We start from the raw sequence: 116,869 nt of genomic DNA on the forward strand, positions 1-116,869 counted from the left end.
CCGAATTTTATAAATTTAAAAGAAATCTTTTAAAATTTAAATAATAAGTTATGATTTACAAAACTTTATAATAATAATACATTTGATAACTTTTTTTCTTGATTAACGATTAGACTTTTATATTCTAGAATTCAGAAAATGAATCATTAAAAATATCTTATTCACACTTCGGCCATAAGCAATTCTTTTTAACTGTAAATACATTTTCACTTGTTATTTTTCTTCAATTTAAATAAATAATAATAATACAAACGTCCGTGAGTAGAGGTCACCAGACTCGTGATATATAACCCTTGTAATTGATCAGATTACAATTTTTTCAAAAATTTACTATTTTCTCAAAATCCTTTGTTGGGTTTGTACATATTTTCAATGGGGTTGGATGGTGATATTTTGATGAAATTATTTTTATTTTTATTTTAGTTCAAACAACTCATTTTTTTGGTAAGATTTTTTCATGATTGGAGTTGCTTTAATATTTCTCATTAATATATTGTTTTATCAGAATTTTTTAACTAATGCAAAGTTGACGATTATTAATGAAAATATTAAATTAGCGACAATGGCTTGAGCAAAGTTTTTGGCGTGCAAACTTGAAAGTATTGCTCGAGAACTCATAACTGATAACTGCATGGCAAAATGGACATGAACGTCACAACCAATTTGTGGCTTCTATGTTCAATAAAGTTCTGTATATACCGTTTGAAATGACGTGACTAATCTAAGATTTTTTTTTTAAAGAGATTTTAATATAAGATAAGTTTGTTATTTTTTGAAATTTTGAAATTATAATTTTATAAGATTAAATTATAATAAGTTTTTGATTTATTTTCATGAATGTATAATACCTTGAAAGAGACAAAATTATTTAGAGTATCTTCGACAGTGAGCATCGGTTTTCTAATTTCTTGAATCCCATATCATTTAGACGTAAGAAAACGTAAGCCAGAAGAAAAACTGGCCAATACACACCAACGCGCCTCCCATTTCACAATTTTATAATATATTAATATTATATTTTGCATGTTACTGTTGGTAGAATTTGATAATGTAAATTAATATTATTTATTTTATTTATCCAACTGTCACCTTAAGCAATGGAAATATGAAAATGGGACATATCCCAGGAGTCCATTCCCAAACTAAGCTAGTTTGGAGTTGGTTTTCCCAATCTAACCTACTTTATTGGATCTTTCCCAAACCAACCTACTTTACTGCACACCCCTCTACTAAGAGGTGCACCATGTTGATATTTCAAACTCCGTCTTTTCATTTTTTAGATTTTATTTTATTTATAAAAATCCTTTTACATTATATATATATAGTAATACCAAACGGGTTATATAAAATTCAAAATTTATTAGCTTTTCTTGCCCGCGCTCCGCGCACGGGTGTCTTGATATTGTAGTTGGTTTTTTGTGGCGTAGTAAAATAATTTTTGTGATTAAGAATAGAAAATTAGACTATCAAATAATCCCAAATGAATAATAAAATTAAAAAAAAATATAATCCAAAATAAACATAGTCCAGATGATAACCTCATAGTCTATAAAGAATTTGAGCATAATCTCAAATACTTATTATATTATTATTTCATAAAAATTTAAATATTGTAGTACGATTATTCAGCATGTTATAATCAGAGATCTAGAAACTATACATATCCATCACGATCAAGCCTAGAACAATAAAAAAAAATTTATAAATTATTCTCATATTATTTTGATATGAAATATATAATTATACGATTCTGTGTGAATAAATGAGCAAATTAAATAAATAACTATGTCTCATGCTATATACCGCACTCAAATTTAAATTAACATCGACTTTTGATATCGGTGTGTTGATAAAGCTGATATTTCTTGTAGTTATATAGATTGTCACCAAACATGTTTGAGAATTAAATGTATTTAGATGTGTATAGAAAATATTTAACTAAAAAATTTAACTAAATTATAATATTTTTAAAATGAATTATTTAACTAAATTATAATATTTTGACATACGAATGAATTATATCGTTTTGGGAATATTAATGAATTATTTAACTAAATTTAAATATTTTAAAAATGAATTTTTTTAAATATATATTATTTTTATACACTTTATTTTATCACAAATAAATAATTAAATAAATAATACATAAAGAAGCTAGCAATTCAGATCCTTCAGATTGATTATCAGCCATAGAATTTAGGTCTGTTGTTCCATGTATTAGTCAGAATACAGGGTTTGTATTTCATCAAAAATTGAGATATGACAATTAAATAACACCGGTTAGAGTATGTTAATTAAATATAAATGCTATGATGTATGCATAAATTAAGGGATAGTCAATATAGATATATAATTGATTCACTTCACTTGACTTAAATATAATCTTTCTAAGAAAATATATAACATATATGTCTTTCAATATAAATATATCTAGATTTCGTTTATACACTTCATTTGATTAAGAGTTAAATAAAATAAAGACGTATTTAATAGAGAAGTAAACTAATTACATCATTGTTACTTATATATTTTACCTTAATGAATAAGAGATTAAATCAATAAATTAAAATCACGGATTATAATGATATTTCCATCCGCATTGAAATTTGAAATTTGCAACGGATACACTATACTTAAAATGTTTCCTAAATCTAAGGGATACGTTATACTTAAATTTACATGGAAACACATATTCTTTTTATTATTGTCATTGTATTTGTACTCAAGTCCTTTATGTTCTTATAAGTTATTATAAAAATATTATAAAATACAAATTATGAAAATTTTATTATCTCTTTCAAAAACAATAGATAAAAAATCTAAAAACCCGTCAATGGTTGATTTAAATAGATCATGTGATCAAAACTATAACTTACTCCCGATACAATGCATGAGCCAAATGAGAACTTGCAATATAAAATTTATGACTAAAACAACTACTTCTCAATGAACTTGAGTGACTAAAAGTACTAACTTGCGAAATTATATATTCTCAAGATAATAAACAAAGACTACACCAATGTAAATAGGGAGACAATTACATTGACATCATTTCGTCAGACTTCTCCATCTCACGTGATGCTTCCTCAATGTTAACTGCATTGCTAGCCTCATCGTCTACATTCCTCACTCCCGTCTGACCATTTCAGATCCCTTTACTACTTCCTTTGTATTGAGAATCTGGCTGATGAGCTTTACCAAAATTTCACACACCAAATAGTCTATGCGTCAACTCCTTTGAATACATGCTGCTCAAATCAATAATTAGTTGTTTCAAAATACTTTGAGATTGTTAAAAGAGCACCCAAACTTTCGTCATTCCTTTCTAGATGCTTGTAGACAACTGACAACTATCTAAGCAATTGTATCATACATACACATAAGTTATACACACATATGTAAATTCTAATGATTGATATTAAATTCCAATAAATGATTTCATTTGTTATATAATCAATCTAAATAAGTATTAATAAAATTTTTCACAAACTTGCACAGAAAAGGTTGAGATTCAATTTACCAAGTGAGACAACAATATATCATTCTCCTTTTATTGACAACTCTAAAATTTGTACCAGATGAATCTGTATAGCCCGATTGGTGTGTTGCTAATCAGAGGAACTGAGCGGCCAGACAAATGGTCGTTTAAGTATTTTATATACACATACACAAAAATTAATAATTAGTGTCAATTAAATGATAAATATGATAATCAAGCCAGCAAAACATATAATAACACCAAAAATCAGTTGAATGTAGTAGGAAATACGATGCCTTTAGGTTATTTGAGTCTCACGACTTGTCTCAGCCATGCTTTCTTCATTGTAATGTAGTTTCCTCGTCCTTTGATAGCTACAAATTGTAAAAAGAGATTCCATTAACATTCACATCCACATATCTTGTAAATTAAAAACATGTTTGAAATTTTAAAAGAATTGCTTACAGATATAGAAAAAAGAATGAAAATCTCAAACTATAAAGTCAAAAAAGAAAAAGAAAAAAAAATAAAGATGAATACAAACAATCAAAGATATGAGCATGAGGTCTTGATAACGGTTATATATATACCCACTCTCTACCAAAAATATAGATATATAGACATATACATATAAATAGATATGAAATCAATCAAACAAATTACCATAAATAAAATCATTGTTTTAAATCTTGTCATATTATTTTTCAAAGAAAGCTATAATCAAGGAAATTTGAATATCAAATTGAAGAGAGACAACCAATATGATTTCAATTTTGCAAATACTTACTTTGAATTCAAATTTTTAGATGGTAATGGAAAGAAACAAATGAAATTCACTCCCTTCCCATTTGGAAGCACCAATCATGCATATAATCAAGCAGAGCTACATACTGACTACACGTGCCTTCTAAATTGCTTACAATTTCTGATCCTCAAAAAATATTATTCTTCAAACAAAATTAAAAAAATTCAAACCAATTAAATATTTAAAAAACACCGATTATGCAGCTGATTGAGCATGCTTAAATATCAACTAAATGCTACTTCACACACCTTATCATTACGACGTTCTGTTACTGCTCTGATATATTAATTTGAACTAATTTTATATTTATTTTAAAATAAAAAAATAGAGAGTAAAACATTTATAATGACGTATCTCAAATTTTTTATAAATAAGAATTACTTTAATAAATTGAAAAAAAATAAAATAATGAAGAAAAGAATAACACATAATAAATTTAACAAAACAATAGTCGAATCATAATTTTTTAAAGTATAACATATTTAATGGTGCATCAATACCTTATTCTTTTTTGTATAATCTTATGAAAATATTTTAACACCACTTTATTTTTAAATATTTTAAGAAAAGACGATTAGCAGTTTAAGAGGTAGTAATCACTGTTTCAATATATTGAATTTTTAATGCAGTATCATACAAAAAATCTTCTAAGTGCTTAGGAAGTCTTTACATGTCTGATTCGAAAGAGATAATAGGCCAACAATTACAATTAAAAATAGTTAAATATACAAAATATACATGTAGTTGTGAATAAATTAAATGTATAAAGATAAGAAAATTATTGTTTGAAATTTTTTTAAATACATTTTAGTTTTAAATATTTTAAGAAAAGGCAATCAGCAATTTAAGAGACAATTATATTTTTAAATTTTTAATTTTTCATGCAACATCGTACAATAAAGTCGTCAGAGTGCTTAGGAAGTCTTCCCATAAATGGTAAGATGAATTTGAATTTTTAAAATAAATGATAAGAATTCATATGATTTTGAATTTAGAAATAATTAATGATGATTAGTTTCATATCTTGGAGAGTACTTGAGAAGTATTTTCATTCATAAATTAGAGATAAAGGAAGTCAATAACTACATTTAAAAAATATGCTAAATATTAGGAAGAGAATGATTTTTATTTAAGACAATTAAAATCAAAAGCAAAAATGCATGCATAATTTGTGGGACTGTCTAAAACTTGACTTATATAAATCAATTGATCATTAGATGGCGCTGCTGAGGTGGCATAATTAAAATATGTGGTTTTATGACGTAGCATTTTATGAATTACGTGTATTTTTAAATATACAAAATATACATGTAGTTGTGAATAGATTAAATGTATAAAGATAAGAAAATTATTGTTTGAAATTTTTTTAAATAAATTTTAACTATTTTAAGAAAAGGCAATCAGCAATTTAAGAGATAATTATATTTTTAAAATTTTAATTTTTCATGCAACATCGTACCATAAAATCTTCAGAGTACTTCGGAAGTCTTCACATAAATGGTAAGATGAATTTGAATTTTTAAAATAAATGATAAGAATTGATTTGATATTGAATTTAGAAATAATTAATAATGATTAGTTTCATATCTTGGTGAGTACTTGAGAAGTCTTTTCATTCATAAATTAGAGATAGAGGATGTCAATAACTACATTTAAAAAATATGCTAAAAATTAGGAATGAAATGATTTTTATTTAAGATAATTAAAATCAAAAGCAAGAATGCATGCATAATTTGTGGGATTGTCTAAAACTTGACTTATATAAATCAGTTGATTAGATGGCGCTGCTGATGTGGCATAATTAAAATATGTGGCTTTATGACGTGGCATTTTACGAATTATGTGGACTTCTTGACGTGGCATCGTTCAGGAATTATGATATAAATAGATATTATTATTATATTAAAATTTATATTTTATGTAGATGATTATTATTGATTAATAAATAAATATTAATTTAAGTATATTTATATTAAAATTTGTAATTAATTATTGACTTATATAAATAAATGAAATTTATATTTTTAAAATTATTTATTTTGTAATTTTTTTATGAATTGTCAAATCTACTGTAAAGTTGTCTGCTTGTAAGAAAATAATGTATCTGTGGAAACGAATTGTCACCTCAATGTAAGCTTTTTCTAGCTACTATTCAAAATTTAAAACAGAGCAGTCTAGTCTAGTCAAACAGTAAGATTCTTCAAAATAATTTTACTTTTTCAGCTGCATGCTATTCAAACTTTTCAGTGTATAGTCACTTCAACTGTTTTTAAAAATAATAATTCAACACCTCTAACATTATTATACCACTTGAAATGGCTATATATACATGCACTTAGACTCCTGCATCAAAACACAACATAGCAAACGAAGGTACGTTTATTTAAATTTCTCTCAATTCTAAGTATTCTTATTATAAGCTTGTACACATTATACTAAATTTTGTCATTTGTATATTTTCATTTCAGATGGAAAATTCAAATTCAAACAATTATCCAGATTTTGGAGATCACTATGGAGATCATTTCATGAGTCAAAATAATAATTATTATGATAATTATAATCCTTTTCAGGCTCAAGATACAAATGTTGGTACTAGCTAAAATAACACAAATTTTTATCACTCCCAGGAAATTCAAATGGAAGAAATTATCAACGAGGGAGTAAGAAGATCACCTGCAGTCTATAATCTAAGCGAAACTGACAATTTTAACTCATATCAAGAAGTGGATAGTGAGGACTTGGATAGTGAAGAATTAGACGATAGTGACGATGCGAATGATTCAGATTCATCAAGCCATGCAGGTGCTGATGGTCAAAATAACGAGGCAAATTATACGGAGGAACATACTCCTAGTGCGCCATGGTTTGCAACAGAAGATGTCACCAACAATGATAATCCAGGTTTTATTCCGAACTTTAATCCACTTACAGATGATCTGTTTGAAGGTTAGTGTTTTGCAGATAAGCAAACTACTATTAGTGCAATAAAAAGATCCATATCAAAAAATCCAGAAACTATCATGTTGTGAAGAGTATTACTACATTGTATGAGGCAAAATGTGTTGTGTCTGGATGTCCATGGCGAATTAGAGCTATAAAAAGAAAGAGATATGATCACTTCACTTCGAAATCACCAAACTCCCTACTGAACACAATTGTCTTTTGAAAACAATCCAACGAGATCACAAGCAACTTAGCTCAAAGTTAATTGCAGATGAAGCAATGAAGCAAATTAAAGAGCTCAATCCTGATGCAGAAAAATGGCTTCGTAATATCTCGCTTGAGATGTGGACAATGTCTTTTGATGGAGGACATCGTTATGGGCAAGCAACAACAAATATGATCGAAAGTTTCAACGGATGTATAAGATCTGCTCGTTTTCTGCCGGTCACATCAAAGGTGGAGTATTTATATTATCGCTCTGTAAAACTTGTTGCAGAAAGACGTACACAGACCTTAAATGATCTCCAAAATGGTCATATTTATTGCCAGAAATCAAGAGAGCTATTCGAAAATATTGAAAAGAAGGCATCAGCACACAAAATCATCCCGTATAATGAACAAAGAGGAATTTTCGAAGTGACTACTGCTCGTTACAAGACTCAGAAGGGGTATTGGAAAGGTGGCAACAAGCATACAATTGACCTTGGTAAAGGCTTTTGCTCTTGTGGAAAATGGAGTCGATATCATTCCCCATGTTCGCACATAGTTGCGGGTTGTTTGATGTGCAGTCTTGATTGGAAACAATATATTGAACCATCTCATAGTTTGACAATATTATATGAGATGTGGAAATATGAATTTTTTCCACTCGCTAATCGAGCTTATTGGACATTTCCACTGGCAAATAATTGGGAAAGATATGGCACGCTCTTTCCAGATGAGAATTTGAAGAAGAAGAAAAATAAACGAGGACAGAGAGGTCAAAGTCAGCGTATTCGGACAGAGATGGACAATTCAAGAAAAGCTATAAGCTGTGGGAGATGTGGACAAGAAGGCCATACAAGACGTAGCTCACGATGTCCTCAAAATAAGCATTAGTAACGCATAAATGCATGCGTAATTGTCTTTTATTAATTATGAAGTCTTTTAATTTTAGTTGTAGTATTATTTTATATTATTTGTATTGTTTAATATATGTTTTGTATTTGAAAATTATGAAATTTGTGATATATTTATATTTCTATAATTTATTATAAATGAAAGAATTCTAGTAAATGAAATAAAAATTTGAAAAATGAAAAGAAAATACAAAAACTGAGTTTGAACAGTAAAGTAGGTTAGTCTGAGAATGATTGAACAAAGTAGGTTAGTTTGGGAAAACCAACTCCGAACTAGGTTAGTTTGGGAATGGACTCCATATCCAAGTCAGAGGACCTGCCCACTTTCTTCTAACGGCGACTGGCCCTCTTTTTTACACAATAATACCACTTCACATGGCTCAAGACATAATAATGGGTTCGCTTTGCAGCAAATAAAATATAGCGTCGATTAAAACCGAACCGCAACAAAGAGTACTTCGAAAGCGTCGGTTAGACTTTAACCATGGCTAAAGTTGTACGATAGCGTTGGTTTTATTTAACCGTGGCTAAAAGTAGTTCAATAACGTCGATTAAAAATGACCGATGCAATAGACCGCTTACAGCGTCGGCAGAAAAAATGAATGGCATATTTGAGAGCTAAAAGCATCGGTCAAATCAACAATCGACGCAATTGGTCCATTCAAAATGACTTAATGTGTTGGTTGAAGTTAAAATTGACGCTATTTAGTACTATAAGCTACGGTTCTCTGAAAAATCGAAGTTGAAAGTGCGACACAGAAAGTCCATTTTGTACTAGTGTTTATCATATTTCTCATCGGCCACTTTTCATCATTACTCTACTCTTCTCGCTCTCTCTCTTAAAGATACTTCATCATCTCTCCCTCGTGATTAACCAAATTACTTGAAGAGATATTAAATATCAATTTGTAAATATTATTTGATATGTGGTTTTTTACCTTTTTTATCCGTTGATCTTTCTTTATGTCGGAGTAAAATGCTTGACATCTGAAAATCTTCATAAACGATCTGACAAGTCTTTTGCTAATTAATTTCTGGTAAACACACTCCAGGTTGATTGTGATTATATAAATAATGGGTTACTTTTTTTTTAATCATGAATGAATATTGAACTCAACACAAATTTTGTGCCCATTTTTTTAGAAACTAAAAATTTTATAACTGAATTTTACATAAAACCAAAAACCAATTCTAATATGATATAAGATTATATGCGTGTTTGGAAACATGACTTCAGACTTTTTTATAATTGAAGTGGGCTCCTACCTATTCGCTAGCGTGTGGCAAAAAAATAAAAGCATTTATAATGGGCTATGAGAAGCCCAAAACGCCAAAAAACCTAGCAGCTTCTTTATAATAAACAAACCTGACCTCTTTCGCCTCGGTGCGGCGCCTCTTCCTCCTCCTCCTCCTCTTGTCTCCTCTCTCCAACTTCTCTTCTTCATTGTTGAATCGTTGCATCTCTTTAATTAAGAAATCAGTGTCGGAAATTGATTAAACTCCGAACTCGCCCCTCTCCTCTTGATCCGTCAACGGTAATTTTTTATATCACACACACCACACATATATGTATGTATGTATGTCTGTATGCGCAAATGAACATGTTTATATTTGTTCTAATCTATAGTGTTTGTTGACTATGCACTAGTGAGGTCGTCAAGGGTAATCGTGTTGGGCGAACACTAAGCAAGGAAGGTTGTGCCACTGTTCAGTAAGGACACAACAGACAAATGAAGGTGGTGTGTGTTTATAAACAGATGAAGAATCACTAAATAAAATGAAAGGGGAATTTCAGATTTTCAAGAAACTGAAATTTGGTGAAAGTGATCTTGGATGGAACGAGATGAATAAGATAATTGTGGATACATGCTATACAGGTTTGTAATCGGTTTATAAACTTCATAAGATTTGGAATCATATGTAATTTTTTGTTTTTGTTGTAAAAATGTATGATGTACTTATAAGTCGGTATTCAAACACTATTAACAACTTATAAGTCCAAACCAACTTCTCAATTACAATCCATTTCATTACTCTCAGTATAAAGTCACTTTCTTTTAAAACGGCCCCTATATGATATGTACATTAATATGCGCTCAATATTATATTTTGAATTGGTTTTTTTTTTTTTAAATGAAGTTAAATCAAGTTTACTTCATTTTAACAATATGTATTATAATCTGATTCCATTCTTATCTAGATATGAATAGATTACTCTATTTGACGTGTATATTTAACATAGTTTTATATGAGATTTGCCCGAAAATCACATACATGCATGCACAAATATATATAAGATTTTCAACTTGATCCATACAAAGAATTATTTCAGACTTTTTCTATCATATTTTTCAGCTTATATTAAATTTATGTGTAGTAAACAATGAAGAAAGTGCTCCGAAAAAACTGAACTCTACTTCTGGGAGGCTTATATTTACAGGTACTCTTTTTTTTTCTTTTTTTTTTTTGTAAAACGAGGTACTCTCTTTTTAATTTATTAAAAATGCAAAATGTGTCTACTATTATCTTTATATTATTTGTTTGTGTAAGTCATGCATGCAATATTTATGTCAATCCAAGTAGATGGTTGATCTTGTTGAAAAATTCGACATAACTAATGTTGGAATATGTGGAGAGACGATAAAAAAATGTATATATCTAGAAGAAGAGAGATAGATGATTATATCGAGAAGATGTGATGACAATGATAAGGTTGCTGTAGATAGTAATCAAAAATCTCAGTTTGGAGAATAATACAGTGATTGCAAGAATAAATTCCTACCTTGAAAATGATAATAAAAGGAGGTGTATGATGTAGAAATGTTGATAGGCGTGACATATATGAATGATAAGATTACAAATATTATATAAGTCTTGCGTGGTTTAGATTATAAAAGCCAAAGCCGTCATTCGACCCGCCCCGAGTCGTGGCGTGGCGGCGGCGTGTTTGTGTGCCCGCGAGGCACATGATAATATCATGCACATTCACATAGAGCACACACCAACATCATGCACTCTCACACACCTTAGTTATTGTGTATTACACTTGCATGTGAGTTAATATAAAGCCACCAACCTCTTATATTAATTGTCTATGTTATAAGTGGATCACGGACCACCTACTTATTCATGTATATTTTTTTTTGCAGTGAGAACTAAGTACTTGCACAATACAACAAATGTCTAGAATACTCAGAAACTTCTATACGACAGCCGGAGGCACGGGTACTTTATTTTTTTTTTCTTTCTCCCTGTCCCATTTAATTTTATACGTTTCTTTTCAACTACTTGACACACATTTCAAAGCTCTCATAAAACATATTTCTGTAACTTATTTTTGAGATTTTTCTTTTCTGAATAAAAGTTTAACCTCCAAACTTTAATTCAGAAAAAATTTAAAAATAAATTATATAACTATAATTTTTAGGAGCATTAAAGTCTGTACTGCGTCCCGGTCCCCCAAAGTATACTATCTAAGGGGACGGAGGGAGTAGTCTTTTAAGAAAGTTGTCTCATTAAACGTGTACATAAAATTTGTACATAATGACATGACACTTGATGTTGAATGTTTTAATTTGGGTGGATGATGTGAATACATGTGGCCCATTCTAATTAAAATCCACATATCATTATGTACAAAATTTTGTACATAATTATGTGCACCAAACGTTTTTCTAAACGTATAAAAACTTTTATTCCTTATTTAAAAGCAATTTCTACGCTTGTTAAGTATCTTTCTGTCTAGTTTTTGGATTCCCCAAGCTATTTTACTATTATAAGGTACCGTCGATGGACTTCTCTGTGCAAAGATTGTAGGTATATGATAATGGGTCCTGGTCCGTAACATACGTATGTCAAGGACCTGTTAAACAACACACAGCTTTCTGGCCGTTAGATGAATATCCAACAGTCAAGATTATAACAAAAGTTTAATACGTACAATGCTTTTTAACCGCGAGACGGGGTTAAACAACACCGTCCGGCGGTTAAAAAGCGCTGAAAATGCCTCATTTCGTGCTTAAAAAATGCTGCCATAGGTTATAATCCTGGTCGCTGGATATTCATCTAACGGCGGGAAAACAGGCTGTTGGTTAAGGGTTCCGTGACAATTGGCATATGTATCTTGGACAGAAGCGTCAGAGTACCAGCAACTAGTTTTTGTTTACATGATTGGCACCTTTTCAGCTAAAAATGCTAACACATTTTTGTTATGTGATAATTACTTAGCAGTTCACAGGCTGGACCCATACTTTGCGGTAAGCCAATACTAAGAGCTGCTGTTCCATCTCTGTGCACTCCTCATATGCAGAAAGCTGAGAAACATGTTGCTAGGGCCCTGGAGAAGGCTGGCCTTAGTGGCCATTCGACCAGCAAGCTTGGACTCCAGTTACATGTTATAGTTGCAGAATTTGTTAACCAGATTCAAGCAAAAAAGAAGAGTAGCTGGGGAAGTAAAGAGGGAGTCTCTGCTGCTGAACTAAAGCTTGATGCTGAGAATTGGATGCTTGGAACTGCATGGAATCTTGTTTTTGCAATAGTTGTTGTATAAACTGCTGTTGCAGAATATCTTCCTGCTTACTGTCCAATCGAGGTTTCTTCTGCACATGAGAAGCATTAAATTGATCATGAACGAATCTGGGAGCATTTTGAAGTGGCGCTTGCCCTGTATCTTCAGTAGGCAAGGACGTGAAATTTGAAGCCCCTTGCTGCAGCTGCTTTTGTTGCATCAGTTGAAATTTTGAGTCTTGACTGGAGTATTGATGCACTGCGGACAACCCATCAATGAATGATGTTCCTGACATGCTTGTATTGTTGGATGAGAATGACATGGGTGAAGCTGGTAAACGCATGTAAGAATCTGTACTGATGCTTGCACTTCTCTGCAGATTAGGCCCTCCAGAAACTAACGAACTTTCCCCAACACTGGGCCCAGAGCTTCTCACTCTGTTCAGCATTGTATTACTTGCATCCCCAGAAAATTGTCCCAAGTTAGGATGCATGCTGCCAGCAAGAGAATTCAACGAGTTCCCGAAAGCTGTATTCATGTTTGTGTTTTCCAATGTATTCTACTCTTGGAAGAGAATTCCAGAACTTGAAGAAGAATGTGATCCGCCTCCAGCCATCCGAGAAGCCGCCATTTGCCTCCCTGATTTTTTGTGGCCGGAGTCCAATAGGCACCTGAGATTTCCTGTCTAGAGAGAAGAGCTGGTACTGCGTAGTTAAAGAAAGAAAGGTTAGTATGCGGAAGAGATTTGTGAATCATAGTCTCCGTCCCACTGTATTCTCGGTTTTTTTTTTAAGGAAAATAGATTTTTTTACCCTCCAACTTATTATTTATTTAGAAACATACCACTCAACTATAATCTTTTTCTTTTTCGTCACTAATGTTAGGTTCGAATTTTTTTTGTCACTTATTAACACTATATTATTCATTTTAGCATTATTAAAATATAGTGATAATCAGCAATATAATTGTGATTTGATATATGTCGATATTTTTATATGTAGTACTCCATAATATTGCAGGTTGCCACTATATTGTTATAATGCTAAAAAAAATGACATAATGTTAATAATCAAATCAAAATCTAACGTTAGTGAACAAAAAAAATCCAACTTTTTTTTAGAAAAAAAACCAACTTTAAATTCAAACGTTAAATTTATTCAGAAGAAATAAAATAAAATAATTTTTGAAACCAAAATTTTTAGGAGTCTCAAAATGCGTGTCTAACTCTGGTCCTCCATAGTAAACTACCTAGGACACATATGTAGTAATACATACTCCCTCCGTCCCTTTCAATAGTTTACGTACACTGTTTGCTCGTATTTTGAGGCTTCTATAAAGTATAGTTTCGTAATTTTTTTAAAAAAAAATTCTTTTTTTAATAAAAATTTAAACATCAAACTTTTATTCAGAGAAAAAATATTTTAAAAATATATTATGGAACTATACTTTAAATAAGCATGTAAAAACATGTCAAAAAGTAACGTAAAGAAATGAGGGGGAGTATAAAGATATAGACAGATATCAGATTATCATAATATTGCAGACTAACACTATATTTTAATAATGCTAAAAAGAATAACATAGTGTTAATAATCAAATCCGAACCTAACGTTAGTGATAAAAAAAATTTGAACCTAACATTAGTGACAAAAAAAGAAAAAAAATATAGTTCAGTGGTAGGTTTCTAAATAAATAATAAGTTGGGTGGCAAAAAAATCTATTTTCCCTTTTTTAAATAAAAACTTTTCAAAAATAGTAAAATCTCCTTTCAGCTATTTTTTCAAATCTATCCCCGGCGCTTCCTCCACTTTTCTTACTCTTTTTTATTATTGTATGTTACTTTATACATTTTTCTTAGCCTTCATATTTCAACCCCAATATAAAGAATAGTGGTGCTAAATGTAGGAGTTCAATCCAATTATAACCCACGATTATAGAAGAAACCAGCTTTGTTCATATTTTCTCAAAGGTTCAATTTGCAGGTACATCGTACCTCGTTTTCTCTCTCCGTCTAAATGTGTGTATTGGATAAATACCTTCGTTTCATAAGGTTTTAGTCGATTAATGAATATTTTTAAAATTATAATGATCAGTGAAGTTGTATTTTTGCAAACCTCTGAAAGCTGCGAAAACATTTTGATTAGTCAAATTGACTGTACTTTAACTGAAATTTATATGTATTATATAATTAAAAAAATAATAAAGATTATATCGTTAAAAAGTATATTTTATCTATTTTAATATGCAACTTTTAATTTTACAAATAATGAATAAATAATTGTAATGTTTAGTCAAAAATTGGTCAATTCAACTTATCGAAAATCAAAATGAACATGTAAAAATAGTCGGAGGAGAAAGTAGGATGTGACAAAAGTGTGATAAAAGTGTAATATATTTGAGAGACAGAGATGCCAAATTTGCTTAATAAAATTAAAATCATTTACAAAATACTTTAGTATTGGTTTGTTCAAAAAAAATAAATACTTTATTGGTACTGAGAATTATAATGCAACGAGTTCGTAAAATGTAACTGCAATTCTGCAAATACCCACGCTATAAAATTCTCCCTCCATTTTTCTATAATCTTTTGATTTTTGACATATATTTAAATTCCTTTTTTCTTTAAAATAAAATTTTGATTATATTTTTTAATTAATACAAAAATTTTGTAAGTTCAATATTTTTAATTATATCATTAAAACATTAATCATCGGTATCAAGAATTAAAACGATCCGTAACAAGGGGTCAATGTGATCCGACATCGAAGTGTTGACAAAAGTTAAAAAAGAAACAAGAAGTTGCAGAAAACAAGTCAAGGGGGGTCTTGACCCTTGATATAGAAGTTTGAGTGGACCCACAAAAAAGATTTACATATATCATTCCCATGCAAATTCATCCAATTTGTACTAATAAATCACCCCCAATTCCCAAATTTACCATCTACTTTTAAGCATACAGATTGATAGGAAAGGGCAAGTGAGATTTTTAGTTTTGGGGTTTTGACAGAAAGTGAGAATCTGGGGTTGCCTAAAATCAAAAAACAAGAGATGGGTCGAGGAAAGATCAAGAAAAAGAAGATTGATGATGCTAGAGGAATCAAATTCTCTAAAGCTCGTGCTACCTTGCTCAAGAAAGCCCATGAACTTTCAGTTCTTTGTGATGCTGAAGTTGCTGTTATAATCTTTTCTAGGACTGGACAACTGTATGAGTTTGCTAGCTCTAGGTATCTGTGAATTTATTCTTTGTAATCTTGGTTTTGATTATTGTGCTTCTTGATGTTTTGATTTTTCTGATTGTTAGATGTTTCTGTATATCAACTGGGTACTTTTCTTTGGGAAGTTTGATAGCATTTTTACTTGCATATTTTGTAGTTTGTGATATCTAGATATTTTTTGGGGGGTGGACAACAAGGGTTTATGTCTGTTTTGATGATTATGTTGCGTAGATATTCTGGGGTGCCATATATATTTGAAAAAATTTATAGCTATTATACTAAATTACACATCGCAAGCAGGAAAGTTGGGAAGATTTTGATTGACTGGTAAAGTCTTGAATCTGTGTTTGACAAGTAAGCTTAACTACGATAGGTTACTATCACAAGATCCATCTTCTTTATGTAAGGAGTCGGAGCCACCATTACTATGGGGGGAGCTGAGGTCAATGTCTGTGTTTTTGCATTTGTTATGTTCTTCGAATCTTGAATGTTTATGCTATCTGTATTGTATTCTTCGACTGTCGAAGGGTGATGTCATCCATATTATTTTCCTAGATTACTTTGCGACTCCCTTTACTTGCTACTAATTAGGTCAAAGACTTATCGCTTGGCATATATAGTTGCCCATGTTTATATCCGATTAAATGTCATTATAGCAATCCTACGAGGGAAGAATAATATATTCAATGATGTTTAAATTCATTACCATGCTTCATTTTCTATTTACTGATAATTACTTGTTTGATTCTGTTCATAAGAAAAGTTTTCTAGATATAGAGTGTTGGAGTTCATTAGCCAACTTATTATGCACGGAAGAATATATGTAAATGATAAGTAAGCACTGAAAGTGTGGATAAGCGGAAAAGCATTTATATATTCGTACATGCCACCATATTACTTGTCTATGTTATAAGTGGATCACCTGCTTATCTATATATGTTTTTTGTTGCAGTGTGAACCAAGTGCTTGCACGATACAACAAATGTCTAGAATACTCAGAAGCTTCTAAACTACAGCCGGAGGCACAGGTACTTTCTACTTTTATTATTTCCTTTGTGCAATTCTGAAGCTCTCTTGCAATATGCGTGTGTAATATATTCATATATAATCTATCTTACGAGAGCGCCCAAACAGCTGCATACATCATACATGACTTTTCCTGTTTGATTATTTTAAGGCTAATGTTTTTGTAGGTTGAGAAAAGTGCTTTTTCTTTATGAGGTTCACTTGATGTGGACATTTCGAGGTTTACAGTTTTTTTTCCTTTTTCCCTCTTATAGTTTATTAGTAGTCTTTTAAGGAAGTTGGCTCATTAAACGTAAACAAACTTTGGTAGTACATTACTACTACCATTTAATATCACATCATTTACATGTTATACCATATATAATGCTTAATAGAAGCTTTTTCTTTTTGCTCAGTAAATAACATGCTATTTAACAATGTTGATCTTCAAAACTTCCAAAATTTGATGATTGTAGTTTTTAGTGTGCATGCTTCTGTTCACGGTTGTTTGTATTGTTCAATCCACAAGATTCTCCGGATACAACCTATCTGGAGGCGCTACATCAACAGTTGTCTTTTTCTCACGTTCATTGCTTAAAATTAAGTTCCCAAAGATATGAGTTCATCTAGAAGTGGTGGACATTATTTCCCGGTCTTTTTTTTGCAGTGATCATTGAATAGGTCTCATATGCGGTTTAATTTACTCAGAGTTCATATCTACGAATCGTGTAATCCTTTTAGTAATTACATTTATGATTTTATCGAGGCAAATGTGTTATGCTGCCGTGTTCTGTTTGTGTTTAAAACTGTTATATTATAAATTCTTCCAATTTGTAGAGTGGTAATGTGTATCTTAAGGTTGCTGTCCATAGTTACTTCTCTCGAATATGATCCTTTTGCAAAAGTTTTAGAATCAAGGTGCAGTTCTTCCTGATTATAGAGCCATCACAATTGTGGTACAGGATCATGTGCATAACCAGCAGTGTCAGCAGGATCTTGATTCTTCCAAATCAAGATACTTATATATTTACATATATGTGGCTTTCAGAACTTTCCTGCTTGGTGACTTTCTTAGTAGTATAAAACTTTCTGCAAGTATATATCTTTGAAGTGGGTTATTAGCAGACATTAGCTATATCATGAACCCCTCCAATAATGCAATATATTGACATATAACACTTCATTACACCTTTTTATCAGGTACTTGGTGTTTGATTTGACAGATCCATATTCTACTTAGATTTTAAAGCATTCTATTGTACCAGTTTAGTAGAATCAATAAACAAATTCTGGAAATCAATTAAATCACTATTTATCTTCATCTTCCTATCTCCTCTACTCCATTCCTCTCTTGGTGTAATTAGTTCGTCCCAAAGTATGATATATTATACAAGAGATATACCATCTTCGAACTGAAAAAGGTGATTTTTCCCAGTTATTATCACTTTACCTTTATAATATAAATTATCAGTACTTGTTACTATGATATATTAATAAGTGGTAATGGATTAGAGTTCCAATTTCTTTATGTCTCTCTTTCTAAATGTATGTATTAAATCTTCTTATTCCTTATGACTGTACATGATCTCCTTCACATTGTATCTGACATATACTTGTAAATCTGTTGTAGAAGATAACTTCTGACGAGCTAGTTGTTCGGAAAGAGGAGGCTGCACAGATTACACAAAGACAGACGTAAGCTTGGTATTAGCTTTCTGAATGATTTCAAAAACTTTGGAGGCTCCTCATTTTTCATAAATTTACTATTGATCTTGTAGGATATTGCTTGGCTATGACCTTACTGAATTGGGACTAGCTGAGTTAAAGCAGCTGGAACAGCTATTGAATGAGGGGTTACTATCTGTGAAGGAAAGGAAGGTTGAATGTTGTTCCTTCATTTTAATTAATAAAAGTGACTGTTTGTACAAATATAGAACATAGGATGCTGCTTTCTATACTTTGTGTAAGGTTTAACAAGCAATTTTGCCATTTCAGGAGCAAATGTTGATTTATGAGATTGAACAAGCAAGAATGAAGGTAAACAACTTGTATTATGTAACAGGCATTTGACTGACTTAGAACTAAAATGATAATTTTAACTCCAAGTAAGGACAATGTCACATACGAATCTATAAATGTTTTTCTTTTTCTAGCTTGATGGAAAAAGGTTTCACCTAAGCTTTTTTGCTTAACAAGAAACTTCCTTCTCACTGCTTCCGCATAAAATAAAATAAAAAAGCAGTATCCAAGAAAATTTTCTCCTTCTCCCAGAGAAAATAGATTAGTTTACCGACTGAAGAAAGAACATTGCACACTACGAGCGTGGAAATTGGTATTGCAGTTGGTACTTGCCTGCAAAATTTTGGGTTGCTTATGCATAGTTTAAAAAGTTAACAACGTTAATAAAATGGGTTTTGCTCAAGTGCGCACAAAAAACATTTATGCAGTATATAGTTTTCAATTTTTTAATGCTAAATTAGTGGCTAGCGAGAATAAAGCATCCTTATCATTCTGGAACTAATTATATCACCTGCCAATTTTATTGGATCATGAAAATTTTTTCTTGTTTTCAGGAGAAGCAGGTCATGCTGGAAAATGAACAGCTCCAGAAACAGGCCAGTGACTTTTCCCTTGTGATACACCTTACTGTGATTTTCTAGCCTGCAAGCTCCTTTACAACCTACATAAAAGCCCTTTTTTGTTGGTCATAATTTTTGATTTATACAATGTTCAGATTGAGGAACTACAAAGCTATTTGCAAACAAGTGTCCAACGCGTGCCACGTTTTCTGGAGTACAGTCAGGGAGCGAAAACTTTTCAAGAAACTCATGGCGCCACAGGTCATGATACAATTTATCCTCGCTTTCAGAAGATGCAGATCATGCCTGAGAACAAAAATGTTCTGAAACAGGTAAAGCAAACTGTCCCTCATGATAAACTCCTCATTGTTGTTCTCTAGTCGGAAAGCTTCTTCAAACCCAACATGAACACCCTTTGTAATTGATTAAAATCTATCAATTTGTCATGATTTTTTAGTTTGAGGAGCTACAAAGTTATACACCACCAGTAGCGCAACCAGTTCCACGTTTTCCGGACTACACTCAGATACAGACAAGTTTCCCGGAAACTCATGTGACAACAAGTCATGATAAATTCTATCCTTCTAGTATCCCTCTCTAGTATCCCTCTCTAGTATGTAAACTCAGGAGAAGCATGTTATGCCAGAGAACAAAAATTTGGCGAAACAGGCAGGTCAAAGTATCCCTCTCTAGTATGTAAGCTTTTACATAACCGATATGAACACCCTTTATCAATGATCATAATATTCATTTAATACGATGTTCAGTTTGAGGAGCAACAGAGAAGAGAAGTCTCAAGTTTTCTAGAGTACAGTCAGGAAAAGAGAAGTTTCCCAGAAACCCATAGTAACCCGGGTCCAGACGCAGTATGCAAAAGCGGAGCAGAGAATTCTGGTTTATGTACAACCCTGGAACTTGGGTATAACCCCCCCTTCCCCACTCTCATTTGTTTATGTATAATTCTTCAGGGATGTTTTGTATTTGGTTATGCTGTGATTCTACTAAGTTGTTGGTGCACAGGACTCCATTTTTGAAGCAGCTGAAGCGGAAAGAACCAGAGCAAGAAACTGCTGAAATTGAAACTTCTTCTGGAACTGCTGAACGTCAATATGACATGTGATTCCTGAGCTGAATTCCGTATAAACAAGCTCATGCTTGTTGTTGAGCCACTGGCAATCTGATGACATTAAGAAAAAATCTGACATGTTACCTTTCTTTCTAAACGAAATTGGATTTCGCTGAATGTTGTTTAAATTTCACTGACTGAGCTAATAACATGTCAAGTGTAGGTACATAATATCATAGATGTTCTCTTTCTCTGGAAAAACTAGAATCCCTGTATTGCCTCTTGCGGGGCTTTCAGTATTCTTTTTCTTTTCTTCGTTTTGAAATTTGTTTACAGTTGTATTTTGCCTTGAGTATTTAGAGGATATGCTTTAAACAACGCATTTCTCTGCATTGTGCACCTGTTTCCTTGTGTTTATTCGTGTTTTTGTAAACAATCAAGTCTAAAGAAGACAAGTAGTATTTCAGATTTCCTCATTTTCATGTATACTTGCACATAATAAGCATCAGCGCCATTGACTTTCAAATTTCTTGTTAAAATCTTTGTACTGGATCGGCTGGGCCCCATTGACTTTCAAATTTCTTGTTAAAATCTTTGTACATTACTACTGACTATAGAATAGTCAGGGCGTTTGACTTTTTACACGTATTTTAAGGAAGTTTGACAACATGTTTAATTAGTATTTTTGAAATTTCTTTTTTCTGAATAAAAATTACAAAAATATTAACATTTATCATAGGGTCAAAGCACCTAAAATTACATGTAAAAAGTCAAACGATCTATATAATAGACCAGAGGGAGCTTCTAGATTTATTAGTTGGAAGTACTTGTTCGTACTGTTTGTGTAAAAAGTCAAGAATTACTTATAAAAAGTCGAGAATACTAACTTTTGTTTCATGACTTTTATTTCTTTCCCAAACATTTTAATCACTTATAAGTTTTAACTTCGCTTCTGATTTCTATTTCACTTTTTTATTTTAACCAAAACAACTTATTTTAAACTCACCCAAACGACCTCTAATTTTTTTCAATTTTCTTATAAAAGTTATCCTAAAAGTCATAGGTGGTGTTTGTTTAGAGCTTAAAAGCTTAGCTTCTGGTTTATAAGTTATAAGCACTTATTTGTACTGTTTGTGTAAAAAATAAGAAACACTTATAAAAAGTTAGGAATGCTAGCTTTTGTTTTAGGACTTCTACTTATTTCCCAAACACTTTAATCACTTGTAAGTCTTAACTTGCTTCTAACTTCTACTCCACTTTTTTATTTTAAGCAAGAAGCACTTATTTTAAACTCAGCCAAACGGCCCCATAAATTGCATATAAACCACTTATATTTTTATTATTAAATGTTAATAACACACAAGTCATTAATAAATCAAAATTACCCGAACAAATATTTTAAACTATCAGCTCATAACAAAATTTAAACACAGCCAAATGGACTCTACATGTGATAAGCTGAATTTTAACTTATTAATGGCCTATGAGTTATTAAAAATGCATCAATAAAAATAAAAGTGATTTACGAGCAATGTTTGTGAGTTTATCATTATTTTTTTCTAAACTAAGTCATTGAAAAAACAGCTCAAACTAACTTCTGATTTTAAATTAGTTCATACTCCCTCTGTTTTGAAATATAAGTCGCTTAACTTTTTTGCACATATTTTTAAGTCTTTTGACCGCATGCTAAAAATGATTATTTTCAAAATTTTCTTTTTCTGAATAATAATATATGATTGATATTATTATTCAGAAAAAGAAATTTTTAAAAACAATGATTTTAAGCATGCAGTCAAACGACTTAAAAATACGTGCAAAAAAATCAAACGACCTATATTTCAAAACGGAGGGAGTAAAATATTTCTAATTTTAAGTCAACTTGTAACTTATTACACAAATAGAAATTTTTCAGCTTAAAGTCGAAGGGGCTTCTAGCCTAAACAAACAAGTTAAGTCACCGTCACTTCATAAATATAAAATATTAATAACATACTATTTTTGAATTTTATATAATATGTTGCCTCTCTAATTTAACCAACAATTATAATCTAATCAGTAATCACGATGGTAGGGCACATTTCAACACGCGCGAGAAAGAAGAGTGGGGATATTCGGTCAAAATGAGTGTGTTGTCAGAAAGAGAGTTTGATTAAGATAGAACGTGCACAATTTGAGACACAGATCTGAATCAGCTCAGACACAGACAGACACACACATACTCTCTCTCTCCCTCCCTCTCTCTCTCTCAGACAGAACACAACTTGCACAAACTTTGTAGCTATAGAAAGAGAAAACCAAGCTTAACCCATTGTTGACTGTCTGTGCTTCCTCTCGCTTAGCTTTTGTAGGTGTTGATGTTTAAACTTCACTATAAATAAAAAGAGATTGCAGGTTTTGTGTACATATATGTGTAATGTATGACTTTGACACTTGATTATTTCATCATCAGCCTTACAGTCGTAGAAAGACTTGAGATTTTGTAGCATGGGTAAGTTTTCTTTTTGAATAAATTCTTACTGTAAGTTTGAAAGACCTTAGTTTTTTTCTTATCAACTCTTTTATGTCTATCTTTGCTTAGTTAAAGCAACAAAACTCAATGCAAAGTGGAACCTTTAGAAATCACTTTTTCTAAAATTTTCTCCTTTTTTTGTTTGCAGGAGAAAGATAAGACATTAAAGGAAAATTTGTTTGGTGGGTGTGATTTTGTGGTAGGATTGTACAAAGTTTAATCTTAACTTTAACCTGTGGAGAGGTCAAAAGAGACATTAATTTGGTGACCAGGGATTAAAGTTTGAATCTTTGTACTAATTTGTACTTTGTAGTACTAATTGCAAGTTAATTAGTATGGATTCTTATGAAGCAACAAGTGTTGTTTATTCAAGAATTAAAGACTTGGATCCTGATAATGCTTCTAAGATCATGGGTCTTATCTTACTTCAAGATCATGGGGAGAAGGAACTGATAAGATTAGCTTTTGGTCCTGAATCTTTAGTTCACTCTATTGTTGTCAAAGCAAGAATTGATCTTGGCCTATCTTCATCAAACACTCCTACTTCACCTTCTTCTCCTATGCCTTTCTCTAGGCATAGTTCCTCTCATACTTCAGCATTGTCCCGCCATTTGAATGGTAGAAGTCTACCTTCTCCATTGAGTATACCGAACCCGTCTTCTTCGGATTCCTCTTGGACAGCTGCTTCGGATATTTATGCAGATTTGAGCAGTCCTAGTACATGTCTTGATCGTTTTGATGTTAAGGGGGTTGGTAATTTAGGAATTGGTTCTTCGTCATTGTCAACTATGAATTCATCAGCACCTCCCTTCTATGGGAATGGGGAGAGAGATTCTGATTTAATTGATGAATCTCAACTCCAAGATCAGCTTTCATTCCTCAATGATGGCTATGACCCTGATTTGACCTCCAGTCCAAATGGAAGGGGTTGTAATGGTGTAACACCGTTTAAGTTGTCCAATGGGGGCCTTAGGAGCTGGGGTGGTGGCGACATAAATAATGGCCTCTCGCACCGTAGAAGCTGCTCAGTTAGTGATGTTTTCCTTGGTTCTGAAGACCCTTCTGGGGGATTTGGAGTGCAGCCATGTCTATACTATGCAAAAGGCTACTGTAAAAATGGGACAAGTTGTAGGTTCCTTCATCGAGAGGGCCTTTCGGATTCAGATTCTTCAGTTGGTTCGCCGAGCAAGATGGAGATGATAAAGCAGTGTCATGAGTTTCTAAGATCTGAATCAGCAAAACAGGAAAGATTGGCTGCAGCTTCCCAGCTCATGGGTGGTTTGAACTTCCCTTACTCTCCTAAATCCATTAATCTACTTCTGCAACAGCAAACTGATAGCCCAAGGTTGAACCTATTAGGTTCTTTCTTAAAATTATGGTAAACATGATTTTATTGGTTACTTATGTTGATTTGGTCTTATAGGGCGGCTGCAGCAGCCTTGATGTTGGGTGAGGAAATAAACAACTTTGCCAGATCTCCTCGACTGGACAGGAGTGAAGTTGCGATGGATGGAATGGTGAATCCAGTATCAAGGCAGATTTACCTGACTTTTCCTGCAGATAGTACTTTTAAAGAAGAGGATGTGTCTAATTACTTCAGGTATGCTTTTTTAAATTTGATAGTGGTGTTTTTCCTACAGTGTTATATACTTAGAATTGTTTCTGACTAGCATAATGCTGAATCTTCAATCTTGCAGTATATTTGGGCCTGTGCAAGATGTGAGGATTCCATACCAGCAGAAGCGCATGTTTGGCTTTGTCACCTTTGTTTATTCGGATACTGTGAAACTAATTCTGGCTAAAGGGAATCCTCACTTTGTCTGTGATGCTCGGGTACTTGTTAAACCATATAGGGAGAAGGGAAAATTCCCGGATAAATACAGGTTCTTACTCCCTCTCTATCTCTCTATAACTCTATTTATCCACACATATATAAATGTATATTTATATTTGTGGCATTAATTTTGACATCTATATGCTATAATGCTAATGTGCTTTTTATCAATTCCAGGAAGCAACACATGGAACTGGGGGAATTTTCTGCATGTGGAAGCCCTACAAGTTTAGACATAAGAGATCCTTTTGATCTTCAGCTTGGTGAGTATTTTATTTAGTCTTGATAGTTTAATTGTTCATAGACATTAAATGTATAGGTAATAGTTAGATTATTTTTCAATCAATCAGGGGCAAGAATGCTATACAATAGTCAGGACATGCTACAGAGGAAAAAGTTGGCAGAGCAAGCTGACTTGCAACAAGCCATTGAGCTGCAAAATCGGAGGTTGATGAGTCTCAAGCTTCTTGATGCTAAGAGGAGTTATCACCACCGCGCCTTCTCTACTGGAGCAGTAGATATATCTTCTACCTTTTTGCCAAATCACTGTAGGAGGAGTTCCGTACTTTCTTCTTCAGATTGCAGCAGTCCAGAATTTCCTGAAGGTATTGTCCTAAATGATACATATTCATCCCTTCAAGTTGATCACTGTTTTGCCATTTTGACTATCAGCTGAAGATAAATATCTTGACTATCAGCTGAAGATAAATATCTTGACTATCAGCTGAAGATAAATTTGCTAAAACTGATTTGTGTTTGTAAATGTTTTGATTTCTGTAAGAAAATCATTCAGCTCTCAACATCAGCCACCAGCAGACAACAAATATACATGAGAAAGTGAAAGATTTTTCACGTCTAAGTGACCAAAATTGCAATGTGAGAGCAATTCCTGACAATGACGAAACAAGTGCTTTACTAGAATGGTAATAACTTTTCATGCCAATACATAGCTGTCGCCTAATTATAATGAAGGACCCAACCCCCCCCCCCCCCTCCCCCCCCCCCCCCCCCCCCCCCAAAAAAAAAAAAAACACAATATTTGTTGTCTGGTATCTTTTATAACTATATTCCAATTCCCTTCCTCTGAAATTAATTTCTATTTTTCAGCTTAGACAACCATCTATCCGACAATCTGTTTTCATCTCCGAAAGCTGCAAGTGGATCCATACCTGTTTTCTCCACAGATACAACCATTGAGGACAACAGAAATTGGACAGCTTTTTCAGCCCGGTCTTCCACCAACAATTTGATGGCTTCATCGCTACTTCCTGCTACATCAGCCCTTGACAGTGCTTCACTCAAGTCATACTACTTTCAAGGTCCCAGGTACTTGTTGCTCCATGCATATGCTTCCTTCTTAATTGTCTGCATGAAGACTGGATTAGTTCTTGTCTTCAGATAAATATAGATATTTGTTGTGGAGAATGGAGCCTAAAAACATATTACAAACTTTTATGTCATCCTCTTTTGTTCATTTAGTTTAAAACTTATTACCAAAGCTTTATAATCATAATTTTCACATATTGCCCCCGGCCCCTAAAACTAGTGGTATGAAATACTTTCCATAATTGTTATAATCGATTAGTTACCAATGAACAGGCTTGCCTCAAATCATGGAGCCCCTGAAATGTAGACGCCTTCATCTACTTTTACCTTCTTTAGCTTAGGTGAGCACTCTAGTTACCGCAACTTTGTGTATCAGTTATATTATTTTCCTTCATGTGGTCAATTAATCTGTTTTTGGTGCTATTTTACTACTTCTGCAGGAAGAAGACTAACAAGTATAAAGAAAACTGAAAACCTCCATATAAGATCTATAGAGAATTTTTCACCACTACAAGCAGGAAGCCAACAATTACATACAAACAATATATACATCATAGTCAGAAGAAGTAAAGGAAGCCGAATAGGCCACATTTTATTCTACTGCAGTGTAGAGTAGGTAACTCTTTAATATTTTCTTTTTTACATCTGTAAAGTCAGGAGATACTCTACATTTACCGTATAGCAGAGGCAGCAGTAAAAATCCAGAACAGTGAATGGTTGTGTAACTACAATGCTGATTTAGAACTCAGAACTCAGAAGGGTAACTTGGAGACTTGGTTTAGATTCTCAAGGGAAAGACAGGTTAAAAGGGTACATAAAGAAGGCAGCTCAGACCTCAGTGCAGTAGTTTTTAAGTGACTTTACCAGACAAAATCTACCATATATAGTAAAACAATGTGATTGTCCGTTTATTGTAATTGTTGTACTCTGAAAATTTAATCTTCTTGTAAGAATCAGAGGACATGCGAGTCTGATATAATGAATATGTTTGTTTTAGTCAGCTATACTAGATATACCGGATATGTTTGTTTGGATATGTTTGTTTCGATCTTTGAAATGAAATGTTCCTTTTACGTTTAATTTGGTGTGAATGTATGAAGTTTTCTCAAGTGCATGCTAAAAGTTTGAAATACTAACAAAAAATAAAAAGTCAGAGTCAGGGAAATCATGAAGTGGACAGAAAAGCTATAAAAATGGAACACAAAACCCCGTTTTGTTGTCGCACATCCCGGATGGTAACATTGAAACATTCCAACATTTCACACAAAAAGCTCATCACCTGCCTGACTAGTGACTAGTTGCATTAGAAGCTCATGCATCAGCTTCACAATCTCTTGAATTTCTAAACCTTGGAATTTAGGTTTGTCAAGATGAAACCGGTAACAATGGAAGAGTATATGGAGTATTATTTGAAGAAGAACTTCGAGGTTGAGGCGAAAAATACCTCTGAAGAGGCTTTGAAAAAATGGAGAGATGCTGTCTGGTTGGTCAAGAATCCTCGCCGGAGATTTCGCATGGTTGCCGATCTCGACAAACGTGCCGAGGCCGACCGCAAGCGTCAAGATATCCAGGTAAGTTATCATGATTCTTGTAAATGTAGGTTGATTTGATCATGCAAGGTTTGTTTAATTTATTATGCAGACAACCTAGAGGTTACTTTGTTACTGTCTTTTTTGTTTCGAGAACAACTAAAATACTAATGCTTTAAATTATTGGATTTTAAAAAAAATTAAGAATGTTGAAATTGAGTTAGATAATATGTTATGCTGAGAATTGGGATACAAAATCGAAAAATATACAAAATCAGTGTCGTAAAAAACGTTAACCGGGACTGATCCGTAGGGTGGGGAAAGGCTACAGCCTTGAGGGACAAGTGCATTGAAGGAGAAAAAAACGAAGTAAGAAAAAGAAGAGGGGCCTAGTTCCCTGTTAAATGTGTATTACAACACATGAGATAAATCTAAGAGTACAGACAGTGACACTGTTGTACATACAAGGGGATGGCCATGGGGAGTCCTAAAAGCCTGGAGAAAATATTTTACCTCATACCAAAATATCATTTTCATTTTTTATCAACACAATATTTCATTTTTTAAAAAATAAAATAAATTAAAAGAACAATAAGTTCTTATATAAGATATCTACATGGGTACATTACTAGAATCAGTTATAGCTCAAACTTAAAAATGGTAAAATGAAGAAGAAGTTACAAGTCAACATGCAATGTTATTTAACTGTCCTCATTATGAAACTCAATCACAAATTGTCGGTTTAGAGTTTTTGCACTTCATTGCAATTGCACATTTACTGCAATCTCTTTGAAGTTACATTTCATACTTAGCAAAGATAAAATTTAATAAATTTAATATTGTATAATTGTAAAAAATAAAGGGTAATTGTGTATACCATAACAAATAACACAAACATCAATTCTTTAATACAAAAAGGTTAATTCCTTTTAACAGAATATGCATACTGTGTCAGTCTTTTGCAATTGGAAATTTCACTGTCAGCAAACATAGAAGTGTCTTTGTTTTCAGATAGAACAGTTTTGTTGTGTCTCTATCCTTTCACTTTTTTTAAGGAATCACCTCCACAAATCTTTTCTTGTTTTTTCTTCACCATGTAGTACTATTTGTCATATTATTCACAGACTTCTACGCATATAACATCAAATTTGTAACCACCAAATAAGCATCATTGAAAAGTTGTTTTTTTTTCTATGTGATATCATTTTTCCATAGATTGCTTTTGGCTCTGCATAAACTTTCATGGATGTTCTCAGTCACAATGTACTAATTTCTGCTTCTTCACACACACACACACACACACACACACACAATCTTGATGTTTTTTTCAATCTTTTGTATAAATTCTATTGCTCTAAACATTTCTTGTTTTCAGGAAAAAATCAGAATAGCTTTGTATGTGCAAAAGGCAGCATTACAATTCATTGATGGTATGGTTTACATTGACTGTCCTGCAGATTATCATATATTCATTGAAATGCAGAAATTTTCTCTACATTTACATTCTTCTGGTTAATGCAGCTGTTAGGATCAAATCAGATTACAAGCTTTCTGATAAAGTTAGAGATGCTGGATTTGGCATTGAACCGGAAGAGCTTCAAAGCATAAACAGGTCTCGTGATGCCAAGTGTTTGGATGCTCATGGAGGTGTAAAGGGATTTGCGTTAAAACTCAAAGTGTCACTCAAGGAAGGAGTAATGTCAAGCAATGTACCTCTAATACAAGATATTTATGGCTATAATCGCGTTACTGAGAAGCCTATGAAGCCATTTTGGATGTTTGTATGGGAAGCACTTCAAGATATGACACTTATAATTCTGATGGTATGTGCTGTTGTTTCTGTCGGTGTTGGAATTGCAACAGAAGGGTGGCCTAAAGGTATGTATGATGGTGTTGGAATTATATTATGTATAATCTTGGTTGTGGTGGTAACTGCGGTTAGTGACTACAAACAGTCCTTACAATTTAAGGACTTGGATAGGGAGAAAAGGAATATTATGATTCAGGTAACAAGGGATGGAAGCAGACAAAGTGTGTCAATCTATGATATAGTAGTTGGTGACATTGTTCATTTGTCTATTGGAGATCAAGTTCCTGCAGATGGGCTTTTCATATCTGGTTATAGCATTACAGTTGATGAATCCAGCTTATCTGGGGAGAGTGAGCCTGTGAATGTGAATGCGAAAAACCCTTTCCTCTTGTCAGGGACTAAAGTGCAAGATGGTTCTGGGAAAATGCTCGTGACTTCTGTTGGAATGATGACTGAATGGGGAAGATTGATGCTGACTTTAAGTGAAGGAGGAGATGATGAGACTCCATTGCAAGTTAAACTTAATGGCGTAGCTACAATTATAGGAAAGATTGGGCTGGCTTTTGCAGTAATGACATTCGTGGTTATGACAGCAAGGTTTGTCATTGTGAAAGCAGTTCATCATGATATATCCAAATGGTCTATGGCTGATGCTTTGAATCTTTTAAATTTCTTCGCGATTGCAGTGACCATACTTGTGGTAGCAGTTCCAGAAGGCTTACCACTAGCAGTGACGCTAAGTTTAGCCTTTGCAATGAAGAAATTGATGAATGATAGGGCGCTTGTTAGGCATCTCTCTGCATGTGAGACAATGGGTTCTGCTAACTGCATTTGTACCGACAAAACTGGAACCTTGACCACAAATCATATGGAAGTTACTAAAATTTGGATATGTGATGAAGCCAAGGATATAGGTAGTGCAGACAATACTGGAAATGTATTAGAGTCTTCAATATCTGAAAACGCTTTGAGTACCCTTTTGCATTCTATATTTCATAATACTAATGCTGAGGTTGTGAAAGATAAAGATGGCAAGACTAACATTATGGGTTCCCCTACAGAATCAGCTTTGTTAGAGTTTGCATTACTTTTCCAAGGCGATTACATGGCACAGAGCAAAAAAGCTCAGATCATGAAAGTTGAGCCTTTCAATTCCATCAAGAAAAAGATGTCTGTTGTTGTTGCTCTTCCAGGTGGCGGGCATCGAGCATTCTGTAAAGGGGCATCTGAAATAATTTTAGGAATGTGTGATAAGATTATTAGTAAAAATGGTGAATCCGTGCCCTTATCTGAAGAGCAGAGAAAGAACATCACAACTGTGATCAACGGTTTTGCTTCTGAAGCTCTCAGAACTCTTTGTTTAGCTTTCCAGGACATGGATACTTCAAAGTCCAATGCAGACAGTATTCCTGAAGATAGCTATACTTTCATTGCAGTTGTTGGAATTAAAGATCCAGTTCGCCCAGGGGTAAGGGAAGCTGTGAAAACTTGTTTACGTGCTGGAGTGAAGGTTCGGATGGTCACCGGTGACAACATTCATACTGCCAAGGCCATAGCTAGAGAATGCGGCATTTTGACGGATGATGGTGTGGCCATAGAAGGACCAAATTTTCGCGATAAAAGTGCAGAGGAGTTGCAGGACATTATACCTAAATTACAGGTTCGAAAATAAAATTTAGTATTACAGTTTTCAGGTTCTAGTTCAAATAAATATTCCTACCTTCTCAGTAACAAACTCTGCTGTGAATACAGGTGATGGCTCGATCATTGCCCCTGGACAAGCACAAATTAGTACAATTGTTGAGAAATGAATACCAGGAAGTTGTGGCAGTCACTGGAGATGGGACAAATGATGCTCCGGCATTACATGAGGCCGATATTGGGCTCGCTATGGGCATAGCAGGAACAGAGGTAAGAGGCAACGATTCTACACATACAACCTCATCTAAATTCAGTATACGAAAATTTATTTTTTTTACCTGCTTAAATGCAGGTTGCGAAAGAAAATTCAGATATAGTAGTAATGGATGACAATTTTAAGACCATAGTGACAGTAGCCAAATGGGGTAGATCAGTTTACATCAACATTCAGAAATTCGTTCAGTTTCAGCTGACTGTTAATGTCGTCGCGCTCATGACCAATTTTGTTTCAGCATGTGTATCAGGTTCTGTGTTCCAACTCCAAATTATTCCAAATGTCTTCTTGTAGTCCAATAAACTCCAACTAATGATACTCTTTTAACATGATCAACATTCAGGATCAGCTCCCCTTACAGCTGTGCAGTTACTTTGGGTTAATATGATTATGGACACTCTTGGCGCCTTAGCACTTGCCACAGAACCTCCAACCGATGAGCTGATGCAGAGGCCTCCCGTTGGCAGAAACGTTCACTTCATAACTAAGATCATGTGGAGGAACATCATTGGCCAAAGCATTTATCAGCTCATAGTTTTGGGCATTCTTAAGTTTGATGGGAAGCGCCTTTTTCACCTTCATGGTGCTGATTCCTTTTCTGTTCTGAACACACTGATTTTCAACACCTTCGTGTTTTGCCAGGTATAGTCCCCTCAACTTAAAAAATATAAAAATAATTTTTCTTATACATATGGAATTTTTTTAAGTACAAGTTAGCCCCGTTATTGCAAATCTTGGATCCGCCATTGTGCATCTACGTGTTTATATATTACGGGGATTGAATATTCAATTTACCACCACCTGCTAAAACAGTATTCAATTTTTGTAGGTTTTCAATGAAATAAACAGCAGGGACATGGAGAAGATAAATATATTTAAAGGAATGTTTGATAGTTGGGTTTTCATGATGGTCATGGTGTCCACAGTAGCATTTCAGATCGTAATAGTAGAATTTCTAGGAACATTTGCAGAAACCGTGCCTCTGAGTAAAGAGCTTTGGCTAGCCAGTGTACTGATGGGAGCAGTAAGCTTACCTATCGGAGCTCTTCTGAAGCTGATTCCTGTTTCATCCATCGAGTGTCCGCGACATCATGATGGATATGAGCAACTCCCAAGTGGTCCTGATCTGGCATGAGAGACACAAAATACTAGTGGGATTAAATTTCTTCACAGACATTTCATTTCACTCACAAGAATGATATAGAACCAGGTTCTGACTGCTGAACTGTCAGTGTTTCATCTTTCGGCTAGATGACTCCAGCTGCAAAAAAACTGAGTATTAGCTTCATTTTCTTATTTTTTCTTAGAATTTAGGAGGATAGCTAGGTTGATTTATCTGTTCTTATGCAGCTGGTACATGATCTTTTCTAATACTGGACCGATACTCTTTTAACTCATTTTTCTTGATATACTGCTTGAGTAGTTCAATCACGCTGAGAGCCATCAGGATTCAGGTTACACCTCTTTTTTCGGAAAATCAATTCAATAATAAAAAGTCATACGACATCATCTGTTATATGTTTATCCCCGCAAAACATGCTCACGAAAATTTTGTTCTCACTTCAGTTAAAAAAACGGTTAAACATACACATGAAAACTTAATTTATTTGTCTTATTATACTCTTTGAAGTCATTTATGAAAACAGGATAAAAATCATATATTTTTGTTTGTCCGTAATTTACAGGATAGTAACTTATTATTTAGTATAATAATGTCTTTGTGATCATAAATATTTGTTTATTAATATATTACTTTTATTATTATGGCCTTCATACCGCATTCAAAACCGAACCCCGACCATCATATTTCTTAAATTTCGAGATCATGTCATGTCTAACATCTAGATGTCCTCTGAAGTCTGAATTTACAGATTATTTGATTGCAAAAGGATTATTATAGTGGGGTATAGCCCAATTTCTCACGTCTAAGTCAGAAGCAACTTATTGTTACGGTTTGTACAAAATAATTATAAGTCTTTCGACTTATACCCCGGAATATGCGAAGTTGAAAATCATAATTTCTTCAATAACTTATTTTTATTTTTGAAATTTAATTTTACAAATTATATAAGAACATTTTAAAATTTAATTTATAATATTTAATATATTATTATATTAATAATTATTATATTTAATAAGTTGTAAATACCAAAATAAAAATATCCAAACACATAAATTAAAAATTATTATTCACTTATAAATAATTTCTCATTTATAAACAATAACAGTAACTGCCGACTAAGCCAAACGGCCACATTGATGTGAGGTGCATTAGAAACTGACATTGCCAAATTAAAAATGGTATTATTGTAAACATACATAGCTAATATTCAGTTTGTACTCTAGCAAGTGTAACTACAAGCATGATGCAATTCTCTAAATCTCTAAAGTGTTACAACAAACATAGCTGACTGATGAAAATTTTAAGACATCGTCTGATAGTCCACCCCTAGTAACATATAAATACTCTCTTATACAGTTACTACTACAAAAACCGTAATCCTAAAAAAGCGAACAACATTGCATGTGGGGAACAGAGAAGGCTGAATGTGTGTGAGAGTAAGAGGCAATCTTTACCCACTACTGCCCCAGTAGTGATGGAATATAGAAAGCATGGGTCTGAGCAATCTCAATACGTTCTCGAGGGTCATTCATTGTTTCGTCTCTTAAGGCTTGAAGGATCGCATCTAGTGGTAGCTCCCTGAAAATCATAGCATGTGTGAGAGAGGGCAAAAAGAGAGATGAAATTAGTAATTAAAGTTATAAAGGTGATGTATATGGAGCACCTGACTATTAACATTTTATACAATGTCTTCAGTATGGGACAGAGCTCAGCTGGAGCAACATTCTTGTTCTCTTCAGGACTTAAGACGCTTAGACGAGGATGACTAAGTAGTTCATAAAAGGCCTTTACAGCAGAGACACCCTGAAACAAGGAAAGGGATGTCATTTTTAGCTGAAATAGATATTGAGGATCTATAAACTAGCAAGGCAAAAAAAATAAAAAAAAAATTCCAATTTAATGGAGCCAAGGGGAAAGACAGAAAATAAACATGCAGACAGGATACTGAATATTCAGATTATGAAGATTTTTACATTCAATAGTTAAATCACAGGGAAACCTCACAAAGGAACTAAAGTGTATCTTTTCTACTAGATGTTAAGGTATTATTCATCACGTAATTTATGACAACTCTACAAGTTGGTCGATGCACTTAATGCATATACTTACCTCAAAGGCATTGTTAAGCATAGCATGTTAATAGCAACTGGTATATGAAGAAGTTAGTAGATGCAAATCATTATCTATGGTTCAGTAAAGCATATTGAGTTATCGACATATGATATAGTACAAAATGGAAGTAACAAGAGTATGATATAGTTATGAAGCCCAAATATACATTCATAGTAGCAGGTATTATAAGTAACTGTACTTTGCATCCATAAATAAAATTCCTCACTGAATAGGTTGATGCAGTTTTAAGCACTTAATAGTCATTATTTAACTAGATACCAACTATGATGCAGATTCAAATAAGAACAGGGAAGAATTTCACCTGAATTGTTCCTTTTCCCTTGATGCTATCACCCATATCTAGGCTTAGTTCCCCTTTTGCCAACTTTTGGCCATACCATGCATTACGACCTTTTAACAATGTCACATAAGTGTCGGCCAATAAAGGACCTGCTAGTTTTTCTGGGTTTTCTGACAAAAGATGAGTTATAAATATCATCTCTGATGTGCAGTGTGCAAAGTACACCGATTTGCTTGTTGCACTCTCATTGGTCAAAGAAGCTATCATGCCTGCAAATACAGAATTAAAAGTTTATGAAGATCCATTAAAGCTAACCTCATATTGCATAAATGACCCACCCCTTGCCCCCCCTTTTCCTTTTATATCATGATCTAAAGGGAAGCCATCCCCGTTAGTTGCCTTTAAATTTAGTATGCTTGATCTTACAAATTAAAGGACGTATGCTCATAAACATATAACATATCCTTAATCCTTATGCATAAGTTTGATCTCCCCAAAAAAGACTTACCAGCTCCAATGGCATAGACATTTTTCAATCCACCCATAACTTCATGAGTGATAAGGTCACCATTATCCCACACAATAAAATGTGGTTGCCTCAAAAATTTCCCCAGCGCTTTCCTCCACTTCTCGGATCCACATATCCGAGCATTAGCATACTCATGATTATAAATCTCTGATGCAATATTAGGTCCTCCTAGGTATAATATGTTCTCCATTGGTACTCCAGCTGAATATTGAAAACTCAGTCATGGACTATCAAATTTTCATTATGCCGAAAAGAAACAAGGAAAAACCTTACAAGTTGTGATTTAACGAATTCATTTTAAAGACAGGTAATTAATAAAGTTTTCTTTATTACTTGGTCTTTTGAGGCATACAAATTTTATGAGATAAACCAATACAGATATAATCTCATGTGGTCAAAACTTAAAAACATATAAAAAAAATAATTACAGTTCAGTTAATAATCAAGAATCAGTTAAAATTACTTTATCTGCAATATAGACAATAGAGTCCTGATTTTAGAACTGCGATGACAAAGCCTGTAAATCATAAGAATCTGATTTTGTGTTTGATACTTACTAAGGCACCATAAAAGCACATTGCTAAATAAAATGGTATCAATTAGCAACAACAAAAAGAAACTAAACAGAAACATGACTTAGTAACTGGTATCTTTACTAGATAAAATGGTATCAATCAGCAACAACGAAAAGAAACAAAGCAACAAGAGACTTATCAACTGTTATCTTTGGAGAATATAATACAAGGTCCATAGAAGCTTAAATCAACTCTTTGGATTTGAAACAAAATCAAGTTCAGAGCTTGCTGGCTTAAAAGTATTAACATTATATCCACAGAATATTACTGCCCAGGGCTGATGGTAAAAATATCAAAATTACATTTTCACTTATGTTTTAAACTATAATATATAATAATGTATAAAAGTTCATTGGCAGTTGACTAATATGGTTCCAGATTTCCAGGTCAGACATCCATCAGTCTTGCTAAGTTAGAGGTGCGCTAACTTGCTTTATATCAAAGAATGAATAAATATTACAATCTAACCAATCTCAATAGTTAGTAATAAGAACATAAGAAGAAAATATATCAAACCAACTATATAAAACTACACCATTTACTGAATTTAACAACTGAGTAGCAGCAGCATAGAATACACATAATTATTCTGTGCTTATGCAAGAAATCATAAGTATAATAAGCAATATAAACTGATGCTGCACTACACAAGAACATTGGCAACAACAAAGAGGGGAAAGAGTGAAAGAACATTTACTTGCTCGGTTGATCATCTGAGTTGGAGTTATTATGTAGGGTTCAGGGTCCAATGCAGCCTCTATACCCTTTGCCAAGGAAATGATGACTGGTGGCGTTATTCTTTCCTTCCAATACTTACTAATTTCTTCAAACACCTCTCTAGTCTCAGTTGATGGCAGACCATTGATGACTATATCAGCATCCCACACAGCCTCCTGCAAGTTGGTGACAACCTTCAAAGGACAAAGTGGAGTGTCAATCATATTCAAGCAAAACCCATCTTTCAAAATTTCATCTGCATATAACGTTCTATCACCTAGCCTCGCTTCCACATACTTCAAGTACGCACATCGTCTAATCAATCTCCGTAGCACATCTTCCCTTGAATTGATCACCTCAAAAAGGTGTTCAGCCGTAGCTTTATCAATAGCTCTCCCTGGCCTTCTCCATATCCTAATCTGAACCTTCTCACGAAATTGACCATACCCATCTTGTAACATTGCTGTAAACACACTACCCCACGCACCCGCCCCAACACCTACAATCCTCAAAGGATCACCATCTGCTTTTCCCAAAAGCCGACGAAAATCATCAACTTTCTGCTCCGCAAATCCATTTTGACCCGAACCATTCGACTCCACACAGCCCTTAGCTGCCGCATTTGTCCCAACCATCTCCACAAATCTAACAAACAACCAAGTCCACACAGAAACCTTCTTTCACCAATCCTTTAAACCCCCAACTAACTAAAAATCGAAACTTTAAATTGTTTATCAAACTATTACAAAGAAACCCCAAATCAAATCTTGATTTTAGGCTAAAAATTAAGTTGGCAAAGCACAATCCAACTTCACAATTGCTAATATACTGATACTTAAAATGGGAATTTCAGTTTCACCTAAATCTAAACACACACAAATAATACAACCCCAACATGTAAATTTCTAAACTTTACTATCACAAGGTATCAAAAGATAGAATCAAAACAAACACAAACAATATCAAGATTCAAGAAAGAAATAAAATAGCAACATTGAATACACAGTCCAAAAGGCATTTGTTGTTAAACAATTTCACCAAACAAAATGGCAGATGACAATAAAGTAAAAGAAAGGGCAGGACGCCACCTCTATGAAAATTTGTCAGATTTTGCAGAGGCGGTGAAATCAATGACTTGGGTCTTTATTTTCAGCTGTTTTTTTTAATTTTTGAAAGCTATTTTTAGCTGTTTTTTGCATCATCAATCAGCCAAAAGGACTAATTCTAGATAATTATTTTTTTTTATCGTTTTTTCTGAAAAAAGTTATATATTATTGTAAGTAGATGTGTGTAATATCTTATTATTTTTTGAATAATGATAACCTTTTTTTACACAGAATTAATTTAAAGTGTATTAAAAATATATATCCGAATTTATTTCAATTTCTTTTATTTTTGAAAATTAAAATTTATACATTTAATTTTTATTAAAAAATAAAATAAAGAAACTCAGTTGTGGATGTATATGTTTTCCAGGAAACACACGTTGCAATTGAGGCACTAAGAAACTCAGACATGTCTTGTCCTTGGGGATTTTATAACCTTGGAATCATATATGTGAACTGGTCCAGAGAATATTTGCATGTACACACTATGATCATGATGTGGTATTGTGCATTTGTGTTGTGTTTGCATTCACAACTTTCTGTCAATCCATTAAGCAATTTCACCTTTCGTATCCTCATGTGCAGGTCAAGAATGAGTATTTTCTAAACCTCACGCAAGTTGGAAGTGAATCGGGAATAAGAATGAAGGATATTAGTTGAATGAGAATGAAGACGATATGGAATCTTAAGAGTATGATGGAATGGTTTAGTACTTGTTTGGTTGCCTCTCCGATGTCTAGGTATGATTTAGGGTTTTTTTGGTTGCCTCTTCGAGTCTAGGTATTTTAATCAACTTTCGATGAAATAGCTATAAATAAAATTGTTTGGTTGAGAAAAGCAAGGGAATAACAACTTCCATGGAAGTATGAATATCTGTGAATTGTGATATATGGAAAGTTACTTACCTAACCCACCCTTGATTATTGAAAATTTTTATGTTTTAAATTCCTATATTAAATTTTTAAGTAAATAAGAAAAATTGGAGTGTCAAAATATATTTTTAGTGAAATTGGAATTTCAAAATATTTTTAGAATGTCAAAATATTTATTGAAAGAATTAACATACTAAAAACTACGTTGATAAAACAAAACAAACGGAAGAATAAAACAAAACAAACAGAAGAAGGAAAGAGAAGTTGGTTAATGCAGCTCCTAAAAATGGGGTAGTGTTTAAGTAGTGTATAAGGGTGTAAGCCAATATTTATTGGTTGATAAAAATGAGGTTCACACTACAAGCAACCAAATTGTTGATCTAATTCCTGTTACACCGACTCCTTAACCAATAACTAAACACAATTTCAGGTTATCTTTCTACTCCCTCTGTCCCCCTCATTTGTTTACAGTTTTTTCACACTGCTCGACACGCATTTTAATGCGCATATAAAACATAGTTCTATAGCTTATTTTTAAATTTTTTCTTTTTTGTATAAAAATTTAAACATCAAATTTTTATACAGAAGAAAAAAAAGTTCAAAATAATTTACCGAACTACGTTTTACGAGAGCATTAGAATGCGTGCCGAGCCCCCGTCCCCCAATGTAAACAAATGAGGGGGACGGAGGGAGTAATAATAGTGTAATTTTGTATAATAATGCGGTTTGCTAACAAAAGTTGAGAGTTTTTTTTTTTTTTTTTGAAAATGAGAATAAATCTCAACGAGAATCGGCAATTCACCGTGATGATTCTTTCATTCAAGAAAGCTTATTATCTAACCGTCGGACATGCAAGATGACCGGGGAAATTTAGACAATAAAACTTTAATGTCCGAAAAAAAACCCGGCCTTCTACCAAGAATCCTGAAAATAAAACAAGAGAAACAAAAAGAATATAAGTCGATATATTTAACAGATTACATCACAATATTCCCACAATCATGATAACTCATGATTGAGACATTTAAGCTCTTAATTAAGGCATAATAATAAAATATTAATATCCTTAATTAAGACACAATTAATGCCCTCAAATAAGGCCCAATTAACGCCCTCAATAAAGAGACACAATTTACGCTCTCAATAATTGAGGCACAATTTACGCCCTCAATAAAGAGGCATAATTAACGAGGTAGTAATTCAATTTACGCCCTCAATAAAGAGGCATAATTAACGAGGCACAATTACTGCCCTCAATTAAGGCACAATTAGCGCGCTTTCCTTTCTGAAACCGGATCCCGTCCTGAAACCGCCGTCACCGCCACCATCGGCCACCACCGCTATGCTATCGATCAAGTTGCCTCGTTGTATGCGAAGCGAACAACGAAGCGTATCACATGTAACACGAAAAATCGCCAAAAACACCAAAAACCAAACAAAACACAGGGATTAAACAAACAAACAAATACACACAAACAAACAAGATTAAAATCAACATTTTTCGCAATTCCACTCAAAATCATGAGAAAAAGAAAGAATATTTTTCGCATACCAGTTGAGCCATGAAGAACCCCGTAGGATTTGAAAGTCGGAGCAGCATCATGTGACAAACCCATCTTCTTAATTGCCCCTCTCTCTCGATCTTTTTCTCTTCACGCAGAACAAGATATAAGATGTTATATCAATCTTTATTAGGCTGGGCAATAATTGCTCGGGTGCCAGAGGATTGAATAAACAGAGACCAAAAGTTTTAGTTCTCCTTTTGCACATGAAATTTTATATCCAGATGCAATTATTATGTGATGTTGGAAATCTTCTGTTTAACCAATAATAATCTGCAAGACAAAAATCTTGCCTGCCACCATTTACTTGATTTGATGATAACAGTAAACAATGGACACACAATGTCAAGTGGCTTGCTGCCACTTGGTAATATATGTCAAGTCTACATTTACTTGTCACATTTCAGTTTCTTCTAATTTTCACTATTTTCACCTTTATTTGATCAACGATTTCATATGCATAATCAAACACAGACACACTATAAAGTTGCATTTATGTACAATATCATCTTTATCTGTTGATTTTCAGTCCCTTGTAGTCTTGTACAGATGCTGCTCACAATACTTCATGCTAGGATAGTCTTTTCTGTCAAGAAAACTCTCCTACTATGCATATAATTTACAGAAGGTGAAAGCCATATTAGTAATTTCTAATTTACAGCATTTTCCACTATCACCACCTTTAATTTTCCTGCTTATCTTCTGTCTGCTCATCAGTTACTGTGGCCTGTGTTCATAAGTACGATAAATTGTTCTGAAATATTCTCTGTCCAGGAGCAAGAAGTGCCAGAGGGTCATAAGCTGATTTTCTCTTTGCAAAGACTTCCCATTTGGGACCAAAATGGTGCATCCACTCTTCTTGCTTATGGTAATGTGGCAGATACTGCTTTACTCCAAGTTGTGCACTCTCGCAAAATTCTAGAATTTGTTTGTTCCGTTTTAATATATGCTCTAAGCTGTCTGATCCATTTGATAAGGGAACTGCATGAGATAGGAATGCAACTAGGTAGATTATATCTTCATCTGGAAGAACCAAAGAAGTTCTGTTATTCCACCTGAAAAGAAAAAAAAGTATGATCAGTTAAGAAGTTGAGCTAATCGATATGTCAACTCATAGTAGAATTTACAACATCAAAAAGTTGCATCCGCGGGTGTGACAAATGGTCCTACCTGCAGATGCAAGTCCTCATATCGCAAATGCATCTAGAATTGACATGTCGTTATGTGTGAGACAAATGTGTGAGACAATAACAATAGATCTAAATATAATAATATTTATGTGACTATTACTTTGATTTGTTAACTGGATAGACAAGAATAGGTCCATTATTTGTATCCTTTAGCAAGTTGCCAAAGGCTTCTTGAGCAAACTTGTTGATTTTGCTTTTTGGAATGAAAAGATTGAGCCAGGGGTGTGGAACTTCCCACAAGCCTTTTGATTGTAGTTTGATCTCGGATGTATGAACTCTGTCTAGAAACTCCACATATGAAACTTCTGTCGTAAAAAGTGTGGAAGAGATATAAGATAGCTGAGACAGTAACCTCTGTATTTCCTACAAAAAACAAACATATACTGGTTAGAAAACCATTTCCATTTTCTTATACAATTCAATATGACAAAGCCTCACCTTATTTGTTGATTCTGTTTCCTCTGGGTTGAAGTTTTTCGCCAACTCCAGACAAAATAGGAGTTTCCCCTCTGATATGAATTGACTGGCTCGAACTGAGTCTTGTGGGGTGAAGTTTGATCTCCAATCATTCATAAGATTTGTTTTGTTCTTTATTACAAGTCCTTCAATGTAATCAAATGTTTTTTCAACAGAAATAAGATATTCTTGGTCTTTGGAGAATGTTGAGAAGTCTGAGTACAGCACTCTGATCCACTTGACCTGTTAAGTTTTGTGTTAGTTAAATATAAGTTGATTGAAATAACCAAAATTTTTAATTTTTAAAAGTTTCATCGTTACCTTATGTGGTGCAGGTTGTAATGATATTCTTGCGCGGGTTATTACACCAAACTGACCAAGTCCTCCAAGAACACCATAAAAGAGGTCTGTGTTCTGACTTTCTGAACAATTTACCACTTCCCCTTTTCCTGCAATTAGTAACAAAGTTTATAGCATTCAATATGCATGTTCAGATATACCATCAGTTTAAACTGGAACAAAAATGACTAGGTTCAGATGATCCTATACATGTGTGGTGTGTTGCTTCTTCACCTAGGTAGATATCTAATTATAAAATCATTTACCATATATTATCATGCATTCAAATGCATAAATATGGAAATCGTGTGTGTACATTCTTATGTACCTGTGACAACTTCCAGCTGATGTACATTATTGATCTGTGGACCATGTCGAAAAGCCTGACCACTGATTCCTGCATTGGACAAAGTACCACCAACACTGAGATGTAAATAATCTGTCCAAGACTTTGGTGTTAAGCCATATTTTAGGCTTTCATGCAGTATATTTATCCACAGTGCACCACCAGAAACATCCACATAACAAGTTTTTCCGATGTGAAACTGCATTTTTTGTCTCCAGAGTGACTCCATACTAATAACAATTCCTCGGTTAGCTTGTGACTGACCGTGAAGTGAGTGACCGCGGCCTCTAGCTGCAATTTTGAGCTCCGTATATGGACCCATCTGCCAAACATGCTTTATGATAGTAGAAATATCAGAAACTGACTTTGGATGAAGGACTGCTAGCGGAGAGTAACGGTACTGATCACCAAAGTCTTTGGCTGCGAATTCATTATCTGTGAAACTGAGGTGTCCATCCAGAACAACTGTCCTGAGTGATAGTGGAATACTAGGAAAACAAAAGTTCAGCTTAATTGCTAGAGAGGTTAAGAACAAGACCATAAAGACTTTTACACATAAATATTTCATTCTAGTTTGTAAGAGTGGATTGAATAGAATAGGTGAGAGCTTTGTTATTTAGTTTGTGGGCTTGTGAAAATTGAGGTCTGGATGAGTTATGAAATGAAGGTTTGAAGAGGTTATATATAGAGTACTTGCATACTTGGATGAGAATATATTGAAGATTTATTTACTTGTATATTAGCTTTTCCTGATGTCTGTTGATAAAGATAACTGAAGCCAGGAATATATGCCAAGTTGAAGATAAAAGTTAAAAGAAAGATTTCACAAATCTTAGCACTTTCTTACACAGTTTCAATCACATTTAATACATTTATCTTTTTCAGTTACCATGCCATTTGTTTAAAAGTTGTAGGATTCTTACCAGATTGTCTCCAGTGACATGTATGGCTATGGTTGTGGCTTCATGACATGATTGGTGAATGTATTCAAATTCTACATTGTTGTCAAATAGCAAACATTGAGTATCTTCTATCAGATTGGATGAGAGACCAGGGGGATGGTCGTTGATTCGTTTCAATTGGCATTGCACTGAATGGCCCATTTCACACATGGACATGGGTTCTTGAGGGGGTTATAAGATCTATGATTGGTTGTTTGGGACCTCCTGGGGATAGTCCTGATGGCCTACGAGAGTGATGAGTTGACGTGGAGTCGCCGAAAGTCACTGATTAGCCAACTATGTTGCATTGACAAGAATGCTATTGGGTGCACTTCCATTTATACATCAACAACAGTGTTTGTATAACAGGTTGTGAATTTGTGCTAGACTACAACTGGTTGTACATTTATTTTATTAAAATTGGTTTGCAAATACAAGTTTATATTTCTGAAGTTGTCATGCCTACTCTAAATATGAAATTGTCACCCTGACTCCCAATCATCTGGCAAAAATGGAGTCATCTGCAATCTGTTTGATCCAATTATTATTAAGGTTTATAGTTTGACCTCTAAATCATGAAAAAACATTAAAGATATTTTTAGAGGATTCCTTTGTCAATATTCTTTGTATCCCATTTTCAGTGCAAGGGTAAAAAACCAGAGTGCAGAGTAGTCACTTTCTGTAGAGGATTCATGGAGCACCCCATGTCCCCTCTGTAATCTTATCTGATAGATCTTGGTGTCAATTTAGTTGACACAAATATGCTTTTGACCATGAGATTTCATCAGTAAATGTTTTGCAATGGATAAAAAAGGTATCAAGAATCATATCATATGAAAAGTTAGCAGAAACTGAGAATGGATATGTTTTGTTTAGGTGATAAAAAGGAGGAGACATGCAAGGATATCTTAAACTTTATCACAAGATCTTATACTTATATTGGTGTAAGTAAACTAATGTTCTTTTGGGCCTTTAATCAACTCAGGCTTTAAAGTCAGATTCTCAAAGTTTACCAAATCCCAATCACATTATAATTTCTTATCCATGAAATCATTGTAAATCTCTAGTAAAGTGTTCAGTATCTGTATTTTCATGACCCATTGGGCTTACCAATACAATTTTTAGTTGTTTTCAAGTGAATGATATGTAAGCATCAATCTGAAACTCCTCTCTTTTTTGTTTAGTTTTATCTTTTATCACTTCTGCAGACTGCAGCACTTGTTTTTGTAAGAAACTCAGAAGAGCTGTATAAATCTTGCATATTAAGATTATTAAGACATACATTTTCTTGTAATACATGCTCGCGCGATGAATATGCTTTATAACTTTGTGTGACTTGAAAATGAAGTAAAGAAATTGTGGAGAACAGCTGGTCTGGGAGTCCAGAAGTAAGAAGAATGGTCTTTTATTTCTTTTTCAGAAAAGAAAGAAAGAATGATTTTTACTTTTTTAAGACAAGCAGAAAGCATAAAGATCTTTATAATGCTAAGAATTGTGGATAATAAAAGAGAGATTGATTGCTTAAACAAATTATTCTGAAGGCTAAGGCTGTGATATACATTGTACTGGTAAACTTCATAGTTTATTCAGATCAAGTTAACAACTCGAATTTTCTTGAATTTATTTGAAAGTATGATACTTGAAAATGATCCAGAAATGTATAAGTACACACCAAAATTATCATCAAATTCATAAATCTGAACCAGCAACGATGAAACATTGATGTACAGCATTCTTAATCAACGCTGAGATATTTGGAACTTCTGTGGGATTTTACAGGACCTTTAAAGCCAGGAGATCTCTGCATAAAGCCACTGGTAGGATTTGTAAACATGCTTATTGCTGTCACCTCACTATTAATAGAAGATATAGGTGATAACTTGTGCTTGTAAGGAGAAAATGTTTCAGAGTTCGAATCAAAGCTCATAGGCCTTAATCTTGGTGAACTCAATGATCTAGATTTTGCCTTGGCGGATTCTGTAGCAGCCATGTAAGTGGGAACAACAGGAGATCCTCCTCCTGTAGAATATCCATCTCCTGTTGAGCGTTGCTTCCGATGATGTATTGAATTTCTTGTTGGCAATTCAGATTCTTCATTGTGAGATTGCTTATGTACATTTCTTGACCTCACTTGTTTTACACCAGCTTCATTGTCTTTATTTCTATCCCTCATTGAGAAAACTGATACAAGGTTTTGTAGATCCTCCGTTTTAGCTAACCTGGTATCCACCCATTGTTCTAACCAGTATCTCCATCTTCCATCTATTTTGTTCTGCTCTAGTTCTGCTGACCTCTGGTTTTTTTTACCTTAGGGTTAGAAACTGATATGATAACTTCATAACAGAACAAACTTTTTGCATAACATCTTACTTAAAAGTATATTGTACAGGTATATATGATTATAAGAAAACCGACTATAAGTGTCTGAGAAACTGATCAAAGGTTGAAGTGGTTAAGAAGCTGTCTAAAATGTTGTTATCATCTGAGACACGAAAAATCTGTAGACTGTAGTACTAGATAGTAAGGGAACAGAATGACACTGAGGTTCTTTGTATAGTTCTAGAACAGTGTCTAATATGCAGTCAGTTGCAAACTATCATGTTATAACAAGAAAATTTATAAGTTCTTATCATCATCTATAAATCACCTTTTGTTTTGGAAAATAGAAAGTCTAGATTTCAGAAGTATGAATTAGCAGGAACAGTAAAAATCTGGATGAAATGCTTGAGTTAAGAAGAGGAACCATACTCTATTGCTGAAAGTGTACTCTTTGATTCTTTCTCTCTTGATAGCAGCCATTCTCTTGCTTGAGGAAAGAGCATTTTCTTCTTCTTTTGTCAATAAACTGTCATCCCACCGTCTCTGACTGTTCTGATCAATCTACAAATTCATCCGAACCAGTTTTTATAAAATCACTGAGCATAGAAAGGACTAAAGTTTAAAACTCTTATATTTGAGACAGCCCATTTTACTGGAAAACAAGATACCTTGATGTCTTTGCCTTTAAATTCTACTGGTTCTTTGTTTCCCTGGGAATAAGAAGTGCTATCTGCCATTTGGCTTCTTTTTGCACATACCTGTGACTGTATATTTACTACTGATTGCAACTGATTCAGCGTGGTGATAGCCTGGCGCCTAACAAGTTCACCTCTGATAATAGCTTGAAGCCTAACTATTCCCTTCAATGCACATAAAGCTTTTCTTGCCTGGATCAGCCATAATAAAAAGTTGAGGCTAACGATTCCTATGATACATTATTGCTCACATCCTAAAACGAGTCCCACTTTTCAAATTTTATTACTTTAAAAGAACCTCAGAATAGAAAGACTTACAAGACAACCCCTAAAGGCTGTTTGGATTTTGGTGGCTGCAAGTTCTTGGATCTCCCTTCCCCACTGAGGTGTTGATGGAGGAGCATTGTATTGAAAATTTATACTTGAGAATTCCCGGGCTTCATCTTCACTGTGATAGGTATATTGAGGGGTACTAGAGGGCTGATCAAAAACATCTGCTGCAGTTTCATCAGGTGTAGCATCTGTGAAACTGGCCACATTACAATCTTGCTTGCTCTGCGCTACCTCTGCTTCACTGACCTTTGTCTCTCTTGATGGCGACGCTGCTGATATGGAGGGTAATCGCTTGATCTTAAATTTTCCAAGAAACCATCTCCTTCTCCTTTGCTTCTGTCAGTGTAGATATATTAGCTGTGAGAATATGCAGAAATCAGGTAACCATAGAAAATCATACTATACAGCATATACCTTGTACTGGTTTGTATAAGTATCTGAAACGAAGAACTTCTTCACTAGGCTGAACCAGCTCTTTTTTGCCATAGAACCATCACTTGGCATTAAACTAATGACAATCTCAAATTTAAATCATGAAAGTGATAAGAACTAGATTTCTTCAGTTCCCATAATAGCGAAATAATGACAGTGATCAAATCATAACTGAGAAACTCAAAAGCTGGCTTTAATACACGTAGGCAAGAATTCACATTTCTCAGATTATAGAAAATCTGTTGAGGGGAAAAAGCACAGTAAAATTCTTGGAAAAGAACCTATTGGAGCTCGAAAACTGTCAAGAATATCAGACAGAAAAGCCTTGATTTTACAAAAACAATAGTATTCTATATTACCCGAAATTACAAAAAGCAGATATCAACAAGAAAAATAATACTAATCATATTAATCACAAAGAACTGAAACAAGCAACATCTGTAACTATATAAGCTTTGCTCTAAAGATAGTGCTCTTCCACCTCCTTTTCTTTTTTCCTTTTTTTTTTCTTTCTTGGCATTGTCTGTTTGTTTTGTTCAATTATTAGAATTATCTCATCTTTTGCATGATCAATCTCAATTGTTAACCATGTGGGCCTTATGTACTGAGCAAATATAAGGTAAAGAATTTTTTTCATTATGGAGGGGAAGTGATAATGAATTGTAAGAATCTTTATGTGTTCTGGGGCCTCCACATGTTCAAATGTTTTTCGACAACATGTGGCATTGCACAGTCGAATGTAATCCTATGGATCTTCTTGATATTGCCAACTGGCTGTACTTTTAAATAACAATGCTGAACTATAGTTCTGTTTTTAACAGGAAAAACAGGGATTCACATGCCCTAATACACATGTTTGGATTCTTAATCTCGTCGGTTAGATCATCTCCAAGGGACTCGACATTAAACATTACTCTCAACCCTTAATCACCGGGCTTAAACACTTGACAACTTATTGACAGAGGACAAACATGCTGTAGTATGAGTTCCAGAGATTCCTTTGACTTGCAAGAAATTTCGCAACTTCATAATAGAAGAACATAAATGTTGTATGAAGTACAACTGACAAAGGAATAGCAGAGGATGCTCTCAGTCTGGAATTTGGTTCTTGGTTTTGCCTTACGATAAACTTAAGAAACCGAAAGCATTTCATTAGCAAATCGTGAAATGATTGTTATGAGTTGTCAGGATTTGCAATAATTTCAGTACAATCTAACTAGATCTAGGCCAGCCGATTGACTTGAGATCTAACCATCCAGAATGCTAAATCTGGATTCGCAATAATTTTAGAATTTCACTAAAATGTATCTGGGAACATCTGTCACCAATAGTGAATTCACTTTGAGTCGTGTCCTTGAAATGCAAACGCGAACATATTTTTCTGCAATTTTACCTCGTTACCACGCTAAGCTAGAGTAAGTTATTTTTTCCTTGTTTACTTGAAATGTGATTCCGGAGTCTGGACTACATTTCCACAAATATGGAATATCTGTCCGGGATAAACCAACTTTTCCGCGTGTGATCAAGAGATAAGAAAGTAGTGTGGAAAAGGTATGCAGGCCACTTAACACTCACATACCCTACTGGCAATGTAATTTGATGCTTGAATTCTGTTGTTCCTAATCCTTAAGGCTTAAAGTAGCAAGACAGAGAGGAAGAGTACATTATTGAGAAATGTGGGCTAACTCGTATTGTGCAACGGTATAGAGAATGTCAGAAGAAAACAGGACCAATCTTGGACTTTAGAAGAGAAAGACAGCTATTTGGTAGCCCCATTTATTATACTTTGTTACAATACCCTAAATTTCATTCCTCTATATGTGGACTCAACTTCTCTGTTTCTTTGTATTTGGTTTTTTTTCAATGAAAATGAAATGAGAAGAAACTGAGAAAAGTCCTACTCACAAGCATCCCCCTCAAGTTCTAATTTTTAAGTTTAGTTTTACGATAGACATTTAACCATCACGTCGAACACAGCCTTCATAAATAAAGGATTGAACAGGACGTAATAAAAATAAGAGATACCGGGAACTATGTCATCATTGCATAAAAGAAATGATTTGATGTTGCCTTGGTAAACAGGTTGTAAAACAGTATACTAGTATAGCATACCATCATAGTTGCAATGTAGTTTCGGGTAGAAAGATAAGAATTTATTGTGCTGACACACAGTTGCGCAACTTATTGGTTATTCATTGAAGCAGATAAATAATTTTTCAATGATAGTAGCTGGTACACTGGTGTTAAGCTCCAAGTTGAGGTATCCTGATACTAACAAATTAGTACGCTAATCTTATTACTAATGCCATTTCAATGGCAAATAACAGTGTCGGTGATTAAGAGAGATTTTAGATGTTATATACAACTAATATTGGCCATGATTCCGTGCTTCAGTCTTTCACAAATTCTTTCTGAATTCTAATGTAATCAAGTTGCCTCACTGCAACCACTAGCTTGTCGTAGACTTTCTCAAAGAAGCTAAATTAAGCATGCCTCCGTATCTGGTCAAAGTGCAACGTATAATGCAATTCCATGTAAACAGGTCCCATCCCATTATTCAACCAAAACTCGTCACTTGTTTCAAGGCGATAATCAAATCATTTATGTTTGCCAGGGAATTGGTTCAGAACTAAAACTCCAAAGAGCTGAATGTTTACAATATAGATGAAACAGGAAGTCAGACAAGCTAGAAGAGGAAAACTCTCCATATCAATCATTGAGCCACAAGTTCAAGTTGTCCAGAAGTGAGAGGTTAGACAAGCTCTGAGATATTGGACCACAGTTTTGTTTGAGAGAGATTGAAAGAAAGCAACTGTCTCCAATTGCCATATCATCCAGTATTGCCTAATAGATTTTTAAGTTTTGAACTAGACGGTTTCTCCTATGCATGATAGATAATACTGGCAATAGCATTCCAGCCCAAACAAGAATAGGAGTTGAGGTTGCAAGACTCGTGCAAGTATTTAAATATGAGAAATGGAGGGAGTTCCCTTTCACACATATTGACGAAAAAGCATAGAGAATGGAGAAATAGTAGAGATACTAAAAACATTATAATGCCATCCGAAAGGAGTTATTTGTAAAGTTTAGGGGGCTTGCAGGTTCTCAGAGCTCCTTAAACATGTCGGGAGCCTTCCAGTCACTTGACAGTTGGAGTCTTGGAGAGATTCTGATGGATATTGTCTTCATATTGCATAACTGTGCACTCTGTGCTCCATGCGCAAATTTAAAGCACCAATGTGGAGAATAATAATTTAATAATAGCAGTAGAAAATACAATAGTATGAACAGAGAGAGTTCTTGGAGGCATCCAAATTCACTAAATCGTGACTTTACACATAAGAAAACAGAAAATCAGCTTAAACTGAAAGAAAGTTGCAGAATGGCTAATTCATTAAAATAAAATGAGTTGGACTACTAAAAGCTTGAAAGCTACAGGAATCAATATGTTGAAATAATAACTAAAGGAACAAGCTGGGGAGCAAGGCAGCTAGCAGATATGATATTGAGTATATGCTATGAAACAAAAGACCAAAGCTGCTCGATATTAATAATACAAAATCTTAAGTAACATCAATTTTACCAGCATATTACATCCCAGGAACTGAGCCAGCTCAACATACATTCGGCCAAATATTCTCTTCATTAATTTTTATCTACAGGTTACATAAACATTTATTACAAAAGTGCAATTAGTTCAAGGTCATAATTTGTAACACACAACATCAGTTTTTGTATCATCATGGAACAACGAGTCTCGTTTAAACTTTTCATAATTTTCCTCAGTAACATCTTCGTTCTTTTGTGTCTTTTTTCAACTTCTTCTTCTCAATCTCCACCTCGCGTGGATAACTTAACAAAGTCTGAGTTTGCTAACCATACTGCTATATCAGATTTCCGGACTATAAACAGGAGATCATTAGAGGAATGTCCTGATCCCAACCCATATCTTCAAATTGCTGTCAGCTCTAGAAATTCCAAACTTGCTGATGACGAATTCGTTACAGTTACTATAACTGGAGTTTTATTACCATCAGAAAGTGATTGGGTAGCTATGGTATCTCCGGCACATTCTAAGTAAGACCTAAACTGAAACATATTAAAATTGACAGAGCAAACATGTATTTCTAATGATCATGAGCAATATAGCATGTAAAAGTGAAGACAAACCTACTTCAGTTACATTTTTCACACTCATCATTCGACTTTGATAATTTGGTCTTCGACATGCATGCAGTGTGACAAGCTGTCCATCGAATGCCATTGAATACCTGCAAACTGGGGATTACAGTACACTTCCACTTCTCTGCCATTACCCTGTCAAGGTATACAATCTCTCTAACATGCAAATTAAATTATCTTTAGATTTGCGCCAACTAAGGTTAATTAGTTAAATTTGCTAAAAGTGAAACAAAACTCTGAACCTGATCATTAAATTATGGGTATGAATACTTAAATTTTATAATTACAAGCAAATTAAAACAAAGAATGCTAACAAAATAAGTGCATGCAGGCACAGTACGTGAGCAGTGATCCAGGTTACCTTGGATGCAAGAAAAAGGAATGTAAAAAACGAGATAAAGGAGGCGCTTGTGTAGTAACAACCTGCAGCGCTTCACTAAAATTCCATGTTATTAACATCAGAACTGATATTGAGTTTGTCTTCTTTTCTGGAGGATTTCTGACGCCCTGTATTCTTAAACGATCCACGCCTAGGCCTTTTGCAAATCCAAAAATACCGTTGTATGGACATCTTTCAAGCATCGACTCCACAGGAAACTCAGTAAGTACAAATACTCATAAACTCATACATAGTATGTAGTGTTCAATTTGATGGCAAGTTTACAAGGACTCCTAAAAATAGAATATTGTAATTTTATTGAAAGAATTGCGTAGAGGGAATTATACCATACTTTGCTCATACAAATTTGAATTTGAGTTCGATTCATTGTGTTGCATGCAGATGAGGGTAACATGGGTCAGTGGAGATAATTCGCCACAGCAAGTTCAGTATGGAAATGGAAAGTCCCAGATATCTACGGTGACTACATTTTCACAAGATGATATGTGTAGTAAGTACATCAATATCTACTGCAGAGTTGTCTAAGAAATTATAAATTGGAGTTTATTAGACAACATCCTGATAAAAAAAAGTTCTTCTGGAATCTGTCAAAAGGTTCTATACCAGAAAGTCCAGCAAAAGATTTCGGATGGCATGATCCAGGTTACATTCATTCAGCAGTCATGACCGGCCTTGAGCCATCCACTACTTTGTCCTACAGATATGGAAGGTCACTTTTCCATTTTCTCTTTTTCCTTTCTATTTTCTAAAATCTTCCTCTTCTCGAACCTGGTTTTTTCAACCTTTCCACTTTTCTCAAGTTGTTTCTTTGGATTCTTCTTGCTTCCTTTATATATTTAAGCTAAAAGATCTTATTAAGGAAAGATAAGTTATGCATATACATTATCAACAAATGCAGCAACTCAGCTGGTTGGAGTAATTATACAAAGTTCAAGACTCCGCCTGCTGGAGGATCAGATGAAGTCAGATTTCTTGCATTCGGTGACATGGGCAAGGCTCCTCGCGACCCTTCTTTAGAACACTACATCCAGGTTAACTAAGCACAACACAATTAAAACGCGTTTGTGTGTGGTGACAGATGACAATAATATTATCAATATAAATAATTGTAATTTCTGTGCGATGTATAGCCAGGTTCAATATCAGTAGTGAACTCCCTGGCAAGCGAAGTATCATCAGGAAATATAGATTCAATATTTCACATTGGAGACATAAGCTATGCAACTGGATTTCTTGTAGAATGGGACTTCTTTCTTCACCTTATAAGTCCCCTTGCTGCTCAGCTTTCTTATATGACAGCTATCGGAAACCATGAAAGGTACTTAACTAGTAGTTTTAGGGTCAGGTTCTAATAGGAACATGACTAAATTTCCAAAAGTGCAGAACAGTATAAAGCAACATTAAAAAGGGTTTAGAACATTTTGGTTCTCCGATTCTCATTTTGAGTATGGTTCTCACTTAAACCGGACCCTGTATATCTAAATATGGCTAGAAATATTTTCCAGCTGCTCCATGTAGACCTGGCAATTCGTGCAGATGGTGTACTTTCATGTCGTGTACCTTTTCGTGTCGTGTACTCAAAGGCCAAACACAAAACCGACCCGTTTAGCGTTCGTGTATTTTCGTGTCATGTACTTCCGTTTTCGTGTCGTTCTCGTGTCGTGTTTCGTGTAAAATCGAATTTAAATATAAATATAAATTAATGTAAATATTAGATTTCTAGGCAAAAAATTTACAAAATAGTATGAAATATATATATTTAAATCATTTACACTTACAATATTATAAACTATGTATTTTAAAAGAAAATATACATATATTTATTATAAATATACATATTTATAATTAAATATTAATATTTAACTATTAAATCATATTATTTCGTGTACCTCGTGTCGTGTCGTGTACCCGAAGGGTAAACACAAAACCGACACGACATCTCAGTCGTCTACTTCGTGTCGTATACCTTTTCGTGTCGTGTAACTCAAAATGCAAACACAGACACTAAATTTTCGTGTCGTGTATTCGTGTCGTGTGAAAATTTGCCGGGTCTAGCTCCATGCAATAATTAAAAAACTTGCCTATGAGGTCTTCATTGCTTAATTACAGCCTGCTAGAAAATTAGCCGAAAATGTTTTCTTTAGTAACTTCCAACCCATTACTTATCTCTCTATATAATATGTTTAAATTCCAGGGATTACATAGGCACTGGATCCGTTTACATAACCGCAGACTCAGGAGGAGAATGTGGAGTTCCCTATGAGACTTATTTCCCGATGCCAACGTCTGCAAAGGATAAGCCATGGTATTCCATTGAACAAGGAAGTGTTCACTTCACTGTCATTTCAACTGAGCATGACTGGTCCGAAAGCTCAGAACAGGTCATTAACTACAATTCTTCAGTTCTGAGATTAATTAGTACCTAAAATATTTCTACTCGTACAGCCAGTGCACATTAAACAGATTTTTCATAAGTGATTTATTTTTTATAGTATACTTGGATGAAGAAGGACATGGCATCCGTGAATCGGACCAGAACACCCTGGCTAATTTTCATGGGGTAAGTTAAAATAATCACGTCTCGACGCTTCATAATGAAGTGTACTAATTTAAGTTCTTTGGTTGGTTGCAGGCACAGGCCAATGTACTCTACCCCAGGCGACGGATTGATACTCATTCCAAGCGTCGACGCGGATTTTGTGCAAGCAGTGGAGCCTCTGCTGCTATCTAACAAGGTAAAAACATAATCCACACTGAAATGTACATGTACTTTGAATGAACTTACATGTGGTCTTATGTTAAAAGGTTGATCTGGCTCTGTTCGGGCACGTACATAACTACGAGAGAACATGCGCGGTTTATCAAGGAGAATGCAAAGCAATGCCTAAGAAAGATGGGAATGGAGTGGATACATATGATAATTCCAACTACAAAGCACCTGTTCATGCCATTATTGGAATGGCTGGCTTCAAGTTGGATTCATTTTCATCTACTGTCAGTACACTACTTCATCTTTTACATCTTTCTAAATGTTCGAGTTTGACGAGAATTCGGGTTAAATTTAGAAATAAGTCACTTAAAAGCAAAAATTAGTTTTTAGATATTTTTTTAGTGACCTGATTTTTTTAAACTTTATTTTTGATAAAAAATATTTATAAGTCATAAACTATACATAAATAATTTTTATTATTATTATTATTATATTTTTAATAATATATAAGTCATTAATAAAAACAAAATTATCAAAATAGATATTTTGAACTCTTAATTTATTAAATTTAATTTCACAATTTTAAACTCAGTCAGACTTGTTGGGATTGACCATTGATTTGTTGCAGGCTGATAGTTGGAGCTTAAAGCGAATTTCAGAATTTGGGTACGTAAGAGTCCAAGCAACAAAGACAGACTTAAACTTCGAGGCAAGTGTAGACTAATCACCAAAATCTTTGCTAATTTCGGTGTCTAATACACATTTCACATCACTAAACATTCTTTATTACCCACATCTTGATTTAGACCTTTTGTCAATCACTAAAACAACAAATTTAAGAATGATTACTTGTGTAATATTATGTGAATTTTACGTTTGTGCAGTATGTGAATGCCAATTCAAGAGAAGTAGACGACAGATTCCATATCACCCGCACTCGAACGAACAAGGGTTGATAGAAACAGGGATTATAATTATTATGATTTTATGTAATATTTGTGGGGAATGTTGTGTATTAAAATAAGAAAATCCTTGGATTGTATCTGTATAGAGGACAGAAAAATGGATATTATTGCTTTTGTAAACGTGCCGGGTCCATGCATAAGATGAATATACTTATTTTGTTATGAATAATTTAACCATGTAAGCTTGGATAATGGCGGTCATTTCGAGTTCATATGTAATCGGGTCAATTTGTTTATTAAAAAAAAGTCGGGTCGATTTAGAATCGAAGTGAAAAGAGATTTTTTTTTTTTAATATATAATTTAGCCCTAAATAGATGAAATTCTAGTGATTGATCATTTCATCTAATTATATGATTAGCTGGATCATTTTACATAATTTATACGTTTATATTATTAGAGTTGCTAGGAAACAAAATATCATCAACTCCGTGTAAGATATTTCATATAGATTTATTTCAAATATATTTTATTTGACAATAATTTGATCATATAAGCATATAAATGTCAATAATTTCACTGGACTTATGTCATGTATACATATATAATACATACATTATATGAAATGCAATTCAAAAGTCTAACAACATATGGGGAATTTGTATAAACTACACTCACATGAATAAAGTCTGTTCAAAGGACCACAATCCACTTTCGAACACTAATCAACTAATAGATATTACTTCACAATCACAATATCAAATACTCATCTTCTTGGATGACTCTTTGAGCTATCACCAGATCTTAATGAATGCGGAGGGATTCCCAAGACAGCAGTCATCACTCCAAAAGAGACTTATAAGCCTATATCAAGATGCCTTTTGACATGAAGAATGCGGGGTCAGAAAATGTTGAACCAGGTGTTTAATTGATGAATAGATAGGGGAAATATGGAATATAACGTGAATGATATGACTGTGAAGTCCTTGTTTAGGGATCACCATGAAAACTTGAGAGATAAAAAGACTTGACGGAGGAAAACATGGAATACCTTGATTTCAAAATGATATGTTTTTTTAATGAAATTGACGAAAACATATTTCAAAAATTAATGAGAAAGTAATTACTCAGCCATAACCTAACATATCCTTTATATCTTGCATGAATTGTTTAAAAAAATCCCAATTTATTTAAAAATACTTGATTAGTTATTTCAAGATCTTTATCGATTTATCGGGAAATTTTTTGATTTATCCAAAAAATCTCCTATGAATCCCCGATTAATCATGAATCGGTAGATTTATTGATTAGTTTCAATTCTCGATTTTTACAACCATGGTGTGATTTGTAGTTTTTTCCCCCTCCATGAGCAGAATTTGTCTTATTATGAATAGAATAATACTTCTTTTCTAATTTTTGCCTCTTATCTCGTTATAATTTACTTTAACTTAATACTAGAAGAATGGAATTTTTTACGACCGAGGCAAATCTAATACAAAACCTAACCTTAATTTTTGAAACCCAAAACCGTAGCAATTTTTTATTAACTCTTGGCCTTTCCCACAAATCCTTGGTCTTTATGTAAAGATAGTACCAAGTGGAAGTCCTCTGTCTTTAACCTCAAAACAAGCATATTTTTTTGGAGGCACTTGAAAAGCTTACCTTGCAATCCCCACTATCTCCCACTAAGAAACAACTCAACTTGTTGTTTTCTCTTGGTCATACATTTTTGTATGTTTATACTCATGTAGAATAATCCAAGACTTGCCCACTTTTTATTCCCATCCACCACATATACTTACAATTCCCATTTTTGTATATTAGAATGGATAGAGATTAGACCAGAGCACTCTGTTTTCTCATATTATTCCATATTCATTCTTTATTTGTCTCCAAAACACAACTATTTCTATACTGACAAAACCAACCACTTTGAATTCTCACTACACAATTTCATGTTTTAATATAATACTCTTGCTTCTGCCTCGACAAGAATTTCATTTTGCCTTATCTGAACCACTTTAAAAACATGTCCTTTGGAGCAGAGGAGCTTTTGAGACAGACCCCTGTTTCTTGATTTTTTAAAATTTTGTGAGATTTCGAAAAATCTTCAAGGGGTTTTCTGGGTTTTTGGTGTTTTAAAAACCCACATGTAGAGTTGGATTTGGTGCTGTTTTTCACTGTTGTTCAACAGAAGTGTTATACTGGTGAGTCTAGTTTTGTTGCTCTGTTTCTGTTTGTCTTTCATGTTGTTATGTTTGATTTGAACAGTTTGTGCAACTAGCTTAACTCAGTTTAAGTATATCTATGATCTATCTGTGTATTTTACCGAGAAGTTTTCTCTTAGCTTGCTATATTAGCATCTTTTACCTATGCATGTGTTTTCGATCTTGTGATGAGAGTGATTATGCTCTATACCCTCAGTTTGGCTGATACTTTGCCTGTGAAAAACTTTGTTATTAGTTCTGTATGGTTTTTAGATCATGCGAAAATAGGTTAAATATCAGTAGATGGATTTTTTTTCCCAAAATTGTGATGGCAGTGAAGAATCAGGGCCCTAGACACAGACAGGCCAGTTTCTTAATTATTAGAAGGTGATTTCAATTTATGGTTGTACTCTTATAAACTATTTTGTTTCGATACACATACTTCTCAATACTTTAGTTTTTAAGTATATGGAAAGGCGAGTGAGGATTCGTGCTTTATGTCCTTGATGGCGGGGAAAGAACCTTGCCACTACGCTGTCAATGAAAACTCACTTATATTTTCTTCTGCTATTGTACACCAGAACACCGTAAATTTAACAGCATCATCAGTTTCTTTGGTATTCACTAGAGCTGTCTTTGTTGATGTCTTTGTTATTCATTATAGATGTCTTGACAAAATGCAAATAATGAAAGTTCACTGTATATGCTTTTTGTCTAACAAAGCATGTTGTCACTGGCATACCAGATATTACTGAACTATTTACAGCTGTACTCCTACGTATAATCTCTCATTCTTGAACTCTATCATTTCTTGCAGTTTATGGCAGGGATGGTTCTAGAGGACGGATCGCCATCTGTAAGCTCACCGCTTCAGTTTTTCTCCCTAATGTCTCTTTCACCTGGCATTGGATCACCTTATCCATGGCTTAGAGAAATGAAATCAGAAGAAAGAGGTTTATATCTAATCCATCTCCTGGTTACAACAGCCAACCATGTAGCTGCTGGGAGTATTGAGAATGCCAATATGGGCCTTGAGCAAATCTCACATCTATCTTCTCCTGATGGAGATACAATGCAAAGAATTGCTGCTTACTTTACTGAGGCACTAGCTGATAGGATGCTTAAACGCTGGCCCGGATTGCACAAGGCCCTCAACTCAACCAAGATAACTTCAGTATCTGAAGAAAGGCTTGTTCAGAAATTGTTTTTTGAGTTGTGTCCTTTTTTGAAGCTCTCATATGTGATTACGAACCAAGCAATTATAGAAGCTATGGAGGGGGAAAAGGTTGTGCACATAATTGATCTCAATTCCGTTGAGCCTGCCCAGTGGATTAACCTGCTTCAGTTATTTAGTGCAAGGCCTGAAGGTCCGCCTCATTTGAGGATAACAGGAATTCATGAACAGAAGGAGGTACTGGACGAAATGGCTCATCGATTGAATGAAGAAGCTGGAAACCTAGATATCCCTTTCCAGTTCAATTCTATTGTAACCAAATTGGAGAATCTTGACATTGAAAGCTTGCGTGTGAAAACAGGAGAAGCTGTTGCAGTCAGTTCTGTACTTCAACTACATCATCTCCTTGCATTTGATGATGAGATGCTTCGAAGAAATTCTCCCTTGGTAAACAAAGGTTTTAGTTCGATCCACATGCAGGCAGCTCTGCAAAACAATACGCATACTTTGGGAGATTTTCTTGAGAAAGATATGATGAGTGGATATACCCCAAGTCCTGATTCAACATCATCATCTCCCCTATCTCTAGCCAGTGCACCAAAGATGGTGATGTTTCTTAATGCCCTTTGGAGCCTTTCACCAAAGCTAATGGTAGTCACTGAGCAAGAGTCGAATCACAATGGATGTAGTCTCATGGACAGGATCTATGAAGCATTGAATTTCTATGCTTCACTTTTTGATTGTCTGCCATCTACTGCATCTAGGGTACCAGTAGACCGCCAAAAGCTTGAGAAGATGCTGTTTGGAGAGGAAATCAAGAATATCATATCCTGTGAAGGGCTAGAGAGAAAGGAGAGACATGAGAAGCTTGAAAAATGGATTCCAAGGCTTGAGATGGCTGGCTTCGGGAGAGTGGGATTGAGCTACCATACTATGATGCAGGCGCGAACATTGTTACAGAGTTATGGGTACGAGGGGTTTAAAATTAAAGAAGAGCATGGCTGTTTAGTAATGTGCTGGCAGAATCAACCTCTGTATTCAGTCTCAGCTTGGAGGTTTAGGAGGTACAGCTGAATGCTACTCAGGCCAAACTCTCAGTTTGCTTGTCCCCTCTCTTTCTCGCTTACTGTATAAACAACTTCATGCTTTCTTTTGCTGTCAATGGGTCTAGTTTTTATGTAAAGAAGCTTAAGAATATCTTCGCTCTTCACTCTCCGTTCCTGACTTACTAACAGCATATATTTTGGCCTTGTGTATCAGGATCTAGAGTTTGTCATTTCATATCGATGTCTTATGTACTAGGGGTGATCACGGTCTGGTTTAAACCGCAAAATCCGCATAAACCAATTCGATGTTAATCCGATCCAAACCGAAACCGAAATGAGGTTTACGGTTTCGGTTCGACTAATTTAAAAAACCGTGGTCTGTGGGTTGGTTTCGGTTTTATATTAAACCAACCCGTTATAAAACCGAACCGCATATTTATATATATACAATATAAATATTTAATATTATATATATATAATATTAATTTTATATAAATATATTAATTTTTTAATTTATACTTGTTGGGTTGTTGTTTAGTTACTTATCTTGTCAATACCAACTACAACTCTACAAGTCATATCAATTCAGTGATCCACGACTTCGACTTCGATTCAAGTTTATGCATTTTATTAGACTAAAGTTTGTATTTTAATTTAACTATATAAAATTGTGCAAATGGAGAGAAAATGATATTTTATTTTCTAGTATTATTCATGAATCCTCATCTGATTATAAGTCTTAATCATAAACCGCTCAATCCGCTTAACCGAACCATCAAAAACCGCACCGCTTGGTCCGGATTAATTGATTTGCGGGTCACGGGTTGGTTTGAGATTTTAAAAAACCGCTAATGTACGGTTTGGTTCCGGTTCTACCTCCAATCCGAACCGAACCGAACCGCGATCACCCCTATTATGTACCATCTTTAAGGGTTATGTTTGACCGTATCAATACGATAACCAAATCAAATCAAACATACTTGTTATGGCTCACTCAAAATCAAGGTCTTTCCCTTTAGATTTGCACGGATCATCCCGTGTTTCTTGAGAAAAGGGTCACAAAACCCACAAGTAATGTCCAAAATGACATAGTTGGAAAAAATGCCCCAAATACCATTTATTAATGTCGGATAACCTAGCGTTATAGGTTTTTGGAAGAAGATTGTAGATCTTGTTGCCTTTTGGTCTAAAAAAACCCTACAATTTAAGACGATGAAGTAGCGTTTAGGGTTTCAAAATGCTAGATCGTGTAGCATTAATAAGAAAAATAGGGATACATGCCAGACGATCTAGCATTTTTTGGATTGCAAAGTGATAGCTCACGGCCATCTTCTCCAAGACTATTTGAGGCGTTTTTCTTCCCATCCGTGACAATCAGGGCCAACACTGGTGTTTCTTTTCATGGCAGCAAAATCTTGGGGAAAAAAATTGTCTGAGGTTCAAAGAACATCAGAAGATAACATACAGTCTAAAAAAGATGACAGTGCAAAGATACCTAGATGTAACATACAGTCTAAGCATTGCAGCTTGAAGATATCAATTTCAGACAAATAATTACTTAATTTTGAACTAAAAATCAGGAGTATATACTTTCTGATCAACCAAGAAGAATAACACCTCTAGTTAGCTGATAGAAACCTATACTTGTGAAACAGACCCCTCAGTGATTAAAAATGCATTACATAAACATCATACTCAACAACAGCATCTCCAGTCCTTAGATTAAACCTAACCGTCTTTGCCAGAGCATAGCCGCGAGAGAATCTGAATACCCCACTACCTCCAACAACAGGCATTTCTCTAACCTTCTCAAAGACCGGATTCCGGCCAAGAATACTAATTGTGCTTCCATTAAACTCCCCCTCCAGAAAACAAAAATTCATAACCATGAGGAGCGCGGCATCAGTTTTTGTAGGCAATGCATACATTCCCTGAGCCCTCCCAACGATTTTGGAACCACGTTCTGTCCCTTGTGTCAATGGATCATCAATCATCACAGTCGTTCCAAGATTATTCTTCCCTCTGAAAATGATGTTAACAGAAGGGTTTTTCCCGCTGACTATGTCATGAAAATAGAAATGAAGGTGAGTCATCTTGTTTGCACTATGCATTGCTTCAGTTTTCGCCAATTGCTCAGAGAAATTTGCACTGCTGGCCACGACGAGGAAGGTGGTGGAAATGAGGACGAGGTATATTAAGAAGATATGACAGGAGGAAGCCATTTTTGGTTAGTGAAGTGATGAGTATAAGGCTCCTAGTTTGTTTATTTGTAGGTGCAGTTTTTTCTCAGATAATCATGGCCGCTTGCTTGCACTAATATAGTAAAAACTAAATAAACAGTGTTCACACTCTTAAAGTGTTCAAGGGAATGCAGCGTGTGTGAAAAGCCAACAAGTGCACACTGCACTGGAGGTATAGTGTATTCTACTCCTGCATAATTTTACGTGGGCTCTGGATATAATTGATGGATCAATGCGTGCAGAATAAAATTATAGTCTGTGGATCGTGTTTGTTAGACGGGATTATAATTCATCTTTTCGGTTATATCCCGAGAGTTATAGGGGCCGTTTGGGTGAGTTTAAAATAAGTGCTTTTTGCTTAAAATAAAAAAGTGAAGTAGAAGTCAGAAGCAAGTTAAGACTTATAAGTGATTAAACTGTTTGGGAAATAAGCAGAAGTCCTGAAACAAAAGCCAATAATTCTAACTTCTTTTAAGTGCTTCTTGATTTTTTACACAAACGGTACAAATAAGTGCTTCTAACTTATAAACTCAGAAGCCGGCTTATTATTGCCCGCCAAACACCACCATAATCTTTTAGAATATGACTTGTCAGATGGGCAATGCCTTGTGATATTACAGAACAATCTTGTCATATTATGTGTAAATGTGTGTTTGAGATCCAGAACAAACAAAGGGTTAATTGCAAAACGCAGTTCATTGGATTTTCGAAAAGTTACTTTATGGCCAATGCTTTATATAATTGTACTTTGCACCTCATTGGTTCATTTGGCGCGTCACATAATTTTAACTAGATTTTATTTAATTTTTTTACCCTCTAAACGATATTTTTCAAAAAATCTTAAAGAACTTTTGTTTGAAGTGGGCGTAAACACGAGGCAGCTGGTCAGAACTGTAAAATGTCAGTAACATAATGCCAGCAAAAAAGCAGTCGAACATAAAAAATTTAAAACAAGTCGAGCCGAGTAAACAATGTCGTAATCTGAAGCTCATGCTCATCTTGACAAAATATTGAAATAGCTCGAATTCGAGCTCAGCCTGATTATTGTCTAATGGAATCTATCATTTACAAAACGAGCTCAACTAATTCACTTGCACCCTACTATAGCTCTATGCATTCGCATAAAGTTTAAGATTAATGCCTTCAAATACTCGTAGAATGCTCCTATATTTTAAACCCTGCCTTTAAATACCCGTAAAATGCTCCTAGAACATTAAACCCTTCAATTTATCAACCATGACAACCAAGATCATGCATCAGTCGGAGTAAAATGATGGCATCCGAAACGCACACGATATCATGACATCTATGAGTATTTGACATTCAGAAGTGATAAATCTTTGCGTTAACACAAACATACGATCCATGTCTTTCCTTGTGTCCTTGTTGCCTTCGGTATAATCCAAACGGGAACTCAACCGTCTTTATTTCTGCCAACTTCTTACTGGCAGATGATATTTAACTATATCATCTTTAGAAGGCATAGCTTATACTGTACACTGATTCCGCTGTGGCCTGTGTCACTGTGTGTAGCATGAAATTTGTATGTGGTCCATTTTTTAAGTGTGTGACCATGCAGTACATGATTGATACCACCTTGTATTATTCTAATATGAACTTCGCACTTTAGCAAGTAGAACATGGCAAAAAAGGAAAGGGACCAAAAAACTGCTAACTTTTAGCTACAGGAACTCCGAGAATAAATAATACCAATATATCAATTAGCTTTTTCCTCTCCGTTGTTTAAATCTGCAAATTCTAATTTAGTAATTGAGTAAAAGAACCATAAACTATGATACATCATCGTACAGACCCTAGACGTAATCCTGGCACACAAAAACTTGCAACAAGATCTTAGAAGCATTTACGGTGAACAATTGAAGGACCTGTTTCATCATAATCTGCCTTGGTCATGTGCTGGTTTTGGGGGAACACAACTTTCGCAAGTATGGCGCCTCCAACCCAAGCCGAATACATTGTCAAGTCCTCGGGCATATACTCTGGTGCCTGCAAAACAAAAGATTGACAGTAAGTACTATGATAAGCCCCAAAAAAAAGAGCGTAAGCTTGGTCAAATTTCAAAAAGTTAGCCAATGCAACTGCAATGACCCCATCTTGTAGACTTGTAGCACAAACTGCAGGGACGTGGAAATCAAGACAAAGACATAATGCTTAATTTTAACTAGGATCTGAAACCAGACAAATACGTTCTCGTCGTCTTGCAATCCCTGTAAGTAAACTTTAGGTTGCATCCTAATACTGTTAGGTTCAATATTTACAAAAATTATAATCCAGGGACTTATTTCTATATGTTCTCGCTTTACTATTCCCATGTAATCCTTGACAATTTTCATCTCCTTTTGTGTGCATTTATACAAGCCTCATAAACAAACATAGCCTAGAAGACATCCTAAATTTTGAACTTCCTTCCTCAAAAGCAAAGAAAACTTCATGAAGGTGCTGTTGCACAAACTATACAAATGCAACTCAAGTTAATTTGATACAGATTGCAAGCCACCTATATAAATTATAGTTTCTAAATGTAAGAAATTTGGAGGGACTCTGATGGTATAAGGCAATCTAATAACTGTATCATCAGGTACGTCTCCTTTACAAGGATCTATCAACATTTTACAATGAGACTTATTAAACTTAGAGTATCAGAAATGCATGATCAAGATAAAACAGTACCTTCACTAGGGACGGACGGACAGCAGAGGAGCAAAGATTGGCTTCTTTCTGAAACCTATCTTCAAAACCTACAGCATAAGGCGATTTTGCGCATCAAAATAATTTAATCAGCAGTTTATCCAACTATGTACAGGCATAAAACAATATCCACATTATCACTGCAATTCATTCTAAATGCAGCAATCAAACAACAGAAAACAGTCAGCACCTAAGAGATGATATATATTGCTAGTATTCCAACAGATATGAAGCAACAAACAGTCAGCACCTGAGAGATGATATATACTGCTAGTGTTCCACTGACAGATTTGAAGAAACAAATATGTTACTTCGAGTAAATCAACTAGGGGATTCTATAAAAAAGCGGATACAAAAATGTAAGAAGCCAAACAAAAAAAACAGAAAACAGTCAACAATGCACGGATTTGTAGAAACTGGGACTCCATATGGACTACCTCCTTCCCCTCATTCTTCATCAGGGCATGGCCTGGCTCAGGTTTGTGCATTATAGATTATTTCACAATCAGTTCCAAATAAACTTCAAACCACATAGTTGTACCCAAAGAACATGTATACAACAAACTACTCAAGTGAAGCACTTTAACAGATATGTATGCAACTGAACCACTAAGATTGAGTAGCTAATGTCTAATTGCTTGATAAGAACTAAGAAGCATAAGTTCAACATCCACCAATGTTGGCAGGCATTTTTTCAATATTTCCCTTATTTTCGAAGATTGGGTATTAGCATCTCATCACTTCATGCAACTTACACTGGACTGCAGGGCTATCTAAATTATGAAGTGAACTAGCTTAATCATTTAACCCAAAACACCTCCAATCATTGAATATTGTCTGGTCCTACTGCTTCGCCAATCTCTACCACCAAATGTTACAAGATTTTAAAGTCCCTCACATCTAATTTTTGGATTAATATAAGACACAGTTTATTTGAAGGATCAAATGTACCATCAAGTTCTCCTATGCATTCAGCATTCAAAATTCGGGATCCTACAAACAAATTTTAAGTTACTTTAATGCGCACATCAGAAATCTGAGAGCATCTCCAACCCAACATCAAAACACTATAATAGTGTAAATTTTACACTATTATAGTAAAATCAACTCCAACCTACATTATAATAGTGTAAAACATCACCACATAAATAGTTTGACACCAAAGTTGGCATCTTTCATAATTCCAAGTATACCCTCATGTTTGTTAACACAACAAAATTATATCCTCTCCCATACATATCCTATTCTATCCCAACAAAGCAATAACTCCTGAAAAAGTTAATATGTCTTCTTTTAGACAAAGGATTCTTTTAAGTGCCATATATAGTGTAATGGGTTGGAGTTGTCAATAGTTTACCTTTATTATCGTGCAATTGTTACACTATTTTCATGTTATTGTTTGGTTTGGCCAGCTTAGTATAACAAGGTATCAGATAATTAGTCAAAAAATACCCTGTTAGATTTTATAACAAACACAAACTTACTGGTGTGAACCACAACGTTAAATTATCCCAAAGAAAAAGGGTAAGAAAATTTGCAGCATATTACTAGTTGCAAATTGGACTTATCTCTTAAGGAAAATGCTTGGTATACATAATTGTGTACAAAATAATGACATGTGGTGAGTTTTAATTGGAATGGGCCCATGTATTCACATCAACCACCCCAATTAAAACATTCCACATCAATTGCTATGTCATTATGTACAAATTTTATTTACACAATTATGTGCACCTAGCACTACTCATCTTTTAATATATGATAATTACTGAGGGGAAGAATAAAAATAGGGGCAAAAAAATTGATGGCTGGGTTTAACACATGGCAAAATATTTGAAGTCAAGAATGAACAAATGCATGGAAAGGAGAAAAATACAAACGTATACCCTACAGAAAGATAGAGGTTGAGCTAGATGAAACATGGCATGAGAAAATTGATATGATGCAAAGTTGATATTCTGTTTTCTGCTGTTGATAAAGAGGACAGGGATATGCTTCCGCTTTTAATATGGGGTATTGTTTCAACTTTAAACTGACAAATACATGCATTCCCGTGCCCACTCACATGTACATAGATTACTCATTTTCGCTTGTGCCATGTCTCATGATCAAAGTTCAGCTAAATGGGTGACAAGTACTTCATGTAGCTTGAGACAGTATTTTAACTATGTACATGTTAATCCTAAAACTCAATCCAGTCTGTGAAATGCCTAGGCTAATCTTGCACTGCACCAAAGACACGAGGGAGATAAGCCATAACCTTAAAAAATGATGTTACACCTTGTGATAGAAGAAAGCCTAAGATGTGAGTCTTGCGAGCCTTTAGATTACAAAAGTGGTTGCATCATGTTCAAAAATAGTGACAAAACATATCATGGTAGAATAATATGTTTCTTGCTGATGATATAATCTCCTTGAAAAAATTTGGCTGATGCTCAAGTATTCGGCCTATTCTGTTTATCAACAGTTATTTCTACAGCACCCCACTGGTCATATAAACAATAACTTCATAGAAGTAGAACCCACCACAAAAATTCACGTTAAACTTGCCTCTAACATGTCACATGGCTAGGTCAAAATATATGGAACACAATAACACATACATTATTTCTTAATTATTTAACCACCTCTACAAATGATCTTACTTTTACTTCCTCCAGTAACTAAATGTCTGGAATGATTCTGTCACATAAATCTTTGTTACTCAAAATGTTAAAACCAACAAAGCATAGTACTTTCATCAAAAAATTAATTAAAGACTGTGAGTCCGAAAATCCGTGGGTCCTATTTGTAAGAAAGTTTATTTACAAAACGGATAGACATCAACTAAGAGCAACCCTGCAAAAAATGTCAACATGATGCCTGCGCATATCAAGAGTTGAAAATGGAATAAGGACCTACCATCCATTGATACAGTTCCACCACAAAGCACTGTATTCTCCAGCAGTTGTCGGTGGTTTTCAGATGATACAGTTGAAATACTTCGAACAAGCTGCTCAACAATCCCATGTGCCTCTAAACCCAAAATAGCTGGTTGAAACAGGGCCTCCCCAACAGTATATCTTTCTTTACCAATAGTAATCACCTGTCAGCCAATATACATGTTGGACTGCCATACAGGAATAAAATGCCTGGCAGAACAATAGCCTGCTAATATAACAATAATGGGGCATTTGTTTGTAATTAAAGTACAAACCTGCCCATCTGGTAAAGTATGTGTTTCATCCTGGCATGACATCTTCTCATAAGCAAGATCATCCTCAGCACAGCATGCATACATCTCTTTTATTTTCTCAACATCAGAGATATCAAGCTTAATAAGTGGATTTGATTTACCAAGCTCTTGAGATAGCAAATTTGTCAACTCAATGCCTCCAATTTCCAATCTCTTGGAAGCTATGTGCTGAACTGCACCTTCAATCACTGGTGCAATATCTGGAAATTGCATGAAGGATTGATTAATAAATCAGAACATTTATATAAACTAAGAATGCTTCAATTCAGAAATAATAGAAGTGAATGGTTTTTATAGTACTCTCTAGTAAACTTGCATTTCCATATCAATTTAATGAGCTTAGACTAAAACAAACAAGTAAAATAGCGGGATGATGCTTGTAAGGGTATTAAGACATCAAGGATTGCAATGAAACAAAAGCATCAAACTCATCAGCAACATAAAGAAATATCAGGGTGCAGTACTCTTCTTCAATAGCTGCATTTATAATACAGTAGCTTACTGCTAACAGAAGTTCGCCACCCAGTATGTGTGCGACTCCATAATTTCTTTATCTTAAAAGCTAATGTATTTCTTACGGGTCACTTGTTAAATCTGAATCAAATTTCTGGATGATTAAAAAATATGAGATATAAAATTTCCGGACAAACAAATAATATAATTAAAATATTTTGTAAGTATGCAAATAAAGACTATAAACTATATTTATATAAAAAAATATTACAAATTATAAAATTTAAAGTTCATAAAGGTCAACAAAAAGGAAGGTTAGAAAGTACATATATGCTGTGTTTTCTTTAACCATCCAGCTACAATATGATGGCCTGGTTGTCCAGGAGATATTTAGACGTCGACCAGAAATTTGCAAGCTTAAACAAATGACATGAATCCTGAATGATGCATAATTCAGCTAATCTAGTCTCATCCAGGGGTTAACAAATGACCCCTTAGTATTATTATAGTTGGAGAGATCAATATCAAAAAAGGGAAGATTGGGGGGGGGGGGGGGGGGGGGGGGGGGGGGCTGCTCTGGGCATTATGACCTTTGGAAGGCGTGCAGTGCTTAGCATGATATTCAGGTGTTTACTTGCTATTCAAAAAGTCACGGCTCGAACCCCGAGTTACCTCTAGGTTCTAATAAGGGTAAAGCTGTGTCTCCGGACCTTCCCCTGATGCACGAGCCTTGTGACATTGTTTTTTATGTGGCGGGAGAGGATTTGATTGGTGCAGCAACTTTCTTTATTATACAAAGGGAGAAAAAAAAGGAGTGACTGATGAGAACAAAACCTTTTTTTTTCTTTCATATGGAAACATAAAACAAAACTACAATTCTAGACATATAAAAGACGATATGGGCCTCATGTAAGATACGTCTAATGTCTTCCCAAGAACAACACCTCTTCATGCAATAGGAGGTTGAGGGTTCGAACACCAGGGAAAGAAGGGCGTGTGTTAATTATATTTATGTGTTTCTATTTCTGTAATTGACCAACAAATGACTAATGTCATATGACTAGTGAAATATGATAAATCTAATCCAGCATTATTTATAATTTATAATTTATATAAAGACATAGTCATATACAATATAAGTAAAAATCAAAACAAGCAGTTTTAGTAGGCCTGTCTCAACTCTTAGGTACAAGGACATAAGAAATATTTTGTCTAATATACCTATCTTTCCATGGCCAATATCAACTGTGCAGCCCGAGATACGTCCAACAGCATAAAGTGATAATACTGCTTGCTCTGTTGCATAAAATCCCGACACGTTGAATGTTTCAAACATCAATTGCACCAATCTCTCTCTGACAGCCTGCAAAACAAGTGTATTACTATTTTGTAACAAACTAGTAGGACCATACTCAGAATTAACCAGTGTTATTAATATGCAAGATGCGATGCGATGCGCACCTGAAGTGATAATATGCGATGCGCACCTAAGAGCATCGCTTAGCGCTCGCTTTTATGCGCCTCGAGCGCTTATGCGCAGTTCAAAAGCGCAGGATAAGCGCGCTTTTGTTCAAATGAGTCATTTTTAAAGGAAATGGGTAAAAAAACCCTATGGACCTTATAGCAACTGACACTAATAGAGACAAACCAAATATACATACAAGAAGGAGAGATATCGAACAAGAGACAAAGACTAAACTCATCTTCTTTTATGATTCTTGCATATAGATATACAGATATATAAGATACACATATCTTTTATAAATTGATATGTTTATACATAGAATTGTTGTATATACACATATGACATGAGGGTGACTTTGTTGAGGATCCGATTTATATTAGTGAAGATGATGATTTTGTGAATATTAATGACGACAAAGAAGAAGAAGAAGAATGGACTAACTTTGGAATTTTTTGATACCCTGACTTTAATTGTTCTACTTTGTATCCAAATGATGATGAATTTGATTGCTTTATCAATACAATGTCTTCTTATATATAAATTAACAATATTCTACTTATATATCATTTATATATGTATATTTAAGTGTCTTCGATGAATCCATGCATTTCGCATTGCGTGTTGTGCTTATGATCCAGGGGGGTTTTGCGCTTTTGTGCGCATATCGCGTCTAATAATACTGGAATTAACTCATACTGCACATATAGTAGGAAACACAAGACTGGGAAGGTCATCGAACCTTGGGAGTTAAAAGTGGATCTGTAAATAGAATTTGTCCTTCATTTCCAATTTCCCATCCAAGGCCATTGTACAAAATGTGATGCAGTAAATCTTCCATAGCATCCCAGTCTTTAATAAAGCCTCGCACAACTGGATCAACAGTTATGTCTTCAGTCATTGAAGTTTCAGATGGTGATCCATCTTCCGGCATGCGTTTCATTTGGGTTGGAATAATCTGAACCACAATTAAACAAATCGAAAGGTTTCCTTTATGGTATACCAAAAATAACAATTAATTAAGCTTTAGACAATTGTCTAAAAATCAAATTAAGCAAGAACTTAAGTGAATAAGAAATTAGTATATCTAGTATATTATCTCATTGTATAACAGAACATTAAAAGAACATATACTATATTGCAGTTCCTATTAAGAACCATATTTATCAAAGTTTCGTCATAATAACATGTACTTCTTGTTTCGCGCTATCTACACCATAAGTCATTAATGTGTTCCATTTTCCAAAGTCATACTATCAATTAAAGACAACAATTTAAGTCGAAAAAGGTAGGTTCGACAGTGTTGTATATTTGTAAAATTGCACTCAGTAACGTACTTAAGCCTATAAAAAAGAAAAAGAAAAATATTAGGCGATTATTACCATGGAAGGTTTTTGATCGGGGACGGCAAAACCTGCTTTGAGCAGCTTAGAGCCAGCATCTACTACCACTGCCTCCATTACCTCGTTATTCCGACTATCTCCGAGCAACAAACTTCCTACAACACAAAACACACAAATTACATAAAATTATAGCTCAGTAGATAACCCTAACAAGAGTTTGGGGATTCGAGTCTCCTCAAAGACAATTGCGAGGGTATTTAAATTTCGCTGGAATAAAGATTCGTAAATCACATCCCTAGCTTTGTAACTGGGTGAATATTCGGGTTCGTGCTTACGTAAAGACAAAAGAGCGCACTACAGTATTCAAATTTTAGGATTTTAAACCCTAACACTTGTAACAATTAAACTGATTAGGAAATTCAAAATCTCACTAAATTTAAACCTAACGAAAGAGAAAAGATTGGAAGTTTAAACATACAAGTGACAATTGCAGTGAAAGTAAAAGCATCTGAGTGATTAATTCAAGAAAATGCGATAAAATGTGTGTGTGTGTGTGTGTGTATGTATAAAATCGTAAATGCAGTTACCTGGAGAGAAGGAGAAGAAGATTCAGTGAGAGAGAGAGATGCTGGGGAGAGCGGACTGTAAATCTGTAATAACGAATGCGTCAATAAAATCATATAATAATACCTTCGTTCTTGTTTTATTTTTAAAAAGTAAATGAAATTTTTTGATAAAATAAGTAAATTGTTTTTGTGGCTAAATTATTAAACAGGTTAACTCAAAAACATTTTATAAATTTTATTCAAATCCACTAGACTGCGCTAAAATCGAATTCATGTGCAATATATTAAAAACCATAAATTATTATTAATACATGAGAATTCAGATTTGATAATGTAAGAATAAATTTAGTCGAATACTTGAATTTTGTCCCCTAAGAATATGAAATTTTTTAATATACTGGGAAAAAGGTGTTATAATCATGTCACTTTTGAAAATTTTATGAAATTATCTCTGAAAACAATTTTATATTCATTTTTCTTACTATTTTTAAGTTCTCAAATTAATAAATTCCTACAAATATAGTCATAAATTTATATATTCTTATTCTTATTATATAAATCTGAAAAGAAAAAATTCGTCCCCTCTGAAAGTCAAAACCTGACTCCTTCCCTTACCAGGGCCCAGGGTGTCCAATGTCCAGTGACCTCTGCACACTACGATCTTATGTTTATGTCTTCAATGGGATGGAATGAATGAAATGGAATGTGTGGACAATAAAATGACTATTATACTTAAACATAAATATGGTGTTGATTAGAGATTTTTATAATTTTCATTTACTTGTATAATTGCGTTGCTACTATTTTAACTAGAAATCTGACTTTATATTTAGTCATTTCTCGTACTTCTGTCTTTCTCCCTAAAATTTGTTACCCTAGGCTTTGATAGATTAAATGATGCTATTATTTTCAATCAAACAATTAGAGTTGAAGTAGAATTTGCTAGTTTTGTAGTTTTATATTTTTTTCTTTGTATGCAAAGTATTAAAAACAGTCTTCCATTGTAGTATCAAATCATCTTATTCTTCACTGTATTGAGTTTTAACTTCGATATGATATTCATTTCTGGCACATTACAAATTGTAAGAAACACTAATAAGTGACCGCTTTCACTTTGAATTTGAATGCTGATTGCTGCCGGCGGAAAGATTTGAATGGCTGTCACCAACTGAACTTGAACATAATTGTCCAAGGTACAGACCTGTATTATATGAATAACCGTCAGGGACAAGATCCGCAGTACACAATCAGAAACAAAGTTACAAACTTATATTACACGAATAACTGTCAGCGACATGATGCGCAGCAGACATTTAGAAACAGAGTTTTTGTATATGTAGCACACAAACTTTCAAACTGGATGCTCCAGACTTTTACATAACACTACTAAGCAGAAAAAACCAACATTTGGTTTTCAGAATAAGTTCATTATCCGTTCACCTCTCACTTCTTGAAGATTATTCTTCAGTATCTGCAATATAACCAAAGAAGTTACATGTAGCAATAGGATACTTTCAGAAAAACTATTAATTTTAAGCGTATTAGTTATGATTTATGTTATTATGTGATTTAAGATGTATTGAATTGTGTTGTTTGAATTGTTTTCTTGATGTTTAATCATATCGCCCTAGATTTTGATTAATCGCTGAAAAAGAAATCAATTTAAGAAGACTAATGGTAAATATTAATTTTTTGTTTACCTTAGTGGTGAGGATATCATCTGCAAGCTTGAATTGTTCCTGCGTGGACAAATGCTGGTGAAGTACGTCTTGGTTGGGTTTCATACTTGGGTGTTGGCAAGACCTTCTCAAAAGCTTCAACAAGCAATGAAACTTTTCTTTTACGCGCTGGGGCAAGTTTGGTGACTGCTTGGCGTAGTGCATAATCTACCATCCATTCCTCAGCATTTCTCCTTTCATCAATCATCTGATGTCTGAGATCAACCTTTTCTGACTCAGGATCAGGCTGCACTGGCAGGTAATTTGGTTCTCGTGGGTTGAAATCCCGGATATCCTCCAACTCTGCAACACTTTTCCTGCTACCATAGGTCCATCCCGAATTTTCCACTGTCTTGAGCGCTTGGCCATTGGATTCGCTACTTGCATTGGATATGCAATCACTTTTTTGAGTATTAGTTGAGTCTGTTACTATTAAGCTTGTTTCTGCTGTATCTGGTTCAGTTTTGAATTCACCTTCTTCTGCATTAGGCTCTAGACTTTGATTTGGAGTTGCTCGGAGACCTGTACCCCCTGAATGCTTTTGATCTTCAGAATATTTGCATCTTGTAAACTTGCAAGTGTCGGTTTGATCTTGAGCCAGTTCTTCAGCATAAGTTTGGTTTGTTTTACTTTTTATGCTGACTTCAGTCTGATTACTTTGATCACTGCTTACAGCTATAATATCCTGGATGGGATCTGAAAATTCCTGCAGTATTTCAAAAGGCTGAATTTCAATAAATGACTTGGCTGCAGGAAGTTGCTCTTTTTCTTCCATACCATCTTTGGCATCAGCTATAGGCTGTTTCTGCTCACAGTCTTTCAGTGATTCAGATGTTCGAATTCCATGAAGCAACTCTGTGACAAGAACTTCTTTTTCCTCTATTCCATCTCTGGCCTCAACAATAGAAATCTTCTGGTCATGCTCTTCCTGGCCTGCTTCTTCATTTTTAGTCTTTGCCGGAAAGCTTTCATCAGAAACAACATTACTGAATCTGCTTTCACTTGTAAGATCAAATTGAAAGGCCACCATGTTGTTCGGAACTTTGTTGTAATCATCATGTGTTTCATCCTGATCTTGTTCCTTAAAATCCTGAACCAAGTTGCAATTGTGATTCTGCAGCAACCAACTTACATACTGTTCTTGAGAAGCTTCATCACTTGATTCTGGAACTTGTTTCTTTTCTTCACTTGCTGCCTGAAATTCTTCGGTGTGATGTGTGGATGTGATTTCTTTTCCCAGAGTGACAATTAATTCACTTAGTCCATCTTCTTCACCTGTTGAATCATCTAATGCATCAGTAGTCAAATAAAGCCTTCCCTGAGTTTGTTCACTGTAAGCCAAACAAGATTCACCGAAAAACATATTTGTATACAAACCATCCATATCAGAATCACTGTCAACAGACCAAACGCCAGAGCTCACACTTTTTTCATCATAGGATCCTACCCCCACTTCTTCTGCGAGCATGTCTTCAAAGCTATTGTCAACATCATTAATCGGCTTTGATATTAGTTCAAACTCTGATCCATTGTGGACATCAGTTGCCTTCACTTTCAGAACTGGCAAATTAGGAGGATCTGGTTCACAGTGATACCCTGCTTCCCACTCCATATCAGAAGCATCAGCATCTGATTGTCCATGTTGACTATTTTCTTGGCTTTCTTCATCCGAGTTGCTTTGTGTACTCAACCATCCAAGTCTTGTGTCTTCTTTAACTACTGGAACTGGATGAATATCTGCACTTGCTTCACCGTTCTGATTGAAAAACAAGATATCATTCATCATTGCAATTTTACCACAGCTTTGATCTGGATTATTCTCAAATTCAACAACAGAGCATGGTGCTTTAACTATAAGGCTCTCTGGTGTATTCCCCTTGGAAGTACCATCCCCATCGTTGCTGTAGATATTAACAAAGTGATCCGTTTTCTTCTCGTGCATCAGTGGTGTCTCTGGCTTGGTACTGAAGTCCTTCTTTTTAGTTGGAGGTATCTTGGCTAATATTACTTGCCTTGCCTCAATCTTTATCATTGGCTCTCGCGATGACTTGGCTCTACGAGGGGAAAGACGGGATGACTTAGCTCTACGAGGGGATAGACATGATGACTTTGCTCTACGAGGGGATAGACATGATGACTTAGCTCTACGAGGGGATAGACAGCCAAGCTTCATAATCTTTTGGGCCTTCATAACGCGCCTCTTTGCAGCTAAGAAGCTCTTTAATGGGGGCACAGGAGCATGATGATGGCCATTAAGGGAACAGTATGTGTATGGGCAAACCTTCATAGCTGAAGTTCCTTCAGATTCTGTCGCCCCACTGCTAAGTTCAAGGTACGTTGGAAATTTCGAGTCTTTCAAAGTTGAAGAACATGTTGGTTTCTGAACATCAAATTCTTCACACAAAGCAATAGGGGAGTATTTCTTTGTGGAAGCTCTTGCTGGTTTGAAACTAGGAGTCTTTGTCAAGGTCCTCACTAGTTTCAAATTAGATGTTCTAGCTAGCCCTCCTACTGTTTTATAATCAGAATCTGAGCTATGCCTTGAGTTGTTTGATTTCATTGGACTCACAGTACTCTTCCTAATCACAACACTCTGAGGAGTTTGAGGACTAACCTGAGACTGCTCTTTCCGCGCATCAAAACAGCTTGTAGACTTCATATAATTTGGTGATTCCTCTGGAGCTTTGACAGGAGATTGCCTCAGAGGAGTGGCTGCCCTGGTTTTGACATGATCAGAAGTTGGTGGCTTGCCAGTCTGTAAAACCTCATTTTTCCTTGAAGGTGGTATTGATCCCAAGCTCTCGGAACCCGAAAGCTTGGCTGATCTTGTTTTTTTCATTCTTTTCTTCAAGTCAGCACCTTTGTTGTGCATGTTATCTTGATTCTGAGAAGGAGATGATCCTTTCTCAGATGCAACATGATCAGCTTGGATGCCAAGCTTCCTTTGAACCATCTTCAAAGGTAAGCCAACAAGAGAAGCATAGCAGATGAGAAGATGAGTTGAGTTTTTGTTTCAAGAACTCAGTGGAAAGAAGAAGAAAAGCTGGAAGGCCTTAAAATCAGAGAATCTATAATGGTGCTGTATTTTTGTCTACAGTGGGTGGCTTTCTTGCTTAAAAAATGGGGAAATCATGTCATATTTGAATAAGGGTGAGATAAGTGTTTGATGCTGACCTGCACTAATGCAAGTTTGGGGCCCTTTGATTGGCAATTCTTTGGATTAGTATTTGTTAAATGAGACTATTGTGTGACAATCAAACTGAAACATATGGCGTGTCTTTATTTTTGTTGTTCCCATTGTATAAAGCTTAAGGCTCTGTATGACTAGTTTCGTGTTTCAAATGCATGCGAAGTACTAAATTAATGGAAAAAGCAGGAGCTCCTCCGGTCAGCTTTAAGCTATTTTTTTATTTCTAAATGAAAAAAAAGTTGGCTTAAATTAACAAGAAGTCAGAAACGTGACTTAATTTTTTGATAAAAATTATCTGTAAATTATAAGTTATCAGTAAATTATTTTCTTTTTTATTGTTTTATTTTTAATAATTCATAAATCATTAATAAGTCAACATTTTTAAACAAATATTTAAAATTACAGTGTTATCATAAGTCATAATTATAAGTTTAGCCAAACGGATTCTATAATTTGGTTAAGTTTGAATGTTGTCAAAAATATATCATACAATTTTTTAATATTCATTTAATGACACACCCTCTTATTTATCGATTGTAATGTTAACTTTTTTCAAGTAATAATTTACAAATTATGATATTTTTATTTTTTATAATAAATATTCAATAAATGGATTATTTCACGCGTGTGTATTCTCTTCTGGTTCACAGAGAAAGTTTCTTTATGAATAAAAGTGAGTTAGCATCTCTTTTTGAATTGTGAAAATGTTTTGGTGAGCAAAAACAAGTGGATATGAAAAGGGCGGTTGAAAAGTAGAATACGGTGGGTGGGCGGCAAGGACTGGATTGGGGTTTCTGTGGGCCCAACCGGAGCGGAAGGGTAACAAGTTATGTCTACACGCTCCTCCACTTTTGCTGTGTTTTCAAATAATTAACACTCGGATAAAACAAATCAAAACAAAAAAATTACATACTGAATTACTGAAATAAAACCGGGCACGAAATTTATATTTCTTATACTTATAATATAAAATTAATTTTAATTATTTATGAAAAATTTAAACTTATTCCAGATTCGTTTGTTGTATATCTTTTTGTTTTAGCTTGTAAAAAAGGTATCACTTTAATTTGCTTTTTATTATTAGATAGTAATAATAGTTTAATCTATCGATTAGGATAAGTTTCTTATAATATATGTGATTTAATCAACATAGTAAAAGCATGATTAAGAAAAGAATTATGTGCCCCTGTTCGTATTAATTTATTATTTCTGAATATTTATTTTCTGAATATAAATTTAATTTTTATATTCAGAAACAGGAAAATTTCTTAGTAGTATTCAAATATGTTTAGGTTCTCTTCACCATAAAACATTCTCTTTAATTTTCCATAAGTTTCCACGTCGAATGTGATGACTTGAATGCTGCTTATCTTTCTTAGAAAATTCAATTATTTTTTTATTGATAGATTTTTTTAGTTGACTCACTAAATACCCATGAATTTAATATTTAATGATTAATTAGGACTCGTAAACATAATTGATTGGACACCAGGTTATATTTAATTATTGCATTTATTACGTAGCCAGATATTTTCAAGTTACATCATTCCAACTTCTATGAAGTTTTTTTTGAAATCTCAGTAGAAGTTCAAAAGTCCCTTACAAATTTCAAATATCAAATTTCATTATATTTTTTCCTACAAAAAATAAGATAAATCCAAAAAGATACGTGCAAATACGAGAAAGTACATGAAATCCTCTCTTGATCCTTGTTGCTCAAATATCAGTTGATACAACTGATAATTCTGAACGTTGGGCTACAGATGATGCTTATGTGGAGGTCAATTGTGATGCTACGAGTTTCATAAGTGATGTAGGTTGGATTGCTCGATATTTCATTGTATTACTTTTTAGATCAAAGAATTTAAATATTCTATGTGTTAAGTGATAGAGTATATATTTATATATATTTTATATGATATTATTCCTCATATTTATTATATTTTGCATTTAATTGGATATTTATTTAATAGATTTTAATGTTTTATTGTAGGAAGCAAGGAGTTCCTAAATTTGGAAGAAATTGGAATAAAAAGCTTAATTTTGAAGATAAATTAAAATGAAATTCGGATTTGTTGGATTGCTTGCACATGACTCACTGTTAAGGCCATATCTTGAGTTCTAGAAGTCAGAATTGGGTGATCTTACAGCCCACGCGAAGCTAGGCCTGTAAATGGATCGGATATCCGATCCGACCCGATCCGATCCGTGGTTAAATAAATGGATATGGATCCTTATTAAAAAAATCCGATCTGCTAATAACCCGATCCGATAATAATCCGGTCCGATAAAGAATGGATATGGATATAGTCAAATCCGATCTGTTAACGATCCGATCCGATTCATACTTAACTTTATAATATATATTATATTATATTATATTATATTATATTATAATATATTATTATTAATATATTACATAGAAAATAAAAATTTCTAAAAATACAAGACAAAATCCTAAATCATATTTTCTTATAACCGATTAGCCGCTCCTAATTCTTGACATGGCTCTCACTCTTGTCATCCGATTAATCTAATAATCACTCTTTTTTTTGTGTAGAGTGAGTATAAACACACGAGCTAACTCTTCCACTTAAAACCCCCTCAATCACCTCGTTCTGTATTTAATACATATGTATCGACTTTAATCCTTATTAATAGAGGAGAGCACATCATAATTTGCTTCCTCCAAAAGTATTAAGCAACTTAATTATAATTTTTCTATTTACTTGATAAATCTCGTGTTGAAGTTTTTATCGGAACAACCAACAAAGTTTAGATTAAACACAGCTTTATTAGTTTTTTTTTACCTATTACGTTAAAATTCATGAATTAATATAGCTTGAAAATATCACTTTTTTCTGCATGGAAGTTAAAACATTATTCACGGTGAAAAAAATATATTTCACAAATTTTAGTGGATCGGGGCTCCGATCCGATTATCCATGATCCGAATGGATCGGATATGGATTGACTTGTAAAATATCCGACCCCTGATCCGATCCGATCCGAATCCGATAAATTTAAATGGATTAGAATATGAATTTAGCTAGATCCGATCCAAATCCGATCCGTTTACAGGCCTACGCGAAGCTAAAAGAATTTTCTATTATTCAAAGGTAGTCCAATATCCAAAATCCAACAGAATCAGCCCAGAAACAGGACAGAAAAGTCAGCTACGAATTTTCCTTTGAAAATCCAATTCCGTTTGAGAAACTGATTTGTATTTCCTTGTAAGCATTAAAATCATATATATATTAGGAGAATAGACATTAGAGAGATGAGAGAATTGTATTGTATAATTAGATTAGATTAAAACACTTTGTCTCTTCTTCTTCAAGATTTCGGGGTTGAAGAATCCATTGTATAATCCATCTTTGCTTTTTCTTTATTTTATTATGCTAGAGTAGATTTTATTCTGGGATTGAGTTGAACCCTAGTTGTGGTTGATGCATGATTTTTGATGATCTCTAGTTGATTATGTTAATTGCTCTTACTTATTGAGTTGTGCTGATTTACAATAACAGGTCAGACGTGATTATGTGTATTGTTTGAACCGATATCTATCTACCATCGGAAGTTGGATTTAGATGGTTGTGATTTATCCAATAAGGACATGAACTTCTCCATGGAAATAGGTAGAAGGGATTGTTTGGAAGTTAGGATGCTGTGTTTAATGTCTCTAAATTGCATGATACCATGGAAATAGGCTTGATTGTATTTTTAGAGAAGCCAATTAATACTCGGAAGAGGTTATTGGTATTTTATAGGGCGCATCTTTCCTCGTGAGTAATTCATCTGATTAATTGGGGTAGAAAATCATAATTGTATTGATTCATGCTAGTGGGGATACTTGATTCTAGATATTTTATTTGATTGTTTTCTAGATTTTATTTGTATTAGTTTATTATCTCTCAATATTTTATTGTGTTACTTGTTAGTTGGATTGGTTCGAGAATAACTAGTGTTTGATACGTTTGTCTCTGTGGGAACGACTCTGACTTACCCTACTACATAGTTAGGAGGTTTGTTAGATATTTATTATTTGATAGGCACACGACAGCCTTGTCATTAAGCGATCTGAAAACAAAACGGCTATTTCACAATCAGATTGTAGTTGACAGTTCGGGGGTTTGTCACGGCTGGGTTCCGATGAGTGATTTCTGTTAATAAAATCTTTTGTTTGTCAAAAAAAAAAAAACTGAACAAAAGTGATTTCCTACATATCCTGATCAGGAAAAACTATCTAGTCGGTTTTCAAAATTATAAGAGTTATTCAGAATAATTGTGGTCAGGTATATATAGGAGGATGTATTTTAGACAAGGAGGACAGTCTCATTTTCACCTTCTCAAGCCCATCACAAACACGTTTTTCATTGGATGCTAAAAGGGAGGCTATCATATTTGTGTTCATAGCATTTACAAGCCAAACTTTCTAGAAAGATAGGTTGCGAAATGGGAGTGACATCTTGGTCTAAGTTGAAGAATTACAAAAACAAAGAGCTATATTAAGTTGGGGAGGGGGGGGGGGGCGAAAAAAATTGATGACGAAACTTAATGTTCAACTTTACTATTGAGCTAGAGAAGATTTGATCTCATCACATGAGTTGACAAAACAATGATTGAAAAGAAGCTGGATTTTGCATGCATGGTGTTAAATGGAAGGAAAACTACTAAAAATGATAGGGCTAGCCAGGGCTGGTGGGAACATTCGTATTAATATAGGTCCACGATAGTGGGATGTTTAATGCATAAAAGATGGTAAAGCCATCAGAATTCACTTCAAAAATAATTATGCCTTTTTTTTAGGATGGCTTAGTTAAAATCAACACATTGTTCAAAACATTGTTAAAGGTATACGCAGAGATGTATATTCCCAACATGCATTATAACTACCGGGCTCAAGAGTTAAAATCTGGTCATTAAAATCTGGTCATTGGGCAGTTGAATGGCTCCAATTCAATGCATGTAGGCTTTTTAAGATATCTGATCTGAATCATATTCTCATAATTCTTTCGTCCCCTAATTCTTTTAAAAAAACACTATTATAGATAAAGGATGGGAATTTTCAGGGTTAGGGTTTGTTAAAGTTAACGTACATGCAATCTCATATGACCATCCCTTGCCCAACGACAACAATACTAACGTAGGGGGTTGTTATAATAAATCATGAAGAGACGATAGTGGTAAGAATTAAGCTCGGTGGAGAATCTCAATTAAAGAGCCAATGTGCTATATAAAACAGAATATCACAACAACAATATAGAGAGCAATTATATTGTATTAACATGCGATTCAATTGTATCCATCCTCAAACAATTGTAAGAATAAATGATGTAGAATATATTATACAATCACTTATCAGAACACCCATACAGACAATTTTTATGTGCCTGATCTAGGACACATATATTTGATTGGGATCTCTTAAAGCAATCATCCGAGCAACCAGCAATGCAGTCTTTGTATGTCTGCGAAATTTGAGCATTCACTACCTCAACAAAATAAGAGCCTATCAGGCACAACAATAACGCCCCAATAACTATTTTATGATCACTTGCACCATAGCAAGACCCCATTTCCGATCAATGATGTATTCTGGTATAATCTATTACACTAATTTTTAAACTAATTATCATGAGTATATTGATGTATAAAATGATCTATTTGTAATTTAGTTTGTGGTGGCTAGTTTGTGGTGGAGGATATAATACTGGCTCTTCATATGAACACCACACAATAACATAATAGATATTATCCACCTTATATTATAACTAATATAATTATAAAGTAAAGAAATCTATGATACATAATTATTATCATTAAATACACGAGGAGTTATGTTGCTTACGAAATATAAGTATGGATAGACCAAACGAAAAATTTGTGAACTTATGGCTCAATTTAAACCTCCAGTTTTAGAAATTTGAGAAATGCTGCTCATACTATAGTCTTGCTAAAATTTGTAAGACCAACCACATGACTCTTGTACTACGAACTCTGGTGTATATCCATACATGAACGGATATCAAGTGTCCTCGAAACTTAATATGCAAAAAGTTACACCATGCGTAACAAGATCTACTTGACATTAGAGTGTGACCACGAAAGAGTGTGAAAGCACATCCACCAACTCACTACAAAACTCGTGCATCAATTGTTAATAGTTTATAACTTCTCATTATATCATAATTGTGTAAAAATCACAAAAAATAATTTATAATTAAACTAAATTTTAGTTCGAACAATAAAACATATAATATAAAACATTAGTAATATTTCGATTATGTTTAATATATGACTAAATTATACATTTTTTTATATATTTGAAAATAATAATATAAATAATTTATTTTAATGCATCTTTGACGTGATGCAAACTTGAGATTATTGATACTATCTTAATAAGATGTGTATGTGGCTATGTTTGTGAAGTAGGAAAAAGAAACTGTTTTTCATCTTCATAAGTTATATTTTCATATGTTGAATAGATTTCTTTTCACGATCCTTTTAAATCTTTTGTTTTGCATGTTTAGTGTTTATGAACACTTTTCTTAGCAGTTCACAAACCGAATTCTTATGAAATTTTTTAGATCACCGGTGTTGATCATTGATCCCTTTTGTTTCCATACGTGTATAGATCTTTTTATAATTCATTTCTACTTCCCTTACCGACAATTCTTAACCTTGACATTCTCAGACAACTTTCAATTCCGTTATCTGTTTCTCTCGCATAGAGCAACAAAACTTATTAACAGAACAAACACGAAGGTCGTATACAAGCAATATCAGAGCCTATAATAAAAGAGATAAAAAAACGTAACTGCTAAATATATATGTTACACACGTTTCTCTTTGTATTTATATTGTATAAAAATGTAATTGCTAAAAATATATATATATATATATATATATATATATATATAATTAAAGACAATTATTTTGATTTAATAATATTAATACAGAATAACCATCAATATATATCAATTATGATTCATTATAACGGTCATATTTTGTATATATAAATTCATATTTTATTAAAAAAAGAGAACGAAACTCCATAATATCACCAGACTGCAAAACGATTTCGGAGCGCATGTAACTATGTATATGTCTTTAGAAACGATTTATTCAAGTTTTTTCTTGAAATAATTTAAGTCAAAATTTGTGCAATCTATTTTCGTGTTTTTAACAGAGAAGTTTATTAAAAAAAAAAAACAGAGAAGTTGATTTTGTGCGTGCCATTGGCATTAAGCACAACTTCTTGTCTGTCTCTATCTTTCAAATCTAAAACCCTAGCTTTGGATTTCTAGGGTTCCAAATCCTCCATGACGAAAGTATACGGAACCGGGGCTCTCGATTTCAAGCGCCACCGAGTCGCCGAGTATCCACTCAATGAGTCAAAGCCTGGTACTAATGCACCGAGTTCAATCACTCTACTTGAGATTCAGCGAGACAAGCTCACGCGAATCGCCGAGGAGAATTGGGCGAAAAGTGATGGCAAGAAATTGAAGGCGTTTAGTGAGGAGCTTGTGAGGGAGATTTATCACACTGAGTTGCTGGTCAAGAGTGGCAGGAAAACGGTGCCGTTGCAGCGAGTTATGATTTTGGAAGTCAGTCAGTATCTGGAGAACTATTTGTGGCCGAATTTTGATCCCGAGACGGCGACTTTCGAGCATGTCATGTCAATGATTCTTATGATTAATGAGAAGGTAGTATTCGATTCGTTATGTTTGGTATTCAGATAGTGTAGCGTTTAGTTGAGTTGCTTTCTATATGTTTATTAATTTTGATGTGTAGCATGTAGTGGCTCCTAGGCTAGTAATGTATGTGTATGTGTAGCGTGTATTGGCTCCTAGGCTAGTAATGAATAGGATTAAAATTTGCGAATATAATTAGAGATTGAAGATAAGGATATGAGAGAGAGAGAGAGAGAGTGGGGGGGGGGGGGGGGGGGGGGGGGGGGGAAGAGAGAGATCCAGACCTTGGAGTTATGAGCATTGGCAAATGATCTTGGCGATGTTTAGACTTGATAATGATATCTTAAATTTAGTATAAGAAAATATTTCATCTAGCCATTAAATGAGTGTGAGTTCAGAATTTATAGCAAAATGAAGTAAGAACACTAATACAGATTTACAGGACCATTATTGCCCATATATGATGTTTGTATACAGAAGATATTAGCAGATAGCTCAATACTTGGAATATAAATACAAACTCTGCACAGATGGTTAAATGGTTAAATGTGTATCAGTAATGATATAAAAATTCTGCACAAAAAATTCTGCACAAATGGTTTAGAGACAATGATCAAATGTGTAATATATGTATATATAGCAAGAAATAGGTTTATTGCAGGTCGTATTAGTGATCTTGTTGTCATTATCAGAATAAATTCAGAAACTATGATGTAGCTAAATAGAACGTGTTTAGATATGTTTTATTTATTTTTTTAAAATTTAAGCGCGCCGGAAAAGTGTTCGTATCCTATATATGGTAAGCCATAGAGGGTGTTCAGCTCAGTTCCTGTGAACCGGGGTGGGTTGGGGGGTATCTTCTATGATCAGATCTTGTGAGGGTGTTTAGTGAGGAAGGTACTGTATTTATTATATTTCTTAGATTATGATTTGAACATGCAACTAAGAAGTTCTCTTTTGGATTTTGTAAAATTGGTAGTTTCGGGAGAATGTTGCTGCTTGGATTTGCTTCTACAATAATAAGGATCTATTCAACTCATTTCTTGAGAAGGTTTTGCATTTGAAAGAGGTAAGCTTACAGCTTGATTTTCTGGCTGGAGCCATTGTATGTTATGTATGTTGCTATATCTCTCTTATATAAACTGTATGGTTAAGCCAAACTAATTTAAGTCCATTTCAAAATAAATGCCCAATTTCGTCAAATTTGTTATCTTAATGAAAATTTTGAGATGTGATGTGAAATGGTGAAAATCTCCTTTGGCTAAGTAACTCGTTGAGGCACTAAAATGACAATACTATCTTGCCATACATTGTCTTTAGTTTAATATGTTTGATTGCATCATGGCTTATTCTATAAGCAGTTATTTTAGTTTGTGCATTTAAAATGTTTGTTATGCGAGTCTAATACCTCTTTAACATCATGTAAAGGATAGATAATATTTAGATGCATATAGACCAAAACCATGATATTACCCAAACAAACTCCTGATTCCCCCCAAAAGCTTCTCCTGCGCACATTAGAAGGATAGTGTCACAACACATATCTTCATCATTAATAAACCTTGACGTTCGAGTTTCATCCATGTAAGGAGGCCTGAAATGCCAGTTCCAAAGAACAATAAATTTTAGAAACATAATATTTCCCGACCAAGGTTTGACTTTCTTGGGAGACGCTTGGCACGCTTGCCCTTAGTAGTTGAATCCGGATTTACCTGGTTATGGGTGGGGCGGTCCATAACCCAAGGTTTGAAACCCCGCAGTATTGTGGGGTAGTTCCTCGCAAAAAAAATAAAATAAATATGAGACAGCGTACTGTAGGAAGTGGTCTGTAGCGTATGAACAATTTACAAGTATAATATGTTAAAAGTTCTGATGGGGGACTTGCTTAGATATAGTGTTCTTCCAAGCAGGTTACTAGAGAGGGAGTAAGGTCAACATAGTTTATGCTTCATAGTTTTATCCTTGCCTGTTTGGTTCTATCATTAATTCATTATATTCATATGCTTGCTGGTTTGCACTTCTGCATAATTGTCACTAAAAGGTAGGTACTTGGATATTTTGAAAAATAGTCCTTTAAAGAAGCTTAATATTTTTTTTTACCTATTTGGCCTGCCTTGACAATACTCACATGGTACTTGCAGTTATTATATGTTGTGAAGTTGGAGTAGTTTTTTACTTATAAGTTTTTTGGATAATATATTTAATAATTTAATAATACATGACCTGGAATTGATGCAAATAAAAAAAATAATACGTAAATACTTGAAGTTCCATTCACGGAGAATAATGTTTATTTTTGTAAGTCATGTTAAGAACTTAAAAGTAACTAAAGAGTATCTGTCTAAAATATAGTAAATCATAATTCATTTTAACTTAACTTATGCGAACAGGCCCATGTGCATAGGCTAGCAGTACATATGATTAATACATAACTATGTATTTACAAATTATGAGAGCTAAGATCTTAAAAATGATTGCAGGGAAGAAGCTTGAGTATTGCCGAAAAGACTAATTACCTTCTTTTTATGATAAACGCCTTCCAGGTACAAAAGCATTCTTGTATCAGTGTAGTGTTTGGTGCACTACATATTGTTTGATAATAAAATGGAACTTCAAATTATATGTATTTTTTGTTGATCTTACTGTTTATTTGGTGATAGAGCTTGGAAGATGAGGTAGTGAGCAAAACATTTTTAAGGTTAACAAGTTTGCAGTGTTGGCATAGTCTATCATATGGCCGTTTTCAGGTAATTTTGTAGTCATATTTCTTATTATCTCTTTTATTGCCATTTCCTTTAAACAGTTTTAGTGGGTTGTTTATATTGCATCTGCCTTCTACTGTAGATTGAGCTGTGCCTTAATCCAGATCTGATTAAGAAATGGAAAAAGGTAGCTAAAAAAGCAAAGGAGGCTAAAAAACGAGACGAGTCGTTTGATCTATCGACTGTGCTGGAAGTAAAGTTTTTGAGGAGTATTGTTGAAGAGTTTTTAGAGGTGTGATTTTTAAGCAGTTTGGTTTTTTAGTATGTAAACTCGACCGCTGAAGTATCTAAGATATCTGACTTCACATATTACTGCAGGTACTTGATTGTGAGGTTGTTGATGAATCTGGACAAGTTAATGAATCTTCTATCTTGTACTGTGAGAGATTTGTGGAATTTCTTATTGACCTCTTGAGCCAGCTTCCGACTAGGAGGTATGTTTGTGTTGATTATTATTCTATTGTAAAATAGTATGATGTCACGTTTGATTCTATATCTATTATAAATGATTCAAAATAGCGATTTTCATAAAATATTTACTAAATTTACCCTCTGGAGAGTTCATTATAAGCTTATGAATATATAATTGTTAAATAATATATATTACCCACATTGAATTTAGATGATCTGTACATATATATATATATATGTATATATATTATATTTTTTCCTTTTACCTAGTTTATATCCAAAGGTTAGCAAGTGAGCTTGCTGTATAAACACATTCCACACTTGAAAAGAAATGCAACAAAGCTCAAAAATCTGAAATGCTATATGAATATACATATGTGTGTGTGTGTGTCTGTATCAGATATTAAATAGTTTTCCTAATGTTTAAGTCAACTTGAAAGGAAAATACCTTTAGTTGGATGTGTTGATTGTATCTAAATACCTAACAATGTATTCCACAGATTTTCTAGAGCCATAATTTGCGAAACTATAGGACTTGATAATTTTTTAATGTGTTTAAATTATCATAACTGGAAGTATAGGGGGGATGTGAGAATCCTTCTGTGGAAGTTTAAGGCACTAGATACTCTAGTGAAACCGTGAAACATGTGTTGGCCGATGGACGTGATAATCATCTAGCAAGCATACCTATTTGTTGCAAAGGCCCTTCATTGATTCACACACACATACTACTTAAATTTTCAAAAGTCTTGAAGTATAATATCTACGATTGAGCATACTATGAATTTCATGTAGATGCTTAATATCTGTAAAATCTAGAAGATTGTGTTTGGAACTAATACCTATCTCATGTTCCCGCCTTCCATTTTTCTGCCACAGATTTTTTAGGCCTTTAGTGGCTGATGTAGCAGTAGTTGCCAAATGTCATTTGAGTTATCTGTACAAACATGAGAAAGGAAAGCTCTTTTCGCAATTGGTTGACTTGCTACAGTACTATGAGAACTTTGAGATTGATGACCGTTCAGGGAGGCAGATGACCGATGATGAGGTGCTTCAGACTCATTATGAACGAGTTCACTCCTTTCAACTTTTAGCGTTTAAGAAAGTCCCAAAGGTTAGCGTTCTCTTTCAATGTTTTATGCTAACTGGAATTGTGAAATTATGTGGTCGATTTATCTCAATCTTATTTTCCTGCATGTAGCTGCGAGAACTTGCTCTGGCGAATATTGGATCAATTCATAGGCGTGCCGATCTTTCAAATAAGCTTTCTAAACTTACCGAACAAGAGCTTAGGGATCTAGTCTGTAGTAAGGTTAGTCAGATGGACTATATATACAGCATGTTCAGAGAGTTGGTGATTTCGAATGTGTATGTCTTTTGGTTGGCAAACTTATATGATACACAAGCGAGTGTGATATCCCACAGTCATGGCATGTCAAGAGTCAAGATTTCCATTGCTATTGTTGTCAAGCTTGCCTTCTAGCGTCTATGGTCTCTCATATTCTTGTCTTTATATTATGCAACTCTGACAAAGTGACAATATAAGTTCTTGATTCTAAAAGTTTACAACATGAATGGATTATTTTGCCGACGGCACATACATGCTCACTTTTTTTAGATAACAACTGTGTTTCTAATAAACTTTCTTCGTCCATACTTCAGATCTTTTCTTTTTATTATATCCCTGATATGTCTTAGATAGTTGTAGATATTACCACCTCACTGTTGTTTTGGGGTTGAGAAACTTGAATCTTACTATATCTATGAATTTCCATTAATTGATGATGGTGCATTGAACTGATTAAATTGGCACTTAAAATTTTTATACTCAGTGTGGAAGTGGTTATTTGCTGGATTAGTGAGATATTTTTAAATTAAAAGCTTATATTGGGTTTTTATCGCCTCATATATTATTTCTTATCCTGCATGTATATTCTTGGCTAACATCTCTTTTTTCGTTAGCTCAAACTGGTGTCAAAGAATGATCCTTGGTCTGAAAGGGAAGAATTTCTGATTGAAGTGATGGTATCTTACTTTGAAAGAAAACAATCCCAGAAGGAAGCAATAAATGCTCTACCTCTCTACCCAAATGAACAGATAATGTGGGATGAAAGCCTTGTACCGAGCATCAATTACTCCGGGGAAGGATGTCTGGCACTTCCAAAGCTTAATCTGCAATTTTTGACCCTTCATGATTACCTTCTTAGAAATTTCAACCTCTTTCGTCTTGAGTCAACATATGAAATCCGAGAGGATATACAAGAGGCTGTACCACACTTACTTGCCTATGTCAATAATGAAGGAGAAACTGCTTTTCGTGGTTGGTCAAGAATGGGCGTGCCGATAAAAGAATTTAAGATCAGGTCTGTTAAGCAACCAAATATTGGAGAAGTTAAACCATCATCTGTTACAGCAGAAGTAACATTCAGTATATCCAGTTACAAGGCACAAGTAAGATCTGAGTGGAATTCCCTGAAAGAGCATGATGTTCTGTTTCTACTTTCCATTCGCCCGTTGTTTGAGCCTCTGAGTGCCGAAGAGGCAGAAACTGCCACCGTTCCACAAAAGCTTGGTCTTCAATATGTACGCGGGTGTGAAGTTATTGAGATGCGTGACGAGGAGGGAACTCTCATGAATGATTTCACTGGTCGAATTAAACGAGATGAATGGAAGCCTCCAAAAGGAGAACTGAGAACTGTAACTGTTGCTCTAGATACGGCACAGTATCATATGGATGTTACTGATATTGCAGAAAAAGGTGGAGATGATGTTTATGGTACATTTAATGTATTGATGAGGAGAAAGCCCAAGGAAAACAATTTTAAAGCAATTCTGGAATCTATTAGAGATCTAATGAATGAAACTTGTATTGTGCCTGATTGGTTGCATGATATATTTTTGGGCTATGGGAATCCCTCTGCAGCACAGTGGACTAACATGCCTGATCTTCTGGACACCGTAGATTTTAAAGATACTTTCCTTGATGCTGACCATGTTTTACAGTGTTTTCCAGATTATCAGGTTTGTTTATAGTTGTCGATGATTAGACTGCTTATACTTTAGTGTTCCGATATAACATCCTTGTATAATCATCGATCACATTTCTGCAGGTTTCTTTTTTGAATACGGATGGCACAGAGAACCTTTTACCAAGTCCTCCCTTCCGTATCAAACTTCCTAGAAATCTAAAAGGCAATGTTCATGCTCTTCCTGGTAATGAGAAGTCTGCTGTAGCATCAATTGATGCTGTTGGCAAAGCAGACAATGGTTCTGAGAAAGATACACTGATTGTTGAGGCTTATATCCCTCCTGATCCAGGCCCATATCCCCAGGATCAGCCAAAGCAGAACTCAGTTAGATTCACCCCGACACAGGTTCTAACCAATTCCACTTATAGATGTCTATGCATGCGACCATCCTTGCATGATATATTGATATGTCCTTTAATTTTTTTCCGACTCTGGGTTGTATCACCTGGTTTTTTGTTACAAATGGATGCTTTAAAAGCTACACTCTATTTTATTTCATTTTTATATATTATTTTTACAAATACATGCGAACTTGCTTATTGTTTTGTTATATAATAAATCCGTTGAACATGGGATCCCAATATAGGAGACAAGGTATTTTTTGGGGTTCAAAACTTTGTAGTAATGTTCAGTTCCTATGTGTAACTTTCTTCTTAAGATACCAAAACCAAGTTATTTTTTGACTATTTTATATATTCTCGGAAATTGGAAGTGACATAGTATATCAGTGATAGGGTGTATATCATGGGCCTTCTCCATTCCACAAGAATTTTCAAATATCAAACGCTTATGTATTCTTTACTCCTGGAGATATTTGTTTTTCGGCCTATGATTCATATTATAGCTTTCATTAATTTCTTTATCCTGGTTTTGTAGATTGGAGCTATCATCTCAGGTATTCAGCCTGGGCTAACTATGGTTGTTGGTCCACCTGGTACAGGAAAGACTGATACTGCTGTGCAGATCTTGAATGTCCTATATCACAACTGTCCTTCTCAAAGAACACTGATAATTACTCATTCAAATCAAGCTTTGAATGATCTCTTTGAGAAGATAATGCAGGTTTGTACTCAAGTCTCTGCAAACTACTATTCAATTTGAGCATATTAGATGTCTGTTATTCCCTTTCCTTGCTAGTGTAGTGCCGGACTATTATTTCATAAAGTTCTTAGGAAGTATTATGTTGCTTTAATATCTTTGTAGTCTCATTTGTCTAAGCATATAACTGTTTACATGACAGAGGGACGTGCCTGCTCGTTATCTTCTCCGTCTTGGTCAAGGTGAACAAGAGTTAGCAACAGATCTTGATTTCAGTCGCCAAGGCCGTGTTAATGCAATGCTTGTTAGACGGTTAGAATTGCTTGCTGAAGTAGAGAGGCTAGCGAAATCTCTTCAATTGCCCGAGGATGTTGGTTATACATGTGAAACAGCTGGATACTTCTGGTTGCTTCATGTGTATTCTCGTTGGGAACAATTTCTGGCTGCATGTGCTAAGCCTGAGAATAAAGAGAAACCCAGCTTTGTTCATGATTTCTTCCCCTTTAAAGAGTTCTTTACGAATAGTCCAAATCCAATTTTTACCAGCCAGTCCTTTGAGAAAGACATGCGTGCAGCTAAAGGGTGCTTTCGCCATCTAAAAACCATGTTCCAAGAGCTTGAAGAGTGTCGGGCTTTTGAATTGCTCAAGTCTACAGCTGATCGGGCAAACTACTTGATGACCAAACAGGCAAAAATTGTAGCAATGACTTGCACTCATGCAGCTCTGAAGCGGAAAGATTTTCTTCAGCTGGGATTTAAGTATGATAATCTACTAATGGAAGAAAGTGCTCAAATTTTGGAGATCGAAACTTTTATTCCAATGTTGCTTCAGAGACAGGAAGATGGATACGCTCGACTGAAGCGCTGTATTTTGATTGGTGACCATCACCAATTGCCTCCAGTTGTAAAGAATATGGCTTTCCAAAAGTACAGTCACATGGATCAGAGTCTATTCACAAGGTTTGTCCGACTGGGTATACCATATATTGAGCTCAATGCACAAGGTAGAGCTAGGCCAAGTTTAGCTCGACTCTACAACTGGAGGTATAGGGATCTGGGAGATCTTCCAAATGTGAAGGAGAATGCCATTTTCCATAGAGCAAATGCTGGGTTTTCCTATGATTATCAGTTAGTAGATGTGCCTGATTACCATGGGAGAGGTGAGAGTGCTCCTTCTCCATGGTTCTATCAAAATGAAGGAGAGGCTGAATATCTTGTCAGTGTCTACATTTTCATGCGCTTATTGGGATACCCCGCAAATAAGATTTCCATCTTGACAACTTATAATGGCCAAAAGCTGCTGATTCGTGATGTCATTAGCAGACGATGTGTACCATATGATTTCATTGGCCCACCACACAAAGTAAGTACAGCTATAAAAGTAAATTAGGCGAGTATTGAATTAGTCAATAAGTGTTCCACCGTAGTATATTTTTTGTTCAACCAATAAACACAAAGTACTCTACCTGTCTATCATATCAAGGAAGAACTTGCTCAGAACAATTTTGAATTTAGTTGTCAGTACTAGTATGTGCACTTTCAATGCCAGATTTAATGTCCAATGATAGATAATGGTTGTACTTGGTTCATAATCATTCTACCACCCCCATGTTCACTGGTAGATTTCTACCTTAACTTAGCAGTTTATACCGGACTTAAGTTTGTGTTCTGATTTGCTCCCCTGTTTTCTCCTTTCCTTCGATGTGAATGGAACTAAGCTTCACTTGTTTAATGTTTCTAGGTTACAACAGTCGACAAATTTCAAGGTCAACAAAATGATTTTATATTGCTATCGCTTGTCCGTACTCGCTTTGTGGGTCACCTTCGTGATGTTAGAAGATTGATTGTTGCCATGTCTCGTGCACGTCTGGGCCTATATGTTTTTGGTCGACGATCACTGTTTGAACAATGCTACGAACTGCAACCCACATTTCAGCTTCTGCTTCAGAGACCAGATCTGCTTGCCCTTAATTTAAATGAGGTTACAGCATTTACCAATCGTCACGTGGAGGACACTGGACAAGGGCAACTTGTCAGCGGGGTTGAAGAGATGGCTAGTATTGTCAACTACAAAATGGATCAGGTGTATCAGGTAATTTCTACTATATATTATTTGTGATATGTTGTTAGCAATTTTTCTTCCTGATTTGGATTTGTTTTTTAGCTTTACATAGTCATTTAGGCAATCCTACTTTGAGGTCATGAGTACTAGCAATTTTTCTTCTATATATATATACACATATATTTTAAAAATAGATGTTAATTTGTTGTTACAGTTTCCCTTTAAAGACATTAAATTATTGAATTATGGGAGGTATACTGAAGATACATCTACCATCTTCACTATTAAAACGAAATGGTTAATTGTACAATGCTCGAATTTAAGAGCTTTCTTAAAGTTGTTAGTCCTGTATAATACTTGTCTCCTGCTAAACATAACATTAGACCTGTTTGTTCTTTCTTCTCGACCTGCAAAAGTGTCCAGACTTTCTCATACTTTATACTTTCTAGTGGTAGCTTTTGGTTGCTGAATCGTGCAACTGCAGGAGACTCGGCAAGTCCTGATGCCTTGATCTCGTGAGCAGGAAACTTAGTTAACATGGTACAATTTATCGGTTCATTTCATGCTAAATATCTCCCATCGCTGAGCTCTTATGTGGTATATACGTTATGTGTTTTAATAGTATTGAGAACAACGAAGTTGGCCTGTGTTATGTATTTTTATTTATTAGTTACTATTGTAAGCAAGAATAGTTAGCAGTTTTAAATGATATACACTATGCGAGGGATTCAAACCATATTGATTGATTGTTCATATTTTTGTTTAGATCCAAGCTTTATATACATAGTTTACCATAAGGGTACATTGATTTTTAAGTTTTTTAAGGTCTAATTTCTTGTATATTGTTGTTTGGAGAAATATATAAGGATTTCTTTAGTTTTTCATCGAGTTATTGTAAACTAAAACTCCCTTTTTGCCAGGCACGGATGCTGAGCTTTCCTGCCTACTCAGAACATGCACCAATGATGAGTATATCAGGGCAAAATGGTCTTCAGAACTCATTGTCCTCAGGTGATATGATGGATACTGATACACCTGCATCACAAAATGGGTCCCCGGAAGACGTGCCAGCTGAGCATAAATCTCAAGATCCTACAGTTGTAGAACACCCATCAGCGGCAGAGGGAGAGATGGGTCCTCAAAGTGTAAATGGAAATCTCACAACAGAAGCACCTGGAGTTGACGGTAATAGTATAGCCCCTGGTAACAGTTTAGATGAGGAAAGGGGGGAGTAAAAACTCACCAGGTATGCCCATCTGGACTTTGGAAGGGAAAAGACTTGACAGTTACAGGCAACTGGGTGCATCAATATTCAGTGGTGCATCTTGAGGAAGTCAGGAAGCACACGAAAGAGGTCTTATTTGTCTAGAGCTTAGTATGTCTCCTTTTGAACTTGGTTTCCAGAAGAAGCAACAGTTTGTATGCTAGAAACCAGTGATCTCTCATTTTGGCTGGGGTGCAAAATGTATGGGAAATCTTGCCTGGCATGTATCAACTATTAACCCAGAGAAAAAAACCCTTCAACTATTTTTGCATTCAGCTACAGGGCAATACTACTGTTATTGTAGAAAACTTGAGTACTGACTAGGCATCCGACGGCATTTAAACTAAATTCTACATGCTTGTTAGTTGTTGACTTATTGTACAGATGTGTAGACCTCTTTACTTGATATTTATCTATTCCATAATTGTGGCTAATTTATTCATTTCGTAGCTATGTTTAAATGGAAGTATGTAATCGACCATCCCGATTTCCACCCTGGCTGAAGTAACATATATTTATTCTTTAAATTATTAAAAAGCAGGCAAAATTGTTTAGATAAAGCAGTTCAGTAAAAATATAAAATAAAGTATATTTAAGAAGTACAAAGTTATAAATATTTATCCTCTATATATCTCTTGTAATATCATCTATTATTTAAGCAATGATATTCAAGTAACAGACTCAGAAAAAGTCTGCGTCATCATAGTAGCTGCACAGCTGCCACGTTTTAGCAAAAGGTGCCAACACTCTCTTACTTGCTACATACATGTATGCGAATCTAACTTGATAGTCGGTAGTAGCAAACAATACTAAAATATATGAGCTACTGCTGTTCTATACAACAGAATAGATTACAATTATAAATTGGTGTAGGAGATTTAAGGAGGATGATAACAGGGGAAAGCCTACTAGCATCGGCAGGAATCAACATAGGAGTAGCTCTTATACTCGTGACTCTTTTCTCAATCTTTAAACGACACCGTTCCAACGCTGATATCTATTATGCTCGACGTATCTCCCTCCAGGAAGAAGATAATCTTTACGTTAATATCCCCGTTCTCGATCGGCGTCAATATTATTTCCGGCAGTTTGTTCCTTCGTTGCAATGGATGAGAGACGCTCTTAAAGTCACGGATGATGATATTCTTCAGGATTGTGGCCTTGATCCTCTGGTTCTCATCCGTCTCTTCAAATTCGGGTACTCAACCATTTTATTTGGGTGTTTACTAAATGCACTTCAGTTTTAGTTGCGTAAGAAACAGGATCATAGAAAAAGTGTTTGTAAAATCATATAAGCGTTTGGTAGTATGTTTGGTAATATTTTTTGCTATTTGCATACTTGTTATAATATAGAAAATATTTCTTTTTATAAGGTTTGATAGTGAAATTTATGACGGATAAATATTTTTTTTCATGAGGTTTGATAGTGAAATTTTTGAAGGTTTTTTTATGGAAGGACATGTTTTTCACTAAAAGTAGTTTGTGAATATGAAAATTTAAATTGAATATATTAGTGTCTTATTATGTAAAAAATTGAACGATGGTTACTAATTTCTTTTGTAAGCTAATATAGAAGGTGTTTTACTTTCATTAAGATTTATATTAATAAGCTAATATAGAAGGTGTTTTACTTTCATTAAGATTTATATTAATATTTATATTCTATAAAATATATGATTTTATTTTTATAACAAAGTATTTTAAAGGATAATTTTTTAAAAGATAAGTAAAAAATAATTTATTTTAAGATATGAATTGATTAATTAATACTAATAAGAAGTATGCCTTAAATTAAAAATACAAAATTACATATATTAAACAACATAGAAAATAATAAGTTAAAAAAGAAAAGATATGTTGTTTTTTTGAAAGAAAAAAAGAAAAGATATGGTAAAATCTTTGCATGACCATGGCAGTTACAAGCCAGTTATACTTCTTTTCCAAACTGCAACTTCTCTGTCTCTCTGCTATGTTTGACATGCTTGTATAAACCTACACATCCACAACAATGTATCTCATCTGAAAATGAGGTTTCTTGACCTGGGCTCCTCCGTGTATTCCTACGTCTCTGTGGTGAACTCGGGTAGCATATATGCTTCTGCAGCCATTAATTTTGGTGTAGCCGTTTTTCTCCTCTGGCTCTTTGCTATTTTCAAGAGATTACCTTGTAATGCAACCATATACTATGCTCGTGCAATAAATCTTAATCACCATGTTCCACCATATCATGATCACTCCTCCTGTCTACTTAAACTTGTACCTTCTGTCCATTGGATTCCTCACGCTCTTCATGTTACCGATAATCAAATTTTGGAGGAGAATGGACTAGATGCACTTATTTTGATCAGACTTTTCAAATTTGGGTCAGACTTCTCAGTGTAACTTGATGCATTTTTCTTTAGACTGTAGTTAATTTTTTAATTGTATCCATGGCTCTGAACTTCAAATATATGCTTACTTATATGGTTAAGTACTATTTTCGCTGTCTTAACTTTTTTCTTGCAAGGAGAGGTCTGATGAGTATTTTTGTTTTTGATTTCATCTTTTATATGGTCTAGACTTTTGAATCCTCAATAAAAAAGATTTTTTTTAGAACTTATATTGTATTACACATGCCATACTGCAATAATTTTAACAAATAGTGATCTCAATTCATTGGTGTGCATATAGGGCACATTCATGAAAGGGTTTTGTATATAGATATATTTAGATTCTTTTATACCTGAATACAAATTTGTATTGGACAGGATCAACTTATTTGTTGTCTGCTCAGTTATTGGTTTATGTGTACTTCTCCCTCTCAATTACTGCAGCAATGAGAGGTCATCTGATGATCCGCAATCAATGGATCACTTCACTATTTCGAATATTAGTGGAGGCTCAAACAGGTAATGTTTTTTACGGCTTGTAATTCTGCAGTCACATGCACAGTATTCTGTTAATCATTAACTTCTGCTCCAAAATATTGGTATGAAGATGTTGGAGGACTACCTAGTTGAACAAAAGCCTTCACAATTTTCCAATGACCTTGTTTTCATAAATGTACAACATTACGGGCAATGATCAATTACAAAGTTTTGGTTCTAAACTAGACGTGGAATAATGGGATAGCATCTGCTTAAGAAACATGTCACCTAGGTTTTAACATGGTAAGAACTACAAGAGATCCTTGGTGAAAAGAACAAAGAGAGGGAGTATGATTATTTGCATGTTTTTTTTACTAATACAACACTGGAAGGTGAACTGCCAAGTCTTGTAGTCCTCTGATTCTATAATTATACTCCTCTTTGTGGTCTGACTCTCCCGACTCATGGACAAACACTATTGTGTTTCATTTCTTTCTTTTTGGAGAGGGCTAGATGTAAATTGTATTCTCGTGCATATGGCTTATTTCTTGAATAGTTAAACTTAAGTATGTTGCTTTAGAAAGTCGCATAAGAAGTGGTGTCTGTTGTCCTTCATTCACAAAAGTGCCAAGTCGAGAGTTCAATATTATTACATTGTTGCCTTTGTTCCACATATTGAAGAAATTCTCTCTCAAGAATGATTCAAGCATAGAGTAATTATTCTTTTATCAACAGGCTTTGGGTGCACTATTCATGCCTATGTTTTATCACTTTATATGGAGTATATCTGATGCACAAGGTAATTTCTACACCTTTTTTTATATATTGTTAGCAGAGTGCATAACTTTCAAGATATCACAGCCTATTTTGTCAAATTATTTTATTTTCACACTATTTTCACACTGCACACCCGCTGTCTCCTCTCTCTAAGGGTATCTAAAAAAGGGATAAGATTAATTCTTTCATACACTAGATTATTTATTTTGGGATTGTTGTGTGCTCTACCAGAGATTAGCATAACAATCGTAGATTGTTGTGATGGTTAACTACAATTTAAAAACATTGTCTTATACCTACATGCTTGCCCTTACATGCTTTATTTCTTTGGTGGTTAACTTTCCATGAATTAACATTACAATGTATGAACTTACATCATGCATGTAGGAAGAAATCTTCAAATGTAGGAAAACCTATATACTGTTGTGACTTATGAAATATGGTGAAGTGAAGTACACTATTTAGCTTCATAAAGTTTTCATGTACTTAACTTTAGGTAAAGTTTGATATTGAGTAAAGTGGTTATAACAGGTGACTTCCTGCATCGTGTCATACTCAGGAATACAAGCATATCACGGTCAAAAGGGTTCAGCAGCTACGTCTTCTACGACATCAACCAAGTCAGTTTACAGTTCTAGTTAGAAATATTCCTTTCTGCGATGAACACAAGGCTCATGGATGCTGTGTAGATCACTTCTTTTCCAAGTATCACCCTCATACCTATCGATCTTGTCAAATTTTATATGAAGGGAAGGATCTTGAAGATCTGTTGGTAAGAATAAAAATAACAGTTGTTAGAACCTTTTTTATTCATGGTCAAATTATGGCATGGCATCTTTAATGCAAAGGCTAGGTTTATATTCTATTTATCTACTGTTCATTCATTCTGCTTTCAACATTCTTCAAATTAACTACAGTGAGATTTGAGCATGTTGTTGGCTAAAAATTAATTGATCTCTTGATGAAATTGATTTGTTGTTATGGCTAGTTATAATGTTCAAAATTGTTTTGAGATTTTATTTTAGAAGATATGTGCATGTCAAAGAGTTAAATGTGATGTAAAATGACTAGTCCCTTCAGCTTTTCCTCTCTTTTCCTCCTCACCATACCTGAAACTCGGTCTTAAATTGCTCTTATCCCAGAGATTAGGAGAGCACTAGACATAGTGAAATGTTATCTGCACTCTGAATTTGTGTAGTTGCGCCCCTTTAGAGAATAATATATGCTACACTGGATATATACCAATTAATCTTTGTATACACTCGGACACACACGCACAGCTATGTCATTTTATCTTTAAGGCCGATATAATGATTTTTTTCTATATTTTTTAATGAGCATTTCAAACCTATGGATTGTTTTCATTTCCTCTAACTTTTCCTATGCCCTTTCATAACTAATTATCAAGAAGCTAAAGTATTGAATCTTTTTGGTTTTGAATACTATGTTGGCTAATATTAAATGTCCAAAAATAAGCTTATATCAGTTACACATATCGTATCACTTATAGTCGTTCAAACAAGTGATTTTAACTTGCTATTTATGTAGAATCAGGCCAAAAAATTATCAGACAAGATTGAAACTTTGAGGTTAAGAGCATTGACTAAGAAACATGTCAGTGGATCTTCCCTGTCTCAAGCTTTTAATGACGACACGAAAATCGAACGGCTTGAGGAAAAACTTCAAGAGCTCCATCATAAGATACGACAAACTCGAGGGAAAAAGATGCTTGAAGAAAAGGTATATTTTTTTTTTACAGTCAGCTACTATTACAAGGTTAAAATTGCACGCAGTCTTCATGCAATTTGCTTGTGCGCATTTTTCTGGTGTCCTAGAAGATATGCTCGTTTAAATATGAAGAACTAGTTTTTTTCTGGTGTGCTAGAAGATATGCTCATTTAAATATGAAGAACTAGTTGTATACTACAGATCTTGCCATTTTCATAAATATTCCGAATTTTTTCATTTCTCTCGGACTTCTTCTAAATTATTTTATCTGTTAAAGTTGTTGGCATGAAACCAGTTTCCTGGAATATTGTGGCATACATTGTAGAATGCAGATATCCTTTTGGTTATGTTTGTAGGTAATCATTACTTTATTAGGTCATCTTGGTTATTTCCTGCTCAATTTACTGTATGATACTTGAAAGTTTTGGTCAAATTATGATTCTTATTATTTTGGCAGTGGTAGCCATTGTGTAAATACTTGTATTTTCTCAGTAGAATAAAACAGTTCATGCATGTCAAACATAGAATGTCAAAAGGTTTAATGTAAACTGTTCTGATGATTACTTAGCACTTGGTATAATATCATGAAAAGCTCATCATCATGTAGCTCATTAACTATTGTGTCAGGTGTCAGAGTTGCTAGAATCATAGTTGTATTGTGAGTTGTTGAAATATATAAGCATTTTGCATTTATAATAATATAGAGGTTAACTAATGTCGCTAAACATTTGTTTTAATGCAGAATGTCATATTATCTGTCCAGAATTTTCTTAACTGCTGGACCAAAATATTCCAAATTTTAATCAAGTTTACCTTTCTACTTTGTAGGATATGCCTGTTGCTTTTATAACATTTAGTTCGCGGCGTGGTGCTACCTTAGTTGCCCAGTCTCAGCAGCACTCAAATCCACTCTTCTGGACCACTGAAATGGCTCCAGAACCCAGGGATGTTCTATGGAGGAGTTTGGCGATACCATATAAACGTTTACCACTGTATAAAATTACAGTCTTGGTGGCTGCATCGCTGCTTACAATTTTTTTCGCCATTCCAGTGACAGCAGTTCAAGGAATAGCGAAATTTGAAAAACTTAAAAAATGGTTTCCTCCTGCCATGGCTGTGCAGTTGATGTAAGATAATTTACTCTCATATTTCCTCAAATATTGTCAATCCTGTGGGCGAGTACATACTCTGATAGTTGGGGAAATTGTCACTCAAACACAAAGCTTTTATCATTCAGGAACTAGGGGTTGTGTAAACTGTAGGTGGCTAACTTTTCTGTTGATATTACTGGGTGATCGAGAATGGCATAGCCACTGTTACATGGTTACCCTGTCTGTTGTACCATGTATCAAAACTTCCTCAAACTTTTTCACTTACAGCGTGGGCATGGGAGGTTTTGATCCAGAGTCTATAAACATGGAGATACTGGATATATAAAAAAGAAAAAGGATGAAATAACCATATATGTGGTCCCTGGATAGGCACTAATTACATAGCAAAAGCAAATATCTAGTTACCTTCTCTGCATTTTCAAAATTTCAGATCACATTCTGATCATATATATATATATTTTTTATTACAAGCCAACCTTTTCTAATTTGTTCGGAGTTATGCTTACTATGTGAATTTTGATCATCCCGTATCAGTGTCAGCGAAACCACGTTGCTATGGTTTAAATTTTTCTAGTCCCTTGAGATTCTTTGAGTTCTTATACATTAACTTTGTGGTATTGTATTTATTATGTCACTGGTGTTATATGTGTAATGGTAAATTAATGTCTTAGCCTTTTATTTTTGTCTCAGACCAGGATTACGATCTACAATAACAGGCTATCTTCCAAGTGTGATCCTTACTGGTTGTATATACGTAGTTCCTTTTGCAATGATTGGAATGGCTAAACTAGCAGGATATGTATCAAGAAGTAGAAAGGATATAAAGGCTTGCAACATGGTCTTCTACTTTTTAGTTGGAAATGTGTTCTTCTTAAGTCTGTTATCAGGTTCATTACTTGATCAAATCGGGAAGTCTTTTAGCCAGCCCAAAGATTTTCCTAGTCATCTTGCAAGCGCGGTTTCTGCTCAGGTAAGTTGGTCAAACTATTGTCCCTTCCGGTTACTTGTATAACTTTCTTTGGTGCATTTAGTTTGTAGAATATCCATCAGTATAGCATGTGATCAGGCTCCGTCTCTTGTGATATATTAGCATGGATTCACTAAAAGGATAATCCACATGTTAATTTCAGAATTCATTTCTTTCGAACATTTTTGTGTTCACCCCACAATTACTGTGTATTATTACTTATTCTCTATGAATGCAGTATAAATACAACTTTAAATTGTTATAAATACTTTCTTCTACTGTTTAAAAGCAAATTAGCTGTTTGTATAGGAGATACGAAGGCTTCATCATGCAGTCTCTGTTGCCTTGGTTTTTATTTCTTACCGACTAGTTACTCAATGACTAATCTTGTACTTGTTGACTTTTTATACTGTATAGAACACTGCCTTCTATATATGAGATATTTTGAATTTATTATTCTGTGTAATTCTGTAGAGATCAGGTAATAGATCATAAACTTCTTATGTTGTTTTTTCAGGCAGACTTCTTTATGACATATATCTTGACGAGTGGGTTGACAGGATTTTCTTTGGAGATTCTTCAGCCGGGGTTACTTGTCTTGAACTGTATTAAACTGCATACATGGGGACGTGGGAAAAATAAAAATCCTTATCTTTATTCTCTGCCTTACTACCGAATCATCCCATTCATCTGTCTGTTTATACTCATCGGCATGGTGTATGCAGTCGTAGCACCATTGCTGCTCCCTTTCCTAATTGGCTACTTTGCTCTTGGATATGTTGTGTTTATTCACCAGGTCAGGATTCTACAATCTTGAAACACTCTAATCATCTACGTGTTTGGAGTTAAATATGCACTGGTACACTGCTATCCTGAATAACTGATGAATGATAACATTTTTTTTCTGGCAGATCCAGGAAGTGTATAAAACTACATACGAGACGTGTGGTCAATATTGGCCCTACATCCATCACTATATCGTTATTGCACTTGTTATCATGCAAATTACTATGATAGGTCTGTTTGGGATGAAGGCAAAGCCATCAGCATCCTTTGCAACAATACCCCTCCTAATAGTTACTTTGCTTTTCAACGAGTACTGCAAGATGCGTTTCCTTCCTACATTTGACAATTACTCTGTCCAGGTAAGTTCTGTCCAGGTAAGTTATATCAGCAGTTTTATGATTGAAACCAGAAGTGTAGCTGTCACTTCGGTTACTTTAGGCCCCACTACATACTATGATAAAATATAAATACACGTGTTTATCAAGAACTACAGAAATTGTTAGCAAGTGAATGCATTATGTTTTAAACATGGTCAGGATGCGGCCAAAAATGATGAACTTGATGAACAGAATGGCCTGATGGAGAGTAACTATCAAAAAGCACTGGATGCCTATTGCCCTCCCTGTTTGCGGCCGGCAAGTGTTAACGAAGAATCAAGTTTGGCGGAGCCATTGATTTTGTGACATCGCCTTTTTTCTTCTTTTTTTTCTTGGTAATGATCGCAGCATTTGGTCATTATGTTTTGCTCTAATTCTTTCATAGCTGGAGCTTTCATAAGCTTGTTTAGTCACTAGATTCATACATTAATCTGATAGAGTAGTGGACATGATTGTATTATTGGAGACCCGGAACTGAAATACATGTATCATTGTACATGTAGCTTACTTGATACCTTCTGCATGCTTTTCAATTGAGGCCTCTTTTGATTTTATATTTTAATATATAGGAATTATTTTAATTAATTTAATTAGTTTAATAAAAAGCAATTCATTAATAAATTTCGGGTTAATTATCAAGTTGGTCACTGAAGTGGGCTTAATGTATCAAGTTGGTCACTGAACTCAAAACGGTATCAAGATGGGAAGTGGCCATAAATATCAAACAAGTACCTTGAAATATAAGTTTCAAGCAGTAAAAATATTATTTATAAAGTTTTACACATTATTTTTAAATTTTACCAAAACCAAGTAAAAAGTTATGATTCTAATATTTATGATAATATAATTAGATTTTATCAAGTTTATTTATTATTTATTTTTAATTAAAACAAAGAAAATAACTATATAATAAAATATAAATAATAAATAAACTTGATAAAATATAAATATATTATTTTAAATAATAGAAGTCATAACCTTTTAGTTGGTTGTAATAATATTTAAAAATAATGTGTAAAACTTTATAAATAATATTTTTACTACTTGAACTCATATTTCAAGGTACTTACTTGATAATTATGGCCACTTCAGTGACCATATTGATACCGTTTTGAGTTCAGTGACCAACTTGATACATTAAGCCCACTTCAGTGACCAACTTGATAATTAACCCAATAAATTTCTTCGTTCATAGAATAAAAATTGTTATTGCTTTTTAAATACCGACTACAACAAATTAATAATATGCAAAATATTATGAGATTCTGTTGTCTGCAATGTTAAAAAAGAATATCATATAAAATAAACAGGGAAGACAAATCAAATGTATGCTCCTAGTATATGGAATTTTCTACAGCACATACCTTGTCTGATATGTTAAAAAAATTGTATTTTTTTAAAAATAAAACAGGATGTTAACATACACAAACAAAAATATAGGAGCAGAAAGTAAAAATAAAAAACATAGTAGAATTTTCAAAATTCATAACCAACATTAAATCCACTTGACAGAAGAAAGTCTGCCAAATCTCAACCAACACAGCAAATGTTAACAAAACAAAAGGCAAACATTCCCAGCAAAGCCCAATCAAATTCAAAAATCAGTTAATAATTTGCTAATCTTGCTTTCCTAGCAAAGTCAAGAGGAATGCCTTGTAGTGCCCAGAAGTCTCCTTTGCAACTGCATTCTCCAGAGTCACACTGTTCCTCTTGTAGTAAAGGTCTTTTATCTCCTCCAAATCAACCTCAGCCCTCGTAACGATCACACGAGTCAGTGCATCTTCATCTGTCCCCTTCTGCTTTATAGCAGTTCACAGCACCTGCAGTATGCAATGTAGTTCTGTCATTGTCTGTTGAGGGAACGTTGTTGCAATTAAAGTCGTCGTTAAAGTAACAGGAATATTATACCTTTTCATAGTATCTTTTCGGCTCAGTCAGGCATTTAATGGCAGTAAGTAATGCTGATAAGAACTCATTAGCTGGATTCTCAGCAAGATGCTGAAGAAAATACAAAATCACAAAACATTTGCCTTCAGTTAATATTCTTGGTCGAAAATCATGTTGATTTGAGCACATTACGTCTTAGCAAGGAAAAGATTGTTATTTATGTTTCTTTTCATACCACATTATAAACCAATTTAAAAACTGGTCATCAGAAACTGCTTTCATCTCTCGGTGTGTGTGACATTACTGATCTTCACTTTCAATTCTACTGAATGTATACGAAACCAATGGGACCTTTAAGCTTTTACCTTGGAAAGTGAAATGCCATGGGCGTCTTTGTAGTGATTTCGAGTTGCCATGAGCTGTGCCTTGCTTCTTGTAGTTATGATTCTTATGATCTCCTCATGAGTCAGCAGTTCTCTTTGATAGCTTTGTTAAGAACATCCGCCTCAGACTTTGCTAATTTCGTATCAGTTTCACCACGGTCGTACCTATGCTATGTACGCCCACCAGTGCAACCAAAAACTGCAACAAAATCTCAAGCCCTAAGTTTCTCCACCAACATAAAAAATAACAACTTTAGCAGCAAAACAAAACAAAAAAACAAGGAGATTAGCATGCCTTTCTCATATCGCTAGAGGTATGTGAGGCGATATCTTCTTCCATGGAACGCTTGTAACGAATCTGATAAGCCCGTTTCACAATCAACAAGTCTTCAGGAGCCTTAACGCAAGACATCTCAACAATCACACGAGGATCCGGAACTTTCTTTATAGCTACATTTGTTGGAAGTTTGTCATTTTGAGCATAAATTTGAGTGAGGCTCGGCTACGTGTTCGTGGCGGGTTATGCTTTGATTATGTTCTCTTCCGAGAGAGCTTTCCAATGCATATTTATTCACTCAAAACGACTAAGGAATAGATGAGTTGTGATGATCCAAAGTTGCTTCCTTGATAGTGGAAAATTGGAGAGTAAAGCTTGAATCCCACATTGATTCAATAAAGAGCGTTTAAAGGCTTTATATAGCAAGACACTTTGGTAGTGTCCAAAAGTGTTACTAGTGTATTTCTGCACCACCTACCTGCGCGCAGGGTGCAAATTGTGAGATGGTCCACCGTACTGTTTATTTGTGCATATTTTAACATAGTTGTTATCTGTTAATATTTAGTTTATTTGGTCTCTTATTGTATTTCTTTTTATAAATCTGAATAAAATTTACTCATTTAACTTTTCATGTATTTGTGCATATTTTAACATAGTTGTTATCTGTTAATATTTAGTTTATTTGGTCTCATATTGTATTTCTTTTTATAAATCTGAATAAAATTTACTCATTTAACTTTTCATGTAACTTTACTCATTTCTTACACAATTTCTTGGTTTTCGTGTCCCAACCATGGTGAGACGGGAGGAGTACTATATTTTCTACTTATCAAAGTTAAACTAAACGGGTAAGAGGGTATTTCTTTTTATAAATTTGAATAAAATTTACTCATTTAACTTTTCATGTAACTTTACTCATTTCTTACACAATTTCTTGGTCTTCGTGTCCCAACCATGGTGAGATGGGAGGAGTACTATATTTTCTACTTATCAAAGTTAAACTAAACGGGTAAGAGCTGGCAGACTTTGTGACACTGAATTATGTACAATTATCCTTTACAAGTTAAACAGTCAGAGGCGGATCTTGATAAGGGCAAGAGGGGTCAGTCGACCCCCCTTAAATTTTTGTCCTTAATTTTACATAATGTCGTGAACGGTAAAAAATTACATAATCTGAATATTAATTTTTTGTTTTCTATGTTATCATGTTGGTATCCACCATTCTAATCAAAATGCACATGTCTTATTTATTTTGTTCAACGGTAAAAAATTATATAATTTGAATATTATTTTTTTTTTCGTGTTTATTCCGATTAATCATCATTACAAAGTATTATATGCGACCCCTCTTATTTTCGGAGCTGGATTCGCCACTGTAAACAGTACAAAATATATAGATACGTAATTTGCGGATCCGTAGAACATTTATGTGTTTTTTGTAAAAAAAAATCATATTTGCACATAAAACAGAGAGAAAGAGGCATGACTAGTGTTTTTACTATATATAAACACACATCCACTGAAAAGAACTATCATTTTGTAAACACGAACTTTTTTGTAAACACTTCACTGCACAAAGCAATGTAATGTCTCTTTTGCTCCATTCTCCTCCATTGTTGCTTGTTCATCTTCTACTACCTGTTCTAACGTTTTAATTTTGTTCTTGTCAATTGTCTGTCTTAACAGATGGCAACAACACTCTCTCTCAGTGGGGAGGATTTGTTTAAGGCTTTAAGCTCGAGGCATCAGTTGTGATTCTGGTTAGAGTAAGTCCAACAATGTTTTAGCAAATGCCTTATAAATATAATAAAATAATATGTTCTAGTGATTTAGGACATTATCTTACTATATCAACTCCAACAACATGTCTCATTATTGTGCCTTATTATTAAAATATTAATATATTTGAATTGTTATTGTAGGGAAATGAAAAGGAGAGGGGAGAGAGACGGAGTGGAATGGTATGAAACTTTTTTTTATTGAATAAAGCATGCATAGTGGTTCCTCAAAAATAAGGGATTTGTTACATGTCCTAGTGTTTTAAGGCACCACTAGGAGCATTGATTTGTTTCACATGCTTTAACTTTTAATTTAGAACATCAATATAGGGCACTCGTGGACTTGCTTTTACTATCTCATTGATGATGTTTCTCTTTTCGGGGGACAAAAAATTGAGGGTCAAGGTAGAGGAGCTTACTATTTGCATCTAGTTATATATGTCTTTAGTATCTAATAAAATATGTAATAAAATATGTAATATTAGTTGTTTATATATTGCAGGAGTTAGATAGGGAAAAGCTGTGATGGTTGGTATTACACCAACATTGTTTCTCTGTGTGGATTGGATGCCATATGCTGTTTACATTCGTTTGGGGATTAGCATCTTTGGAATCCGATATCCGATCTGCTGTGATGTCTGTTTATAGGGATAGTAAAGAGGCTGAAGTAAGTGTGGTGGAATGGTTGTTTGGCGTCAAGGGAATGAGGGGAAGGATGACATATATGAATTTGACCAGGGTTTTAGAATTAGTGCGGCCACTAGTTAATTTTGGCTCGGTTAATGTAAATGTTGCCAACTTTATTATTGTTACCGTCAACTATCGTGTCCAGATAAGTTTTGACAGGGTTTTCTAGCTTATGTTAGGAAAAACTTATGACCGCAAGCAGTGGCGAATCCAGCTCCGAAAATAAAGGGGGTCGCATATAATATTTTGTAATGATGATTAATCGGAATAAACACAGGAAAAAAAATAATATTCAAATTATATAATTTTTTACCGTTTAACAAAATAAATATGACATGTCCACTTTGATTAGAATGGTGGATACCAACATAATAACATAGAAAACAAAAAATTAATATTCAGATTATGTAATTTTTTACCGTTTCACGAAATTATGTAAAATTAAAGACAAAAATTTAAGGGGGGTCGACGTACCCCTCTTGCCCTTATCAAGATCCGCCTCTGGCCGGAAGGATGAGAATAACTACTTGGTTGAGATGAGAAGAATTTTTACTATGACATCATCCGCCTATGACGTTGTGTTGGAGGATGTTTATGATTTTGATTTGGAAGCGATAGAAGGTATTGATGACTGGAGAGTTCGTTTAAACGCATGTAGCTATTGTGAAAATGGAGATTCCTAGAGAGTTAATAGTTTAGAAGAGCTAGCAGAAGTATGTTATCTATCTATATCTAGTATTGCTGTAGGACTGCAATTTTTCAATTTGCGCCTTGTCACAATATTTTCCATTAGTCGTGGCCTATGTACCCAAATTTGGTTTATCTAAGTATAAATAGACTTGTTTTAATTTTTCAGTTTGCACCTTGTCACCACATTGATCTCTTATATTGGAGGGTGCATGTGTATATATTTTTTAGTTGTTTGTGTATATAAAGGTTATTTGTCAAATCAACAATCTTTTGGTTTTACTATTCCATAAGAGTATGTTGGATATGGAAGTAGTTAAGAGGTGTGCTAGTGTGGATAAAAAATGCTAATGTTTTGCAAGAAAATACTTGGAAACAACAAATACGTATGCTGTAGTAGATAATCAATGTCTTTCAATTAACCTTTTAAATTTGAAGTTTAAACTACTGAACAAGTGTAGTTGTTTTCTTTCTTGATATAAAATGTTTGCAATGATTGGAATGGCTAAACCAGCAGGATATGTATCAAGAAGTAAAAAGGATATAAGGGCTTGCAACATGGTCTTCTACTTTTTAATTGGAAATGTGTTCTTCTTAAGTCTGTTATCAGGTTCATTATCTGATCAAATCGGAAAGTCTTTTAGCCAGCCCAAAGATTTTCCTAGTCATCTCGCGAGCGCAGTTTCCGCTCAAGTAAGTTGGTCAAACTATTATCCCTTCTGGTTACTTGTATAACTTTCTTTTAGGGCTGTTAACAAACAGAGCCGAGCCGAGTTTTGACCGAGTCAAGCTGAGCTTTAAATTTTTTCGTATTGAGCCGAGCTTTCTTATCGAACAAATATTGTGTTCGAGCTCGAGCTCGTTAACTAACGAGCCGAGCTCGAGCTTGTTCACGAACAAACTCGAGCAAGCCAAATAAATTTTATTTTTTTAAAAATTTTTGGTCATTTCACTAAAATGTATATATGTTAACATCCATACGGTTGGATCGGTAAAAATTATTTTTAAAAAAATCAAAACACTAAATTAAGATTAAACACTAGTTAGCGGTACTAGTCAAATTGATGCTTGATTATAAATTAGCAAACCAACACTTGGTACTTATAAATTAGTGTATTTTGATGTTACCATATTATAATTAATATTTTTTTGATCAATTTGATATATTATATGTTGAATTCTGAGTTCCATTACATGTATATATTATAAAATTATCCTGAAAAAATTGCATTTTGCGAGCTTTAACGAGCCGAGCTCACTAAAAGCTCGGCTCGAGCTCGTTTTCTTAACGAACACACACATTTATGTGTTCGAGCTCGAGCTCGAGTTCTTTAACGAACCGAGCCGAGCTTTTATCGAGCCGAGCTCGAACTTGTTCGCGAACAGCTCGGTTCGTTAACGGCTCTACTTTCTTTGGTGCATTTAGTTTGTAGACTATCCATCAGTATATTAGAATGGGGAAAGATTAGACCAGAGCACTCTGTTTTCTCATATTATTCCATATTCATTCTTTATTTGTCTCCAAAACACAACTATTTCTATACTGACAAAACCAACCACTTTGAATTCTCACTACACAATTTCATGCTTTATATAATAATACTCTTGCTCGACAAGAATTTCATTTTGCCTTATCTGAACCACTTTAAAACATGTCCTTTGGAGCAGAGGAGCTTTTGAGACAGACCCTTGCTTCTTGATTTTTTAAAATTTTGTGAGATTTCGAAAAATCTTCAAGGGGTTTTCTGGGTTTTTGGTGTTTTATAATACCCACATGTAGAGTTGGATTTGGTGCTGTTTTTCACTGTTGTTCAACAGAAGTGTTATACTGGTGAGTCTATTTTTGTTGCTCTGTTTCTGTTTGTCTTTCATGTTGTTATGTTTGATTTGAACAGTTTGTGCAACTAGCTTAACTCAGTTTAACTATATCTATGATCTATCTGTGTTATTTTACCCAGATGTTTTCTCTTAGCTTGCTATATTAGCATCCTTTACCTATGCATGTGTTTTTGAGCTTGTGATGAGAGTGATTATGCTCTATACCTTCAGTTTGGCTGATACTTTGCCTGTGAAAAACTTTGTTTTTAGTTCTGTCTGGTTTTTAGATCATGCGAAAATAAGTTGAATATCAGTAGATGAATTTTTTCCCCAAAATTGTGATGGCAGTAAAGAATCAGAGTTACCCTAGACACAGACAGGCCAGTTTCTAAATTATTTGAAGGTGATTTGAATTTATTGGTTGTACTCTTATAAATTATTTTGTTTCGATACACATACTTCTCAATACTTTACTTTCTAAGTATATGGAAAGGCCAGTGAGGATTCGTGCTTTATGCCCTTGATCGCGGGGAAAGAACCTTGCCACTACACTGTCAATGAAGACTCACTTATATTTTCTTCTCCTATTGTACACCAGAACACCGTAAATTTAACAGCATCATCAGTTTCTTTGGTATTCACTAGAGCTGTCTTTGTTGATGTCTTTGTTAGAGCATCTCCAAGAGCCTCCTTGTTGGCTCCTAAATATAATATAAAAAATGTGGCTCTTAGTAATTTAGGACAAAGTTAAGAGTGTAAACTCTCTTTCACCTGGCATTGGATTACCTTATCCATGGCTCAGAGAAATGAAATTAGAAGAAAGAGGTTTATATCTAATCCATATCCTGGTTACAACAGCCAACCATGTAGCTGCTGGGAGTATTGAGAATGCCAATATAAGCCTTGAGCAAATCTCACATCTATCTTCTCCTGATGGAGATACAATGCAAAGAATTGCTGCTCACTTTACTGAGGCACTAGCTGATAGGATGCTTAAACGCTGGCCCGGATTGCACAAGGCCCTCAACTCAACAAAGATAACTTTAGTATCTGAAGAAAGGCTTGGTCATTATGTTTTGCTCTAATTCTTTCATAGCTGTAGCGTTCATAAGCTTGTTTAGTCACTAGATTCATACATTAAGCTGATTGAGTATTGGAGACCTGGAACTGAAATACATGTATCAGTACATGAAGCTTACTTGATACCTTCTGCTTTTCAACTGAGGCCTCTTTTGATTTCATATTTTAATATATGGAAATTATTTTAATTATTTTAATAAAAAGCAATTCATTAATAAATTTCTGGGTAACACAAGTTCCTCCATATTCTTTAATTATTTATAGAATAAAAATCACATTTGATATATATACAAGCAGTAAAATATCATAGCTAAATAAAATATATATTGTTAATTATATATATAGCCGCATTAGCAGTTCTGCTAAATACCAGTTACAAACGAATAATATGCAAATATTATTCGATCAAAAAGAAAAAATATGCAAATATTATGAGATTATATAGTCTGCAACGTTAAAAAAGAATATCATATAATATAAACAGAAAAAATAAATCAAAGCTATGATCCTAATATATGGAAATTTCTACAGCACATATACCTTGTCTTCAAAAAAAATTGAGAGTTTTTTAAATTAAAATAAGATGCTATCATTGACAACAAAAATATAGGAGCAAAAAGTAAAATAAAAAAAAAAGCAGAAATTTCAAAATTCATAACCAAACAAAATAAAATCCACTTGACATAAGAAAGTTTACCAAATCTCAACAACACAGCAAATGTGAACAAAACAATAGGTAAACATTCCCAGCAAACCCCAATCAAATTCATAGAATCAGTTAATAATTTGCTAATCTTGCTTTCCTAGCAAAGTCAGGAGGAATGCCTTGTAGTGTCCAGAAGTCTCCTTTGCAACTGCATTCTCCAGAGTCACACTGTTCCTCTTGTAGTAAAGGTCTTTTATCTCCTCCAAATCAACCTCAGCCCTCGTAACGATCACACGAGTCAGTGCATCTTCATCTGTCCCCTTCTGCTTTATAGCAGTTCGCAGCACCTGCAGTATGCAATGTAGTTCTGTCATTGTCTGTTGAGGGAACGTCGTTACAATTGAAGTCGTCGTGAAAGTAACAGGAATATTATACCTTTTCATAGTATCTTTTCGGCTCAGTCAGGCATTTGATGGCAGTAAGTAATGCTGATAAGAACTCGTTAGCTGGATTCTCAGCAAGATGCTGAATAAAATACAAAATCACAAAACATTTGCCTTCAGTTAATATTCTTGGTCGAAAATCATGTTGATTTGAGCACATTACGTCTTAGCAAGGGAAAGATTGTTATTTATGTTTCTTTTCAGACCACACTATAAACTAAGTTAAAAATTGGTCATTAAAAACTGCTTTCATCTCTCGGTGTGTGTGACATTACTAATCTGCACTTTCAATTCTACTGAATGTATACGAAACCAACGGGACCTTTAAGCTTTTACCTTGGAAAGTGAAATGCCATGGGCGTCTTTGTAGTGATTTCGAGTTGCCATGAGCTGTGCCTTGCTCCTTGTAGTTATGATTCTTATGATCTCTTCATGAGTCAGTAAGTTCTCTTTGATAGCTTTGTTAAGAATATCTGCCTCAGACTTAGCTAATTTCGTATCAATTTCACCACCATCGTACCTATGTACGCCCACCAGTGCAACCAAAAACTGTAACAAAATCTCAAGCCATAAGTATCTCTACCAACATAAAGAATAATAGCAACAATTATGGAGATGTGCATGCCTTTCGCATATCACCAGAGGTATGTGAGGCGATATCTTCTTCCATGGAACGCTTGTAACGAATCTGATAAGCCCGTTTCACAATCAACAAGTCTTCAGGAGCCTTAACGCAAGACATCTCAACAATCACACGAGGATCCGGAACTTTCTTTATAGCTAAATTTACTAGCACTGCATCTCGATCAGCTGGATCCAAAACCCAACGGTATACTGCCTTCTGTTCTCATTTCAAAAACAAAAATTATACATTGTCTTAAAACTAGTGAAGGACTTCTAATATAACTACACAACACAATCATCTAACCAATATTTTAAAAAAATTCAGTACTTGATAAATATATTTAATGACTACAAAATCAGACATTATGAACAACACCTCTAACCTCAAAGTGTCCGGAGAGCTCAGATTCGAGGCGCTTGATAAAATTCTCCTGATATTTTTCTTCGTAAGCTTTCCAGATCATCTTCCTTTGAGCTGCATTTCGATGACCAAGTATTGCTATTACACCCTTCTCATTTGTTCCCCAACCTACACAAGTTTCATCCAGTTTCACCATAACCACAAAAAAACATAAAATATATATCGAGAAAAACAACAATTTTACATAATTCAAATCATAAATATTAGGCCAACAAAAAATGAGGACAATTCAAATTGGTAATGTACCTGACATAAAAACATATTGTTTTCTGTCAAAACAAAATTTTCATCGAAATAATTATATTGTTTAAAACAACAAAAGTAATCTTGTCTTATAGGCTATAGTGCAAATCTGTGACAAAATAAACACATGATTAAAATCATAGAAGCAAGTGAGGAAGTCAGGTGGTTTAGAAATTGCAGCGGCAACTATAAATCAGAACTCATGCAGTGGGGGTTTCATTTTTTAAAGCAACCTCTAAGCAGGTGTGGATCTAGGAAGAGGCACGCGGACACGTGTCCCCTCTAAATTGTTTTTTTATATTTTTTCACCATTTTAAATTTTGCAAAATCATAAAAGTGCCCTCACAAAATTTAAAAATATATATGTATTTTCCGAAAATTTGCTTGGTACCCCCTAAATTTTTTGTGCTAGATCCGCCTCTAAGTTCTAACATAATAGTTTTCACAGGTGCAACTTTTTTTTATTTCCTGCCATCGAAATCATAATATAAAACATAGGAAAAGTCTAACTAATTTAAAAATATAGACGCTTTTCAAGTTTTTTATTAGACTGCTAAGATACCATCAATCACATAAAAACATAAGATCATAACATATCGCAAAACTAATTGCCGATGACATAAAATCGGCCGGTTCAATCGTTTTCATCGGTTTAAGTGAACAGTTTTGCAATATTCACAAAACACAAATATAACTAAAGATGTAGAACTAATTATTGATGACATAAAATCGACCGGTATTTAACTTTTCCTCACCTGAAAACAACTATTTGTATGCAGATTACTTTTGCAAAATTTACTGTACACATACATAAATTAAAGGAATACACTAAACAATATCTATGCAGATTAATCAGAGAGATGCATGCACGAGAGAGACAGAGAGAGAGACCATGGAAAGCCTTTTTAAGAGCTTCAGCATCAGCAACAGCAGAAAACTCCTCAGGAGCAATGAGGCTGGCCATTTTTTCACTGAAATATTTTGTTACTAATAAACAAGAATAGGTGGTGATGAGTTATTTCTCTTGTATTAACCACTTATTTATACACAACAACTTCACTACTCTCATAACTTGTCACACATAGATAGTAACGCTTTGCTACATTCAACTTTTGGCTTTTACGGTAAAATCTAAACTAAGAAAATTCGATACGAATAATCACATACCAAGTGGACCTACAATATTTAAAAAATACACATCAAAAATTTATTTGATTAACTTTTTTTATTAATTTGTGTGATACAGCTGGATTTTGCAAATGCCAACTTTTGTTTTTCTTAACCAAGAAGAGTCGGGGCTTTTTGTCTCTGGTATTTGCCTGTCTATTTTATACTATAGGCTGAATATCTATCTTTAAATCATTTCTTTTACTCTGTATGCGTTTGCATTATAAGATTGGACAATAAATTTTACGTTAAGAATTATAACCGTTCCGTCATAACTCATATAAGAAACGTCCCAATTAACTAGATGTTTTCTCCCTTTATTTTTATTATCTATCCTTTTGTTTTTTTCTGTTTGCTCCCTTCAGGACAGAGAGCTGTTTCTGGGATTTTTTGAAACGGTTGTATTCGGATCTGTTACATGTTACTTGATGATGGCCCATATATTCTAGAATGCACTGGGATTGTATTCGATTGAAATATAAAAAACAAAAAATTATTTGTAAAATTTGAGGGTATTTAATTGAGATTGTTTAAAATTCATTAAAATCTTGAAATATTCGATTGAGATTTTAAATTATACTACAAAATCTGAAGGTATTTGATCAGGATTTTGAATTATGCTTAAACATCTGATGATATTCAATTGAGATTGTTTAAAATCCATTAAAATATGATAATATTTAAATGTTGGTGGAATTTTTTGCATTTCATAAAATGATGGATTTTATGGGATTTCTCCAT

At 34.3% G+C, this 116,869-nt stretch overlaps 14 protein-coding genes, 3 long non-coding RNA genes and 1 pseudogene across 26 annotated transcripts; 10 read left to right on the plus strand and 8 right to left on the minus strand.

The window, feature by feature from the left end:
* Nucleotides 1-9,694: 9,694 nt before the first annotated feature.
* LOC108200239 (uncharacterized) lies at nt 9,695-13,757 on the plus strand. Its single transcript, XR_001802641.2, has 5 exons — nt 9,695-9,882; nt 9,996-10,224; nt 10,725-10,787; nt 11,497-11,572; nt 12,578-13,757. It is a non-coding gene; the product is annotated as an uncharacterized LOC108200239 (long non-coding RNA).
* A 1,997-nt stretch (nt 13,758-15,754) lies between these two features.
* LOC108195635 (agamous-like MADS-box protein AGL15) lies at nt 15,755-21,207 on the plus strand. 3 transcript variants are annotated; one of them, XM_017362618.2, is made up of 10 exons: nt 15,755-16,078; nt 17,022-17,097; nt 18,705-18,769; nt 18,853-18,952; nt 19,070-19,111; nt 19,648-19,689; nt 19,809-19,985; nt 20,111-20,326; nt 20,421-20,572; nt 20,674-21,207. In XM_017362618.2, the coding sequence occupies exons 1-8, from the start codon at nt 15,903-15,905 to the stop codon at nt 20,252-20,254; spliced, it is 822 nt and encodes a 273-aa protein (XP_017218107.1). In that variant the 5' UTR covers nt 15,755-15,902; the 3' UTR covers nt 20,255-20,326; nt 20,421-20,572; nt 20,674-21,207. The 3 variants fall into 3 exon arrangements, with proteins under 3 accessions (XP_017218107.1, XP_063940998.1, XP_063940996.1); XM_064084928.1 differs by having other exon boundaries at nt 18,708-18,769; nt 20,111-20,322; XM_064084926.1 differs by having other exon boundaries at nt 20,111-20,322; nt 20,674-21,206.
* Nucleotides 21,208-22,881: 1,674 nt separating this feature from the next.
* On the plus strand, nt 22,882-27,392 carry LOC108205470 (zinc finger CCCH domain-containing protein 53-like). 3 transcript variants are annotated; one of them, XM_017375443.2, is made up of 10 exons: nt 22,882-23,207; nt 23,377-24,573; nt 24,652-24,828; nt 24,926-25,111; nt 25,240-25,325; nt 25,413-25,667; nt 25,844-25,985; nt 26,170-26,388; nt 26,662-26,729; nt 26,829-27,392. In XM_017375443.2, the coding sequence occupies exons 2-9, from the start codon at nt 23,564-23,566 to the stop codon at nt 26,693-26,695; spliced, it is 2,109 nt and encodes a 702-aa protein (XP_017230932.1). In that variant the 5' UTR covers nt 22,882-23,207; nt 23,377-23,563; the 3' UTR covers nt 26,696-26,729; nt 26,829-27,392. The 3 variants fall into 3 exon arrangements, with proteins under 3 accessions (XP_017230932.1, XP_017230933.1, XP_063941006.1); XM_017375444.2 differs by having other exon boundaries at nt 22,910-23,207; nt 25,856-25,985; XM_064084936.1 differs by lacking the exons at nt 22,882-23,207; nt 26,829-27,392 and having other exon boundaries at nt 23,426-24,573; nt 26,662-26,730.
* Nucleotides 27,393-27,548: 156 nt separating this feature from the next.
* Nucleotides 27,549-33,048, plus strand: LOC108215535 (calcium-transporting ATPase 4, plasma membrane-type-like). Of its 2 annotated transcripts, none has more exons than XM_017388027.2 (7): nt 27,549-27,959; nt 29,293-29,347; nt 29,439-31,387; nt 31,480-31,638; nt 31,721-31,892; nt 31,986-32,284; nt 32,472-33,048. In XM_017388027.2, exons 1-7 carry the CDS (start codon nt 27,759-27,761, stop codon nt 32,775-32,777), a joined length of 3,141 nt encoding a protein of 1,046 aa, XP_017243516.2. In that variant the 5' UTR covers nt 27,549-27,758; the 3' UTR covers nt 32,778-33,048. The 2 variants fall into 2 exon arrangements, with proteins under 2 accessions (XP_017243516.2, XP_017243508.1); XM_017388019.2 differs by lacking the exon at nt 27,549-27,959 and adding an exon at nt 29,068-29,180 and having other exon boundaries at nt 32,472-32,904.
* An 878-nt stretch (nt 33,049-33,926) lies between these two features.
* Nucleotides 33,927-38,141, minus strand: LOC108214153 (probable glycerol-3-phosphate dehydrogenase [NAD(+)] 1, cytosolic). Its single transcript, XM_017386012.2, has 5 exons — nt 36,980-38,141; nt 35,687-35,908; nt 35,200-35,447; nt 34,429-34,568; nt 33,927-34,343 (listed from the first exon to the last, which is right to left on the minus strand). Exons 1-5 carry the CDS (start codon nt 37,632-37,634, stop codon nt 34,223-34,225), a joined length of 1,386 nt encoding a protein of 461 aa, XP_017241501.1. The 5' UTR covers nt 37,635-38,141; the 3' UTR covers nt 33,927-34,222.
* Nucleotides 38,142-41,272: 3,131 nt separating this feature from the next.
* LOC108211300 (cytokinin dehydrogenase 1) lies at nt 41,273-43,748 on the minus strand. Its single transcript, XM_017382863.2, has 5 exons — nt 42,853-43,748; nt 42,507-42,634; nt 42,168-42,428; nt 41,830-42,092; nt 41,273-41,594 (listed from the first exon to the last, which is right to left on the minus strand). The coding sequence occupies exons 1-5, from the start codon at nt 43,436-43,438 to the stop codon at nt 41,273-41,275; spliced, it is 1,560 nt and encodes a 519-aa protein (XP_017238352.1). The 5' UTR covers nt 43,439-43,748.
* Nucleotides 41,277-44,309, plus strand: LOC108211308 (uncharacterized). Its single transcript, XR_001805029.2, has 4 exons — nt 41,277-41,407; nt 42,362-42,430; nt 42,521-42,590; nt 43,797-44,309. It is a non-coding gene; the product is annotated as an uncharacterized LOC108211308 (long non-coding RNA).
* Nucleotides 44,310-45,371: 1,062 nt separating this feature from the next.
* Nucleotides 45,372-48,073, minus strand: LOC108209938 (protein IQ-DOMAIN 11). Of its 2 annotated transcripts, none has more exons than XM_017381159.2 (5): nt 47,573-48,073; nt 47,144-47,494; nt 46,799-47,017; nt 46,560-46,691; nt 45,372-46,104 (listed from the first exon to the last, which is right to left on the minus strand). In XM_017381159.2, the coding sequence occupies exons 1-5, from the start codon at nt 47,660-47,662 to the stop codon at nt 45,547-45,549; spliced, it is 1,350 nt and encodes a 449-aa protein (XP_017236648.1). In that variant the 5' UTR covers nt 47,663-48,073; the 3' UTR covers nt 45,372-45,546. The 2 variants fall into 2 exon arrangements, with proteins under 2 accessions (XP_017236648.1, XP_063941022.1); XM_064084952.1 differs by having other exon boundaries at nt 47,144-47,491; nt 47,573-47,805.
* A 3,178-nt stretch (nt 48,074-51,251) lies between these two features.
* Nucleotides 51,252-56,016, plus strand: LOC108198050 (probable inactive purple acid phosphatase 27). The gene is made up of 13 exons (XM_017365832.2): nt 51,252-51,667; nt 51,828-51,915; nt 52,104-52,373; nt 52,554-52,662; nt 52,767-52,881; nt 53,071-53,203; nt 53,303-53,490; nt 54,367-54,553; nt 54,665-54,732; nt 54,805-54,907; nt 54,978-55,166; nt 55,511-55,591; nt 55,767-56,016. Exons 1-13 carry the CDS (start codon nt 51,333-51,335, stop codon nt 55,836-55,838), a joined length of 1,938 nt encoding a protein of 645 aa, XP_017221321.1. The 5' UTR covers nt 51,252-51,332; the 3' UTR covers nt 55,839-56,016.
* A 1,453-nt stretch (nt 56,017-57,469) lies between these two features.
* On the plus strand, nt 57,470-60,447 carry LOC108225917 (scarecrow-like protein 3). The gene is made up of 2 exons (XM_017400898.2): nt 57,470-57,992; nt 58,810-60,447. The coding sequence occupies exon 2, from the start codon at nt 58,813-58,815 to the stop codon at nt 60,238-60,240; it is 1,428 nt and encodes a 475-aa protein (XP_017256387.2). The 5' UTR covers nt 57,470-57,992; nt 58,810-58,812; the 3' UTR covers nt 60,241-60,447.
* Nucleotides 60,448-61,627: 1,180 nt separating this feature from the next.
* Nucleotides 61,628-62,513, minus strand: LOC108225992 (dirigent protein 22). Its single transcript, XM_017400971.2, has one exon. The coding sequence runs from the start codon at nt 62,432-62,434 to the stop codon at nt 61,880-61,882; it is 555 nt and encodes a 184-aa protein (XP_017256460.1). The 5' UTR covers nt 62,435-62,513; the 3' UTR covers nt 61,628-61,879.
* Nucleotides 62,514-64,108: 1,595 nt separating this feature from the next.
* Nucleotides 64,109-72,326, minus strand: LOC108194044 (actin-related protein 7). 2 transcript variants are annotated; one of them, XM_017360972.2, is made up of 8 exons: nt 72,242-72,326; nt 71,694-71,809; nt 71,054-71,269; nt 70,071-70,212; nt 68,358-68,596; nt 68,063-68,246; nt 65,144-65,211; nt 64,109-64,459 (listed from the first exon to the last, which is right to left on the minus strand). In XM_017360972.2, the coding sequence occupies exons 2-8, from the start codon at nt 71,769-71,771 to the stop codon at nt 64,307-64,309; spliced, it is 1,080 nt and encodes a 359-aa protein (XP_017216461.1). In that variant the 5' UTR covers nt 71,772-71,809; nt 72,242-72,326; the 3' UTR covers nt 64,109-64,306. The 2 variants fall into 2 exon arrangements, with proteins under 2 accessions (XP_017216461.1, XP_017216534.1); XM_017361045.2 differs by lacking the exon at nt 72,242-72,326 and adding an exon at nt 72,133-72,235.
* Nucleotides 72,327-73,463: 1,137 nt separating this feature from the next.
* Nucleotides 73,464-77,058, minus strand: LOC108203703 (uncharacterized). The gene is made up of 2 exons (XM_017372801.2): nt 73,921-77,058; nt 73,464-73,691 (listed from the first exon to the last, which is right to left on the minus strand). The coding sequence occupies exon 1, from the start codon at nt 76,889-76,891 to the stop codon at nt 73,937-73,939; it is 2,955 nt and encodes a 984-aa protein (XP_017228290.1). The 5' UTR covers nt 76,892-77,058; the 3' UTR covers nt 73,464-73,691; nt 73,921-73,936.
* A 7,282-nt stretch (nt 77,059-84,340) lies between these two features.
* On the plus strand, nt 84,341-95,828 carry LOC108203250 (uncharacterized). Its single transcript, XM_017372025.2, has 14 exons — nt 84,341-84,840; nt 85,808-85,897; nt 87,309-87,371; nt 87,489-87,575; nt 87,673-87,822; nt 87,909-88,024; nt 88,881-89,115; nt 89,203-89,313; nt 89,964-91,022; nt 91,112-91,375; nt 91,907-92,092; nt 92,271-93,431; nt 93,810-94,160; nt 95,051-95,828. The coding sequence occupies exons 1-14, from the start codon at nt 84,457-84,459 to the stop codon at nt 95,363-95,365; spliced, it is 4,572 nt and encodes a 1,523-aa protein (XP_017227514.1). The 5' UTR covers nt 84,341-84,456; the 3' UTR covers nt 95,366-95,828.
* Nucleotides 95,829-96,053: 225 nt separating this feature from the next.
* LOC108193365 (CSC1-like protein At3g54510) lies at nt 96,054-104,499 on the plus strand. Of its 3 annotated transcripts, XM_017359986.2 has the most exons (11): nt 96,054-96,131; nt 96,268-96,592; nt 98,142-98,282; nt 98,976-99,039; nt 99,577-99,789; nt 100,566-100,757; nt 101,574-101,872; nt 102,548-102,827; nt 103,342-103,620; nt 103,736-103,969; nt 104,147-104,499. In XM_017359986.2, exons 2-11 carry the CDS (start codon nt 96,282-96,284, stop codon nt 104,291-104,293), a joined length of 2,160 nt encoding a protein of 719 aa, XP_017215475.1. In that variant the 5' UTR covers nt 96,054-96,131; nt 96,268-96,281; the 3' UTR covers nt 104,294-104,499. The 3 variants fall into 3 exon arrangements, with proteins under 3 accessions (XP_017215475.1, XP_063941066.1, XP_063941077.1); XM_064084996.1 differs by lacking the exon at nt 96,054-96,131 and having other exon boundaries at nt 96,148-96,592; nt 98,208-98,282; XM_064085007.1 differs by lacking the exons at nt 96,054-96,131; nt 100,566-100,757 and having other exon boundaries at nt 96,148-96,592.
* A 983-nt stretch (nt 104,500-105,482) lies between these two features.
* On the minus strand, nt 105,483-106,669 carry LOC135150321 (annexin-like protein RJ4; annotated as a pseudogene).
* A 4,429-nt stretch (nt 106,670-111,098) lies between these two features.
* LOC108209762 (uncharacterized) lies at nt 111,099-112,753 on the plus strand. Its single transcript, XR_001804702.2, has 2 exons — nt 111,099-111,517; nt 112,363-112,753. It is a non-coding gene; the product is annotated as an uncharacterized LOC108209762 (long non-coding RNA).
* A 464-nt stretch (nt 112,754-113,217) lies between these two features.
* LOC108209759 (annexin-like protein RJ4) lies at nt 113,218-116,035 on the minus strand. The gene is made up of 6 exons (XM_017380843.2): nt 115,853-116,035; nt 114,681-114,826; nt 114,299-114,514; nt 114,010-114,222; nt 113,666-113,755; nt 113,218-113,577 (listed from the first exon to the last, which is right to left on the minus strand). Exons 1-6 carry the CDS (start codon nt 115,923-115,925, stop codon nt 113,374-113,376), a joined length of 942 nt encoding a protein of 313 aa, XP_017236332.1. The 5' UTR covers nt 115,926-116,035; the 3' UTR covers nt 113,218-113,373.
* Between the last annotated feature and the right edge of the window lie 834 nt (nt 116,036-116,869).

This window comes from Daucus carota, chromosome 1 (genome assembly GCF_001625215.2).
Source record: "Daucus carota subsp. sativus chromosome 1, DH1 v3.0, whole genome shotgun sequence".
Lineage (NCBI taxonomy): Eukaryota > Viridiplantae > Streptophyta > Magnoliopsida > Apiales > Apiaceae > Daucus > Daucus carota.

Excerpts from the sequence above, each read along its gene's own strand:
- LOC108198050 (XM_017365832.2), top strand. The coding sequence starts at position 51,333 with ATGGAACAACGAGTCTCGTTTAAACTTTTCATAATTTTCCTCAGTAAC. Across the intron at positions 52,374-52,553 it reads TCGACTCCACAGGAAACTCA|ATGAGGGTAACATGGGTCAG; the intron begins GTAAGTACAAAT and ends TGTTGCATGCAG. Across the intron at positions 52,882-53,070 it reads TTGTCCTACAGATATGGAAG|CAACTCAGCTGGTTGGAGTA; the intron begins GTCACTTTTCCA and ends CAACAAATGCAG.
- LOC108209759 (XM_017380843.2), bottom strand. The coding sequence starts at position 115,925 with ATGGCCAGCCTCATTGCTCCTGAGGAGTTTTCTGCTGTTGCTGATGCT. Across the intron at positions 114,827-115,852 it reads TCTTAAAAAGGCTTTCCATG|GTTGGGGAACAAATGAGAAG; the intron begins GTCTCTCTCTCT and ends AAACTTGTGTAG. Across the intron at positions 114,515-114,680 it reads AGCTCTCCGGACACTTTGAG|AAGGCAGTATACCGTTGGGT; the intron begins GTTAGAGGTGTT and ends AAATGAGAACAG.
- LOC108225992 (XM_017400971.2), bottom strand. The coding sequence starts at position 62,434 with ATGGCTTCCTCCTGTCATATCTTCTTAATATACCTCGTCCTCATTTCC.
- LOC108203250 (XM_017372025.2), top strand. The coding sequence starts at position 84,457 with ATGACGAAAGTATACGGAACCGGGGCTCTCGATTTCAAGCGCCACCGA. Across the intron at positions 88,025-88,880 it reads AGCCAGCTTCCGACTAGGAG|ATTTTTTAGGCCTTTAGTGG; the intron begins GTATGTTTGTGT and ends TTTCTGCCACAG. Across the intron at positions 89,116-89,202 it reads CGTTTAAGAAAGTCCCAAAG|CTGCGAGAACTTGCTCTGGC; the intron begins GTTAGCGTTCTC and ends TCCTGCATGTAG.
- LOC108214153 (XM_017386012.2), bottom strand. The coding sequence starts at position 37,634 with ATGGTTGGGACAAATGCGGCAGCTAAGGGCTGTGTGGAGTCGAATGGT. Across the intron at positions 34,569-35,199 it reads AGGGAAAAGGAACAATTCAG|GGTGTCTCTGCTGTAAAGGC; the intron begins GTGAAATTCTTC and ends TCCTTGTTTCAG. Across the intron at positions 34,344-34,428 it reads TATAAAATGTTAATAGTCAG|GGAGCTACCACTAGATGCGA; the intron begins GTGCTCCATATA and ends TATGATTTTCAG.
- LOC108203703 (XM_017372801.2), bottom strand. The coding sequence starts at position 76,891 with ATGGTTCAAAGGAAGCTTGGCATCCAAGCTGATCATGTTGCATCTGAG.
- LOC108211300 (XM_017382863.2), bottom strand. The coding sequence starts at position 43,438 with ATGAAATATTTATGTGTAAAAGTCTTTATGGTCTTGTTCTTAACCTCT. Across the intron at positions 42,635-42,852 it reads TCAGCTGGAAGTTGTCACAG|GAAAAGGGGAAGTGGTAAAT; the intron begins GTACATAAGAAT and ends TACTAATTGCAG. Across the intron at positions 42,093-42,167 it reads AAACAGAATCAACAAATAAG|GAAATACAGAGGTTACTGTC; the intron begins GTGAGGCTTTGT and ends TGTTTTTTGTAG.
- LOC108194044 (XM_017360972.2), bottom strand. The coding sequence starts at position 71,771 with ATGGAGGCAGTGGTAGTAGATGCTGGCTCTAAGCTGCTCAAAGCAGGT. Across the intron at positions 68,247-68,357 it reads ATACTTTACCAGATGGGCAG|GTGATTACTATTGGTAAAGA; the intron begins GTTTGTACTTTA and ends ATTGGCTGACAG. Across the intron at positions 64,460-65,143 it reads TCCGTCCGTCCCTAGTGAAG|GCACCAGAGTATATGCCCGA; the intron begins GTACTGTTTTAT and ends TTTGTTTTGCAG.
- LOC108209938 (XM_017381159.2), bottom strand. The coding sequence starts at position 47,662 with ATGCCAAGTGATGGTTCTATGGCAAAAAAGAGCTGGTTCAGCCTAGTG. Across the intron at positions 47,495-47,572 it reads CTTATACAAACCAGTACAAG|AAGCAAAGGAGAAGGAGATG; the intron begins GTATATGCTGTA and ends CTACACTGACAG. Across the intron at positions 46,105-46,559 it reads AGTACACTTTCAGCAATAGA|AGGTCAGCAGAACTAGAGCA; the intron begins GTATGGTTCCTC and ends AAAAAAAACCAG.
- LOC108195635 (XM_017362618.2), top strand. The coding sequence starts at position 15,903 with ATGGGTCGAGGAAAGATCAAGAAAAAGAAGATTGATGATGCTAGAGGA. Across the intron at positions 16,079-17,021 it reads TATGAGTTTGCTAGCTCTAG|TGTGAACCAAGTGCTTGCAC; the intron begins GTATCTGTGAAT and ends TTTTTGTTGCAG. Across the intron at positions 19,986-20,110 it reads ACAAAAATGTTCTGAAACAG|TTTGAGGAGCTACAAAGTTA; the intron begins GTAAAGCAAACT and ends ATGATTTTTTAG.
- LOC108193365 (XM_017359986.2), top strand. The coding sequence starts at position 96,282 with ATGATAACAGGGGAAAGCCTACTAGCATCGGCAGGAATCAACATAGGA. Across the intron at positions 96,593-98,141 it reads ATCCGTCTCTTCAAATTCGG|GATCAACTTATTTGTTGTCT; the intron begins GTACTCAACCAT and ends TGTATTGGACAG. Across the intron at positions 101,873-102,547 it reads GCCATGGCTGTGCAGTTGAT|ACCAGGATTACGATCTACAA; the intron begins GTAAGATAATTT and ends TTTTTGTCTCAG.
- LOC108205470 (XM_017375443.2), top strand. The coding sequence starts at position 23,564 with ATGGATTCTTATGAAGCAACAAGTGTTGTTTATTCAAGAATTAAAGAC. Across the intron at positions 24,829-24,925 it reads GATGTGTCTAATTACTTCAG|TATATTTGGGCCTGTGCAAG; the intron begins GTATGCTTTTTT and ends TCAATCTTGCAG. Across the intron at positions 25,668-25,843 it reads CAGTCCAGAATTTCCTGAAG|AAAATCATTCAGCTCTCAAC; the intron begins GTATTGTCCTAA and ends GATTTCTGTAAG.
- LOC108225917 (XM_017400898.2), top strand. The coding sequence starts at position 58,813 with ATGGCAGGGATGGTTCTAGAGGACGGATCGCCATCTGTAAGCTCACCG.
- LOC108215535 (XM_017388027.2), top strand. The coding sequence starts at position 27,759 with ATGAAACCGGTAACAATGGAAGAGTATATGGAGTATTATTTGAAGAAG. Across the intron at positions 31,639-31,720 it reads TGGGCATAGCAGGAACAGAG|GTTGCGAAAGAAAATTCAGA; the intron begins GTAAGAGGCAAC and ends GCTTAAATGCAG. Across the intron at positions 32,285-32,471 it reads ACACCTTCGTGTTTTGCCAG|GTTTTCAATGAAATAAACAG; the intron begins GTATAGTCCCCT and ends CAATTTTTGTAG.